This window comes from Oryctolagus cuniculus, chromosome 5, assembly GCF_051225735.1.
Source record: "Oryctolagus cuniculus isolate XC-2025 breed Fujian yellow rabbit chromosome 5, ASM5122573v1, whole genome shotgun sequence".
In the NCBI taxonomy this organism is placed as follows: domain Eukaryota; kingdom Metazoa; phylum Chordata; class Mammalia; order Lagomorpha; family Leporidae; genus Oryctolagus; species Oryctolagus cuniculus.
The window spans coordinates 163,683,624-163,826,457 of record NC_142871.1 but is presented as its reverse complement, the minus strand read 5'-3'; the positions used below and the strand labels follow the sequence as shown (position 1 = coordinate 163,826,457).

General features: G+C 51.6%; 3 long non-coding RNA genes across 7 annotated transcripts; 2 read left to right on the top strand and 1 right to left on the bottom strand.

The window, feature by feature from the left end:
• The first annotated feature begins 29,587 nt into the window (after window positions 1–29,587).
• On the top strand, window positions 29,588–33,211 carry LOC138849836 (uncharacterized). The gene is made up of 2 exons (XR_011389054.2): window positions 29,588–29,723; window positions 32,823–33,211. It is a non-coding gene; the product is annotated as an uncharacterized LOC138849836 (long non-coding RNA).
• A 24,860-nt stretch (window positions 33,212–58,071) lies between these two features.
• On the bottom strand, window positions 58,072–122,318 carry LOC138849838 (uncharacterized). 2 transcript variants are annotated; one of them, XR_016234820.1, is made up of 4 exons: window positions 121,503–122,318; window positions 98,812–98,871; window positions 59,031–59,066; window positions 58,072–58,321 (listed from the first exon to the last, which is right to left on the bottom strand). It is a non-coding gene; the product is annotated as an uncharacterized LOC138849838 (long non-coding RNA). The 2 variants fall into 2 exon arrangements; XR_016234821.1 differs by lacking the exon at window positions 59,031–59,066.
• A 14,821-nt stretch (window positions 122,319–137,139) lies between these two features.
• Window positions 137,140–141,780, top strand: LOC149126841 (uncharacterized). Of its 4 annotated transcripts, none has more exons than XR_016233500.1 (4): window positions 137,140–137,459; window positions 139,344–139,473; window positions 140,937–141,073; window positions 141,205–141,780. It is a non-coding gene; the product is annotated as an uncharacterized LOC149126841 (long non-coding RNA). The 4 variants fall into 4 exon arrangements; XR_016233499.1 differs by lacking the exon at window positions 137,140–137,459 and adding an exon at window positions 138,518–138,725; XR_016233502.1 differs by lacking the exon at window positions 137,140–137,459 and adding an exon at window positions 138,518–138,725 and having other exon boundaries at window positions 140,924–141,073.
• The last annotated feature ends 1,054 nt before the right edge of the window (window positions 141,781–142,834 follow it).

The following is a 142,834-nucleotide window of genomic DNA, read 5'->3' as shown; positions in this document are numbered from 1 at the left end:
ATTCAGTGGGGGAAAGGATAAATAGATAAATAAATAAATAAATAAATAAGGATAGCTCAGTGGGAGATTAGGACTCTACTTAGTCTATGTATTTTTTTTAAACTTATTTATTTGAAAGGAAGAGCAATAGAGGGAGTGGGAGAGACAGAGAGATATCTTCCATCCACTGCTTCACTCTCCAAATGGCCCCAAGAGCCAAGTCTGGGCCATGCCAATACCAAGAGCCTGGAATTCCATTTGGGTCCCCCTCATGGGGTTGTAGTGGGCCAGCTTCCACTGCTTACCCAGGCATGTTAACAGGGAGCTGGATCAGAAGTGGAGCAACCGGGACTCAAACCAGTGCTCTGATATGGGCCACTGGTGTTTCAGGCTGTGGCTTAACCTGCTGCACCACAGCACAGGCCCCAGTCCACATATTTTTAAGAGAAAATGAAGCCCAGCAGGTACTAGGGCTGGAACTATGGCAAGGCAAGCAGTAGACCTTGAAGGCAAAATGTAAGGAGGAGTCCATTAGTAGGGTCACAGTGGGTGAATCCCCCTGTCCAAGGATTTTACCACAACATGGCTTTGAAACAAGCTAAGTTTCCATCACTAGGAAATGGACAAGTAATTTATAATAAATGCATTCCAGGGGCCACCTGGGCCACTGTGAATATGCCCCTAAGCCACTACTCAGAGCAAACAGAGGTGTCAGCCCAATGTTCAGGACGATGCATGACACACACACATGTCTACTTATATAAGTGCTTGAACATCACGGAAAACACCTACGCATAGTTTCTCGTGGCTACTTTTAGGGAGCGGCCTGGAATAAGACAAGGGATTTTTTTTTTTCCTTCACTCTACAACTCTGTTAGGGAGTGAGACATTGAGTCATGTGCTCGTTCTCTTTTTTGCTTTTGGTTGTACAGAATTTTCTTGGTGGTGGTGGGGTGGCTGGAGAGAGAATTAGTGATGGATCCCTCTTTAAAAAATGACCTAGCTCAACAGTGCATAGAATATCTTGGTTGTAGAAAGACAGTGTGGAGGCAAGGCTGCTGTCGGTGAGGGTTGAGACTGAGGATCTAGGTGGCTCTGCTTCATAGAGCAGGAAGAATCATGAATCCTAGAGTGTGGGGAAGGGCCCAGCCATGAAGGACCACAGAGGAAGAAGGAAGGAAGAGGAACCCTGTCAGTGACAAAGTCTCCCTGTCTGCAATGGCTGGGCAACTTTGAAGGAAGCAGCACTTAATTTTAAGTCATTTGCTATGCTGTGTGTACAGAGTTTCTCTCTCCAGAGATGCAGACCCAAGAGGTGGGACAGCATCAGCAAGCAGTGGGTTAACCCACCACCTGCAATGCCGGATCACATATCACAGTGCCCGTTCAAATCTCAGCTGCTCTGCTTCTGTGTCAACTCCTTGCCTGGGAAGGCAGCAGAAGATGGCCTAAATGCTTACACAGGGGAGACCCAGATGGAGCTCCAGGCTCCTGGTTTGCCGTGGCCCAGCACTGCCACAGCCACTTGGGGAGTGAACCAACATATGGATGATTTCTCTCTCATTGTCCCTCTTCCTTTCAAAAAAATTAAAAAATAAATTTTAGAAAGACACAGAGGTGAGATGTCAGATTAAGAACTGAGCACTTTTTTAAATTAATATATTAAGAAGTAACAAGAGGGGCCGGCGCTGTGGCACAGCAGGTTAACGCCCTGGCCTGAAGTGCCAGCATCCCATATGGGTGCTGGTTTGAGATCCGGCTGCTCCACTTCCCATCCAGCTCTCTGCTATGGCCTGGGAAAGCAGTAGAAGATGGCCCAAGTTCTTGGGCCCCTGCACCCACAGTGGAAACCTGGAGGAAGCTCCTGGCTCCTGGCTTCAGATCAGCGCAGTTCTGGCTGTTGTGGCCAATTGGGGAGTGAACCATCAGATGGAAGACCTCTCTCTCTCTCTCTCTCTCTCCCCCTCTCCCTCTCCCTCTCCTCTCTCTGTGTAACTCTGAATTTCAAATAAATACATAAATCTTTAAAAAAAAAGAAGAAGAAGAAATAACAAGAAGTACTAAAGGTGCTGGTATTGTGGTACAGTAGGTAAAGCCACCACATGCAATGCTGGCATCTCACATGGACTCTGGTTCAAGTCCAGGCTGCTCGCTGCTCGCTCCCTCCCTCCCTCTCCCTCTCCCTCTTCTCTCTGTAACTCTGACTTTCAAAAAATAATAATAATAAATAAATCTGAAAGAAAAAAGAAAGAAAAGAAAAGGCAGATAATAACAAGTGTTGGTGGGGATTTGCAGATAGTGGAACACTTATATGTTGCTGGAGGGAATCTGAAATGGTATAGTCACTTGAGAAATCAGTCAGCTTGTTCTTTAGAAGGTTAATTCATAGGACCTTGCAGTTCCACTTGTAGGTATATCCAAAATAAATGGAACATTTGTCCACACAGAAACATAAATGCTCAGAGCAACTTTATGGCAAAAAAGTGAAAACAACCCAAATGTTCATCCATTGACAAAGGGATAAATAAAACATGCTATATCTGTATAAGGTACTTTCATTTGGCAAACAAGCAAGAAAAAAAGAAAATGGGGCTGGCACTGTGGTGTAGTGGATTAAGCCACCCATGTGGTACCGGTTTGTGTCCTGGATGCTCCACTTCTGATCCAGCTCCCTGCTAATGCACCTGGGAAAGCACTGGAAAATGGCCCAAGGGCTTGGGCCCTGCCACACTTGGGAGACTTGTAGAAGAAGCTCCTGGCTTTTGGCTTCAGCCTGCCTCAGCCCTGGCTGTTGCAGAATTTTGGGGAGGGAACCAGCAGACGAAAGATCTCTCTCTCTCTCTGTGTCTCTCCTTCTCCCCCTGTCTCTATCATTTTGCCTTTCAAACAAGTAAATAAATCTTAAAAAAAAAAAAAAAAGCAACACTGGAACCCACCATAACGAGGATGAACCTTGAAAACACTTGTTAAGTGAAAGCCACACAAAACCTGTATTCTGTGCGATCCATTTATGTGGAACACCTAGAATAGATAAAATCGATAGAGACAGAGTAATTAGTGACTGCTGAGGGCTGGGGCAGAAGGGAATGGGAGCGACTGCTAGTAAGTATTAGATTGCTGTTCTTTTTTAAAAAAAAAAGACTTTTTTTTCTTTTCTTTTTTTTTTTTTTTTTTTTTTTGAAAAGCAGAGAGATATAAAAGACAAATCTCCTATCTACTGGTTTACTCCCGAAATGCTCACAACAGCCAGGGCTGGGCTAGGCTGAAGCTGGGATAGAAACTCAATCCAGGTCTCCCCCATTGGGGGCAGAGCCCCACTTGAGCCATCACCCACTGCCTCCCAGAGTACACATGAGCACAAAGCAAGGATCAGGAGCAGAGCTGGGACATGATCCCAAGTCACTCTGACATGGGATGTGGGCACCAAGTGGTCTCTTAGCCACTGCACCAAGTGCCCTCCCCTAAAAACTATCCTTAGAGTGATCTCGGGCTCTCAGACTAAGAGGCAGTTACAGAGAGTCTCTGCATATGCCCCACCCCTACACAGGCACAGCCCTTCCCATGATCAACACCCCCGCCCCGGCACAGCCCTTCCCATGATCAACACCCCCGCCCTGACATGCCGCGGTGCACTGGCTGTAGCTGATGAACAACCTTGACACAACGTCATCAAAGCCCAGAGTTCACATCGGGGCTCACTCTTGGTGTCGCACATCCTGGGGGTTTGGACAAATGCGTGATGGCAGGGCCTGGCATTGCACCATCATACAGCGCAGCCGTGTGCTCCACGCTTGCGTCCCTCCCTCCCTCCTAACCCCGAACAACCACTCTTCTTACTGTGTCTACGGTTGTGCCTCTTCCAGAAGGCCTCACAGTTAGAATCACACTGATTTTTTATTTTAGGGAGATGGAAATACCATACAATTTATCGTGATGATGGTTTCACAACTCTGCAAATAGGCTAATAATTATAACCCCTTGAAAGGCACACTCGAAATGGGTGACTTGTACGGTATGCAAGTTGTAGGTCAATGAAGTTGTCAAAAAAAAAAAAAACAGCAAGCAGAAGAGATGCAAGTCCCACTCCAATACCCTGTGCAGAGTGGAGCTGTGCAGCCAGGACACGCAGGAGTTCCCACGAAGGAGAAGCAAGGGGGATGTAAATATTGTCGAGTAGTGTGACCTGTAGGCTGGTGCACGTTGGCCCCCAGCTGTCTAACATCAGGGACACACATGCCATGTCCAGCCCAGGGCCTGACATGCAGTAAGGCCTTAATAAACATTAGCTCTTGTTAAATTCTTACTATTATCTTACTCTATGTCACTCTGAATCATGCCCTTCCGTCTTTCTATCCCCCTTTAACCACAATGCATGCGTGCACTTGCCCACGCTGTGGAATCTCTGAGAAGACATTTACTCCACTTCTGCTAGGAAAAACTTCTGTCTTGTGAAAGGAGTTTTGAAACCACCGGGAACTGCTGCATTTAATGGGGGAAGGCGTTGAACTTCTCTTTCCCCCTCAGAAATCACAAGAGCCCCAAAGCCTGGGGTGCCAGCCTTGCACTACCGACACCCGGGGCCGGGTGCTTCCAAAGCCTGGAGTGCCAGCCTTGCACCACCGACACCCGGGGCTGGGTGCTTCCAAAGCCTGGAGTGCCAGCCCTGCACCACCGACACCCGGGGCTGGGTGATTCCAAAGCCTGGGGTGCCAGCCTTGCACTACCGACACCCGGGGCTGGGTGCTTCCAAAGCCTGGGGTGCCAGCCTTGCACTACCGACACCCGGGGCTGGGTGCTTCCAAAGCCTGGGGTGCCAGCCTTGCACTACCGACACCCGGGGCTGGGTGCTTCCAAAGCCTGGGGTGCCAGCCTTGCACTACCAACACCCGGGGCTGGGTGTTTCCAAAGCCTGGGGTGCCAGCCTTGCACTACCAACACCCGGGGCCGGGTGATTCTTTGCCGTGGGAGGCTGTTCTGGGCATGATAGGGTGTTTGGCACATCCCAACTCTGCCCACTAAGATGCAGGGTGTGCCGGCTCAGCTGTGACTACCAAAAACACCTCCAGACATCAGCAAATGTCCCTTGGGAGACAAAATCACACACACACACACACACACACACACACTCACTCACACATCATGGCCCTAAGGAAGACATGGGTGATGGTGAACTTAGTTTTACTTCTTGAAGATCAGAAGGAAGCGGAAGATACTCAGCAGGCCCATCTCAGCCCTAGCAGGGACCCCCTTTCTACTGGCTCCCGCACACTGAGCACCCTCCAAACCCTGATCAGAGCTTCCTCTCCACCCCTTATGTCTGCCCCAGCCTTGGATACTCCCAAGTAAGCCCACAACCTGGACTCTCAATATTTCTGTTCTTTTTTAAATTGTATTTGAAAGGCAGAATTACACAAAGCGGGAGAGGAAGAGGGGAGCTGCCATTTACTGAGCAGCTATTTAATGAATGCAGTTTATATTAGGGTCCCAGACTTTATTTCTTATGTTTTCTGAAATTGAGAGAGGTTATGGTTGATGGCCTAAGACTGCAGCCACCAAAAATCCATCTCATTCCTGACCCGCAGGTGGTTCCTCCCATCCAGGGATGAGGGCTATTTCTCTTCCTTGTGCACCAGGCTGGCTCTGTGACTGGCTTGGCCCACACACTGCAGCAGAAGTGGACTCCTGAGCCCAGACTGGAAGCAGGCCAGCAGCTCTGCTGTCTCCCTCCTGCAGCTCTGAGGCTGCCACACAATAAGGAAGCTGAGGCTACACAGAGGGGCCGCGCGGAGGAAAACCAAGGCCCTGTGAGCAGGCAGTTCCATCTCAGTCATCAGGAAATGCAGTGGCATGCGGGAGCCCAGGAAAAGACAAAAACTCCACCAGCCAAGCCCCAGAAGCACAGGAAATACTGCATTTTTGTTTGTTTTAAGCCACTATGTTTCAGGGTTGTTTGTTATGCAGCAACTAATAAAGCCCCGTGCCACGTACCAGCATCCCGGTCATGGCAGACCACGTGTGTGACTGTAGTCTCAGGAGATGATGTCACCGAGTGACGTCACTGTCGCCTTCACTTGTGTAAGCACATTACCTGGTGTTCAAAGAATCATAAAACTGCATAGCGTCCTTAAGCTCCCCACGGTACTGCAGGAGTCCGGTCCCTTGCTCTAAGTTGTGGAGCTGTGAACACACAGAAGCCAGAAGCTAAACACAGCTCATTCACATCAGAGTCTCTGCTTTCCCATGAAGGTTCACTAAAACACGAGTCTTGCTCCCTGGGACAAAGTGAAATACGTGTGAGCATTAACTGAACAGAAAGACAGCAAAGGAAACCATCAACAGGTAACAGTGATTCTCTCTCTGAATAAAAAAGGTCAGAAAAAGAGTAACTGAGGCTGAGCTTTGGCCCTGGAAAAGCTAAACTCATTCGCTTCATTGATGGGAAGTGTTCACATTTATGCTAAAATCAATATGCAGTTTGTTTTGTTCAAATACCCAAGGGTTCTTCTAACAGTTCGTGAAAATGAAATTAAAAGATTATTTTGATACAAAAAATTTTGAATCCATGCATATGAGGCATCTTCAAGGAGCTCATGAAAATACATGTTATGAAAAACACTACTCATGGATTTCCTTTTTCCATGAACTTTTTGAAGTGCCTTCATAATTGTGATATAGCAAGAAATTCCAAATCTGTGCATGTCCATTGCCAAGTCACTTCATCTGCCTTTTATTTATTATTTTTAAAATTTTATTAATTTATTTGAAAGGCAGAGAGAGAGAGAGAAAGAGAAAGAAAGAGAGAGAGCTTCTATCTACTGATTCACCTTCCAAATGCCTGCAACAGCTGAAGCTAGACCAGGCAGAAGCCAGGAGCCAGGAATTCCATTCAGATCGCCCACGTGACTGCGGTAGGGACCCAAGCACCTGAGCCATCACATGTTGTCTCCCAAAAGGAAGCTGGACCAGAAGTAAAAACAGGACTCCTAGCCAGGCCCTCCTATATGGGCTGGAGGCACCCCAACTGCTGTGCCACAACACCCACCTCCTCATCCAACTTTAAGAGGAAAAGAGGAACGTTGGTTAATTAGCTAAATTATACTCACATGTATGTCAGCCTCAATGTTTTTAGCATCTGGTAACAAAGTCAAAATGCTCTTTTATTCTGTCTTCCCTAATCATCACCCCTAAAGCAAGGGGGAGGCAGGCTTCATTCTTTCTACCTACAGACCTCCAAGAAATAATCAAGCTTCCTCCACTCCAGGTCAGAGATAGACAACCAGGAAGCCTCAACTTCATACAGTCCCTGACTTCGGTGGGAATAAGCCGCGAACAAAAGAAGTCAGACCACCTCATCACATCATCAAACTTCGGTGGACCAAGTCCTTTCATCTCCTGAGTGATGTGGTGATAAACGCTCGGTAACTGGATCTCTTTGGGCGGGGGGGGGGGGGGGGGGGGGGCGCTCCAATGTATAAGTCACAATTGCCATAAATACTCCCACCAAGGCCAATTTTAAGTTTCCAACTTGACTTTGCTTGTGCGGACCTAACAATGAGTTCTCCTTGGTATGACTTGCCCAGGTCACCTTGGACACTCACCCCGCTACACGCACAACAGTGCACTCAAGATTACACTCAACTGCAAGGGACAGACGACCAGGGAAGGGATTCTCTCTCCTTAACGGAGAAAGCTAACGCTCCCGCATATAAAAGAAGTCTACCTAGGTAGTCCTGGACTACCAGGGCAGCCTGTAGAGTTATCAAGAACGTGGCTCCTTCCACGGCCCTTGTCTTCATGGTTCAAGTTGGCCACCAGTCCATCCATGTCTGAGGAAGCAGAATGGAGGAAGCTGCAGGATACATGACTTCTCTTTCCTAGGGGGCTTCTTAGAAATCTCATTCAAGATTTCACTTTGTCTAAACACAGTCCAAAACCTAGTTACATGGTTCATCTAGCTGCAAGGAGTCCTGGGCAATGTCAGCTTTCAGCTGTCCCCCAGGAGAAGGTGAACATTCTACTCCTGTGAAGAAGGGAGCATGCAGGAGGGTGCTACAGCCACCACCTGTGCTATGGGCCTTTCAAATTGTTATTCACTTAATCATGTTCTCCAAGTGCAGTGCCGGGGAACATTGCAGGTGCATAGAGAGGAACATCTTTAAAAATGTTTTAAAGATTAGTGTGCTTATTTTAATGTACAATAAAACCACAGGAACATCAAACCTGTTTCACAGAGACTTTTGCTTAGTACTAAGCTAAGGCAAATAATGCCCATTTAAGACTGATTAAATTATAGAAAATGTGAAGAAAGTGATGTAGGTGACATGAGGATAAGGCAAAAATCATAAGGATCATTGATAAATGCTTGAGATGGTATAATTTCCAGAGGAAGAAACTGGGGCTCAGGGACGTCACACAGCCTGCCCACGTTCACACACAACTGCGCTGCTGGATTTGATAACATTGTCCCTTGCTAGTGATCCATATCCTTAACACGGCACCTGAGAATAAGTGCAGTGCACGTTCTAGTACTTGGGGTAAAGTATTTTTATACAGATATAATCTGTATAGTTTTTCTGGATAAACCGAAGCACAATAATTTGTATGCTGCAGTTAAAGGCCCAACTTAGTAACTAATCTTTGTCAGAGGGCTTTTTTGGGGGAGGGGCATTGCCACAGACCCCAACACTGTCTACAGACAGTACCTAACAATGATCACCAGTCCTCAAGAGGCCTGTGGATGTCCTTAGCCGCTGGGTTTCACAACAAACAGTGGTGATATTTAGCAAGCGTTTCTTAAAAACTAGAACAAATTCTAGGAAGTGGAGACCAAATTGGGTGAAGCCAGTCCATTAATAACGCAGCCGCTGACATGGATCCAAGGGGACAGTAAGTTACAGTGGTATAAACGAGGTTCTCCCATGGGCCTTCATTTGGAAATAGACTGCTGAACTCAGCATGTGTATTTGTGCCCAATATATGCAGATGTGTCTTCTAAACCAAGACCCCTGGGGAAAAAACCGACCTGTGTACGTTTTCTTTCTTAACCAGACTGTACCTCTGTTGTGTGTCCTGCCTGTCCCGTGTGTGGCCTCCCCAGCACGGGAGAGCTAGTGGCAAGGCAAGCATCCACAAGAGGCAGCATCTGAAGGCAGAGGCAGGGTCTGGGTGACCCGCACAGACCCTACACTGCTGGAGGTCCTGGACACTCTGCACAGATTCCCTGGCGGGGAGGGCTCCAAACTCAGAGATGAGCAACAGAGCAAGGTCACCCCATCTGCTGTAGCTGTGGCGCGCCCTTCACGGTTGATAGATGGCTTCTCTGTGTCCAGGGTTGTTTGTGTGCCACTCTGCGGGGAGGAGAGACTGAAGTGAGATAAGCGTTCAAGGTCCCTTGGCCTCTTAGGGTGACTGAAGCTGCCAGCTATTCTGGATCTGTTTGTCCCTGATGTGAGAAGGATCTCAGGATTGATGTGCTACCAGGGTGCCTCTCACGGGGGCAGAGGGAGGTGATGGCGAGGAGCTGGGGGCAGGAGTGGGACGGAGGTAGAGGGGAGGATTTCTGTTTCTTGTTAACACTTTGTGTGTACTATGTCATTATAAGAAAAAAAATGCAAACTTACAACAGCCTAAACTAATTACGAGTGGGGAATATGTAAAATGATAGGATGCCATGTGGTCTCTGGACAGGGCCCTGCTGTGTTTCTGCATGTGACATGTCATAAATAAAGCCCAAAGCCCACCATAAAACTTGAAGGGGGGAGAACGGGGAGGAGAGAAGCTGGTGGGCCTCTCTCAAAACCCACCCTGTGCACATGCAGAACACATGAGCTAATAGGGACCCACTCAAAATCACCGCTCTCTAGCATAAAGCTAAAAATGGGTTCCAGACGGGATCTGAGATACACAGCTTATCATTATCTCAGGGAGCAGGCCCGCGTCCCGCCACAGCCAATGAGCCACTCATCCCCAAGTCTACGCCTGGGCAAGTCTGGTTTGCTCGGTCTGCCTGGAATGTCCCTGGACCCGCCACTGCGGCTCTGGGGCTCTTCCCTAGGCTGGGTGTAGAGATTACATTGACCGACACGGGAAAAAGCAACGCTTCAGACGCAGAATGCCCACGTTTTCCTGTCCCATGTTCCTCCTGCTCACCTTCCTTTGTTTTCTGCAGGTGAGCCAAATGGGACAGGAAATTGCATCCCAAGAATTAGGATTCCTCCCCTCCTCTCCAACCCTGAAACTGTAAGTAGAGCTGAAAACTTAAGAGGTGTTGAGTAAGCTAGGACTAGACTTGGCTGCAAGTGACAGAGAGTCCACCAGGGGAGTTTATCGACCTCTCACAGAAAGCCAAGCAGGAGGCAGACAGGCCACGGTTCACAGGGAGGCTTCGCCAAGTTGCCAGGGGCTCAGGGTCCTTCCGCATGCTTGCTCCAACATTCCCGGCACATGGTCCATAGCCGGGTCACAACAGCTTCTTGAGTTCTAGACACTACATCCACATCCTGGCAACAAGTGCAGTAGGGGGCTGTAAATAACAGCCCACAGTGAGTCACCGTTCCCTGTACCTAAATCCATTTGCAATGAGAAGGATGCCGTCTCTCCTTCCATCAAGACCTGGGATCTATCTCTCCACCCCTGAATCCAGATGGAGCAGTAGAATTGGGCAGAAGTGGCATGGGATGGATTACAAAGCCAAGACCTTACAGAGGTTTGAAGCTGCTTCTCTGTCTCTCTCCCTTTTGAAACCCTGAGACCACCATGTTGTCGTCAAATCCATTCAGCCCGTGAGAGTGAGACACTCTGGGGAGAACCACAGAGGAGCCCTCAGCCCTGGACATGTTCACGAGGCTGTCCTCGATCCTACAGCACAACAGGGATGTCAGGCAGGACCAGACTGCCAGCCCATAGTGACGCGTCACTTATGACAGGGACAGTTCCTGAGAAAGCCATCATTAGGCAAGTCCCTGTGTAAACATCACAGAGCACACAAGCCCAGGCGGGACAGGTCACTCACTCACGCAGCCCCTTGATGCAATCAGGAGATGCGATCAACCCCGGGAGCGACGAGGCTGCCGCAGGTGCAACACAGCAGACTTGTTTTTAGCAGAAGTAGAAGGACTGCGCTCTGAAATAATAACACAAAGAATCTAGTGTAGTAAAGGCATAAAGCAGCAGCACAACCACTCATCCTCATTGTCAAGTCCTACGTGCTACCGTTTCATACGACTGGCCAGGCAGTAGGTACGTCTACGGCGGCATCATCACAAACGCGTGAGTAATGTATTGTGTCGTGACTTTACGATGACTACAGTGTCGTGTCACTAGGCAATAAGAATTTTTCAGTTCCATTATGATCTTACGGGGCCACTGCTGTAAATGTGGTCCATTGTTGACCAAAACACCAGAGTGGTTTTGGCCACTGATTGGGAAGGTGATGAGCTACCCGACAACAGAGAACCAAAGGACAATAAACAGGAGCGGTGAGGAAGAGACAAAAGGCACGCGTGCACTGTCCTTTCAGGAGCCTGCCCACAGTCGGCCAGCTCTGACTCACAAGGGTTTGACTTCACAGCTTCACGAGGGTGCCAAAGTGCACGCACACAACCACTCTTTCTTCACTTTCAATGCAGTAGTCAACAAGTCACTTGAGGTGTGTTAGCATCTTTTTGGCCTCAACCATCTGCAAGGGAGGATGGGAGTTGCAGTCTTCATTCCAGGAGCCTGGTGCCCCCTCTCACCAAGGCAGAGGTGATACTGAGGCACACAACTCCACAAGAGGAAAGATTAGGGAACACATGTGCAGCTCTTTCCTGTGACTCACGGAGTTCTCAAAATTCAAAAGGTGGCTCTAACGTTCTTTCTCCACTTGAACTTGATTTCTCTCCAGCCCAGAGAAGGTCACTGAGAATGCCTCCTCAAAATACGCTATCTCTGAGACATAAAAGTAACTAAAATTTTCCAGCCTGAAGAAAGGAGGGTGGGAGGAAAATGGCATTGAACTGTCAAGGTTAAGGCCACGCCCAATGGGACCACATCACCTCTGCCCACAGTGGAAACGGCACAGGTACTTGAGTTATCATAAAGAAACACTGCTTGTAAGTGGGTTGGCAGACTCTAGAATGGACGGCGTAAAAAAACAAAATTACAACAAGTTGGCTTAAAGACCTTAATTGGCTCTATTTCTGATTTTAGAGTTGGGCAATACTCAATTCCATGAAACAGAATCAATGTTCCAAAGAGCTCCGTGGAAAGTGTTGGTTTTGTAGGCAGAGAAGCGCTGAAGACAGCAGAAACAGACGATCACAGAGCAGACTGGTCATCCCACAGTTCCTGTCCTGGTTAGGTGGCAACAGAGAGACAACAACAGAAAAATAACCGAGGGGTGGACATCGCGTGTTACTTCAAGTTCCCCATGTTTGTAAGGACTGAACCAGGGCAAACTTCATTATGGTACTAACTGATACTGAGCCACCTGAGAGTCCAGCATGACCTCTGTAACCCTGCCTCCTCAGAGGGTCAGATCACTTAATGCTTATGCAGCTTCAGCTCCAGTGACTCCATGCTGGTTTCTCAGTCTGGGCTGGTGGGAGCCAGTGCAGAAGCCTAGGCCAAAACAGTGGGCTCCTGTGATTTCTATGTAACTGGGCCAACAGGCAGTATTAAGGGAGCGTTTCTCTTGCTCCCTAAACCCTGGTGAATTCACAGCTGTCTTTGAGAGTTTCATCCCCGTTCCTCCAGGTGCCCAAGAGAACACACTGGAAAACTCCAAAGTCCCTCACATCCATGAACCAGAAACATTCCGTGGCTGTGTGTTGGCACAGGTCTATCCCGCATCCTGTGGGGAAACACAAAGACAGGCCACGGTGCCTGCCCTCACAGAGCTCCTGAGCCGTAGGCAGTCCCCAGCTGACAATGGTTTGGGCAAGTGCGCACCCAAGCAATCCATTCTTCTTTTCACCGTCAATACAGTATTCCATAAGTTGCATGAGATGTTAACACTTCATTACACAATAGGCTTTGTGCTAGATTGTTCTGCCCAACTTCCGTCTAATGTGAGTGTCCTGTTGAAGGCAGGACTGGCAAAGCTGTGATGTTCGGTAGGTTGTGTGCATCAAATGCAGTTGGTTGGTTTGCTTGTTTCTTTCTTTCCTTCTTTCTTATTTATTTATTTGAAAGGCAGAGTTACAGAGAGGCAGAGGCAGAGAGAGAAAGAAAGACAGGCATTCTATTCACTGGTTCACTCCCCAGATGGCTGCAATGGCCGGAGCTGCGCCGATCATAATCCAGGAGCCAGGAGCTTCTTCTGGATCCCCCATGTGAGTGCAGGGGCCCAAGGACTTGGGCCATCTTCTATTGCTTTCCCAGGCCATAGCAGAGAACTGGATCGGAAGTGGAGCAGCCAGGACTCAAACAGGTGCCCATATGGGATGCTTGCACCGCAGGTGGCGGCTTCACCCGCTATGCCACAGCGCTGGCCCCAAAGGCAGTTCCTACTTAACAATACTTAGTTTTATGATGGATTAATGGTGATATAATCCCATTTAGGTCGAGAACCTATACTTCGAAAGCAATTTCAGTAGTCTCTCAGAAAGCTCTCAGAGTTGTTTCCATTTGGCTGCAAATAGTTGAGTCATGAATGAGGGTGAGGGTCTCTTCTTCTTTAAAAAGAAATGCTGCAGGGGCCAGTGCTGTGGCATAGTGGGAAAAGCCACCACCTGCAGGACCAGCATCCTGTATGGGCACTGGTTTGAGTCCCGGCTGCTGCACTTCTGATGCAGCTCTCTGCTATGACCTGAGAAAGCAGTGGAAGAGGGCCCAGGTCCTTGGCCGTCCAGAAGAAGCTCCTGGCTTCTGGCTTTGGATCAGCCCAGCTCCAGCCGTTGGGGCTAACTGGGGAGTGAGCCAGTGGATGAAAGACCTCTCTCTCTCACTCTCTCTCTCTCTCTCTCTGTCTCTGCCTCTGTAACTCTGCCTTTCAAATAAATAAGTAAATAAATCTTTAAAAAAAAAAAGCAAAAGAAAAAATATGCAGCAGAAGTGGGGGAGGGCTGTTGTGGTACAGCGCGTTAGGCTGTCGCTTGGGAATCCGCTTCCCATATCTGAGCGCTTGTTCAAGTCCCTGCTGCCCCACTTCTGCTCCAGCCAAGGAGCCGAATGCTTCTGGGAAAGCAGAAGATGATGGCCCAAGTGCTTGGGCCCCTGCCACTCCCATGGGAGACCCTGATGGAGTTCCTGGCTCCTGGCTTTAGCATGACCCAGCCCTCACTGTTGTAGCCGTTTTGGGGGTAAACCAGGTGGAAAATCTGTGTGCGTGTGTGTGTGTGTGTGTGTGTGTCACTCTGCCTTTCAAATAAATAAATGTTAAGAAAGAAAGGAAAGGAAGGAAGCAAGCCTGCCCTCTGCGTGACCCTCTGTACCCTGGAAACCTGGAAGATCCCCTAATTCACTGGCCACACCCTGACTTAGGGGCCCCACAAGACTTCGAGACGCAGCTTGAAGAGTCCTACGAGAATCCACTTCCAGCTCCTCCTCCCCCTCACGTGCCCTCTCCCCCCTCCTCCTCCCCCTCACGTGCCCTCTCCCCGAGTGAGCGGGTGGAATGAGAAGAGGCTCTGGAGCTCACCACGGTCTTTCTCCCACTTCACAGAAGAGAGGGCCCCTTTCAGCACCCCCACATCTTGCCATGATTCATGACCCCCGGAGGGGAAGACTCCAGGGCTGCACACGAAAGGGAAGCCCCCTGAGATGAATAATGAAGTGCTTGGGGAAATCCCCTGGTTTATACATCTGCCTACTTACTTGTTAAAGGAACACCATGATTAAAGTTGTGTAATTGGCCTCATCTGAATTCAGTCCAGTTTCATGTAGATATAGAGTAGGGGTGAAGGGGGAGGGAGACACCTTTTTGTCAACAAAGTCACCTCTTATGCTCGCTTCCTCCGAGAAAGAGAGGAAGGAAAGGAAGGAGGGAAGATGGAGGGGTGGAAGGAAGAAAGAAAGGAGAAAACCGGCCAGCGCCCCGGCTCACTAGGCTAATCCTCGGCTTTGCGGCGCAGGCACACCGGGTTCTAGTCCAGGTTGGGGCACCAGATTCTGTCCCGGTTGCCCCTCTTCCAGTCCAGCTCTCTGCTGTGGCCCGGGAGTGCAGTGGAGGATGGCCCAAGTGCTTGGGCCCTGCACCCCATGGGAGACCAGGAGAAGCACCTGGCTCCTGCCTTCGGATCAGCGCAGTGCGCTGGCCACAGCGCGCCGGCTGTGGCGGCCATTGGAGGGTGAACCTACAGCAAAGGAAGACCTTTCTCTCTGTCTCTCTCTCTCTCTCTCACTGTCCACTCTGCCTGTCAAAAAAAAAAAAAAAAAAAAAAAGGAGAAAACCATCACCCTTGAGGGTTCATCCTCAGAGAACAAACTGGGAGAGGTGTCCTTAGGAATGACTTGATACTCAAAAGGACTTGGATTCCGCACTTGCCTGAATTTAAAGCAATTTCGTGCAGCTATTCTTAGAACTCATCCCTAGGAGGTGTCGTTAGCTGCAAAGAAAAAGCACATTCATGTAGCTTGGAGCTTACAGAGGCGACTTATTCCCAACTTCTCTGAGGAATATTGGAATATCGCTCATAGCTTCTCAAATCTTCTCAACATCTCAGGGCACTTCAAAAAGTTCATGAGAAAAATGGAATTAAAAGAGAAGTTGATTTTGGTGCAAAAAGTGTTTGAAATCCATGCATAGTTTTTTCATAACGCACATTTTTTCATCAACTCTTTGGAGATCCCTGGTGCATTAGATAAAGCCCTCGCATCAGCGTTTCATGTGATTTCTTATAGATTCAGTATGTATTATTTAACAAGGTGATTATCAAATTATGTCATGAATATATTATTCCAACTAAACTCACTATTGTATCCTTAATTTTTTCAAATCCCTATTAAAAAATTGCTAATTTTGTAGTATGTACAGCTAATTTTTCTTTTTTAAAAAGATTCATTTTATTTATTTGAAAGGCAGCATAACGGAGAGAAAGGGAGAGACAGAGAGAGATCTTCTATCCACTGGTTCACATCCCTGGGCAGGGATGGCCCAGGCTATGCCAGGAGCCTGAAACTCTATCAGTCTCCCACACGGGTGCAGAGGCCCAGGCTCTCAGGCCACCTTCCACTGCTTTTCCAGGCGCATTAGCAGGGAGCTGGGTGGGAAGAAGGGCAGCAGGGCTCAAACTGGTGCCCCAGTTACTTGATTGTGATTCATCTCAATCTCATGCACTTTTATCTCTTGCTACCCGCCCCCCCCCCCCCCCCCGAGTGTGTATTAGCAAGAAGCTGCAGGGAGCAGCAGCCAGGACTGGAAGCCCAGCATCTGACATAGGATGTAGGTATCCCAACTGCACTTTTTTTTTTTTTTTTTTTTTTGGACAGGCAGAGTGAACAGTGAGAGAGAGAGAGACAGAGAGAAAGGTCTCCCTTTGCCGTTGGTTCACCCTCCAATGGCCGCTGCGGCTGGCGCATCGCGCTGATCCGAAGCCAGGAGCCAGGTGCTTCTCCTGGTCTCCCATGTTGGTGCAGGGCCCAAGCACTTGGGCCATCCTCCACTGCCCTCCCGGGCCACAGCAGAGAGCTGGACTGGACAAGGAGCAACCAGGACAGAATCCGGTGCCCCAACCAGAACTAGAACCCAGGGTGCCGGCACCACAGGTGGAAGATTAGCCTAGTGAGCCGCCGCGCTGGCCCCCAACTGGACTTTTAACAGTTGTGCCCCCCCCCACACACACATTTACTTCTTTACACTTAGAGACTATCAAACTTCGCAGTGTTTGGAGGTATCTGATGACCACAATACCTCACCCCTCACACCCCACCCCCGGTGCTCATGCCCCTTGCACTGTGACCTTGGAGTTCCTCCCATCTGGAGGTGGAAATCTGCCTGTTTCCAGACCCCTGAATCTGAGCACTCTGGCCAATACCACGTGGCAGAAGTGACAAGTCCATCCTCAAGCTGGGCTCAAACTTGTGCTCGGTTCCACCTGCTCACTCAGAATCCAGCCTGGCCGCCCTGTAAGGAAGCCCATGCCGGTCCACCAGAGCCTGAGAATCCACGTGAGACAGGCAAGGCTCCCAGCGGAGGCCCTCCCAGACTCCGCAGCCCAGCCCCCCGCGGTCTGGCAGCAGCTGTGGGAGCCAGCCCTGCACAAGCAGCTGAGTCGCCCTCCTCCTGGGACCTACAGAGTCACAGAGCCACCCACGGGCTCCCGGGCGCCAAGAACGTTTGCTGTGTAGCGTTTATGGCTATTAGGCAGCATTTTCAGGCCAGAGATGGCTGAAATAGCTTGCTTTGATGGATTCGGTACTATTTACTATGGTGCTAACTGAATCCAGAAGGAAGAGAATAACTATTTTTAACACTCAGGAACTTGTCCCAAAAATGAAACAGATAACACTGACATTTTTATACATAGGATTGATGAGTATGAGATCAATAAAAGACGTTCAAGCATAAAAATGTATTCTGTTAGGATAAAAATCTGGAGAAGTGGAACAGTAATGGGAATTCAAGGAAGGGCAAAAAGAAGATGAAATATTTCTGAATGTTAGCAAAAAAAATGTTCCTGTGATTTAAAATGTGAGTTAACCAAATTAGCACAGCGTTTGAATTCCATTTGACCCTTATTTTAAACTAATGTAACATTCTTACTTTAAAATGTTAACATTTTTTAGCATGTCAAAAGGACATCCTTTGCAACTATTTAAATGTATGATAGGGGCCAGTACCGCGGCCTAGCAATGAAACCATGGCCTGCAGTGCCGGCATCCCACAGGGGTGACATGGGTGCCAATTTGAGTCCTAGCTGCTCCACTTCTGATCCAGCTCTCTGCTATGGCCTGGGAAAGCAGTAGAAGATGGTCCCAAGTCCTTGGGCCACTGCAGCCACGTGGGAGACCTGGAAGAAGCTCCAGGCTCCAGGCTTCGGACCAGTGCGGCTCCAGCCACTGCAGAACCAGCAAATGGAAGACCTCTTTCTCTCTCTCTCTCTCTCTCTCTCTCTCTCTCTTTCTCTGTGCCTCTGCCTCTTTGTAATTCTGCCTTTCAAATAAATAAAGTAATTAAAATCTTTAAATGTATGATAAGAATTTTGGATGTTGGTTTATAAACGTTGGGGAGGGCTTTCTCCAAATTCCTTTAGGAGCTATGCAGCCTCAGATGCTTGCAAACCACTGTTGTAGAAAAGGTGCTGATGGAGCCCTTGTTTAGTGAGCGAGATGTGGTCTCCCTGCTGTGTGTCAGGCAGCCCTCTGTGTGAATGTGCTCATATGCATTCTCATGTCTTATGCACAGGGGCTTATGTCGATGCACACTTGTATTCACGGCTATATATTTGTTTCAGTGTATAATTTCTCTGTGGCCAGTCATAACTTTTTCTTTTAGCATTGTTCCATGCTAACTGTCTCTTATTTAAAATTTTTTTCAAGATATTTGAAATACAAAGAGAGAGGCAGCCAGACAGAAACACCTTCCGCCTGCTGGTTCACTCTCCCAATGCCCCCAGGGGCAGGAACTGGACCAGGCTATAGTCAGGAGCCCAAAACGTCATCCAGGTCTCCCATGTTCATGACGGGAACCCAAGTACACAGCCATCACCTGCTACTGCTCAAGGTGTACATTAGCAGGAATCTGGAACCGGAAGTGGACCCAGGACTTGAACGAAGGCATTCTGCTATGGCATACAGGTATCCCAGGCAGTGTCTTGGTGGCTACACCAAGCCCTCACCCCTCATATTCCCGAGGAGAGATGGAATGACTGCTGAACCAGGAAACTGAGGGAAAGGGAGAATGGAGGACCCGGTCAGGAAGCAGTGCAAGGCTGTCGGGAGGGAAGGGGTTTTCTTGCAGAAGACGCTGGACGCCGATGAGAGAGAGTTCTCAGTGAGGCCAGGGATGGCACAGTCAGCCAGTGCTACTGGTGCTTGCTACATGCCAGCAACTCTTCCAACGGACAAAGAACAAGAACAATGAAGTCCTTAGGTTTTTTAAATAATTAGTTTTGAAAATTTGGTGATTAAGGTGTAATGCTTACACGTTTTTATGGGGTACGGTACAGCATTTCAACACCCGTGCACAGTGTAAACTGATCGAACCAGGCAATCAGCTTTTCCACTCCCTTCTCTTTGGTCTTTGAGCCCTTTCTGCATAAGCAACAAAAGCACACTAGACAAACGTGACTTCACCAGCCTGAGACATTTCTGCCTACCAAACGAAACTAGGAACAGAGGGAAGAGATGACCGGCAGAACGGGACAAAGCACTTGCAAGCCATTCATCCAACAAAGGGTTAACATGCAGACTACTGGAAACTAGCAAAGCTCAAGAACAGGGCCAGCACTGTGGCACAGCGGGTTACCATCCCATCAGGAAGGCGGGTTTGGGTCTCGACTCCACTTCTTCTTTATTTATTTCAGAGGTAGAAGTACAGAGGGAGGGAGAGACAGAGAGAAAGGCTTTCCATACGCTGGTTCACCCCCAGATGACCACTCCTGGTCAAAGCCAGGTGCCAGGAGCTGCTTCTGCCCCCACGCAGGTGCAGGGGCCCAAGCCATCTTCCACGCTTTCCCAGGCCATAGCAGAGAGCTGGATCAGAAGAGGAGCACCTGGAACTAGCACCGGCACTCATCTGGGATGCCAGCCCTGCAGGCAGAGGCTGAGCCTGCTAGGCCACCGTGCCTGTCTCGACTGCTCCACTTCTGAGCCAGCTCCCTGCTAATGCGCCTGGGAGGCAGCAGATGGTGGCTCAAGTGCGTGGGGCCCTAGCACTGACATAAGAGATGCCCCTGACCTTGGCCTGGCCCCATCTGCTATGGCCATTTGGGATGTGAACTAACAAATGGGAGACCTCTCTCTGTCACTCTCTCAGTCATTCTGCCTTTCAAATCAATAAATCTTTTGTATTTAAAAAAGAAAAAAACGCAGTAACAATCACCCCTAAGAAACCATCAAGTTAAGAAATGGACGAGGTCCCTGCTTTTGAGGAATGGCTAGTCCAGGAGGTCACTGGAAGTCAAACACACTGAGGTTCTGGAAGGCGGGCCGGGGTGGGGAGGGGACTTTGCTCTCCGGCCACTTGCTGAGTCCCGCCTCTCAGCGGCTCTGCACAGGCTGTCTTCTCGGCTGACAATGTTCTTCTCTTTCATTAAATACGATGCAATGCAGTGGGCGATCTGTTTCGGAGCGTCAAGAGCCAAATGTGTACAGGATGAGTGGAAGACTTGCTCCTACCCGGACCTCACCCACTCCCTTCCCACGCCCCGCCCCCAGCTCCTGTTGGTGGTAATTGTTTTTATCAGTCCTTGTTTATTTTTCCAATCTGTCTGCAAATACATGCAAATATAGAGACTTGTACAATACTATCTGCCTCCAGCCTTTTCCTACACAAAATGGAGCCAACTATGCATACCCACCGCGCCTCGCTTTTTAAGCTTCACAGAACGTTCTGGAAGGCTTGCCCTGTCAGTGCACAGGTGACACCCTGCTCTTTCTCCCCCAGGGTGTTGTATTCCGTTGTGGGGATGTCTGTGGGTTATCCAGTCTTCCTGAGGTGGACAGCGAGCTGTACCCGGGCTTCCACTACAACAAGCGATGGTCATGAGTGACAGTGCGTGGCCATCTCTCCGCACCTCTGCAGAAGCCCCTTGGGGATATGTCCCCAAAAGGCCACCTGACCTTATACTCCTGGCAAACTCTCACTCATCCTCCGGCACTCACAGCCCTTGGGGCCAGGCCTAAGACGAAGCATGTCCGGAGAGGAACAGGAATTCTGTCTGCCTTCGTTACCACACTGGGAGCCAGGGTGTGCAGCCGCCTTCCTCACCTCTGTACTGCCACAAAGCCAGAAAGGAGTGAAGAGGCGGCACTGGAGCTCAGGTTTCTCAGGAAACGCAGAGACGCCCCTCGAAGGGAAGCGGGCTGGCTGCCAGTCAGGGTCAGGCGGTCTGTATTCCCAGAATCTCAGAAGCAACAGCCAGAACAGTGAGAGCACCTGAGCATACGGAAAACCCCTCCTCCTCTGGGTACATTCCTCAAGTCCATGCTCCAAAGCAGGGCCCAGCGCTGTGGTGCAGCAGGGTAAGCCGCTGCCTGCAACGCCCGCATCCCACATGGGCGCCGGTTCAAGTCCCGGCTGCTCCACTTCTGATCCAGCTCCCTGATGAGTGCCTGGGAAAGCAGCAGAAGATGGCCCAAGTGCTTGGTCCCCTGCACCCACGTGGGAGACCCAGATGAATCTCCGGGCCCCTGGCTTCCGCCTGACCCAGCCCCAGCCGTTGTGACCACTTGGGGAGTGAATCGGCAGGTAGAAGATCTTTTTCTCTCTCTCTCCATATAACGCTGCCTCTCAAATAAATAAAATAAATCTTTAAAAAAAGAAAGAACAGAAGAAGTCTTGAGCATGTTGGCATACGCTGTGTTTCGACTCTTCGTTTAGTGCTCGTTTCTCACGTGAACAAGGCAATAAGGGAAAGCACACTTGGTACAACTTCAGATGCCCCATGTACGGCAAGGCAGAGGGTGAGCAGACACGCGTGGGGCCTGTGTCCACGTGGGTACAACTCCAGGTGCGCCTTGTACGGCAAGGCAGAGGGTGAGCAGACACGCGTGGGGCCTGTGTCCACGTGGGTACAACTCCAGGTGCGCCTTGTACGGCAAGGCAGAGGGTGAGCAGACACGCGTGGGGCCTGTGTCCACGTGGGTACAATTCCAGGTGTGCCATGTACGGCAGGGCAGAGGGTGAGCAGACACGCGTGGGGCCTGTGTCCACGTGGGTACAATTCCAGGTGTGCCATGTACGGCAGGGCAGAGGGTGAGCAGACACGCGTGGGGCCTGTGTCCACGTGGGTACAACTCCAGGTGCCCCATGTACGGCAAGGCAGAGGGTGAGCAGACACGCGTGGGGCCTGTGTCCACATGGGTACAACTCCAGGTGCCCCATGTACGGCAAGGCAGAGGGTGAGCAGACACGCGTGGAGTCTGTGTCCACATGGGTACAACTCCAGGTGCCCCATGTACGGCAAGGCAGAGGGTGAGCAGACACGCGTGGGGCCTGTGTCCGAGTGCTCATGGCAATGGTTTGGACACAGGAGGCTTGGTCCTCAGTGTGGCGGGGCCTTTAAGAGGCGGGCCCTTGTGGGAGGTGACTAGGTCATGGGAGTTGCTGATGGCTGACTAGCTTTCCCGGGACCCTGGTTGTTAAAGGGAGCCTGACCCCTGAGCTGCTCTCCGGCTTCCTGTCCGGACATGTGATCTCTCACTCTCACAGGTGCTCCCGTGGCCATGCCCTCCCCTGAGAGACCCTCCCTAGATGCCAGACCCATGGGGCCACCTGATCTCAGGCTGTCAGTCTCCAAACCTCTGAGTTTTTCTTTGTAAAGCACCCAGCCTCAAGTACTTCACTACAGACACAGACAACAGAGTGAGAAAGAAAGAAAGTTGGTTCAAGAGCACACAGCTGGCAGGAGCGGGCTAGGTTTCGAAGCCAGGCAACTGATTCAAGAGTCCACCCGCTTCCTTTCAATGCTGTGTGTGTGTGTGTGTGTGTGTGTGTGTGTTTACTTTCCATGATGTATTGGGTAAGGATGAGTTCATTCATAAGTTTCAGGAAACCCCAAGTCAGTGCGGTTCACACATATCTGTCACATAGATGAAAAATACAGGTGAACCCTCTAGGGTTTCAATAGTGGCCAGCTCCTAACCAACGCAGAGCATCTACCTCGTGGCCCAAAGTGGACTCTGAGCTCCAGCAACCGCATCTACATTCCATCCCACGGCGAGGAAGAAGGGGAAGTAAGGGCACACTCCCTCTCTTCAATACTACTTCTCAGAAGCTGACATGACATTCCACTTTTAGTCTGTTAGTCACAATTTCACCCCTTGGCCACACCCAGTTCCAAGGGAGGCTGGAAAAAATAGCCCTTGTTCAAGAAGGCATGTGGAAAATGTAGGTTATTATTACGAAGAAAGAAGTAAAAAATGTAAATTAAGGAATAGCTAGCAGATTCTGCCATGCACAGAAGCATACACTCCTGGAACCCCAGTGCAGAAAAACAACTTCAACTCACCTAGTGGAATTGCATGTCAGGTGCCCGTCCCTGCTGTAGCCCCCACCTGCTGACTATCCCCTCCCCACAAGGCCACCCATCTCACACTGGGACTGCGCTGCCACTTAGTGAGCCCAGAGGAACTCCCCAAGCCCATTCAGAACTCCCAACCTGAGCCTCCTCCAAGCTAACAGTCCAGACATTTGGAGCAAGCGACCACGTCCCTACCCCCAGGCTCCTCATCTCCAAGCCCATCTCCCACCGGGCTCTCAGCACCCCAGGGCACTGCCAGCGCTCTCTGAGGGCTTTCCTGAAGTCCTCAGCGTGGCCTCGTGCCATCAGAGGAGGGGTCTCACTCCTGGGCAAGAAGCATCTATCACCCCACTTCCAGGTGGGCTGGCCGGGCTGTTGCAGGCTTTGCCACCGCTCCCCACTTGGACTCAGAGCAGGGCTGCGTGTTCCCTCGGCTCTGTTGATGCAGTGGGGGGCTGGGCCTTACCTTCCTCCCACTTTGCCTCCTGCTCACAGGGTCTCTTGGTTCAAACCAGCACAGATCTTTGTAAATCCCGAGTGTGTCCATCAACAAACCCTCCACGCCCCCCCCGACCTCCTCCTGCAACCTTTCAATAACTCAACCATGGCTTTGTCGACGTCCCTGGGCAGAACGCTGCACAGGGCTTGGCCTGGGACGAGGCTGTGTGACACATCCCTGAAATCCTCCCTCCGGGTGGCACTGATACATCTGTGGCAACAGGGAAAACTGGTTTGCAGCTGTCATTGCAGCACTCAGTCAAGGAGCCAAGAGCCCCAGGGATGTGGCTGTTGGCAGCATCTTCTACCAGAACTTTCCTTCAACAGTGAGAGAACTCCGGAGCCCTGAGGCACCAGGATCTGGCTACCGGGAGATAACATTCATTCCCGGGTTCACTCATTCCTCGCTCATTTGTACAACACATATCGAGATCTTCTACCAGTTAGATGTGCTTTTCCCTGAGGAGCACATCCATAAGACATAATGCCCACCTTGAAGGAGACGGTCTTTCTTTTTGTTTATTTTTTTCTTTTTCCATTTGCTGGTTCACTCGCCAAATGGCCACAACGGCTGGAGCCTGGCCAGGCTGAAGTCAGAAGCCTGGAAATCCACCCTGGTCTCCCACAGGGGTGATAGGGGCTCCCCAGGGGCATTAGCAGGGAGCTGGATTGGTAATGGAACAGCCGAGACTCCACCTGTTCCATGGGATGCTGGAAGCTGTGGCGTGGCCTGGTCTGCTGCACCAGGAGCTTGTCTTTCTAATGGACAGTAACATTAAAGCCAGGATGCCTATGGAAGCTTAAGTCACAGGGCCAGCGTGGTGGTGCAGCCAGCTAAGCCTTCTCATTCAACGCCGGCATCCCATATCGGAGCACATGTCCGAATCCCAGCAGCTCTGCTTCCGATCTGCCCCCTGCAGATGAGTCTGGGAAAGCCGCAGAAGGTGCCCAAATGGTTGGGTCCCTGTCAACCCTGTGGGGACCCGGATGTAGTTCCTCCCTTCTGGCTTCGGTCTGGCCCAGAACTAGCCATTGTGGTCAACTGGGGGGTAACCACTGGATGGAAGATCTCTCTCTTTCTCTCTCTTTCTCCCTGTCACTCTTGCTTTTCAAATAAATTAAATAAACCTTTAAAAAATAAAATAAAACTCAAGCCAGGTCATGTGACTCCTCTGCTTAGCACCCTGAAGTGGCTCCTGTGCCCTTCAGAGTCAAGGCCAAGGTCACTCCCACGGCCCCACGTGCCCTAGCCTCCCCATCATTCTCCTTCTCCCTTCCTCATCCCCTCCCCTAGACCACACTCATCCTCACATGCATGTGCTGGGTGTGCTCCTGCTATCTAATCTTTGCACGTCTCTGCTTTGTTAGCTGCTCTTCCCCAGATACCCACATGGCTCCCTCCCTCCCTCCCTTAAGAAGCCCCCTCAGGCAGGCTTGCCTTGGCCACACCATCAAAACATTAGCATTCTCGGATGGACTTCTTCCTGAAGGACATTCTCTCTCTAGTGTTCTCAAACCTACTTCATTTTGGTTAATTTCTCTTATCTTGGAAGATGTGCTTATTTATTTGAAGGGTGGATAGGCAGGTAGGTAGGTAGGTAGAGACAGAGAGATCGTCCAACAATAGATTCATTCCCCAAATGACTGCAAAGGCCAGGGCTGGTGCAGGACAAAACCAGGAGCCTGAAACTCCATCCTGGTCTCCCAGTGTGGGTGACAGGGACCCAGATACTTGGCCATCTTCCACTGGCTTCCCCTGAGTCAGAAACAGAGCAGCTGGGACCTGAGCTGACACCACATGGCCACTGTGCCACAACACCGGCCCCGTCTTGTCTCCCTTCTGTCTCTCTCATTGGCAGGCAGAGCAGCAAGGAGCTTTGACCGTTTTGGTCTTTCGTAGACAGAGTACTCAGATGGGCAACTAATATATAAACATATACAGGGAGAGATAGAAAGGGAGGGAGGGAGGGAGAAAGGAGAGGAGAGGGGGAACGGAATGAAGGGGAAAGGGAAGGAGGAAGACGCCATTTCAACATAACCTGGCATGTCCCAGCCGAGAGGAGTCCTGACGGCTCCGGCAGCACAGAGAAAAGGCTCCCAGGCCGTCCTGGGAAGTCAGGAGGCTGTCCTGACAGCTGCAGACGAGCCCGAGTGTGCCAGAAAAGGAGCAGCGAGAGAGGTGATACCAAGGAGAGAGAGCAGCCCGAGAAAGGCGGGGACGTGGAGGCAGGCAGGTGCCCTGGGCGCTTGCTGCCCCAGCAGCTGGAAGCGGCACAGTGGCAAGAGGACGGCTGGAAAAGACAGAAGACTCCTGTAGGCCACAGAAGGTGTTCCCCCTCCGTCAAGAGGGCACACAGAGCCCCTGCGGCAGGTGGCTGAGGGCCACCACCAGACTCCTACTGGACAGAGGCCACGTGTGGGACACAGGCTGCAGGGGAGCATCCTGGGGAGGAGGCGTCTGTTGGAAAGCTGCTCGCACCATCCCACCGCGAGGGGCCAGTGCATGAATGCCACTTCCTGTCAAGCGCCAGGAAGGGCCAGAGAGATCTCCAGAGTCCACCAAGAGTGCACATTCTCTTTTAGTTCTATTTTCCCATGAGCCTTTGAAGCACTTTTGTATCCTGGGCATATTCAACTCTGCCTCTGTAGAAAGAAGGCAGCCCTGATACCTTGACAGTGAATGTGTGTAGCTGGGTTGTGATAAAACTTCATGGATATACTAGTCCCGGTTGCTCCTCTTCCAGGCCAGCTCTCTGCTGTGGCCCGGGAAGGCAGTGGAGGATGGCCCAAGTGCTTGGGCCCTGCACCCGCATGGGAGACCAGGAGGAAGCACCTGGCTCCTGGCTTTGGATCGGTGCAGCGCCGGCCGTAGCGGCCATTAAGGGAGTGAACCAATGGAAGGAAGACCTTTCTCTCTGTCTCTCTCTCACTGTCTATAACTCTACCTGTCAAATAAAAAAAATAAAAAAACTTTATGGACAAGGGGCCAGCACTGTGGCTTAGCAAGTAAAGCCACCACCTACAGTGCTGGCATCCCATATGGGCATCCATTTGAGTCCCGGCTGTTTCACTTCCCATCCAGCTCTCTGCTGTGGCCCGGGAAGGCAGTGGAGGATGGCCCAGGCGCTTGGGCCCTGCACCCGCATGGGAGACCAGGGGAGGCACCTGGCTCCTTGCTTCAGATTGGCCTGGCTTCAGCCATTGTGGCCATTTGAGGAGTGAACCAGCGGATAGAGGACTTTCTCTCTCTCTCTTTCTCTCTCTCTCTCTCTCTTTCTGCCTCTCTGTAACTCTGCCTTTCAAATAAATAAATATTTAAAATAAAAACTTTGTGGACAAAATCATTAGGGGTCAGCTTGAGCCCAAGGGCCCTGGTTGACTGCCTGCTGAATCAGGGGGTGGTGAAGAGAAGCAGGTGTACTGGAAGAGTGTGTTATAGGCAGAAGTAGTAAAACCTGGTGGAAAAGTGGCTTTAGGAAGGGGAAGAGGAGGCGGGTGTCAAAGGGGAACACCAATGGTGCTGGGTGCCTGGCGACTGAAACCGTTCAGTGCCCATGCCCACGTGTACAGGCTGACCCTCGGTTCCACAGGAGAATCTCTGAATCTGCCCATTTCCATGTGCGGAATCCCCAAAGGAATCAAAGAAAAGTTGTGTGCGTTGGTCCGAGGATGAACAGCCTCAACTGAAACAGGAGACAGGAAGGGTCTTAACCACGGCCACCCTCCCAGGTGGCCCTGGACCTGCTTTGAAGCACTGGGGTTATTCTCTGTGCCAAAGGGCACTTGAGGGTTCCTGTCCCTCCTCCAGCCTCCCGGGCCAAGTCCTCTCCACTGGATCCTGTCTGAGTCAGACAAGGCTGGGACGAGGTGGCTCCATGAGCCCGACCCCCATCCCACACAAGAATCACAACCTATCAGGGTCTGAGTGTGGCAAGGTCACAAGAGTTCAGAGAATGCTGCAAGAATTTAGTCTGGAGATCACAGGTGGCTTTATCTGCTGTTTCAGAATCAAGCTACATGACTCCATGAAATAGAAGTGCCCCAACGAGCTGAGAGAAGCTGGTTTTTATAGGCAGAGAGGGGTTCAAGGCAGCAGAAAAAAAGAGCAAGGAGCAGGCCGTTTCATTGTTGTTTCCCTTACAAGGTGCAGACAGGGAGACAAAGCAATAGACGAATATTCAAGTGGTTAACATCAAGATCTTTCAGGGTTTTCTTCCACTGCATAAGTGCTAAAACAGAGGGAACCTCCTTCTCACAGAGATTGTAATTGGCCTATTTGGAAATTTTGGCTATTATCTTTCTAACCCTGATTTTTTTTAAAAATTATTTACTCTATTTGAGAGCCAGAGTTACAGACAGTGGGAGGGAGAGACAGAGAGAAAGGTCTTCCATCTGCTGGTTCACTCCGCAGATGGTCACAATGACTGAAGCTGGGCAGATCCGAAGCCAGGAGCCAGGAGCTTCTGCCAGGTCTCTCACCTGGGTGTAGGAGCCCAAGGACCTGGGCCATTCTTTTCTGCTCTCCCAAGTGCACCAGCAGAGAACTGGATAGGAATTAGAGCATCCATGACTTGAACCGGTGCCCATATGGGATGCTGGCATTGCAGACTTAACCCTTATGCCACAGTGCTGGCCCTTCTAGCCACAATTTCTGAGGAAATCAGATAAGCAGCTTAATTTCAGCTGGCTGATGTGGAATATAAGCATGAGTGACTCCTTGTTGATTTTTTTGGTCTGATTTGTTGAAGCCCAGGGCAGAGGTCTTATCTAAAATAATGGCCTCCTTAGGCTGCTGCAGTGGCGTAGTGGGTAAAGCCACTGCCTGCAGTGCCGGCATCCCATATGGACACCGGTTCAAGTCCTGGCTGCTCCACTTCCCATCCAGCTCTCTGCTACGGCCTGGGAAAGCAGTAGAAGATGGCCCAAGTCTTTGGGCCCCTGCACCCACATGGGAGACCCAGAGGAAGCTCCTGTCTCCTGGCTTCGGATCGGCACAGCTCCAGTCGTTGCAGCCAATTGGAGAGTGAACCAGTGGATGGAAGACCTCTCTCTCTGCCTCTCCTTCTCTCTCTGTGTAACTCTTTCAAATAAATAAATAAATCTTAAAAAAATAAATAAAATAAAATAAATAATGGCCTCCTATAACTTTACGTGACATGGCTGGGGGCAGGTGCCAGAAGCAGGATGGCCCTAGACCTAAGAGCAATGGAAGGCCAGAAAATAGGGAGAACTTAAGTCTCATGGAAATGAGAGATGCCTGTCTCTCTGGCAGCTGTATACAATGCAACCGAGGTTAAAAATGGTAACAATATACATTGTAAAGTAAAATAAATCTGAAAAAAACACAACATAATTTAAATAAAATAAAAAGCAACCAACAAGGGCAGGCATTTGGTGCAGCAGTTGTGACCACCTGTGATACCCATATCCCATGTCAGAGTGCCTGGTTCAAGTCCTGGCCACTCCACTTCCTATCCAGCTTCCAGCGAATGCACTGGAGGCAAAGGGGAATGAGCCAAGTACTGAGTCCCTGTCACATGCAGGAGACCAGGATGGAGTTCCGGGCTCCTGGCTTGGCCTGGTGCAGCCCAGGCTGTTGCAGGCATTGGGGAGGGAATCAATGGACAGAAGATCTCTCTGTCTCCCCTTTCTGCCTTTCAAATAAAATGAAAATAAAGAAATAAAATTGTTTTAAAAATGAACAATTCAGTAAAATTCCAGGAAAAATGCCGGGAACAGACCCCGCAGCCCCAGAGGCAGGCAGAGACAGAGCCCCTGGGCAGGCAGGAGGGGCAGGAAGGGGGCCGCCCTGTGAGCATGTGCTGCAGAAGTGGCTCCATTTCAACAGTTTGAAAGGTCAGATGCTGACATGACAGTTGCTGAGCCTGGGATGCAAACACACGCAGGAAGCGTTGTGCAAGTGAGCTCTGACACAGGGCTGCCTCCTATGTGGGCTGCTGCCTGCCACGCTGGCACGGCCTCCCCACTCCCCCAGGGGCCTCCCGGCCCCATGGCCCTTGGTGCAGAGCCTGGCCACATGACAGACAGCACAGAGGGCGGGCGAGACACGCTGAGCTGGCAGCTGAGGACCAGGCCGGGCCCAGCGCCAGCCACCACCAGCTGGGGGACTTCTCAGAGCAGGTACCGTGACAGCTACCCAAGGGCCCGTGACTTTTCCCCCACAGTGCATCTCTGGCACTGCACAGCCCCATCAGCCTTGGATGACCTCTCCCTGTGGGGAGGCACCAGGGGCACATGCAGCTCCCCAGACAGTGAGCGAGCCTGTGGCTAAACTGTCCCAGTGACCACGGAGCCCACCAGCCATCCAGGAAGGACTCCAGCCCGACTTGTCCCGGGCTCTAATGGAACCCAGGTTCTGATGGCAGGGGCCGAGTCCCCACCCTCACAGCAACCAGTTGGGACTTCCTGTGAGCCCTGTGCCACCCTGGGTGGCCTCAGCCAGTGACACCCTCTGTGGCTTCCTCCTCCCCTCCCCAGGGCTGGCCAGCACACAGGCCCAGGGCACTTCCTCGGGCGCACCAGCTCCAGGCCTGACAGCCAGATGGCCTTCCTCACTCCCCGGCCTGTAGAGCAGGCTGCATCCGGGGGACCCCGGGCGGGCAAGGGTGCTGACCCGGGCAGGCAGGGCTTCCTCCTCCCAACATCTTAGGAAACAGTGGAACTTAGACACTGCCCGCCCCCAACACACGCACACACAGAACCCCCGACATTTCTAGCTCCCTGGTGGCATCTCCCCTGGTTTGGGACTGATTGGTTAGGCACCAAATGCACTTCTACCACGAGCGCTCCCTGCAGACCCACCACACCAGGCCCCTCCAGGACTCATCCCATCCAGAGCGCGGAGTCCAGCAGGCAGAAGTGGGCTCATCTGGTGTTTCGTGGTTGTTCAAACTCGGTATAGATTCCTGCTGCCTTTCAGTGACTTGCAAGGGCTCAGATAATGAGAAGAAAATCATACGTGGATGACGAGCCTGGACGGCTGCCACCTCCCTCTCCTCCTCCACCCCTGCTTCCTGTTAGGGAAGCTTCCAGAATAGGCAGTGTTCCTGGTGCAGACCGTAGCTGGGGGCCTCCCAGAAGCTGGACAGTATACGGTGGGGACAGTGGCAGGGCCACCAGGCTAGAACTCCATGTTGATCTCAAAGTATAACACTAAAGAGAGGTCTTCGACCATGAGGCCAAGCAAGATCTAAGACTCTGCAGGTAGAGGAGGCCAGGCAGACATGCTGGGGCTTCTTCAGCAGGTGCCTTCCCGTTAAGTCCGTCAGAACAGGGTCTGCTCGGGGCAGAACCAGGCTGCTGTCTGAAGACAGCACAGGCGAGAAGCCAGCCTGAGCTTCAGCACAACACACAGCCAGCGCCAGCCACCGGTATTCAGAGGCAGAGGGATCCCAGGGCACCTTGATACCCCCAAGGCTTAACCCCACACCAGGTCCAGAGCAAACATCCTCCACAGAGCCTGACAGCCCCTACTGGAATGAGCTGATGGCCTTGCCTCTCCCTGCGCTCCCATTTCTATAACATAAAACAGCCATCAAGCCCTAACCTTGACTTCGGCTGTAAGCCACATGGGACAGCAGCTGTCCATGGGAGACGCTGACCAATGGCAGCCATGGCTCTGGAGGCTCTCAGCCTCAAATGAGAAAAGAGCTCACAGACCTAGGCCCAGTACCCCGACTCTTTTCCTTCAAAGAGGACATTTCTTCACTTAACACACACACTCCTGATTGAAGGGTAGTGTTGCTGCTGGCAAGCATAGAGCACCTGCCTTCTCATCAAATGTAAGAGGTCAGTTATTACCCTGTGCCATAGACCTACGCACAGGAGTGGTGGAACGCACGAATCCACTAGAGGCCAGGCTGCAGACGGCGTGGAGGGCCCCTCTGGCCTGACATCCTCTGTCTTCACTCCTGTAGCGGCCACAAACCCCAAAAAGTTTCAAATAACTGTCATGCACCCGTGATTATTAACCGAGTGCTCCAATGTGCTGCCACACGGTGTGAACCTCCACAGGCCATGCTATAGTTTTAATGTGTCCCCCCAAAACTCATGGATTGGAATCTCAATCCCCAAATTCCTGCACTTACGATGCTCGGAGAAGGGACTCTGGGAGGTGACTGCAACGGCTGAGGTCACGAGGATGGGCCCCCGTGAAAGGATTCGTGGCTTTTTTTTTTTTTAAGATTTTATTTATTTATTTGAGAGGCAGAGTTACAAACAGAGAGAGAGAAAGAGAGAGAGAGAGGTTTTCCATGCACTAGTTCACTCCCCAAAATGACCACAGCAGCCAGAGCTGGGTCATTTCGAAGCTGGGAGCTTCTTCCAGGTCTCCTATGTGGGTACAGGGGCCCAAGCACATGGGCCATATTCTGCTGCTTCCCCAGGCCATTAGCAGGGAGCTGGATTGGAAAAGGAGCAGCTGGGCCACAAACCAGCTCCCATATGGGATGCCGGCACCACAGGCAGAGGCTTCGCCTGCTCCAGCACAGCACTGGCCCCTGGATTAGTGGCTTTGTAAGTAGAGGAAGAGAGCTGAGCTGGCAGGCTCCTTGGGTCTCACCACCTGACGTCCTCCTCCATGTACACCAGCATAAAGGCCCTCCCCAGAGCCAGCACGGTGCTCTTGAACTTCCCAGCCTCCAGAGCTGAAAGAAATGTGTTTTCTTTACAAATTACCCAATCTGTGCTATCCTATAATAGCAATGGACTAAGGCCACAAGGACATCATCACCCTCAAAGAATTAACGTAAACTTAGTTAGAAGGACCACCTATACAAAGGAAGGAAATGGGGGGGCGGCACCGTGGCTCACTTGGTTAATCCTCCACCTGCGGCGCCGGCATCCCATATGGGCACTGGGTTCTAGTCCCGGCTGCTCCTCTTCCAGTCCAGCTCTCTGCTGTGGCCCAGGAAGGCAGTGGAGGATGGCCCAAGTGCTTGGGCCCCTCCACCCACATGGGGGACCAGGAGGAAGCACCTGGCTCCTGGCTTTGGATCGGCACAGCACGTCGGCCATAGCGGCCATTTGGGGGGTGACCCAATGGAAGGAAGACCTTTCTCTCTGTCTCTCTCTCTCTCTGTCTAACTGCCTGTCAAAAAAGAAAAGAAAAGAAAAGAAAAGAAAAGAAAAGAAAAGAAAGAAATGGAACAAGCTACAGCATCGATGTTTAGTAAACAAATAAGTCACAAAAATATTAATACTATGCAATTCCACTTACAGGTTCCAAGGCTAGCGAAATTCACAGAGACAAGAGTGGCTCTTAAAGGCCAGTGCTGTGGCATAGCAGGCAAAGCTGCTGCCTGCAGTGCTGGCATCCCATATGGGCGCTGGTTTGAGTCCCAACAGCTCCACTTCCGATCCAGCTCTCTGCTGTGGCCTGGGAAAGCAGAGGAAGATGGCCCAAGTCCTTAGGCCCCTTCACCTGCGTGGGAGACCTGGAGGAGGCTCCTGGCTCCTGGGTTTGGATTGGCGCAGCTCCCATCGTTGCAGCCAACTGGGGAGTGAACCATCGGACGGAAGACCTCTCTCTCTCTCTTCCTCTCCTTCCCTCTCTGTGTAACACTGACTTTCAAATAAATAAATAAATCTTAAAAAAAAAAAAAAAAAAAGAGTGGCTTTTAGCCTGGCACCCAAGAAACCTGGGTCCCACATCAAAGTGCCTGGGTTCGATTCCCAGTTCTGGCTGCTGACTCCAGCTTCCTGCCAAAGCAGACCCTGGGAGTCAGTGGCGATGGCTCAAGGAATTCGGTTTCTGCCACCCATGTGAGAGACTTGGATTGAGTCCCCAGCTCCTGGCTCCTGCCTTGGCCCAACCCACCAGTTGTAGGAATTTGAGGGGAGTGAAATCAGCAGATAGGAGATCTCTCTCTCTCAAATAAAAACATAATAATTATAATATAGACAGAAAGCAGAATGGTGACTGCCAGGACAGCAGTATGGGGAGGGAGAAATGGGGAACTATCGTCGGATGGGCAGAGTTTCAGTTTTATAAGATGAAAAGTGTTCCAGGGATGGATGGCAGTGATGGTTACACAGCTGTGTGAGTGTATCTGAGTTGACTACGATGATTGATTTTACATTATGGGCACGTTATCACACCTTGAGGAAATAAAATAAACGAGCAAGAACAAATCATCTGCTACAATTCTCAGGCGAGCAGAACAGCCTGGGCCTTTGAGATCCCAGGAAGCTGTGGAAGTCCGGGCAGGCTTCCTGGAAGAGGTTGAGCAAATATGGCTGCCCATGTTCCTCCTAATTGGTGCCATCTAAGGCAGATTGAAGCCTGACAGAGAGCGAAGGCTACTACTAAATCCTACAGGAATTGAGGAAGGTCCGTCACCCGGGCACAGCACGGCCTGGCTCACTTGGCCGTGTGACCGTGACTCTGTGGCTGCTCCCACCAGAACCCACACTAAGCTCGGTCCCTGACAGGCGGGCAGCCTTTCCCGGGTGGGCAGGTCCATGAGCAGGAACGGATCCTTTTCTCACCAGAGCGGGTTCTCGCTCTCGAGACGGCTCCGGCCAGGACGAAGGTGTGCTGCTGTGCAGCGAGCCTGCAGCTGCCCCCTCCCTCTCGCCCGCACGCCTGCCCCCTCTCCCCTGCACACCTGCCCCCTCTCTCCCCCACACGCCTGCCCCCTCTGCCCCGCACACCTGCTCCCTCTCCCCTACACGCCTGCCCCTCTCCCCTACACGCCTGCCCCTCTCTCTCCCCCACACGCCTGCCCCCCCTCGCCCACACGCCTGCCCCCTCTCCCCTACACGCCTGCCCCTCTCCCCTACACGCCTGCCCCCTCTCCCCTACACGCCTGCCCCCTCTCTCTCCCCCACACGCCTGCCCCTCTCCCCTACACGCCTGCCCCCTCCCTCTCCCCCACACGCCTGCCCCCTCCCTCTCCCCCACACGCCTGCCCCCCCTCGCCCACACGCCTGCCCCCCCCTCTCGCACGCCTGCCCTCTCTCTCCCCCACACGCCTGCTCCCTCTCTCCCCCACACGCCTGCTCCCTCTCTCCCACACACGCCTGCTCCCTCTCTCCCCCACACGCCTGCTCCCTCTCTCCCACACACGCCTGCTCCCTCTCTCCCCCACACGCCTGCCCCCTCTCGCCCACACACCTGCCCCCTCTCTCCCCCACACGCCTGCCCCCTCTCTCCCACACGCCTGCCCCCTCTCTCCCCCACACGCCTGCCCCCTCTCGCCCGCACGCCTGCCCCCTCTCCCCTACACGCCTGCTCCCTCTCTCCCCCACACGCCTGCCCCCTCTCTCCCACACGCCTGCCCCCTCTCCCCCACACGCCTGCCCCCTCTCTCCCACACGCCTGCCCCCTCTCGCCCGCACGCCTGCTCTGTGCCTCTTCCACACAGGCCCATTTCCCGCCCCACATGGGCGCCACGCAGAAGCCAAGGAGACAGCAGTGGCCGAGGTGACCCTTCCTAGCCTCCAGAACTGAGTGTCAAAACGAGCCTCCTCTTTCTACAGTTACCCAGCCTCCCTGTAGGCACCAAAGGGGGCGAATCCTTTGAGAGGGAAGGGGCGCCGCTGAGGACGACAGCAGAAGATGGCGTGTGGTTGCCTGGGACACAGCAGAGACGGCGTGGGCTTGGGGGCTGGGCAGACCCCAGTTTGAATCCATAGCTTGGGCTTTCTGCCTGAGACTCAGTTTCCCTGCCTCAGTTTCCTCTTCAGGAGGTTACTGTATCAACAAGATGGGGCAAGCTCTGAACCCCAGGCCCGGCCCGCCCTGAAAGACGACAAAACCGTGTCGTCTCTTCTCTGCAACTCTGCAATCCGGGAAGCTCTGAAAACCGAAAGCTGTGCAGCTTCACGTGGTGCTGAACCCTGACTGCAACCAGCCACAGCTCATCCTCCCTCACCAGCTCTTGGTTTTCTCTGCAGAACCAGGGGCGTGCGTGAGGGCAAAACGCACCAGAGGTTAGACAATAAGGCCAAAAGCTCATAGAAAGATGGAACTAAAAAGGAAGTTTACTTGGGTGCAAAAAAACATTTTAAAATCCATGCATAGTTTTTTTCATAATCTGAATTCTCCATGAGCTGTCAAAGAGCGCTGGTGTGCATGGCAGAGCTCCGTGCTGGGACCACTTCAGTGCACCAGCTGGCAATAGCAGCGGACTCCTTACCAAGAAACAGTGCCTCACGTGGCCCTGCCCAACAAGGAGGCACAGCCACAGGCATCCCTGAGTTACACAGGGAGAGCAGGGTTCTGGTCCCACCCCCAAAACCAGTCACGCAGGCAGGCCCCATGGCTTCCTTGGGTGTCAGATTCCTCCCCTGTAAAATGGACCAGATGTCCTCAAGGTTTGGTCCCCAGATCAGTTACACAGAGACCTGGTTACGAAGATACTGGGGGAGCTGAGAAGCCAATGGGAGGGTGACACAACCCACAGGAAAGAAACAGGAAGACGTTTCTACCAGCCCCGGGCTTGGAGAGGAAGTGTTATCCACACCAGAATTCTGAGCCGTCTGGAGGGAGTAGCCTGCCCAAGCACAGAGCACCTGTGCTAGGGACCCTGTCCTGGCCACAGCGAGACAGAAAGGGACACTCTGGCCTCTACCTTCCCCCTCCCCTCCAGCCTCAATTCCTCAAAACTGACTCCTCTGGGCAGAACCCAGACGGAAGCTGCAACAAGGGAGTCTGGGAAATGTAGTTCGCAGAAGACAGACCGTGGCCCTCCAAAGCAGGAAAGAGGGAGGCAAGGACTAGCACTGCCCAGCTGCAGGTGCTGTGGTCATCCCCAGCTCAGAAAGGATTCTCCGCTTTCCTCAGTCTGCTCTGACACTTCTGTTTTACCTGTCGCATAGGCAAAGGAACTGAATTCAAAGTCCGACAGACTGGGTACATGTTGATAAGCCTAGAACGCTCACACGTGCCTGGCCTGGCCATCACTTCCGAATCCCTCCTGCCCCCCAGCCCCCGGGACAGACTGAGCATCTGCCTGGCCCACACCCACTCTGCAAACACCGGGCTGCGCTGGGCGAATGGGAGATGCAGGCTGCTGGGGGAGGCAGCAGTAACAGGTGCCAGCACCTGGAGGGGGAGGCCCACGGTTCCTCTACGAGGGCTGGGCTTCCAGGCAGAGAGCGGAGGCCACTGTGGCCCAGTGGGCGGGGCCCTAGATTAGGACTGAATTGCTCTTTGTTGAAATCCAGCCCAACCTTGCGTGACCTGTGACCTGCTTTACGGGATGAAGAAGGCATGAGTAAGCAGGGCCGGGGGACTCTGAGGATGAATGAACGGCCATGATAATGCCTGGTGTTCACGCGTGCCTGTCCTCCAAGGCTTGCTCCCACAGATGACTTCACTTGGCCTTGAACTCACGCCCGGGAAGGAAGGGAGGGACCCTTATCCCCATCTCGCAGAACCAGAGAGAGAACCCAGGTGCTAGAATAGACAAGAGCCAGCACAGCAAGTCGGGCTGGCACCAGATTCAAGGCCACCGGAGGGCCGGCCCTGGCCTGTGCCACTGGACCACAGGGAACCAGTTACCGCACTGCCCTGCAGGCCATGACGTGGTCAAGGAGGCTGACGCTGTTTGCAGAAAGGGGAGAAAGAACAACAGAGAAGAAGAGGGAGCAAGGTGCTGGCGCCACGGTGCAGCAGGTGAAGCCACATAGAGCGCTGGTTCCAATCCTGGTTCTTCTGCTACCAATCCAGCTCCCTGCCAATGCACCTGGGAAGGCAACAGAGGATGGCCCAAGTGCCTGGGTCCCTGCCACCCTTGTGAGGAGTCCTGGATGGAGTTCCAGGCTCCTAGCTTCAGCATGGACCAGCCCTGGTCATGCCTGCCACTTGGGGAGTGAACCAACAGATGGAAGATCTCTTTCCCTCTGCCCTTCAAATAACTAACTAAATGAATGAATGAATAAAATACTCTTTAAAAAAAAAAAAAAAACAGGGGAGGAGCAGGAGAGGGAGCAAAGGGAAGAGGGAGGGAGGGGGAGCAGACACAAACAGACAGGCAGGCGCTGAGAGTCCTAAGGCTTCAATAGCCTTCCATCCTCACCCAACTTTGCTGGAAATCCACCAGGACTCTCCGGGCAGCAGAATCCCGAGCCACTCCCCTGCACTCCCATTATCAGCTGGCCTTTTTCCACCCCTCAGGGCCCAGTTTACGACAGCTACAGTTTTGTTCCCTGTTCTAAAGGCGCTATTGTGTGAGGTGGGAGCAGAGATACTCCTGTGGGTGGGTGAGCTGCAGCTCCTGCCGCTGATCGGAATCTCAACGTTGGAATGCTTTCATGTGGCCGGGGCTTGCGAGGGTCCTCTCTTGCCACCCACAGCAGCGCATCTGAGCTCTGGCTAAAGACAAGCCCTTACGGCCCCAGCACCGGGCCGATGTCACTGAGCAGGCATGTTGAGGGCTGGGAAAGATGTGACTAAGGAGTGTGGCTTGTGCCAGCCTGACCCCCTCGGCTGCCTCTCACAGTCACGTTCCCAGCCGCACGGACGCGTGGGGGTTTCCGCCCGCGTCGCTGGCTGAGGATGATCGCCTCCTCTTGTTTAGTATCTCAGCGTGCACATCCAGATCCGGGAAGGGCGGCCAAATTCCGCTTTTCTCATTTTTCGCTCAGGCAGAGCAGTGCCCGGGAGCCTGGGCCGTCACACCTTCTGCACGCCACAAACCAGCAGCACTCTGCCCTGGGTGTGCCCGCCTCCGTGTGCCACAGTGGAAATCCACTCGAGCTGCACACCTCCATCGTCACAGATGCACAGCAGGCAGCGACAGCAGTGCGCCTTGCAGGGTGTGTAGGGGAAATGAATACTTCAGTTAATGCTGTTTCTCTTGGTCCCCAGAGCCGGTAAACAAACAAGCTGTCCTTGGAGCGTGCAGCTCCCTCTCAGCATCTTCCTGTTCCCTGCGTGTCCACAGCGAGGCCAGCAGGCTGCTCCTCGGGCTCTGTCCAGAGGGGGCACTCCCGGCTGTAGCATTCGGAGGACGCCAAGTTATCGATGGGGACAGGTGCTCACAGTCAGCATGGCTCCTCCCCCACCCCCAGCCTTATTTCACTGTTTCTGGAAACTTCTTGGTCTGGAAAGGTATGCCTCTGGCTCCTCCCGGGTCGGGCTGGTGTGGAAACACCCTGCTCCGAATGTGCCGAGGTGTGTTGCTAAATTTAATTGCCAGTTTCCATGCCATGTGATGGTGTGTGACAGGCCAGCTCACCCTGGGAGGTAGCCAAGGGTTTTAAGCGAATGCTCTGTGACGGAAAGGATGATAAAGGTTCCTATTATTCACCAGCGAGCCTGGAGACGGCGCGGGTCTGGTCTGTACAAAGGAGCCGTGGTGGTGTTAATCTCACGAGTGCTGTCCCTGCAGCTCGCTGTGGCTTCAGGGATCCGTGGGAAGGCTCCAGCCCCATCGTCAGGGGACCTCCGCCAGTCCCCTCTGTCCAAGGTCTCTGTGACCTTGGGACATAAATAGCTTGTGGGCAAGCCTCGGCTTCCCCATCTGGAGAGAGGAATGGCTGACAGATGGGGAGGAGCAGCTGATGCTTGGAGCATGTGACACTCCCAGATACGCAAAGACGTTTCGAGTGACGGCGTCTGCAGAAATTCAAGAAAAAGCCATCCAAAGAAAGCAGCCTTTTTCCTTTGAGATGCCAACAGGAAGAGCACGGTGTTGCTGCTTGTATGGGCGAGTCCGCCCCAGAGAGCACCGAGCCCCATATATACCCGTATTATCTTTTTTCCCCTACACATACCTGCCTGTGATAAAGTCTAAATTAGGTACAATTAAGACGATCAACAACCACTGATAATACAATAAAATACTTGTAACAAGATACTATAATAAAAGTTAACTAAAACCTGTGGATTGCTTACTTCTGGAATTTTCCATCGAACACTTCTGGGCCTCGGTTGAGCACTGGTAAGCATACTGTCCTCGATTACTTCCTGGTGCGGCTCTCCAGTCAGCCCGTGCTCACTCACTGCCTTCCAAGGTCACTCCAAGTGCGGTGTGAGCAGCAGCAGCCCCCCCGCCCCCCCCCCGGGGGGGCATGTGAGAAGTGCAGACTCAGCTGCCTGGGGTCGGCAGGCAGAACCCCAGGGTTTCCCAGCCACGACTCTGGGAATCTGCATTCCGAATAAGCTCCCTGGTGACGAGCATGCTGCGGCCCAGGGGCCACACTGGAGCAGCAGCTCTCTGACCAACCGCTTAGTGGTAACTCGGTTCCCAAGGTGCTGGAGTGCATCATCTCTCTTCCTCGCGTGCTCCGGCCTGGGCGATCCCTGGAATCGCAGCCCTGGCCGCTACGCGTGTCTTAACTTCTGGGTGTCCAGTTATCCTTGATCCCTCTCTTGACTTCAGCACGCACTGCTTTATCTGCCTTTAACCAGTAAGCTCTGCACTAGACGTGGAAAACCAGGCAGTTCTGGGCAAAGAGGACAAGACTTCCTGAAAATCCTACTTCTTCCGCCCACGGAGCTGCTCCAGAAGTCCACGTGTGTTTTCCACTAGAGTGATACGACTGGCCCATAAGGAACTAGTTTCCAGGGGACAACCACAGAGTCAGCAAACTAATTCACACAAGCAACAGAGTGACACATTTGAGGAAAACAATCAACACTGAAGAACAATGAATTAAGAGCCAAAGTCAACCCCCACCCTCCCCATCTCATCTCCCACTCCCACTCCCCCCAGAGCTAATGAACAGGGGATCCAGGTGTGCAGCCCTGTGAATGGATGTGGAGATCCATCCTCTGACGATGGATGTGGAGATAAACATATGTTGACATGAGGAAACACACTGCTTGGGGTTAGGGAAAAAATGGGATGATACTCTAAGTACTGTTCCACAATTTCCTTCTATTAATTAATAACATCTCAGAGATCCTTTGAAATTGATAGACTCAATTTCATTCTTCAGAAAGCTGCATCGCTACTTTCCACACTGTGAGTATAATACCATGCTTTTTTTTAAGATTTATTTTATGTATTTGAAAAGTAGATTTAGAGAGAGAGAAAGAGAGAGAGAGAATCTTCCATCTACTGGTGCACACCCTGAATGGCTGCAATGGCCAAAGCTGGGCCAGGCCAAAGCCAGGAGCCAGGAGTTTCACCAGGGTCTCCCATGTAGGTTCAGGGACCCGAGCACTTGGGTCATCTTCCACTGCTTTCCCAGGCGCATGAGCAGAGCTGGATTGGAAACAGAAGATCCAGAACTCACACCAGAGCCCACTGAGGCCAGCATTGCAGGCTGTGGCTTAAGCTGCTGCACCACGATGCTGCCTCCCCTCCCCTGCTTTGATGGTCATCTATGTTCCTTCCAGCATCTTGCTGTTACCAACTCTAACAGATGGGCATTCCCATGAGATGCAATGAGAAGCTGGCCTCTGAAAAGTCGTATCCAATCACATGACCCTCAGCCACTTTGCAAGTGCTTATTCCTAAGCCCTCACCAGTGCTGGTGGTTAGCAGTCCTTTACACTTGCATGATACACTGAGGGTATCTCATGATCGAAGTCTGCGTTTACCTGGCTATTGCTGGAGGTCAGACTTCTCTTCCTTAGATTATCAACCATGGGACTGGCAGTGTAGCACAGCTGGTTAAGCCACCACCTGAGAAGCCAGCATCCCGTATGAGCACTAGTTCAAGTCTCAGCTGTTGTGCTTCCAATCCAGTTCCCTACTGATGCGCCTGGGAGAGCAGCAGCAGATGGCCCAAATACTTGGACCCCTGCCACCTGTGTGGGAGACCTGGCTGGAGTTCCTGGCTTCAGCCTGGCCCAGCCCTGCCACTGCAACCATTTGGGGAGTGAACCAATAGATGGAAGATAGTCTCTCTCTCTCTCTCTCTCTCTCTCTCTCTAACTGTGCCTTCCAAGTAAATGAATACAGTTTTTAAAAAAGATCATCAAGCAGTTTTAAAAAATTTTCCTTTTCTGGGAATTTCTTATTGAGTCTAGTCCCGACTTTCTATTGGGCTGTTTTCCTTTATCTGTGTTGAGGGGTAGGTAGGAGCAACCATCTGGGTACCAAGCTTTTGAAATCCAAGCACAGAGCAGTCTTCAAAAACTTAGTGAAAAATGTATAATGTGGAAAAAAAAACTACGCGTGGATTTCATTAAAAATTTGGCACTAAAATAAACTGATCTTTTAATTCCATTTTCCAACAGCCTTATTGAGACACCCTTGTATGTTAAGCAAAACAAATTCTAATGATTAGAACCATCCCAAAGTGAATGAATTTGAGGTCGCAAACTCAGTACTGGCATATATGAGCACTCCGAGCACCTCAATGTGGGGGAAAACTTAGGCCAGATCATCAGAAGTCAAAGTCAAGGTCAAGTCAAGGACGCAGCTGGTGAACACAGGATTCGGACGGCCCAAATTCGTTTCCCACCAGACTGTGAGAAGCAGCCTGACGGACCCCACTGGGACTCCCAAAAGGCCTCAGAGGAGGTGCCGTGATGGGGCTGAGACCCAGCACTTGGCCTTGCAGAGTATGTAGGTGCTGGGAATCAATGCATGCTCACCAAATTCACCAGCAGCCTGAGTCCCACTCGGGAGAAGCAGGGCCTCGGAGAACTAGACGAACCTTTGCAGTGACCACCACTTTCTTGCCGATACCCAGGGCACCCGAGCCCTCTGCCAGCTGCTAGGTCCTAATGCAACAGTTCCGAACCAGGCGTCTGGTACACCAAGCCCCAGGGAAAGCAACTGGATGACCGGAGCTTGCTTCATCTGGGCGGATGCATTCGGTAGTTACGTTGGAGGCTGCTGGACCAGCTTTTCCCTGGTAGACAATATCCCTTTATCACCATAATGCTCTTGCTCCCTAAACAGACAGCGCCGGAAACAGTCAACAATTCCTAGCTTCATCTTTCCTGTCTGGACTCCCAAGAGGCTCATCCCCGTTCTGTTTGTGCTTTGTGTAGGTTTGCCCACGACCACAAGTTTACCCATTATTTGTTGTCAACCCCTTAATATGGGCTGCTTCCCAAAGATAGCCAAGGGAACACCTGAATACCATCAGTCGTAACAACGTCACAGCAGGGTCAACCCCCACATGCAGTAAGTATCAGAGTACTGATCTCAGTCCCAGCTGCTTTGTTTCTGATCCAGTTCCCTGCTGATATGACTGGGAAAACAGAAGATGGCCCAAGTACTTGGATCTCTGCACCCACCTGGGAGACCTGGATAAGTTCCTGGCTCCTGGCTTCTGCCTGGCCCACCCCTAACCATGGCAGTCATTTGGAAAGTGAACCAGTGGATGGAAGATCTCTGTCTTTCCCTCCCTCTCTGTCACTCTTTCAAATAAATAAAATCAATCTTTTTTTTTTTAATGTGTGAAGCCTGCAGGGGTGCAGCGTCTCAGCCCTGGCTCCCCACCTACCAGCCAGGTGCCCGCGTACGGGACCCCCTCATTTCTCTAAGGCTACTTCCACAGAGGTAAAAAAAAAAAAAAAAAAAAAAATCACAGCACCCACTTCTGGTGAAAGATCAATGACCGTGTCCAAAAACAAAACCAAAACCAATTCAGAAGACCCAGAGTGAACCCTGTCGTCAACCACAGACACGAGGTGACGACCATGTGTCAATGCAGGCTCATCAATCACACCGAATGTGCCACTCTGGGGGGCTGCTGGTAATGGGGGCGGCTGTGCATGGGTGGTGGCAGGGCTTATTCGGAAATTTCCGTGACTTGTTCTTAATTTTTCTGTGAACCTAAACTGTTCTTTTTTTTTTTTAAGTTTTTTAATTTTTTATTTATTTTTTTTTTTGACAGGCAGAGTGGACAGTGAGAGAGAGAGAGAGACAGAGACAGAGAGAAAGGTATTCCTTTGCTGTTGGTTCACCCTCCAATGGCTGCCACGGCTGGCGCGCTGCGGCCGGCGCACCACGCTGATCCGATGGCAGGAGCCAGGTGCTTCTCCTGGTCTCCCATGGGGTGCAGGGCCCAAGCACTTGGGCCATCCTCCACTGCACTCCCGGGCCACAGCAGAGAGCTGGCCTGGAAGAGGGGCAACCGGGACAGAATCCGGCACCCCGACCGGGACTAGAACCTGGTGTGCCGGTGCTGCAAGGCGGAGGATTAGCCTAGTGAGCTGCGGCACCGGCCATGCTGGTCTCTCTTATAAAGCCACCAGTACTCAGTCCTGGGGCTCCACTCTGCTGACCTCATGGAATCCTACTCACCTCCCAAAGGCCCCGCCTCTGCAATGCCAGAATCCCATTATGGTTCCACTCTTAATAACCCACAGTGGGGATCATATTTCACCACAGGGACTATAGGAGGACATGTTCAAACCATATCCAAGCCATAGCAACCTGATATCTTGCTCAGACCCTGGAAGGCCTGGCACCAGCCTAGCTCTTTGTTATCACAAGGTAAGAGCTTAAGACCACCATGGAGACCTCAGGATGAAGCCCACCCTGTGAGAGGCAGACAGAAACAGGGCCTTGGTGACTTACGTCAGCTGCTGGAGTCTCCAACGTTGAGATTCCAATCAGTGGCAGGAGCTGCAGCTCACCCACCCACAGGAGTATCTCTGCTCCCACCTCACACAATAGCGCCTTTAGAACAGGGAACAAAACTGTAGCTGTCGTAAACTGCCACTTTTTTTTTTTTTTTTTTTAAGGAATAGTGAACTTGATTTTTTTTAAATTCATTTGACCAAGTTAGACAGTGAGAGAGAGAGACAGAGAGAAAGGTCTTCCCTCCGTTTGTTCACCCTCTAAACGGTCGCTACGGCCAGAGTTATGCCGGTCCGCAGCCAGGAGTCAGGAGCTTCTTCCTGGTCTCCCATGTGGGTGCAGGGGCCCAAGCACTTGGGCCATCCTCCACTGCCCTCCCGGGCCACAGCAGAGAGGTGGACTGGAAGAGGAGCAACCGGGACTAGAACCCGGCGTCCATATGGGATGCCGGCACTATAGGCGGAGGATTAACCAAGTGAGCCACGGCACCAGCAGGGGTGCCACTTTTTTTAATCTTGCCCTACTTTCTGGTTCCTGCCATACTTTTGAGGCCCCCATAACTGCCTCTGTAATGGGATGCGGTGTGAGTTATTTGGTTTCATTCCTCCTGCAGATTGTAAAAAATTGTGCACACAGAATCGTGTTGCACTGGGCAGACCCCGGGTAGGCAGCAAGGTTTGGCACGGGCTCATGCTGAATTTGTGGCATTTTATCAAAGATGAGTAACCAGGGCACAACAGCAGACAAAGGGAGATGCCAGCCACAGAGCTGTGCGGGCAGCAGGGCAAGGAGGCTCCCAAAGCAACCGCTGGAAGATTTAGCACCACAAACAGGAGCGTGGTGAGATTAGTATTTCAGCCCTCAGACAAGGCCGCGTCTCAATTACTCTGGGAAAGAGGATCCTCCCGACACAGCACTTGCCTTTTCCATTTTGGTTCAGGTGTCCGAGCTGGGACAAAGAGACTCAGACGGGCCTCACACACCAAAGTCCCAAATTCCGAACTTTCTTAAAACTGCAACGCTTTGGCTCTGAGGACGACAAAGAGCATGACTTTTTGCTTCCCCAAGTTGGTGCGCTCATTTTCCATGCCAAAAACCCAATCCCAGTCTTAGGCAGTAATCCACTGACTGTAGCTGAAACGCGAGGTGTGAAGAGTTCTGTGTTGACAAAGATTTGCATCAGCTGCTGCTGCTAACACAACGTGTAAAAACTTGCTGTTTAATTTTAGCTTTATAAAAAATAAGCGCTTTCCCAAACCCACCCGGGAGCCCAGGCTGTCACTGGCCTACAGGTGGGCTCTGAAATCAGACACTACCAAGAGATTCCATCGCGCTGAAATGTTCAAGGGGAGGGACCGAGCAATCCATCATGTTTTTATGTGTCTTTTAGGTGCGTGCGTGAACTGTCTGAACAAGTATGGAAGTGTCCCAACTAAATGTGTGAGTCGGGTTCTGCTGTGCCTGTCTAAAGCCAGTGTGCATGCATGTGCATGTGTGTGCGTGTGCACGTGTACATGTGTGTGTACATGTGCAAGTGGTCTATATTAAAAAGCACCAGGAAAAAGGTGAAAATAAGACAAAGAGGGAAGGCACCAACCACCATCATTAAAGAAGTTTGAGAGCAATTAGATGATGTATGAACACATTTGCCTTTGTTGCAACAAAACACCCGAGGGATAGAGAAGAGGTTGACTTAGCTCATCGTCTTGGAGGCGAACCTCCAGACAGCATGGTGCTGGCGCTGGCAGAGCCTCCCACCCCCCACCCCCACCCCCACGGCCTCACAGCCTGGCGGATGGCATCGCTGTGGGAGTGCATGAGAAGCAGATCCACGGGAAGACAGGGAGACGGGCAGCAGGGAGGGGCCAGTCTTGCTCTTTTATAACAATCCTCTTCGGAGAACTAACCAAGGTCCCAAGAGAACTACATTAATCCCTTCCTAGGGCCACACCCTCAGTGATCTGATCAACCTTCCACTGGGCCCCACCTTTTAAAGGGTAGCTTTCAACATCACGGTACTGAGGACCAACCTTCCAACACAGGAGCTCTTGAAGGACATGTTTAAACTAGAGCCAAACCACAGTGAATGGTATTAGATTAGTCATTCAACTCACCCCATGTGTAGCAGGCACTGTGCTGGGTCCCTAGAGAGACACGTAGATAACTTAGACACACACCATTCTCAAGAAGCTCCCCAATCTAATGACTACACAAATAGTGGTGACACCAAGCAGAAGAAAGCAGGTGAGAGAGCAAGCGAGGTGCTTCTGTGGCTCTGTGGCTGACACACCACCTGCCAGGGGTCCGGAGGCCATCTGCAAAGGGGTTTGCTGGAACAAGTGCTTCTTTCACTCTTTCACAGGGAAAGATTGTCCAATCTCTCAGGGCAAAGACATATTAAGTGTGTAGAACCAAAAGAACAGACTATACGGATGATCTTATGAAATATAAGGAGAGGGAAAATATTACTTCCACAAGAGGAATGAAGAAAGTTTTTTCCACTTTTTAGCTATAAAATTCACAATGTCAAATGAAACACAGTCCTTGTGAATAATAATGACACGTAAGGAATGGGCTCCATGTTGGATAGGAATACTACTATCCCGAGTGACGCTTCTCCTTTGCCTCTCATGACCACTTCATTGAAAAACTCATCCTGACGTCTGGAGATCAACTGGGCAGCTGAAGTGTCCTCAAAACCCAGGTGCTGAACTTTTAGTTAAGAAGTCATCTCCTGGAGCTGGCATTGTGGCTCTGCAGGTTTGGCAGTCGCCTGCATCACTGACATCCCATATGGGCACCGGTTTGAGACCCAGCTGCTCTACTTCCAATCCGGCTCCCTGCTAAGGCACCTGGGAAAGCAGCAGAAGGTGGCCCAAGTGCTTGTTGGAGACCTGGATAGAGTTCCAGGCTCCTGACTTCAGCCTGGCCCAGGCCTGGCTGTTGCAGCTATTTGGGGAGTGAACCAGGGGATGGAAGATGGATCTCAATCTCTCTCTCTCTCTCACTCCCTCCCTCCCCTACCTCCCCTCCCACCCCCCACCCTTTCCCTGTAACTCTGCCTGTCAAATAAATAAATAAAACTTTATAAAGAAGAAGTCATCTCCTAGAACTGGAGTTGTGGTGCAGCAGGCTAAGCTGCTACCCCAATGCTGGCATTTCACATGGTTTGAATCCTGGCTGCTCTGCTTCCTGTCATCTGCCTGGGAGAGCAGGAGATGACAACCCACTTGAGACCTGGATGGGGTTCCTGGCTCCTGGCTCCTACTTCAGCCTGGCCCAGCACCGGCCGCTCTGACCATCTGGGGAGTGAACCATCAGACGGAGGATCACCTCCTCTGTCTTGTTCTCTGTGGCACCCGGCCTCTAAAATAAATTGAATAAATCTTTTTTAACAAAAGATGAAGTCATGTGCTACAGAAAGCTACCGTGAACCACATTCATTGCTTTGCTGACCAAGGGCCTGCTTTGTGGCAAGGACTCTGGTAGAGGGTGGTGGGTGGTCAGGACTGAATGAGATACCTTCAAGTTCACATTGAGGTGCTGGCCCTGTCTGCCTCTGATCCCTAAATTCTCACAACCCTCTTCTCTGACAGTCGAGCGGCTCCTCCGAATCCCCTGATAATCTGTAAAGTCCTTGGGATTTTGTCTTTGTATGCCCAAAGCCTGGCACGTTCTAACTAGAAACAGAAGAGGCTCACCTTACAGATATTTCTTCTTTATTTGAGTGCTTTATATTACATGATTACACAGTCTGCCTCACTGCAAAACATTTTTAAACGTATTAATTTTTTATTTATTTTTTAATTCGGATTCCTTTTAGGTGTGAATACATTCACATCTTCCCTTCATTTTTAAACAGTTCAATGGCGATTTTAAATGCAAATGCAAATATATTCAACTGGCATGAAGGATCACCATAATTATACAACTCAGATTTTGTAACTCCTATATGTATATGTATTTATTTATTTGTTTGAGAGGCAAAGAGATAGAGAGAGAGGCAAATAAACAGAGACACAGAGAGCTCCCATCTGCTGGTTCACTCCCCAAACGCCTACAAGGGTCATGGGCTGAGGCTAAAGCCAGGAGCCGTGAACTCGACCTCAAGCACCAAAAGGGAAAACAGACACTTTGGGTTCCTATCCTTTCCTTTGGGTCCGTGTCATCGTTTTCGGCATCGGTGGTTAGCTAACGGAGGGGGATGTGTGTGCGGAAGGCATGATGGAGCTCCTTGGTCACTTGTGTTTATTAGAATGCCAGGGTCTTCTTTTTGCATTTGAAGCAAGCCCTGGTTCCTCCTCGTATAATCAACTTTTCATTAAATACCTGAGACAAGCTAACTGTGAAGGAAACAGGTTTATTTTGCCTTTTTTTTTTTTTTTTTTTTGACAGGCAGAGTGGACAGTGAGAGAGAGAGAGAGACAGAGAGAAAGGTCTTCCTTTGCCGTTGGTTCACCCTCCAATGGCCGCCGCGGCTGGCGCGCTGCAGCCAGCGCACCGCGCTGATCTGATGGCAGGAGCCAGGTGCTTCTCCTGGTCTCCCATGGGGTGCAGGACCCAAGCACTTGGGCCATCCTCCACTGCACTCCTGGGCCACAGCAGAGAGCTGGCCTGGAAGGGGGCAATCGGGACAGAATCTGGTACCCCGACCAGGACTAGAACCTGGTGTGCCAGCACCACAAGGCGGAGGATTAGCCTATTGAGCCGCGGCGCCGGCTTGAAACAGGTTCATTTTGCCACATGATTCTGGAGGTTCGAGTCCAAGATTGGGCAGTCCTACTGGTCTGGCATCCGGTGGTGGAGTGAGTGCAGAGGAAGGATTCAATCAGGGGAGCTCCACTCTAATGACCTCATCCAATCCTAAGGCCCCACCTCCAAACACCATAATCAGACTAAGTCCCCACCCTCTTAGTGCCATTCATATAAGCCTTTGGGATCAAACCTCTAACGCATGGGCGTTGCAGGGACATTCAACACCCAAACCAATATCCAAATCCTAGCACTCCCTTAGTTACCCTCCCCTGCCCTACGTACTCAGAAGTGAGCTCAAAGGGCTCAACCCTGTGCTTGCTCTGAGTCTCACTGGACTCCCACGCACCCTGGGTTCCTTGGAATTCACCAGCAGCATTCGTGATGGGGCAGCTGGAAGGGTGGACACAACCGTGTGTGTCCCCTCTGCTCGTGTGAGCTGCACTGTCCCTACGACTCCACTTACAAAACACAAGTTCAAGAACAAAACTGTAAGGAATCCCAAGAGCAACAGCAAAGCATTGAACCTAGCACAGGCCCGTCTGTGCACAAGGTCGTGTGCAAGGTCACAGGCTGCCTGCCCATGAAGCAAGCCCTGATGTACTGAACAGATCCAACCAATTAGATTTCATTTAAGTAACCACTGGGTTGAAAATGCCCGAAATAATTTCAGAAGTTCAATAAAGTGACAATAAAGAAGACAATTTTCCAAATCAGATGGGCTGATAATTTTAAAATGTGACTTATTTTTTGTTTAAAATTCACTTTATTTATTTGAAAGGCAGAGAGAGAGAATGGTCTTTCATCCACAGGTTCACTCCCCAAAGGGCCACAATGGCCAAGGATGGACCAGGCCAAAGCCAGGAGCCTGGAACTCCAGCTGGGTCTCCTATGTGGGTACAGGGACCCAAAGACCTGGGCTGTCTTCCACATCTCTTCCAGGCACATTAGCAGGGAGCTGGAGCAGAAGCAGAGCAGCCACAATGTGAACCAGTGCTCCGACATGGGACGCCAATGTTGCAGGAATGACTTAATCCACTGCGCCTCAATGGTGGCCCCTCATTTTGCATGGCCCTCGAATGATGCTATAAATATCCAAATGGCCACAGGAAAAAGACTCCCCACCCCTGCCTGAATGAGTAGGTGCTGTCCCTGCTCTCAAGAACTCGCCTAGCTGTGTAGACAGATGGCCACAGAGCCATCTTACCAGACAGGCTATGACCCCTGCTGTGAAGGCAAATGAATGCCGTGGAAGCACAAGGGAAGGATTCTGACTGGGGAGGTGGAAGGGTTATGAGGCTTAGATGACTCCAGAGCAGATCCTTAAAAGATGAGCATTTAAGGGGGGGGTGGGGTGGCGCTGTGGCATAGTGGGTAAAGCTGCCACCTGCAGTGCCAGCATCCCGTATGGGCTCCGGTTCAAGACCCAGCTGCTCCACTTCCAATCCAACTCTCTGCTGTGGCCTGGGAAAGCAGTAGAAGACGGCCCAAGTCCTTGGGCTCCTGCACCCAGGTGGGAGACCCGGAAGAAGCTCCTGGCTCCTGGCTTCAGATCAGCACAGCTCCAGCCATTGCGGCCAATAGGGGAGTGAACCAGCGGATGGAAGACCTCTCTCTCTCTCTCTCTCTCTCTCTCTCTCTCTCTCTCTCTGCCTCTCCTTCTCTCTCTGTGTAATTCTGACTTTCAAATAAATAAATAAATCTTTTAAAAAGAAAAAGATGAGCCAAATGTCAATACAGGATGAGGAGAGGACACTCGTCCTGGCTTAGATTCCCCCCAAGACACAGAGCCTGGCGTGCCAGGACACGTTCTGAGAACCGTGCTGTCAGGCAATTTTGTTCTTGTGTGCACAGCACAGAGTGCACTCACACACACACATCTGGATGCAGCGGGTCACTCACTCCACCTGGCCTCTTGATGCAACCAAGAGACACAGTCAACACGAGGTGGGTGAGGCTGCTTCCCACTGCGCGGGGGGGACTGTTCAGAGCCAGCGCTTTTTTATAAGTAGAAGAAGCACCTTCTAAAACACCGAGCTCAACACTAAGACAGTAAATACATAAATATACACCTGCAACATATTCGTTTAGCACTGCCACATCCGATGCGCTGCCCAGGGCTGCGCTATGCTGTGACACCACGGCAGCACAGTCGGCGGTTACAGCAGCGTCAGCACAGACAGACACACGTGGAACGCGCGTGGAATGCTCTGGGGATCCCAAGGCTGTTATGCGGCTCATGGCCGTGCTTTATACAAAAATGAAGGGACTCGGGGGAGGAAGGCCAATCCAAAGATATACTGCGGAGCTTCTCCCTGCTGTGGGTAAATGGAGCCAGGTCCCCCTGGGCCCCTCTGAGGAGCCACACAGATGGCACCTCCACCCACAACCACAGCAGAGGGCTGGCTCTGCTGGTGCTAAGCTTCCATTGATCCTGGGTTGCCGCGGGGCTACTGAGTAACTGCTCAGCCATTCCAGGCTTGCACATGCCTGGAAGGGCTGAAACAGACTGCCCCAGACATCCCATCCCGGTGCAGCTGAGGGGAGGCATGGTGGAGTTACACCTGCACTGCCGGTTGCCACAGCAACACCAGAAACACAAAGATGTGGCACAACAGCCATGCTACATCTAGCCCCATGCTCCTCAGCCTTGAGTGGGAGTCAGATTTGTCGTCACAGGTCCACGGGCCCCACCCTCAGAGTTCCCAGCGCAGTGGGTCGGGAGCAGGGCCAGACAGTATTGCAAACACGTTTTCTGGGAGAGCATTAGGGTGTCTAAAATCACCGCCTGCTCTCTTCAGAGACACGAAGCGGATCAAGCAGGAGAAAAAGTTTCATAAAATGAAGCTCACACACACACACATGAGGGGACATCCAAAAGTTCATGGGAAATAGAATTAAAAGATATGTTTGCTTTGGTACAAAAAATTCTGAAATCCAGGCATAGTTTTCCATAAGCTTTATGAAGTCCCCACCTATACACAAACCTCACATTTTTTTGCACCAAAACGAATTTATCTTTTCATTCCATTTTCCGTGAATTTTTACAAGTGTCCTCACGCGCACACGATTCCAGCAAAAGCAGACATCACATCAACAGACTCACTGTGCATCCCCGTGGGCCCATCATCACTGACGGCCGACAGAGGAGAGCTCAGCCACAGACCTTCCAGGGAGGTTGCAACACCCAGAGTGAAGCAAAGCCTGCTGCCGGTGGTCCTGTGGTGCGCTAGCCCCTCCTCACTCACACCCTCCCGCCGACCTCCCTGGGTCAGGAGGCCGAGGTGTGTGGACTGGACTGGACGGTCCGGATCGGCCAGCTGGAGGCACCACCAGGACATGAAAAGGTGAGGGAAGACAGGTGTCCGAGGGCCACTCTCCCAGCTGCTGCTGGTGGGCTCCTGCTGCAGGCTCCTCCAGGACAGTGCACATCTTACCAGAGCTGACAACCTGCCCCCACCCTTCACTGTCCTTCCAGCCTCTGTTCCTGGCCCTGGGTGCCCTCACATCCTGGGGTTGTTTCCCTTAACTCAGCCCAAAGTGCCTCATTAATACTATTTTCAAGGGTGGGCCTTCAGCATAGCAGGTAAGACACCATTTGGATGCCTTCAGTCCCACCCACGTCAGAGTGCAGGGTTCAAGTCCCAGCTCTACTCCCAACCCAGTTTCCTGCTAGTGTGCACCGTGATGGGTCCCTGACACTCATATGAGAGACCTAGATTGAGTTCCAACCTCCCAGATTTAGGCTGCTGGAGGCATTTGGGGAGTGAACCAGCAGATAGTAGATATTCCCCACACCCCACCTTCTAAATACATTTTAGAATTAATTAATTAAAATATATATTCTTTTCAGTTCAACCATCTTCTTTCTACCAGAATCCCAACTCCTAGCAGTATCTCAGGAGAAAGAAATTTAGAGCTAGGCAAAGCTATGTAAGTAGATCTGTATTTCGGAGTCCTTTGGCATGAAAAATCACCCTGAGAACATTTTGGTTGGTATGGAAATCTTCAGACTTAACTTCAGGGTAAAATGAAATATAAAAGGAATAAACATGTGATATATAAAATAAACCAAGGCTTCAGAGTGATTGTAGCAATTAAGGATACACCCAAAAAGCAAGGGGAACTTGATAGAGATGAATTTTGCCTTCAAATCCTGAGGAATTTGCTATAGGCAAGGGAGAGGCCCCAGAAGTGCTAACCTGTGCTATATAAAACTCCCCCCATCTCCACACACACTGCGAACACAGAATACTGGCAGGAGAAAAGAAAGCGCGATTTCAGCTGTGGACATGAAAACGTTCAGAAGCATCTTGGGAAACAGGAGATAAGATCAGACCAGAAATTAAATAAGCAGAGAACACACTGATAACGCAACGTGTTGCAATCGGTTTAAAGTTCACATCTTGCTTGATGGATGCCTCCATCATGACAATCAATCAAAAACCCAGGGCTGCTCAGCCCATTTTTACTTCACTCCACGGCACTTCCCAGCCCCCTCGAACCCTGGTCCCAGCCTCGGCCAGGAGCTCTGGGCCCAACATCTGGAGAACACAGCACTGTCTGTGCATCTGTCCTCACGGGTCCTGGGGAAGCCGGAGTGCAGAGGAGCGCCTAAGGTCTCCGGCCAGGGTGGCCGCCCACCACATCGCCCCGGACCTTCCCCGGGAGGTGCTTTACATGATGCAGTAGGTTTTTTCCAGTAAGGGAAGCTTTTGCTGGAGCCTTGAAGCTCTTCTAAAAGGCCCTCTGTTCTTTTATGCTCTGTTTACACTGTGCCCTGTTGTTTTCCAGATTGCCAAGGTTAAATCCGGCACCCCTATTAAGGCCGGTTGAGTCCTTGAGAATTTCCAGCTTCTCTGCTAATCCCACACGTGTAGGGCTTTTCTTCGAGCTGGACAGGGATGTGGGGCGAAGCACGTGTGCCAGAATTTCCCCCGGGTGATAATGTAAGAGGTGGTCTTCTCCTTCACGGTCTCACCAGTGCACTGTCCCAGTTTATTGGTTACGCGCTTGTCTCTCATCTCCCACACAGTCAGTATTTGTGAGCACCTACTAAGTGTGAGGTGATGCATTAGCTATGATGATTTGGTGCAGTCTCACTTCTCTACAGATGAAGAAACTGAGCTCAGAGAGGTGGAGAGACTTAGTCAAGATCACAGAGTTGGTAGGCAGCAGAGGTAGGATGTGAATCCAACTAACTTGCTTGCTCCTTGGTCAGACACGGTTGGTTTTGGCCAAGGTGTCTTTGCCCTCCCTGCCCTCAGGGGTCACTTGGCAATGGCCAGACACATTGAGAGGATACTTTTCATATCCCAGGGCAGGGCAGAGGTCCAAGATCCTGCTAAACACTCTGTACAAGACAAAACTATGCTGTACATGACAATCCGCACACCAACGAAGGAGGCTTGAACACCAATGGTGTCCACGCTGTGAGACTTGCTCTAACCACTGTGCTATATGATATGATAATCCTGCTGGCTTTGATTATATAATCTGTTTGGTGTCTTTGTCAGAGGAGATTTTACTATCCTCTTTCAGACTTACCCTCCATCTAGTAGAGTGAGAAGGTTCTGCGCTTCCCTCCAGTTTCCATCACACCTCTTTTCTTCCCTGAGTTGGAATAAAGGCTGAGAGCAGAGGGACACACTTGATGTCCAGTGATGGGCTATCTGGTAAATACACCCAGGTAGCTTTACAGATTTTCTTTTCTAATAATCATCGGAAACTGAAGAGGGAAAAGAACTCTCTTACGGCTCCTGTGACTCTTCCCATAGGTCGAAATCTGATAGCAACGCTACTGCAGATTGAGCCAAAGGCAGGGCAGGGCTGCAAGCTGTCTTTTCAGATTTGAGAAAAAAATCTTTGATTCCCAGAGTTTATTTGGGGAAATTCGAAGGTTGGCTCATTTGCGCTGGCTTTGGGGACCAGCCAGGCAACAGCAGCACCTGTGTTTCAGGATCTGGTCTTTTCCTGTTCCCCAGATCCAGTCTCATTTCTCTGAGGTTCACACACCGTAGAAAAGGAGCAAGACTTGTTTCTTGGGTTGCTTAGGAACTAAAAGGGTGCAGGCAGTTTACATAAATTTCTTAAAAGATCCCACACTACCTGCTCCTCTACCTCCCCCCCCCACATATGCAAATGAAACCCAGATCAAGTTTGGGAACGTCTAGAAGTGTAGAGTGGAGAAAGGTTCGGAAAATCAAGGTTGCCCATGAGTGTACTGATATAGTACAGGACAGAGAACGATGGAACAGCTGACAACCTCCAGTGTGGCCTGGGCTGGACGTGCAAATCTGGTGAGGTCAACACTTGATGAGCAGAACATCTGGAAACATGTCTGTGTGCCCACTGCTGAATGCAATGCCCAGCCTGAGACGCGCCGTGGAGACAGACACAGCTGGGCAGTCCTGACACCACGGGGACAGCCGCCCTTCCACAAGCGTTGGGCGCTGCGAGGCCCAGCCTCCGAGACCTAGGCCATCCTTGCTTGCTCAGCTCAGAACCAAGACGTGCAGTGCATTCCAGTCCTTCATGCAACGTCACCAAGCAAATGATTCCCCTGGGGAGTTGTCCAAACACAGATGCTGCTGTCGTGCAGCGCGAGATTCTGCATTCCTGAGAGGCTCCAGGCAGTGCTGGTCCTGCTGGTCCTCAGACCTCACGTTTTTCTTTCTAAAGATTTACTTGTCAAGTCGGCGCCGCAGCTCACTAGGCTAATCCTCCGCCTTGTGGCGCTGGCACACCGGGTTCTAGTCCCAGTCAGGGCGCGCCAGATTCTGTCCCGGTTGCCCCTCTTCCAGGCCAGCTCTCTGCTGTGGCCAGGGAGTGCAGTGGAGGATGGCCTAAGTGCTTGGGCCCTGCACCCCATGGGAGACCAGGAGAAGCACCTGGCTCCTGCCATCGGATCAGCGCGGTGCACCGGCTGTGGGGGCCATTGGAGGGTGAACCAGTGGCAAAAGGAAGACCTTTCTCTCTGTCTCTCTCTCTCTCTCACTGTCCACTCTGCCTGTCAAAAAAAAAAAAAAAAAAAAAAAAGATGTACTTGTTTATTTGAAAGGCAGAGTGAGAGAAAAAGAGAGGAGAGATCTTCCATCTGCTGGTTCACTCCCCAAATAGCCACAATGGCCAGGACCAGGCCAGGTGGAAACCGGCAGCCGGGAACTCTATCTAGGTCTCCTGAGTGGGTGGCAGGGGACCCGCCACTTGAGCCATCTGCTGCTGCGTTTCCAGGCACTTATCAGGGAGTTGGATCAGAAGTGGAGCAGCCGGGACTTGAACTGGTGCTCAGATGGGATGCCAGCACTGCAGGCGGCAGACCAACCTGCTGCTCCCTAATGCCGGCCCCTCAGACCTCACTTTAGTCTCAAAGAATTCAGGAGAGAGAAGAAAGAACTCCAGACCCTAACAATAAAGGTTTTCCTGAATACGGGCTCCCCTGGCCCAAATGCCTCCCCACCACATCTTCTCCAGTTGCTGGGAAGCTAGAGAAGTCTTCTGAGACACTGAACCCATCGTGCTTACTCCTGCCCGTTGCTGTCTCGGCCAAGTTCAAGCTCCCAGCTTGAATTTCAGAAGTCCAGGCAGCCTGGTACCAGCTGGCTGGTGCTGCCACCTACGCTTCTCCCTGCTCCAGGTCCACGTAAGTTCTCTGCCCCCGAGCAGCACCAGTGCTTCCACACCTTCGCTGCTCCACCCTCCTTCCTCCCCACCCTCTGACCCCCTCCCTCCAAAGCCTTCGGAAGGCAACGGTTGTCTTCCCACGGCTGTCTGGAACTAACTCTACAATAGCAGTGTCCACAGGTTCACGTTCCACAGTCTCAGCTACCTGCAGTCAACCATGGTCCCAAAATGGTAAAGAAAATAGAGAGTTTGAGATCCTGTGGAATGCTCCGCCCGCCCAGGACAGTCATTCTCCCTCTGTCCAGCATACACATGCTGTCTACACCACCTGTTAATCCCTTAACAGCCATCTCAGTTATCAGAGTAACTGTCACTGTGCCACAGTGCTTACATTCAAGTAGCCCATGTTTTACTTAGTAATGGCCCCCATGTGCAAGAGGGGTGATGCTGGCAATTCGGGTATGCCCCCAGAGAAGCTATAAATGCTTCCCTTACGTGTCATCTCACATCGTCAGTACTGTGTGAGAGAGACTAGAGTCACCTGACTTAATGACACCATGCAACTCTTCTACGTTGTGATTAGTTGTCGCAGTCAGTTTCTTACTGTGCCTAGTTTGTCAATTAAACTTTATCACTGGTATGTATGCATGGGGATAAACATACACGTATAAGGTTTGACACTACCCATGATATCCTGAGGATAAGGAAAGTCTAACGTGTAACACTAACGCCACTACACAGTGAGGTTTCCTTTGAGTTTGTGTGTCCTCCACTACGCTGAATTCTCTGGAGCAGAAACTCCACTTTATGTAGGTAGCCCAACTTCTTCACACAGGACCTGCCAGCTGGCATTTATTATAAAAATATATACCAGCTTCCCTGTGGCTGGGAAGGTCTCGCTCTCTTTCTCTTTCTCTCCTTCACTCTCTCACTTTGTTTTTCAAATAAAATAAATAAGTCTTGGGGCAGTGTTATGGTACAACAGGTTAAGCCACGGCCTGCAATGCCAGCAGCTCATATGGGTGCTGGTTCATGTCCCGCCTGCTCCACTTCTGACCCAGCTCCCTGATAATGCACCTGGAAAGCAGCAGAAGTTGGCCCAAATGCTTGAATCCCTGCTACCCACATGGGAGACCCAGAAGTTGTTCCTGGCTCCTAGCTTCAACCTGGCCCAGCCTGGCCCAGCCTGGCTATTGCAGCCATTAGGGGAGTGAGCCAGCTGATGAAAGATCTCTCTCTCTCTCTCTCTCTCTCTCTCTCTCTCCTCCTAACTCTGTCTTTCAAATAAATAAATAAATCTTTAAAAAATATTTGGGTCATCCTTTAAATAAATAAATAGATTTTTAAACAAGGATTTTGGTTAAGTAAGTGAAGGAATTATGTGTCACATTCATTCCCATCTTTTTCCTCCCCTCATATCCTCTTTTCCTCTTCAAAGATCTTAAATGTTTGGCTTATATATTTAAGGAGCTTTAAGTTAATAATAATAACAGCTAGCTTTTGTAGAACGCTGACCGTGTTAGATACATTTTATGCATTTTACTCTTAAGGCATTTAATCTTCACACAATTTCTACAACTTGATAAAGTTATCTTTGGCATGTATATTTTCATTTTTTAAAATATTTTTATTTATTTATTTGAGAGGTAGAGTTACAGATAGTGAGAGGGAGAGACAGAGAGAGAGGTCATCCAACCACTGGTTCACTCCCCAAATGGCCGCAACAGCCGGAGCTGGGCAGATCCAAAGTCAGGAGCCAGGAGCTTCTTCTGGGTCTCCCACACAGGTGCAGGAGCCCAAGTGCGTGGGTCATCATCTACTGCTTACCCAGGCCATAGTAGAGAGCTGGGTTGGAAGAGGAGCAGCCTGGACTAGAACCGGCGCCCATATGGGATGCTGGTGCTGCAGGCGGAGAATTAACATATTATACCACAGCACAGGCCCCTATTTCCATTTTAAATTGAAGAAAACCACAGCACAGTACAGTCAAGTCACTTGGCCAAAGCCACAGTGAGGAAGTGTTTGTGCCTGGATCTAAACCCAGGAAGCGGATGAGTCTCGGGTGGAGCCCAGTGACAAATGATCACAGCTCTGTTGTGTTCTCCCTTTCACTCCTCAGCCTCACCCAACTGCCCGGGGCCCTCCACCACGTTCTGCGGAGTGGACTCATCAGAGCTGAGCCCTGCCCTGCTGTTTCTTCACATGCGGCTCACAGCCTCCACACGGGTCCCTGGAAAGGTCCAGGCTGACACGGGGACAGGCTAAAGCCATCAGCTGCCTGTTACCACAGTGAAATACCTGAAGCAACGAACCTCACAAAGAGAAAGATGTGGTCAGCTCATAGTTTGGGAGGGTCAAGGCCAAAGTGGGGCAGTCCCATTGATTTGGCCTCTGATAAGGGTGACAGATGGCAACAGCACAGCTTGTATGGGAGAAGGGTCATGTGTGAAGGGGGAGGTGGACAGAGGAGACTTTAATAACCAGCCTCCGAGGACACAGGAGCTCACAGGAGAACTGCCTGGAGGGCACACCCCCAGTGACCTAAGGACCTCCCCAGACCCCCCCCAGGCTCCACCTCCTAAAAGGTCCCGTCACCTGCCAATAACATTACCGACAGGATGGCCAATGTGTGAGACTGCAGGTGCATCTGGAAGGCAAGACACCAAAACTTCACCAGTTAGGTTATGGTGATTCTAGGTGAGCTTTTCATGCTTTGGTCATTTAAACCTGCTGTTACAATTCTATTTCTCGGTTGTTGTTTTTTTATACAGAGCAGGTATTTTATTTTTAAGATTTATTTATTTATTTGAAGGGCAGCACTACAGAGAGAGAGAGAGAGAGATCTTCCATTCACTGGTTCATTCCCCAAATGGCTGCAATGGCCTGAGCTGGGCCACTCCAAAGCCAAGAGCCAGGAGCTTCACCAGGGTCTCCCATGGGGGTGCGTGAGCCCAAGCACTTAAGCCATCTTCCACTGCCTTCCAAGGCACACTAGCAGGAAGCTGGATTGGAAATGGGGTAGCTGGGACTTGAACCAGAACTCTTATCTGAGCCCCATCGCAGGCCCCCAGTGTTAACCATTATTAGCACACATAGGGACATGGCCGGAAAGCTTGAACAAAGCAAATCTTTGTCAAGGTGCTGGGAGTTTGTGCAGTGGCCTTTGCATCTCCAGCCCAGAACCAAGCAGTGCTGCAGGCTGTCCAGCTCACTGGTTCAGGAGGGCTGGAAACATGCAGCAAAGTTTATCACCAGCGTTACGTCCTTGTAGAACGCTTCGGGCAGCAGGCAGGTCTTCAGCACAGGACTTTAACATCCATCCGACAAAATGATGAAGTGCACACTGGTGGTTCGACGTGTCAAGAACAATCAATAAACAATGACAGAGGGTCTTTTCCACGCTCGCCATAAACACTGCTGCAGCCTCTCGCCTTCTTCCTGGACAGCCTCCATCTGGAGCGAGCTTCCCCAGATGCAGCGGGCCACCTCCTAAGTGTCCCCAGATGGAGCAGGCCACCTCCTCAATGGGTATTTCTGCGTGGTAACTGGTGGGGCTTCCAGTTTGAGGGCCCTGGGTTCTACTGGCTCCTTACCTGATTCGGGAGCCAACTTTCAGTGAGAATTTTTTTTAAAGGATTTATTTATTTATTTAAGAGGCAGAGTTACAGAGAGAGGGGGAGACAGAGAGAGGTCTTCCATTCACTGGTTCACTCCCCAAGTGGCCACAACAGCCACAGTGGGGCTGATCCAAAGCCAGGAGCCAGGAGCCTCTTCCAGGTCTCCCAAGTGGGTGCAGGGACCCAAGCACTTGGGCCATCTTCCCCTGCTTTCCCAGGCACATTAGCAGGGAGCTGGATTGGAAATGGAGCAGCCAAGACTCGAACTGGTGCCCATATGGAATGCCGGGGCCACAGGCAGAAGCTTCATGCACTACGCCCCAGCGCCGGCCCCTTATTTTTTCTTTAACATGCTATCGTGGCAGCCGTTGGCTTGGTCAAGCTGACTAGGGGGAGTTGGGGGCTGGAGTATGGGGGAGATCTGGATGACACGGCTGTGTGTGTGCAAGTGGCAGTGAAGAAGGTGGGGGAAGGCTCTGACTCGCCAGTTGTGAACAGTGAACGGGCACTCCCTCTCGGGTGTGTTCTGGGAAGTAACTGTAAAGGATGGAATTCAGTTTTGGATGCTGAGCTGGAGCTTGGCTGAATCCTGTGCTGTACCAAGATGTGAACGGCTTTACCCGCTGTGCCAGGACATGCCTGATGCATGGCAGGTGCTGCGTCCGCGTTTGCTGAATGACTCACCACAGGCCTGGTCCCAGCACGCCTTCTGAACCTAAGTGTGCACACTAACCCGTGAGCATCCTATCAAGGGATGAGCCGGCTATCACCCCTCTCCTGTGGCCTTCCCTGCTGTCTTCATCCACTCAGGGTGCTGTAACAAAAGTGCCTGACACTGAGTGGCTTAGAAACAACAGACATTAATTTCTCACAGTTCTGGAGAACGAGAAGGCCAAGACCGGGGCCCTGGCAGACAGCTGAGGGCTGCTTCCTGGTTTATAGACACCGCCTTCTCATTCCCCGCCCCCCCCCCCCCCGGCAGAAGCAGCAGAAGAGGGGTCTCTGTTGAAAAGGCACTAATCTGGGGCTCACATCGTGGTGTAGCGGGCAAAACGGCCACCTTTATCACCAGCATCCCAGATGGGCGGAGGCTGGTGTTCGGGCTGCTTCACTTCCAATCCAGCTCTCTGCTATTGGCCTAGGAAAAGCAGTGGAAGATGGTCCAAGTGCTTAGGCCCCTGCCATCAGCCTTAGAGACTAAGATGAAGCTCCTGGCTCCTGGCTTTGGCCTGGCCCAGCCCTGGTCATTGTGGTCATTTAGGGAGTAGATGGAAGATTTCCCTGTGTCTCTGTCTCTCCCCCTCTGTCACTCTTTCAAAATAAATAAATCTTTGAAAATAAATAAAAGGGGCTGGCGCCGTGGCTCACTAGGCTAATCCTCTGCCTTGCAGCGCTGGCACACCGGGTTCTAGTCCCGATCAGGGCGCCGGATTCTGTCCCGGTTGCCCCTCTTCCAGGCCAGCTCTCTGCTGTGGCCCGGGAGTACAGTGGAGGATGGCCCAAGTCGTTGGGCCCTGCACCCCATGGGAGACCAGGAGAAGCACCTGGCTCCTGCTATCGGATCAGCGCGGTGCGCTGGCCACAGTGCACCAGCCGTGACGGCCATTGGAGGGTGAACCAACGGCAAAGGAAGACTTTTCTCTCTGTTTCTCTCTCTCTCACTGTCCACTCTGCCTGTCAAAAAATTAAAAAAAAGAAAAAAAGAAAATAAATAAAAGGGTACTAATCTCATGCATGAAGATTCCACCCTCATAACCCAATCAATTCCCAAATTCCCCACCTCTCAACAGCACCACCACCTTGGGGTAGGATTTCAACACCGGGATTTTAGGGGGCCCCAAACATGGGGTCCATCACCCCTGCCCTTCCCACCTCTCCCCTACATCCGCATTCCAGAAGCCACTCTGTGCCTACAGAAGTTATCTCTCTTGGAGTTTCCAATGTCCACCCTTATACTTTCTATAGTAGACTCTTTTTTTTTTTTTTTTTTTTTTGATAAGCAGAGTTAATGAGTGAGAGAGACAGAAAGAGAGTTATAGACAGTGAGAGAGAGAGAGAAAGGTCTTCCTTCCGTTGGTTCACTCCCTTAATGGCCGCCATGGCCAGCACTGCGCTGATCCAAAGCCAGGAGCCAGGTGCTTCCTCCTGGTCTCCCATGTGGGTGCAGGGACCAAGCACTTGGGCCATCCTCCACTGCACTCCCGGGCCACAGCAGAGAGCTGGACTGGAAGAGGAGCAACCGAGACTAGTACCCAGCGCCCCAACCGGGACTAGAACTTGGGGTGCCAGTGCCGCAGGCGGAGGATTAGCCAAGTGAGCCACGGCGCCAGCCAACACCCTTATACTTTCTGTCCTTTCTCACTATTTGATGGAGGTGGTGATAACTTTGGAAGGCTGAAAACGGTATCTGGTCATGGGCCAAGGAATACATATCCATTCTCCTTGCCCTCTTAAGAGTCCCAGAAGAAAGACGTGTGGGGACAGCCCACAGCCAAGCTGTGAGCTGGAATGCAGAGAGAGCTAAACAGAGGGAGAGACGTCCCCAGGTCCCCATCATGAGTAGGGCGCCCATCAACACGTAGCAGTGGTTTACCTTCTACATCTTCCCACAGAAATATGACACAGTGCAGTTGTAGGACTGTGGGGACCTCCCCTTGCACTTCGGAGGACTGTGTGTGATGTCTGGAGCTCTCTTTAGAGGGTAAGCAACTCTCCTGAGTGTGTCACAGCTGTGCCATTGCGGACCCCTTGCCCTGGGAGTGAGGGTGGAGGGGAGGGTTGAAAGGAAGCAGTGGCTTTGCGATTATTCATGTAAGAATATAAATCACGATCCTAATGAATTAAAATGTATTCAGTTGGATAAACATGCATTGTGTTCTGCTGTGGCTTGAACGTGCCTCTCACAAGTTCAAGTGTTGGAAACGTAATCCCAAACTCACATGTTAATCCTATTTGGAGGTGAAGCCTTCTGGAGGTGATCAGGGCCGCCCTGGTGGCATCAGTGGCTTTGTAAGAAGAGTCGGAGCTAGCGACACCGACTCTGTCTCGCCCTGTGATGCTCTCCACCACGTGACGATGCAGCACCACGGCCTCACCAGGATGCCAGCACACGCTGCCAGGATTCCAAGTCTCCAGAATAAGAGAGGAATGAAATAAGCCTCTTTCCTTTACAGATTACCCTTTCTGAACGGGCCATCAAAGAAGGAGGTACCTTTCTCTGAAGGGAGGAGAGAACTTCCACTTTGACTATGACCTTGTCTAAATAAGATCGAAGTCAGCGAACTCAAGAGGCTTCCATAGCCTTGGAAACTCATGACTAGAGCCTAAGGAGATTTCTGACGCCATAAACAAGAGTGTCAAATTGTTAAGTCAACAACAGGAGTCACTGTGTACTTACTCCTCATGTGGGATCTCTGTCCTTAATGTGTTGTCCAATGTGAATTAATGCTATAACTAGTACTCAGACAGTATTTTACACTTTATGTTCTGTGTAGGTGCAAACTGATGAAATCTTTACTTAATATATACTAAATTGATCTTCTGTATATAAAGATAATTGAAAATGAATCTTGATGTGAATGGAATGGGAGAGGGAGCAGGAGAGGGGAGGGGTGCGGGTGGGAGGGAAGTTATGGGGGGGAAAACCATTGTAATACATAAGCTGTACTTTGGAAAATTATATTTACTAAATAAAAGTTTTTAAAAAAAAAGGAAGGAAGAAAAAAAATTACCCTTTCTGTGGAATGTCGTGATAACAACAAGAAAGCGAAGGAAGCCATGTGCCTACTATGTACCACATACAGGGCTGGAAGGAAAAGCAGGAAACAGTCTCCTCTCAAGTGTTCCACACAGTGAGAGGACCCATGGAATGTGTAAGGAGCATACTAATGATGCATACAGAAGGCACTGTGGGATGAAAGATGGGAGCAATGTGTTTCTGCTTAGGGGGTTGGGGTGTGTAGAGCTTGACAAAGGTCATCCATGGTGGTTAGCCCGGTGCATGATGGGAGGAAAGAGGGGAAGAGCATTTTATGCAGGGAACACAGCAAGAGCCAAGCAAGGACATGCAGAAATGCATGGACTCCTGTGGGCATATATCGTAGTTGTGTGGGGTTGAGGGGACTAAAGTGTAGGGTTCACTAAGGAGGAAGAAGAAAGAGGACTTGGAAGGATGCAGCACCCCATTCCAAGTCCAGCCAGTTGTAGCTGGGCTCTCCAGATGTGGAGGGGTCAGGGAACAGCATGTCTGTTTGCCATCTGGGTCAGTGGAGGGGAGGAAGAAGCTGAATCACAACACAGGCCAACCCCTCCACAAAGCTTCCGCCAACCCACTGTGGAGCCTGCTCCACTTCCTTACCAGGAGTGTTACTAGGAGAGTCATAGGCACCACCAGCCCTCATCCATCCAAAGGTCCTAGAGCCCTGGTATCCACTGAAGGGGTGGTTCTGGTCAACCCCTTCCTGATGGCATATGTGAGGGCTGTACCTAGACCAAGACTCACTGCGGTCCAGAGAGCCACCTAGTACAATCTGTCAGCCAGCATGTGGTAGGTAAATGGCACTGCCATTGTTGACTGAAGTTGAAGGTTCTGTTATACCTTGAGAATGAGCCTGCCCATGGAGGCTGGCACCCCCACACCCATCAACTTGGCTCTGAGCATTGGCTTGCGCTACTTGTTGCCCTCCTCAGTGGCTTATTTTGGTGCAAAAATTTTTGAAATCCATGCATATGAGGGGACTTCAGAAATTCACGGAAAATGTACATTATGGAAAAATTATGCATGGATTTCCACCTTTTGCACCAAAATAAATGTATAAATGGCAGTGGGGGTGGTGCAGCGGGGGGAAGCCATGGCTTGTGATGTAAGCATCCCATAGAGGAGTGCCAGTTTGAGACCTGGTGCTGTTTGCCATCCGACTTCCTGCTAATGCTCCAGCCCCTGCCACCCATGTGCAAGACCACGACTGAATTCCTGGCTCCTGGCTTCAGCCTCACCCAGACATAGCTGTTACAGCCAAGAGAGAAATGAACCAGCAAATGGAAGGTATCTCTCTCTCTTTCTCTTTCTTCTCTCTCTCTGTCACTCTGCCTTTCAAATAACTAAATAAATCTTTTTAAAATACAAATAAATGGATCTTTCAATTCCATTTTCCATGATGTTTTTAAAGTACCTGGTAGTCCTTGAATTATGAAGGACCATTAGTGGCCAACATTGTGGCACAGCAGGTTAAGCCACCACCTGCAAAGCCAGCATCCCATGTGGGCACCCATTCAAGCCCTGGCTACTCTGTTTCTTATCCAGCTCCCTGCTAATGGGCCTGAGAAGGCCATGGATGGTGGCCCATGCTTTAGCTGCCACTCACATGAATCTCCTGGCTCCTGGCTTCAGCCTCACCCAGCCATTTGGGGAGTCAACTAGTAGATGGAAGATCTCTCTCCTCTCTCCCCTCTTCTCTCTCCTCTCTCCTCTCTCTTTCAAATAAAGCTTTTACAAAGAGGAGGAGGACCATGAAAGAGCTGTGGTTTACTTGCTTCTGCTTCCATGGGTAAAAGAGTCTGAAGACTGGAGAAGGCAGGTAGTTGGCTGTGGTGGGACAAGACGAGCACCCAGATATTCTGATGCTAAGTTCAGCGCACTTTCCACCAAAAGGCACTGCTTAAAATAAAAGCACATAAGAGGCCAATTACAGAGATAAATGTAAAAACTGCTCAGCCTTGCGCCCAAAGCCCAGAACAGCCCGTGCTGGCTGCGTTGCCTGTTGCTGCTTATGCAGGCAGCTCTTGGCGCGCGTTCAGAGGGCTTGAGAAATGATAACTGGTTAGGCAGAAATCGTTCCAAGAAATAACACCGTGACTTTTGTTCTGCTACTTCCTTGCACTACTACAATTTAACTCCTCTTCTGCCTGAGTTGTGAAATCCCCGAAGGAAGGAAATCAGTAATTTGCCATTTTAAGGCTTATGATAGTTTCACTTTTTACTCCGAGTGGACCAGTCCAGAAATAGAAGGCAGCCCTCAGGCTGGGTACGTTTCTTTTCCCAGGTGTTTGGTTGCATAACGACCACGACAAAAGGGTTGCGCTCCCTCCCCTCCTGTTTGCCAGAGCGCCATCTTTTCCTTGCCTCTTTTTCATTTGTTTTTTTCTACTGATTCAATAGAACAAAACCTCACCTCCAAGAGCTGGCCAGGGCAGCTGCCCCAGGACCCACAGCTAAGGCAGGAAAGGGGAGCCCAGCCCTTGCTGAGAGTGGAGTGCAGACCACCGCTCCGTGTGTGTGTGTGTGTGTGTGTGTGTGCATGCACACATGCCTTGACACGCCTGCATGCATGTGGAGGAGATGAGACAGGGTTAAACTCTTCAGGGCCAGGGGAACAGCATGAGCCAGGCAGACGTGGGCACAGCGGGGCAGGAAGCTACCTGAGCCTGAGCGTCCCTCTGCCACGTGGGCACAGACAGGAACACTGTGCTCTCTCTGCCCGCTTCTCCCACCTGCTTCCTCCTCATCTCCTCCTCCAGTGGCCACCCTGAGTCATCAGTCAGAACAAGAGGCCTGAGGGACAAACCACCTCTCCATCCCCACCCCTGGGGGCTCCCATCATCCGCCTCCAAGGCCGAGCTCCCCTGGCCACTCCTCCTGGTCGGGAGTCCCTCAGATAAGGGACGGCATTGACCCATCACAGATGCCAGCCCCTAGCACATGGCCTGGCACCCAGCAGCAGCAAGCCCGGTTTGCAAAAAGAAAAACTCGATAACAGAAGCCCACACTTCTTCACGCAGATTTTACATCGGTCACCGGAGGGCCTCCTGCCCTGGCGGGGCGTAGACTGAGCAGAGTCTGCTTTGATCTCCAGTGGGGCAGAAACTGTGAGAGCTGTGGGCTCCACGGAACAAACCAGCCATGACCTTCTTGGGGCACAGGGAGGTGGGCTGGGGGCTATTTCCCTCCTTGCCCAGGCTCAATGTAGTGGATCAGCTCTCCCAAGCCTCTACGGCTTCTTTGACATGAGGCCGCAGGGAATACTGCGATATCTACCAAATTCACCATCGTGACCTCAGCAGAGACCTCTGAGAGTGTCCAAAGAGCACAATAAGGAGCAAACCGGAAGTTGCAAGTGTTGTGGCCACGAGATGCCCCCTCTTCTTTGGGTTCTTCACCTCCGCCACCCCTCCACCCCCCGGCAATGGGCAACAGTACCACCTTTCTCCCACCCATCCCCTAATTTGGAATGTTGTCTGGCTCATTTAACCTGTTCTTCGACGGGGGCATTTTCTTACATTTCTGCTTTCAACATTTATTTTAGCATCTGCTGCGTGGGAAGCACTAAACTGTGCTCTCTGGAGAAAAGAAGGAGGGAAGATAGATTCGCCCCCCGAGAAGCCTGTAGTCAATGAATTTTTATTTAGCAGCTATTAAATGCCAGATGCGACAAGAGAGGAGGTTAAATGCACCAGTTAGGCTCCTAACCCAGTGAAAACGATAAGCAAAGAGCTGTACTGCGTTCTAAGTGGTGCAGCATAGTTGGAACGAATGGATATTAGGCATGAAAATCGCTCTTTGTGGAGGACAGGGAAGCCACCACATTATAAGCTTTTTATTGAACTTTTAAGATTTATTTGAAAGCCAGAGAGACAGAGAAAGAGAGAGAGAGATCTTCCATCCACTGGTTCACTCTCCAAATGGCCACAACAACCAGGGTTGACCCAGGCCGAAGCCAGGAGCCAAGAATTCCATCCTGGCCTTCTACAAGGGTGGCAGCGGCCCAAGCACCCGAGTCATCATCTGCCGCCCTCCTACGCGCAGGAGCAGGGAACTGGATCAGAAGCTCCTGTTGCCCTTCCAAGTGCTCTTCTCTCATGTAGCAAATGGGACAAGGCCTCAAAGAAGGAGGCCACCAGGCTTCCAGCACTGCGAGGTCATGGGGACCTCCAGAGGGCCAGCACCAGGAGAAGCCTGGCTGGCACTGGGTAAAAGACCAGAGGGGAGAGAAGACTGACCAGAACAAGGTGGTGACACGTGTCCCCACACAGTGACCTTCGGAGGGCAAGACTGTCCATATAGCACAAGGGTGCTGCAGGCCCTGGGAGCCTACCGCCAGCTCTCAGAGAACCAGCACACCCAGATGCAAGCAGGAGACTTGCAGGCCGTGGTGGGAGGGAACGCCCACTGCTCTGGGTCTCTCTGTGGGGTGGGTAACACCTCCTCCTCCTCCTGGCCACCATCTGCATAATAACCCCCTGCCACTCCAAAGCCCCTGCCACATTCTCTCACAGGCATCTTGGAGCAGATGTGGACGGGAACCTCCTGCTGAAATGACGAATCGCTGTCGAGTGTAGAGTGCGCGCTGGAAAGAGAACCCCGGGCTAGAAGCTAACCCAGGCCGAATGACATCACAGCAGCTCAAGAAAGAAAGGACCATTCATGGCTGACAGGTGTGCGACATTTGCAACTCAGAGGTTTATTAACAACGACAGGGCCCCCAAAGCATTCCTACTTGTCTGTCAAATAAAAATCTAAAAACAAATGAATTCCACAAGTCCTGTCGAATACACAGACACAAGCTGTGGGCCTCAGGATAGTATGGATGTGTATTTTACATTCAGCCCTGTGTCTAACTTGACAAAGATTTCCATGTCACTGTTATGTGCACTGTCAGCTCTCCTGCTTTTTGAAACTACTATGCAATACAGCACACGCTGAGAGTGTTAAAACAATAAATGCAGCCATGCAAAGCCGGGGTCATGTAGCACTCATCCGAAAGCAAAGCACTATGAAAGTCCCTTGGTCAAAAGATTCCAACTGAAGTTCCCTAATGTGTAACACTGAATATAAATTATGAATGTGATTTAATTTTTTAAGAGTTAGCTAAATGCTTACGAGAGTGTTTTAAAAACAAAACAATCTAATGACATATACTTGAATCATGCAAAACCAAGTTGGTAAAGCACTATAAAATACAGTAGAGAATGGTCTGGTCTCAATGGTTGGGTAAAAGTCCAGAGGGGAGAGAAGACTGTGACCAGAACAAGGTGGTGACATGTGTCCCCACGCAGTGACCTTCAGAGGGCAAAGACTGTCCATATATCATAAGACTAGCAGACTCTGGGCAGACTAGCATTTAACTGGTAATTGGTCTTCAGGGTTTTGACCACATTATTCTAGATCAGAAAATAAGTAAGGGTAGGAGTTTGGCACAGCAGTTAAGATGCTTCATGGGACACCCATATCCCATAACAGAGTACTGTGTTCAAGTCCCAGCCTGCTTCCAATTCCAGCTTCCTGAGACTGTACACCCCGGGAGGCAGGTGACTACTCAAGTATTTGGGTCCCTGCCACCCACATGAGAGACCTGGGTTGAGTTCTGATCTCCTAGCTTCAGCCTGACCCAACCCTGACTGTTATGGGCTTTTGGGGAGTGAACCAGCAGGTAGAACATCTCTCTGTGTCTGTCTCCCTCTCTCTCTCTTTCTGTACTTCAAATAATAGAATAGAATATGATATAATAAAAATATAATATATAAGCAAAAATAACAAAGTAACATCACTGCTGTGTTGCTGTGTGTGTCAGGAACATTCTCTTTCTCCTTTTTTAGATTTATTTATTTATTTGAAAGCCAGAATTACAGAGAGAGGGAGAGACAGAGAGAGATAAATCTCCTACCCATTGTTCACCCCCCAGATGGCCAAAACAGCAAGGGCTGATCCAGGCCAAAGCCAGGAGCCTGGAACTCCATCTGGGTCTCCCACGTGGGTGCAGGAGCCCAAGCACCTGTGTCATCTGCCGCTGCTTTCCCCGGAACCTTAGCAGAAGCTGGATCAGAAGCGGAGCACCCAGGACACTAACTGGCACCCATGTGGGGTTCTGACATCACAGGCAGTGGCTTACTCCGCTACACCACAAAGCTGACCCCGGGAACATTATCCAGATTGATCACTGCTTCTGTCTTAATACCTCACTTTCTATAATACCAGTATTTTCTCCTCCAAAAAAAGGCACTGGCACTTCACCCAAACACTCCGCTGTGATGGGGAATTCAGAATAATGAATGGGACTTAGCCCAAGACTTAGCCATAACATTATACTCAGGATATTACAAGGTCTACTACTGGGAGCTTTTTTTAAATTTTTCATAAACATTGACAGTGTTTTAGAAGTTACAGCCACTCCCACTCCTACCTGAAATGTAAGAGTATCTCACAGCTTTCATGCCAGCACTCATTAGGATTCTTCAATCTTTGCTGATTTCAAAAGTGTATAAGCTCATTTGAAAGTGGCATATCATTATAATGTTAATTTACATTTATTTGGGTCTGAGTGGTGCTTGAACACATTTTAGCCATTTATAGCTCCTCTGGGATTTTCCTGTATGCATCTCTAGTCTTTTTTGTTGTTTTTTGGTTTTTGGTTGGGTTTTGTGTTTTGTGAGCTTGGTGACTGACTCATCCACTGTGCAAGTGTCCACTGAGCAGTGTCACATGTTGGGGCGGGCAATGTGAGCCCCAGGAAATGCAGCAGAGGTAGCCCTTTTGCCAGTGGTGTCCAAGGCTGTCTAATTACGTTAAGACACCAGTGGGTCACTGTGTGTTGTCTAATAGAATCACTGACATGACACAGAGGATGGCCCTGAGTGTAGGAATCAGCTCTATTCCAGGCACAGCACTGGGTTATGCTGGGCACTTCTCCCTCCCCCCAAGACAGACAGACAGACACACACACACACACACACACACACACTTCAAGGACCCTTTTACACAAGCCTCCTATACTCTTTCCTCTGCAGAAGCAAACCCCTGAGCAAGGTTGGTCCCCCAAAATTGATGCCTCAGTGTTACACAGAGCAGGAGAGAATCAACGCTTTGGCAAACAAAACGTCCAATCAGGCACAGGTGTTTAGCCTAGTGGTTACGCTGCCAGTTAAGATGCCCCTGTTCCTTAGTGGAGTTTAAGTGGGTTTAATACTGGGCTCTTCCTCCTGACTCCCGCTTCCTGCTGACACCGACCCTGGGAGGACTGGGTTCCTGTGACCTGGATTACGTGCCTGACTCCCTGCGTTGGCCCTGGTCCAACCCCAGCAGTTGTGCATGTGGGAAGTGAACCAGCAGATGGGAACTCATCTGTCTCCCTGCCCTTCAAATAAATAAATATATCAACAAGACATCAATCGATAAAAAGTGGAAAAACAGCAAATCAGAAACTGGTTGGATTCCAAGGCAGCCAGGGGTACAGATTCTGGTCATCAAAGACCTCAGGTGTCCAGTCGCATCCAAGCCGCCCCAAGAAATTCCAAACCTTCTTACTCGGACAGGGCAGGGTCTAAGCTCCCGAGCAAGGGGTCATTTGGATACTAGGGTTCCTCTTGTTCCAGAACCTCTGAGCTCACCTGGGACACAGCAAGCTCTCTCTGTGTGTGTACACGCACATGTGTGCATGGGTGGGTGGGTGTGTTTCCTCTCCTACTCTGCTTCCCCAGGCAATCGCTGTAAGCCACCAGACCGGTGCTAACTCCCCCCAACTCTGATGTGGCTCAGTTCTACTCCCCCAGCCCCAGGCCGGTGCTCCTGGGACATCGGATATTTGTACTCTTCACATGGATGGGACACTCCAGCTCCTAGCCCTGCTGCCTGCACCCAGCCCTGCCAACGACACTGTGCAGGCCCCCTTCACCCAGCTCCTGGTTCTCCCCGTCACCTCCAGCTGTAGCCCCTTACTTTGTCTTAGGGACTGTAGACCGAATTTCTCACCTTTGCATGGTGCAGACCCTTCCTGTCTTACCTCTGTCCTCTACTCCCTCGCTCTCCATGCCTTGTCTCCCTCCCTCTCACCAATTCAGGGCAACAGTGGGTGTGACTGGCGTGCTTGTTGGATCCCAATCAGCAGCCCCTCTCCACGCCACCGACATCAACGACACTTATCTGAGTGTTCCCACATCAGACCCCACCACAATAGCCCTCCCCCAAGTCCAACCCAGCGTCTGCTCTGCCATCTAAGCACAACCTTTCCAAGGACCCGCTCTCCCCAGAGCCATCTCTGTCTCCTAGAAGTCTTCAAACTCCTAATCTTTATTTCTGTGGGGACCTTTGGTTCCTCAACCACCTCACACGCTCTGCAGCCTGGTAACTCTCTCCTGGCCACGCTGCCTACTCAGCCTCTCTGGAATTCACAGCCAGCTCTACGGGCTGACCTTCTCAACCACCACCAGGATTTTGACAGTACAGGCAGGTCTACCACTCCAGTGTTTACGGCCAGTGTCCACTCTAACAAGCTCTCATTCTACAAATACCTACAATTCCCTTCACCTACCATTTCTACACCCACCCTGCATCCTATCCTTTCTCAGAGAACCTATCCCTACCAGCTCAGTCAGAGAGAGGAGGCTCACCCTTTGACACCATCCTCTGGCCACAAGTCATTGAACCTGTGATGGAAACCTACTTTAAGAATTCTGAACAGAGGGACTGGCGTTATGGTGCAGTGGGTTAAGTTGCTGCCTGCAATGCCAGCATCCCATAGCAAAGCACTCATTCAAGTTCTGGCTACTCCACTTCTGATCCAGCTCCCTGCTAATGTGCCTGGGGGAATAGCATAAGATGGCCCAAATATGTGGGCCCCTGTCACCCACATGGGAGACCTGGATGGAGTTCCAGGCTCCTGGCTTCAGCCCAGCCCAACTCTGGCTGTTGCAGCCATTTGGGGAGTGAATCAGCAGATGGAAGATTCATTCTCTCTCTCTCTCTCTCTCTCTCTCTCTGCCACTCTGCCTTTCAAATGTTGTTTGTTTTGTTTTTTAAGAATTCCTAACAGAGTCCATTTTGCTGCAAAACATTGGGCCCCTAAGCTGTACTCAGTCAACCTAAATCGACATGCAGGCCCCTGGGATGGGACAGAGGCCTTGCGCAGTCTCAGTCTGCAAAGCAGGAGGAATGAAGCAGACGTGTCCACGAGCTGAGACAGCAAGCAGAGGCGGGAGTGTGAAGCGCGGTTCCCATGATGTCAGCTTCAGTCGGCTGCCTTGGGAGTCCCCCAACACCATACAACAAATCTGACTTGACTCCAGCTAAGTCGGTTTTTGTTCCTTGCCACCAAAGCCATCCTTGACTAAGACACCTTTCAACACAGCTGCTGGAGCAGCCCCACCACGCACTGTTTCATTCTTTTCTTCCGCCGGAATCTGTTTGCCCGTTTCTATTGATACAGTCACACAGCACACAGAGCCTTATTTTTCCCCTGAACAAATGCTGCCTGGCTTGCTCCCAAAGAGAACAAGCGGCAACCCCATGACTTCATCACGCAACAGGTGAGCCGGCCCCTGCCAACATTCACACCAACTTGTCTCTGACCTGCCTGAATTCTTGGCTGCTGGAGTTCCCCCAGCAAGCCTCCTGACCACTGGGCTAATTGATCAGACACCCAGGAGGGTGCAGCACCTGTGGCCCAGTGGCAGCAGCAGGCATTCCGGCTGCCAGGGCAGAGCTGTGGGAGGAAGACGGGTCGGGGTGAAGTGTGTTCGAGGGAACATTCTTCATCTCAAATCACTCAGAACTTCAGCAGTGCGATTAACGGTCTCCATGGCGACTGATAAGCCTGTAGCTTTTTCAAAACTCCTCAGGACAAGGGTACCAACCCTGGAATTTACCCCCAATCAGCCACAGGTGACATTTCTCTCTTCCACTTTGGTCAGAAGTAAACTTTCTCTTGCATTTTATGACTTTGTCTAGAACATTCTCTCCAGACGAAAAGTCTATTTTTTCCCATGGGGATTTTCTGATTCTACACTATTCTGGTGTTTCTAAAGACAGGAAGTTCCTACAGTGAGTCTGGAATTTTTCTGTCCAGTGTTGCTGTTGAGGTTATGGGAGATTGTTTCATTACGTTTTCTTCATTCCGTCTCTCCTTCCCTCTCCCGCCCCTCATTTTCCGATTAAATCTTAACACAGAGCTGGGCTAGAATGCATCCTGTTGGTGGCACTCCCAAATGAAGGGGACAGTACTGGCCAGTACTGGGTTCTGACAAATGAAAGGTACTTTCCCCTAGGACCATGCACACAGCGTTGAGAACCCAGATCGTGTTACACAGTGACGTCCATCTAGTGTGCTTCCCTGCACCTGCTCTCTGAGCGACCCCTGTTTGAAATACTGACATTTCCCATTAGAAGGAGCAAAGCCATGGGGCCAGCATGGCACAGAGGGTTAAGCACCTTCTGCATTGATGGCATCCCATATCAGATCACGAGTTCAAGTCCTGGCTGCTTCTCTTCCAATCCAGCTCCCTGCTAATGCACCTGGGAAGCAGTGGAGGATGGCCTGAATACTTGGGTTCCCACCAACCATGTGGGAGACCCAGATGGAGTTCCAGGCTTCTGACTTTGGCCTGGTCTAGCTCCAGTTGTTGTGGCCAGTTGGGGAGTGAACCAGGGGATGGCAGGTATCCTTCTCTCTCTTTCTGTCATTCTGCCTTTCAAATGAGTAAGATAAATCTTTAGAGAGAGAGAGAAAGAGGAAGGGAGGGAGGGAGGGAAAGAAAAACTAGAAAGAAAAAGAACAAAGCCAGGTTCGTTCTTTCTTTCTTTCTTTCTTTCTTTCTTTCTTTCTTTCTTTCTTTCTTTCTTTCTTTCTTTCTTTCTTTCGACAGGCAGAATTAGACAGTGAGAGAGAGAGACAGAGAGAAAGGTCCTCCTTCCGTTGGTTCACCCCCAAAATGGCCGCTACGGCCGGCGCTGCGCCGATCCGAAGCCAGGAGCCAGGTGCCTCCTCCTGGTCTCCATGCAGGTGCAGGGCCCAAGCAACTTGGGCCATCCTCCACTGCACTCCCAGGCCACAGCAGAGAGCTGGCCTGGAAGAGGAGTAACTGGGACAGAATCCAGCGCCCATATGGGATGCCGGCGCTGCAGTGGAGGATCAACCAAGTGAGCCATGGCGCCGGCCCCTGCAGGTTCTTTCTGATTTTGATTTTCTTGTGTGGTTGACTCTCAGAAGCAGTAGTGACAAAGTGCACAGGTACAGCTCCTTTGCATGATTTTGCACGGTGAGTGAGAAAGTGGAAACAATGGGGAACACCACTGCCACTACACTTACATCTCAGGCCGTTTTTGTGCTGCTCTAACGAAATACCCAAGACTGGGTGTTCTATAACAAATGAAACGTACTGGCCGGGAAGTCCAAGGCTGAGAGGCCAGCACCCAGCAGGACCTCTGCTGTGTCTTCCCATGGCGGGGTGAGGGTGGGGGAGCTCGTCCTTCTGCGAGGAGCCTGCTCTCAAGATAGTAGTGTCGGAGGCCGGCACCGCGGCTCACTAGGCTAATCCTCCACCTGCGGCGCCGGCACACTGGGTTCTAGTCCCGGTCGGGGCGCCAGATTCTGTCCCGGTTGCTCCTCTTCCAGGCCAGCTCTCTGCTGTGGCCTGGGAAGGCAGTGGAGGATGGCCCAAGTGCTTGGGCCCTGCACCTGCATGGGAGACCAGGAGGAAGCACCTGGCTCCTGGCTTCAGATCGGCGCAGCGGCCAGCCGTAGCGGCCATTTGGTAGGTTAACCAACGGAAGGAAGACCTTTCTCTCTGTCTCTCTCTCTCTACTATCTCTCTCTCTCACTGTCTAACTCTGCATGTCAAAAAAAAAAAAAAAGAGAGAGAGAGAGAGATCATTCCACTCATGACCCAGACACTTCCCATTAGACCCCATCTCCTAACATCACTGCATGGGACATTAAGTTTCCAACGCATGGATTTGGGGGAACACAGTCAAAGCATAGCACGTATCATGCTTGATTTCAGCATAGTGACAAGGTGGCGCAATACAAGGGAGAGGAAAGGCTGAGTGGGGTCACAGACACACTGGGGTTAAGCGGTGCATTGCCCAGGTACAACCTTGCTTCTCTGCTTACCACGGGTGGCCACAGACTGGGTTGCCATTCATTTTTCCCAAAGTATAAGTACTTGGATGTTATTTTTCCATCTTACAGGCTTCCTCCTGCGATGCTTAGGATTATTTTTGTCCATTTTCATTAAACAACTCTCAGCTTTAAGTTTTCAATAGTGTAAATATATATTAAATACTTTTCGTACTGAAACACTTGCAAGAAGAAATAATTTAATTGCAGTGAGTGTGAAAGTTTCTAGCTTTTTTTCACCATTGACACAATTGTTTTTCAGTTAAGGTTTCCATAACCCAAGGCTTCCCAGGAATGCCAAGTACAGCCTGGTTATAAAAGTGAGCAGACCATGAAATCGTAGAGCAGTGTTTTCTGGTTTTCTGGTTAAGCCAGCACTGGTTGTACTGAATGTACAGAGGACAGGCTTAAGAGGCAGAAGACCTGACAACACAGTAGGCACCACTGGATGGGAATACTCCCAACAGAGACCGCCCCTTTTGTGCTAACTCTCTGTAGAGCAAGTCACCATCCTCTCTTTTCTTCAGTAGGACTCCAGGATCAGCTCATTAGGAGGAAGGGCCTTGAGCAAACAAGCCATGTTCCTTCAGTGCAGAATTATTTCACCAGCTTAGAAAGGTATTTGCAATAAATTATCAGCTAAAATATTACCTTTATAAAGGGTACACCCTGAGATTGCATCAGGGAAGGAGGCTGGGTTGTGGGCAGAAAGCACAAGATGGCAAGTGCAACAGTCCACTGGTGCAACACTAGGTGGCTTGGACCAGAGTACAGAGGACGGAGAGAAGCAGACAAATCAGTTGAATGCAGGCCAGTTAGATGACAGTGGAGACTTTCATGTGAGTGCAAGCACAGCTCTCCTTCACATGTTTGGGACTGGACTTTAGCCGCTGTAATCTAAGAGGGAGTAGTCAATTTATTCTGTTAATCAGGCTAAATTCTATACACAGGAAACAACACCATCAACCTGTGGAGTGAAGAGCAGGTTTAACTCTCTCTCTTTCTTCTGCCCAGTACAGCTCCGCTCCTCACATCACTCAGGGACCCCGACTGAAGGAGACCGGAACTCACACCCACCACCATGGTGGGGAGAACCCTGGTGAATTCTGCCCCTTCTATTCACATCCCAGTAACAAGCCACACCTACCTTTTACCAGGTTGGTTTGCATGAGTCAGTCTCCCAGAGAGCATTTAACTTATCAAACCCAGGTTCTGACTCAAAGAATGTGGTTTGTTAAGGAAATGCCCCCAGGAGGGCTCTGTCTACCACGGACAACAGATCTGTTTCTTCACATCCCATTCTACATATATGCTGGGGGCTTGACAAAGTTCACCGAATATGGAATCACAAGCTAATACTCTCTCACACAGGTACATATGCACAAAAGTGTTCGGCCAAAGCTGCAGAAGAAGGAATTAAGTCCTTTAGTGACTCCACTGTCCCCGGTAGGAGAGTCTTCTTAACAAATGTTCCCCAGGGCCAGAGTTGGGTAAAAAACAAACATGGGCTTGAAAATCAAGGAGACTCGCCTGTTCTCAGCTCCATGACGAGTGACTATTGGCCACTCGGCCTCAGCATCCTCACACGTGGGAAATGCACACAGAATGCCATGTGCTATTTTAACACAAAGTACCGGGGGCATAACAGGTAATCAAATGGTTGCTGTTGTTTCATTTTGTCAGCTAGGAAGAAAAATGCTTTGTGTGTGGTGTGCTGTGGGCATGAACTAACACTTTCCTAGGGTTTTGTTGAAAATGTGCATTAGCATTCAGGGCCAGTGCCGTGGCTCACTTGGCTAATCCTCTGCCTGCAGAACAGGCATCCCATATGGGCGCAGGGTTCTAGTCCTGGTTGCTCCTCTTCCAGTCCAGCTCTCTGCTGTGGCCTGGGAAGGCAGTGGAGGATGGCCCAAGTGCTTGGGCCCCTGTACTCACATGGGAGACCAGGAGGAAGCACCTGGCTCCTGGCTTCAGATTGGCGCAGCTCCAGCTGTAGCAGTCATTTTGGGGGTGAACCAAGGGAAGGAAGATCTTTCTGTCTGTCTCTCTCACTAACTATCTGTCAAATAAAAAAAATGCACATTAGCATTCAAGAATTCTTCATCTGATCTCCTTATACTGGGACAACTCTGGCTGCATTTTAATGAGAACAACAGATTCTGCTGAAATATTGAGGACAGAAGATCTGCTCACATGCAACTAAGCCTTGGACTCATGAAAAAATTTTGACTTTAGGAGCTGAGTAGATATTTTAATAGATCTTAAAATCACTCAACAACACATTGATTTACTACTCTCAACGCCTAGCATGTTAAAAGAGTGTGGAACCTATTGTATAAGCATTTAATAGTTTCGCTTAATTTCAATTAGTCTTTTTTAAAGTATGTATGTATGTATTTGTTTGTTTGTATTTAAAAGGCAGAGAGAAAGACATCTTTCTTCTGTTGGTTCACTCTCCAAATGCCCACAAGAGCCAGGGCTGGGCTGGGCTGAAGTCACGGGCTCTGAACTTCACCCAGGCTGAAGTCACGGGCTCTGAACTCCACCCAGGTCCCCCACAGGGCGGCAGGGACCCGACCACAGGAGCCATCGCTGCTGCCCCCCAGGGCATTAGCAGGAAGCTGGACCTGCAAGCAGAGCTGGAACCTGAATCCCGGCATTCTGGTATGAGCTGCAAGCATCCCGAGGGGGCTCCTAATCGCTGTACCAAATCCCCTTTTTTGATTAATCTTTTTATTAACTCCTATTTCTTCTGTGGTACAAGTTACCCCTTCAGTCTCTGATCACCCCTCGTCCACCCAAAGTTGGTTAGCCAGCGTCTGAACTGCCCATTCCACTGTCAGCGGACCCACGCCCTTGTGGGCGGTAAGGTACATGACAAGCCCCTTGTGTAGGATTCTTTATAGTACATGGTTATACCACAGCTGTTGTCAAAGGGATCCCTTGATCCAATGGTGTGACACACAAGGGGTGAGTGCAAATTAAAACAATGCTCTCTGTTGCCAGCCTCCAATTCAGTTTGCTTTAGTTCCTGGACATGCAGAATGAGCATCTAACTATCCCAGCCAAGACCCCTGGGTGTCTGCCAATAGCCAGGGACAGTGCAGTCAACACAGCCCACCTGCCCACCATGGGCCATCTCGGACTTTCTCGGTAGGTGGCCTGTGGCTAGTGCCTGCTTCTGATGTTGTTGACAAAGCAAGTGTTAGTCACATGCTGAGTCTGTGAGAGAGGTAATAAGAAACATCATTTTCTCTTTTGCTCTTGCATAGTATAACTACATTTATCTTGACTTCATTTATATAATATTTCCTATTACAGTTAATAGGAAGTGCAACATAAATAAAAGAAATACAGAATTCCTCCAGCCATATTCCTTTAGAGTTCAAAAATCAAGTGACTCATGGAAATTTTATGAGTCTGGATGACACCTACTAAAAACACCAGAAACGAGGGACCTGACTTTTTTTCCCCTGTCTAAGCTGATGTTTTATTTCGGTCCCTAGTGGTTCCCTGTGTTTGATAATGGCGGCCAGTGTTGTCTGTGGACTGTCGCTAAAGTTTTCTCTGGTTGCTCAGAAATGTGGTCAGTGTGACACAAGGTCCTGCGCCCTTTTTGTCCTTCCCGTTGGTCCTTTGCACAGCACGAAGAGACGCCCAGGATAAAAGGCGTGCGTGCTACCTTAGCTGAGTGCACATGCAGATAAATCTGTGGCTGATCAGGGCTGAGAGAAGGGCTCCTAGGTCAGCTGCCCTCTTGAAAATATGAAAGAAGCACTGTAGACTGCTGGGGGCACGGTGGTGTAGACTGCTGTGGGGCAGGGTGATACAGGCTGCTGTGGGGCAGGGTGGTGTAGACTGCTGGGGGCAGGGTGGTGTGGTCCCGCCAGCAAGGGTGAGGCTCAGAATCTCTTTAATAGGCCCTCAGCTTCTTCACCCACACTGTTTAGCTGTCCAGGCTGTGTCCCTATTAACCCAGGCTGTTAAACCCGGCCCAGTCACTGTTCTCTGCAAAATCAGGCATTGGAATCTCCGCGGAGTGTACATGGTGAGGCGTGCCACTTACCATGCCCCTACAGGCACCATTACTTGAATAAGTGAGACATCTACGAGACCAGTGGATCTGTCATCCAGGCCATCTAGGAGACCTGTAGGATCCCACTGTGAAGAAACATGCCCACCTTTCTTTCTCTCCTTTTTGATCTGGCAGCAGATACAACTTGGCTGAATCGATCGAGCAGTATGGCTTCCTCCCAGGACCACCTTCCCACGTCAGTTAACCTCTTGGAGCCTCCTGTTCTGTACCTATAAGCTGAGGTAAGCGTGCCTAGGCTTCAGACACACAGTCAGCCCCAGGTGCTCTTTTGGCCAAATTTTCTATAAACACAGCAAAGATCCTGCAGGTACGACAGCTTTCTGTTGAGATGAAGAGACAGGATTATAGGATGCCTTCATCCTTCAGGATCTGCTTGTCCCAGAGCCTGATAACCCTGAAAGCCATGGTGCCTGGGGCTGGCACCGTGGTGCGGCAGGTTAAGCCACTGCCTGCACCACCCGCACCTATCACTCCCGGCTGGGAAAGCAGTGGAAGATGACCCTGCCACGCACATGGGAGGCCCAGGTGGAGTTCCCGGCACCAGGCTGCGGCCTGGCCCAGCCCCAGCCATTGTGGCCATTTGGGAATTAAACAAGCAGATGGAAGCACGCTCTCTCTCTCTCTCTCTGTGCCCTTGAAGGCAGCAGGCTGGATTCTGTGTGAACCACCTAGCCATGAGGCACTCGCATCTGATTTGTTGGCAGGTGCAGAACGGTACCACATGGACAAGTGCTTCTCTCACCCATGCTCTGTTTTAACTTCCAGCACCGCTACAGAGTCAAAACCCACAGCCTTGGCACCAAGAAAGGCAGGTGGTCTCTTCTGTTGCCTTGGGGCCTCTGTCCACGGATTCCATGTCTATGGGCCCAACCAATCACGGGACAAAACTATCCAGCCTCAGAAGAGTGCATCTGTGCTGAACATACAGTAGAATGACTACTTTCCTAGCATTTACACTATCTTGGTCACTACCTGCAATGAACACAAGGGGATGTCTACAGGATCTACACAAATATAACATGGTCTTACATAGGGGACTTGAGCATCCATGGATTTTGGTATCCACGGGGCTCCTGGAACCAATGCCCCATGGACTCTGAGGGAGTGAATGTGTGAGACAGGACTCAAGGGCTGGAGCCATGGTGTAGCACATATTTCCAGTGCTGTGGTGTAGCATATAAAGCCACAACTAGGGTACACACCTCCCATATGGGTGCCAGCTCATGGCCTGTCTGCTCCACTTACGATCCAGCTCCCTGCTAAAACACAGCGGAAGGTGGCCCAAGTGTTTGGACCCCTGCCTCCCACGTGGGAGACCCAGATGAAGTTCCTAGCTGCCATCCAGTGGATGGAAGACCTCTTTCTGTTTCTTCCTCTCTGTAACTCTGACTTTAAAAAAAAAAAAAAAAAAAAAAAAAAACGCAGTACTCAGACCCAGGTTTCTCACTGCAAATGCAGATTGTACACCCTGGGATGTCCACTGCTAAATGATGATCCCAGGTAAGGAAATACACCAACATTTTTGCCATGTCATCCCTTGGAAGAAACAAAGCTTCCCGCCCGGGGGCCATGACACATGAAATGGGTCTCTGCCCAGAGGAGCTTACAACTGAATACATATACGAGCAGAAGCAAAACATGTTTTCCCCATACGGCATGCTGCTGAGATCTTGTTCTTAATGGTATAAATCTTTGTAAATCCTTGAGATTGAAAGATGAATTGAAGGAAGCTGACGTGGACAGCAGGAGGCATTTCAGGCTACACGTAGATAATGTGAGAATCCCAGAGTCTCACAACCAGAGTGACCAGAGGGTCCTGCCAGAAGGGTCAGGTGTCACCGCTGCTGACAACTGTCCCTCCCGACTCCTCTCTGAGAGCCACTAAGCCCAGCCAGCCGCTTAGCCCACCTCTGAGCACCCGTCTGCCCTTCCCAAACTGGGCGTGCACGTGCCAACCGGGCTCTGCTGAGACTGAACTTGACTCATCACAGGGCCTAACACCAAGGCAGACACACTCCACCCTTGCTCAGCATTGACTGCACGAGCAAATCAATGAACCGATGCACCTGCGGAGATACAGCCCCTGACAGAACTTCCACCCTGGGATAAACACGCGCGGCATCTTCCACAGCTGTGGTACATTCACATCACCCCCCAGGCAGGTGATGGCCGAGTCAGTCTGTTCAAGCTGGCAGGTGTCTCAGACGTCGGCTGGTCAGACCACTTCCCTCCAGACCTGAGAAACGGGACTGATTCTACCAAGTGGGAAACCTCTGAACTGCTTGCCGAAATAGGACCATACTAACCTGAAGAGAAAGAACTTCCATGAAGCAGCATGATGGCCCTTGCACAGGAACTCTTCACACCTTTCCATTAAAATCCCTATTTCGGTGTAAAGTCTACAAAGTTAACGAGTGTATTCACGGGTGGGTGGGGGACAGATCGGCACAGCTGTGTTTTGTTCTGTGGCTCTTGTTTCGCTTGGGTTATAAGGAGATGCCTAGCAGTCAGGACTTCCGTTAAACTTAACGATGTTTGCTGAGGAGCTGTTATATGTGAGGCTGCAGGGGGTTCCAAAGGTGAGCTCAGTGTCCCTGCTCCCGGAGACTGGCAAGTTCACGCGCAGCCAGACAAATACGCACCCATGATCCTGATACAGGGCAGGCCGCAGCACCTGCTGCGACAGAGGAACAAGGTTCAGAGAGCAAACAAGCTGGAAGCACTGGGCCCAGCAGGTGGAGAGAGAAGGGTGTACCACGGCTGTGCAGGGCTCTGGAAACTCAAGAGGCACGGCCCGTGCACAAAGCAGCAGCAGCCAAAGCGAGGGAGGCAGGGCAAAGCTTTCCTCTGTCCCAGCTACACGCCCGGGCACTTTCAAGGTCCATCCAACCTCACGTTCCACGCACAACAACCAACAAATCGGGCAGCACTGCTTCTGTTCACTTTCCAGAGGGGGAAGCTGGAAAGATTCACACTGGACAAAGTGAGGGCCGGGATTATACAGCACCCGGGGCAGAGCCAGGATTGAAACCCCTGCCCGGCTGACCCCGGTGCCAGGGCTTGCTTTCTCCACTCACGGGGCTGCCTCCAGGGAGGAGGGCCAGTGGGCAAGCCGTGCTTTTGGGGACACCAGCTCAGGGTGGCCAGTTCATGTAGACAGAGGAGGAAGGCAGTGTGTGGATGCAAGTGGCTGAGAGGATGAGGGAGACAACAGAAAAAGGGGGAGGTGGAAGGAGAGAAAAGAAGTATGGGCTTTGTTCGTGGCTGCTCTTTTTTTTTTTTTTTCCAAGATTTATTTGTTTGAAAGACAGAGATACAGAGAGAGACAAACAGAGAGATCTTCCATCTGCTGGTTCACTCCCCAAATGGCCACAAAAGCCAGGCCAAAACCAGGACCCTGGAACTCCATCCAGGCTTCCCACACGGGTGGCAAGGGCCCAGGCCATCTCCTGCTGCTTTCCCAGTGCATTCGCAGGGAGCTGGATTGGAAGTGGAGCAGCCGGGACTCACACCGGTGATCCAATATGGGATGCCGGCATTGCAGGTGGCTGCTTAACCCTCTGCACTACCACGCCAGCCCCACTGGTTGCTTCCTACAGTGAGGGGAACTGAAGTAAAGTGCAAGATCTGGGCTCGGAGAAAAGGGAAGGGTGAAGGTGAAGAGGGGAGGGCTGAGCAAGAGCGCAGGGAGAGGAGACAGCTGCGGAGGGGTCCAGGTGGGAGCCTTGGGGAGAGGAAGGAGCACTTCTCCCCAAGAATGGGATCAAAGGGGGACAGAATGGAAAAGCGTCCACAACTTTTGAGAAAAAGACAAGACAAGACATCTGGCTGGCACGGAGGGGAGGTTTTCTTGGCTGATCGAGGAAGAGGACTCCTGCAGACAGCAGGCGAGCGGGGTCAGCTCTGGCTTGAGCAGAGTGGAAAAGATTTGGAGCAGCTGTCGTGGGAACCTGATAGGGAGCTAAAAATGGAGCGAAGGGAGGACGCCTGAGCGCACCGGGGGAGTCCGACGGCGGCGGCAGGGGGCAGGGGTCCGGTTACTTTGGGTGCACGAATCCCTTCAAGGGGATTCAGTGGTTTGGAATCGGGAGCAGATGCATGCGCTGTCCCGAGGAAGGTCAAGAGGGTGAGGAAGTGGAGGTGCTTTTGAGAGCTTTGCCAAATCGGCTCACTGAGGAATGCAAGCGCCAGAGGTGGGGAGGGGACACAGGCCCCCAGGACAGTCCTGGATGCCAAGAAAATGGGGAGGAGGAGAGCTCCAGGGGACAGGCCCCAGGGAAGGCAAAGACGAGGCCCAGCAGGAGGGAGGGAGCCGGACCAGGGAGGTGCAGGGGGTGTGGCTGCAGAGGGCATTTCAGAGATGGAAATCTACAAGGCAGAGCCTCCTGCAGGTGATAAGATCCAGGGTGTGGCCGTGCTCTGAGTGACCGGGAGGCTGAGGACAAGGAGGTCAGCGGGGCTGGAGGCTCACGGAGGGCAAAGGCAGACGCTCAATGCCCTGTAAGCATCCCAGGGAGGGTGACGGGGGCCGGGGAGCCATGCTGACGCCATGCACCAGGCACATGGGGACGGGGCTGAAGGGGCGCAAGGTGGGGTCTGCGTGGCAAATGCGAGCTCGGCTTGGTTTCTAGTGAAAAGCCTGTGCGGGCGAACATTCCAGGACACCAGCGGTCACCAGCTCCTGCAGGCGCTCAAGTCCCCCCCGGAAGTGGCTCCGTGCCTGCACAGCACCTACACGCATCCTCCCGCGTGCTCTAAACCACCGCGGGGTGACCTGTGACAGCTGCCGCTGTGGGAATGCCGTGTAGATAGTTGTCCTCTTGTGCTGTTGAGATAAGCAGGGATGGGAGTAAAGGTCTCTGTGTGGTCAGTACAGAGGCAGATTTCTCCCCCTCCTGCTCCCCACCCCCACCCGGCCATTTTCCATCCATGAACGCAGAAGTGGAGAGTCTGCTGCTGGGCCACCTGCCACGTCCCAGCTGGTCCCCACCCCACCTTAAACAGAAAGCCAAGTACAGCGGGTCTCCTAGTGCTCTCCCGACATAGGTGAAATACAGAAGGAACCCGCATAGCAAGGGAGGCAAGGATGTGCACAGAGTATGAGGGATTAAATCCAGCTCTGCCCCGGGTGCTGAATAACCCTGGCCCTCACTTTGTCCAGTATGAATCTTTTCAAGTTCAGTTTCCTCCTCTGAAAAGTGAACAGAACAGTGCTGCCTGATTTGTTGGTTGTTGTGAGTAGAACGTGAGGGTGGACCTTGAAAGTGCTCCAGCTAACATCTTCACCCTTAGAAAGTGCCTCCTTTGACCATATGCCCTAAACAAAGCCAACCACCCATCCTGCCTGTGTCCAGAACTCAATAAAAAGGGCCTTGGGTAGCCTGGCCCCAGTCCTCAACCCGACCCTGGACCTGGCCGCATCATCAGCTTCTACTCCCGGCTGTGCAGGGTGAGACTCCACCATCCAGCCCTAGGTTCACACCTTCAACTGGAGAGCAGGCGTGCCCCCACCTCAGTGGTCCTTGGTCCTCTCTCAGACACGGAGCAAGACTCGCCAGTGGCCTCCACCACTGACCCTGCCAGGCCTTGCACACTTCGAGAGACAGTTAGTGGTGGCCAACTACTAGCAGTGCTCAGTACATGCCAGACGTGAGCTGGAGAAGATCTTTGAGGTCATTCGGTTCCATTCCATAACAATTCTACCAAAAATTACCCCCACTGCAGCTGGACCACATGCTCCCCATGACAACGCAGTCCAATCTGTCCTTCCAGGCTGTCCCCTTCACAGTCACGCAGAGGCCACGTTGCTTGTCCACCTGCTAGGACTCTGAAGACAATCATCACATCCTAACAAAGCCCCCTGCTTCCCGAGAGGTGTCTACAAGCCCTTGACAGTTCTTCCCAGGAGACCCTTCCTGTCTATTCCATTGCTCCACGGCAATATAACCGGCAAAAACTGAGGCAGTTCTCATTCTGTACCAGCCGCTTCCTAAGCCCTGCATGCATATTAACTCACTCACTCCTCACACCAATGTGAGGTGCTATTATCCTTATTATTCCCACTTCACAGACAAGTAAATTGAGGCAGAGAAAGGAAGTAACTGGCCCAAGGCTGAGTTCAAAGTCAAGCCCAGACAACTTGAATGTGCTCCTAACCCCTGTGCCAGCTCTCAAACTTGGCAGCCACTGGAACCACCACCCTGGGACCCATCCCTAGAGATTCTGATTTTGCTGTCCCATTTGTCATCCGGGCATCCGAACTCCTCAAAGACAGTCAGGTGACACGAGTGTGCAGCCAAGACAGAACAACGGCTCTCTGCCAGCAACCTCCACACCCCCAGGCGGTCTGGCCAGTGCAGGTAGTTAGTTGGATTACAGAGGAGCAGTGGAAATTTCCAAGCCTCCCCTGATAAAGGAGTTAACACGGGAACAGACTCGGACGTGGGTGACAAGAGCCAGCCTCACAGGAAGCCCAGGTCAAGAGTCACTCAGGTGCTGTGGGATCCGAGGCACTGGGAGGCCCCCATTCTCCAAAAAAGATAAGAAGGCACCAAACCGCCCAGCCGCAAGGGCTTCCCCTCAGTCACAAGGCGTCCTCCAATCAGCAGCTGCCTGCCTGCAGCAGGGCGGGGCACAGCGCAGCGTCCTGACTGCCCTGTGCCAGGAAGCGGATGCTCTCCCCTTGACTGCTTCTGTGGGCTGGCGCGAGAAAGCCCTGGCTGTGTTCTCCAGCCCTGCCCGGAGTCTGCAGCGCTTCCCTTGCCAGGAGTCTCCACCTGGGCTGCCCCCTGTGGGGCTCTGAGTTTTCCCCTCCCTGCCCAGCTCCCCACCGTTTAACAGCTCAGGTTGTTGCTGTGAAAGCACAAGGTGTCTCCTTGGTTAGAGAGAGGTCACCACATGCTCCCGGGCTGGCTGTGCCTTTCAGTTCCCTAAATTCGCCCTGAGCTGTTGGGGCCGCTGTACCCAGAGCACAGGATGGAGACCTGACCTTGAGCTGCTCACTGGGGACAGCAACCGTTTCCCTCCCTGCACACCCACGCCGCCAATGCAACCTGAGTGTGAATAAAAGAGCAAGTACCTTCACCGCACCCCCCCAGCCCTATTAATATTGAATGCAAACATCTGAATGCAAATTGACTTCCCTTTGTTTTCCTCTCTTTCCCCCAGCCCCTCTCCATACAGAACACCTTTCATCCAAGACACCAGTGGTCCTTCCACCTGCTACAAGAGGAGCGGACGTTGAGGTTCCTATAACCTACGGTCACAGGCACGGGGCAGCACTTGGTTGGAGCAGATGCTACAGCTGCAAACTACACCTGCAGGACATTTCCAAACGAGAGTGTATCTCAGGGGCAGTTATTCTCTGCAGAGGTCACAGTGACTTGTTCAACCTGTGGCAGGAATTCTGCAAATGGGCATAGGAGATTTGTAGCCTAGAAGCCCCTGGGAAATAATCTCCTCCAAAACCTGTAAATCCTCTCCTTTTCCACAGCTCAGGAGAAGCAGATGGCTCGGCAGACAGCTTTGCTCCCGGCCCTCTGCTGTCTGTGAACCTGGCTATTTACTGGTCTGCTGCAAGACTGGGGTGTGCAGAGGGCATCAAGGGGGGCTGGGGTCATCGCATTTTAAAGGGAGAGCAGGAAAGGGAAAACTTGATGGAAAAATAGTTGATTGCTTGGGATGGCAAAGGGAGGTGCTTGAGGAATAAAAAACTCAAACAAATCTGGAGTATTTATCAAATAGTCACTTAAATTTCTGATAAGAATGTGAGACTAGGGACCAGTGTTGTGAGGAAGTGGGTTAAGACACTGCATGCAATGCCAGTATCCTGTATCAGAGCTAGAGTTGGGGTCTCCCACCTGCTCAACTTCCAATCCAGTTCTCTGCTAATGCACCTGGGAAAGCAGCAAAGGATGGCCCAAATACATGGGCTCCTGTACCCAGGTGAAAGACCCAGATGGAGCTCCTGACTTCAGCTTGGCCCAGCCCTGGGGAATTTGGGGGAATAAAACAGTGGATGAAAGATTCTCTCTCTCTCTCTCTCTCTCTCTCTCTCTCTCTCTCTCTCTCTCCCCCTCCCTCCCTCCCTCCCTCCCTCTCCCTCCCTCTCCCTCCCTCCTTCTCCCTCTCCCTCTCCCTCTCCCTCTCCCTCTCCCCACCCCCAAATAAATAAATTTAAAAAAAACTGAGACTAGTGTAGAATTTGCTCACTCTAAGGGCACAGTCAACAGAGGTATTGGCTGGAGGCTATACTTTTGCATAGAGGAGTGTAAGGACAATTCAGGCAAATGTCTCCCCTTACTGTTGGGTATTTTCCTATTTTTGCCTCCCGAAAGTGTTTGTGCACACAAAAACTTGGGAACCATGAAAGCTGATCCCCTCTCCTGTGAGAAGTGTGAGTATAAACCATGGCAGAGAGCAGGTCTGTTAACACAGTGTCTGAAATCTTCATAAGACACCTGTATGGCCAAAGATGCTATACTTCCTTGGGAACTGCTTTCTAGACCTACAGGGACATGCGTAGTGCAGAGCAAAGAGATAAAAAAGACCAAAAGTGGGGCTGGCTGTGGCGGAGCAAGCTAAGCTTCTGCCTACAATGCCAGCATCCTACATCAGAGTGCATTTCTAGTCCTGGCTGCTCTGCTTCGGATCCAGCTCCTTGCGAAGGAACCTGGGAAAGCAGCAGGAGATGGCCCAAGTGCTTGGTCCCCTCCCACCCAAGTGGGAGACCCAGATGGAGTTCCAGGCTCCTGGCCTTGGCCTGGCCCAGCCCAGCCATTGCAGCCACTTGTGGCGTGAACTAGCAACTGGCTAATGGGCGTACTCATGTCACACAATGAGTCAGGGACACAACTGTGGGCAGAATCACTCTCCCAGCTGGACCACTGTGCCCAGTACTTGGGTGTGCTGCCCCCTGATGCTGACGGGAGTTCCTAAGGAGGAGGTGAGGACGCACAGAGGTAACCCTGGCAACAGGGAAGACATGCTCTCCACCCACCGTGGCTTGGATGTTAGTCTGGTGTCCCTCAAAGCCTCTTTGCTGAAGCTGGGCTCCCAGGGGCCCTAGGGCAGGGTCCTCCTGAGTTCCCATGGGAGGGCTGTTACAGCCTGAGCCTGCGCCCACCCACTCTGCCTCCTGACTCAGCACATGAACAATCCTCCATGCTCTCTCCACCACTGTCATCCACCCCCTCTCAAGAGGCCAAACCAACAGGGCATCTGACCTTGGACTTAACCCTCCTCAATTATGAGCGGTTTCACTTTATAGCATTTAGTTGCCTCGAGTATTTTGCTGTAGTTAACACAGAGCTGACCAAGACGCTAATGTCCAACAGAACAGTTCAACAGCAGCGTCAGGCTTGGAGAAGGACTAGAGCAAGGAGGGGAGGCAGGGAAAAGGAGAAAGGGGGCAGAGCTATACACGTCACTCCGCATCATCAGATCTGGAAGCTAAAACCCTCACTACAAAACACAGTCTGTAACAAAGGCTATTTGCACAAATAGGAACTTAATTACATTCTTGATACTTTTTACATGGGAAGTGAGCAACAATATGCCTTGGCTAGAACCACAGTAGAAAGATTTTCTTGGGACCAGCGTTGTGGTGTAACAGGTTAAGCCGCTGCCTGCACTGCCAGCCTCTGGGTGCTGGTTCGAATGCCGGCTGCTCCACTTCCAATCCAGCTCCCTCATAATAAGCCTGAGAAGGCAGAAGAGGATGGCCCAAGTCCTTGAGACCCTGCACCTACATGGGAGACCCAGAAGAAGCTCCTGGCAACTGGCTTTGGTCTGGCCCAGCCCTGCTGTTGCAGCCATTTGGGGAATGAACTGGCAAACAGAAGATGTCTCTTTCACTCCATACCTCTGACTCAAATAAATAAAATAAATCTTTTAAAAAAAAAGAAATATTTTCTTTGGGGCCAGCATTGTGACACAGCAGATTAAGCTACCACCTACAAGGCCAGGATCCCACATGAGTGCCATTTCAAGTCCCAAGTAACTGGGTCCTTTCGACCCATTCCAGTCCAGGGAGACCCGGATTGAGTGCCTGGTTCCTGGCTTCATCCCTGGCTCAGCACCAGCCATTGTAGGCATCTGAGAGTGAATCAGCACATCAAAGTTCTGTCTCTCAAAGAAATAAATGAATAAAACAAAATTTTTATTTTCTTATTTATTTGAAAGGCAGTTCGAGAGAGAGGGCGAGATAAAGAGAGATCTTCTATCTGGTTCATTCCCCAAACGTCCTTAATGGCCAGAGTTGAGCCAGGCCAGAGCCAGAAGCCAGGAGCTTTGCTGGATCTTTCACATAAGTGCAGGGTCCCAATGACCTGGGCCATCTTCCACTGCTTTCCCAGGTGCATTAGCAGGGAGTTGGATCAGAAGTGGAGCAGCCAGCACTCAAACCGGCACCCATATGGGATGCTGGCACTGCAGGCAGCGGCTTAACACACTACACTACAACCCCGGCCCCCAAAATAAAATTTTTTTAAAAATGAAATAAAAAAGCTGGGGACAGCAGGTGAATGCTTCCTGCTCACACAGCTGACACTAGAAATACATACTAACCGTGAAAAGGGCAGAATAACTGCTTATGGATTCTAGGGGAACTCAAGCCACAGAAAAACCTGCAAAAAAATTATGCTAAAAATTTCATTGAACTTCTCTTTAAAGGATGGAACCATTCATCTTATTTTTTGACTTTATATTTTTCTGTATTTTCCTAGTAATATTTTCTATCAGTGTTTTTTTTTTTTAAGGATGATTTTTAAATGGGGTCTTAAAAAATCCTCCCATTGTGAAAGATGAAAGCACCCATATTACTTGGGAAGCGTTGCCATGTGTCTCATCGGACACCTTTCATCCGGGTTTTAGTCATAGGTGCCAATCAAGTGCTGCCTTCAGGACAAGCAGAGGGGAGCGTGGGCAAGCGTGCTCTTGGGTCTTCTGCAAGGAGGCAGGGGATGGCAGCCAACCCCCCACGTGTGCTCCTCAGGCTCTGTTTCCTGCTACTTCACTCGCCCGGGCTGGCCCCTGACCTTGGCTGCTGTGCGGCGCCAGACTCTGGTCTCTTGCGTTTCCTACCAAATGCTTAGTGAGGCATCTTACTGGCTTCTGCCTTCAAGCCCATCCTGGCCTCGTGGACGCCCGTGGACATTTTTGGTTACTGGCGGCTGGTCCTCAGCTCTCCTCCCCCTACCCTCATTTCCCGGATTCTACTTGCAGGTTCCCCAGCTCCTGGAGAAGCGACATGCTCACCTCCACCCCTCACTGAGTCCTGCCCTGCTGTTGTAAATGACATCTCCCAGCTGACACCATCCGGGGCCCCCACAGGCAATGGCGCTGCGTGATCCACTGCTGACCGGGAAGTATTCACGACCAGCTGGTAGTGGCAACTTTTAAAGGGACCCTTTCAGAGAGCTTTATTTAGAGGGGGGAAAATAGCATATGGAAGAAAAACAGGCATTTGATAAAGCCCAGGAGCCTGTCCTAATCTTAAGTATGATTTAAAAAAAGCTATAGGCCGGCGCCCCGGCTCACTAGGCTAATCCTCCACCTTGTGGCGCCAGCACACCGGGTTCTAGTCCCAGTCGGGGCACTGGATGCTATCCTGGTTGCCCCTCTTCCAGGCCAGCTCTCTGCTGTGGCCCGGGAGTGCAGTGGAGGATGGCCCAAGTCCTTGGGCCCTGCACCCCATGGGAGACCAGGAGAAGTACCTGGCTCCTGCCATCGGATCAGCACGGTGCGCTGGCCGCAGCACGCCGGCCACAGCGGCCTTGGAGGGTGAACCAACGGCAAAAAGGAAGACCTTTCTCTCTCTCTCTCTCTCTCACTGTCCACTCTGCCTGTCCAAAAAAAAAAAAAAAAAAAGCTATAAAACCTACAAACATCATAGTAAACAATACTAAAGTCATCCCATTAAAACCTGTGCTATGACATAGATGTCTCCCCTACCAAAGTATTCAACCTACTTTTTTACAAGCTCTCACTAATGCAATGAGAAAAGACGATTTGAGGCTAGCAGTGTAGCTCAGTGGGTTAAGTCAACACCTGCTATGCCACCATCTCATTTTGAATGCGAGCTGGAGTCTTAGCCGTTCTGCTTCCAATCCAGCTTCCTGTTAAGACACCTGAGAGGCCGGCGCCGCGGCTCACTAGGCTAATCCTCCACCTTGCGGCGCCGGCACACCGGGTTCTAGTCCTGGTTGGGGCGCCGGATTCTGTCCCGGTTGCTCCTCTTGCAGTCCAGCTCTCTGCTGTGGCCCGGGAAGGCAGTGGAGGATGGCCCAAGTGCTTGGGCCCTGTATCCCATGGGAGACCAGGAGGAAGCACCTGGCTCCTGCCTTCGGATCGGTGCAGCACGCCAGCCGTAGTAGCCATTTGGGGGGTGAACCAACGGAAGGAAGACCTTTCTCTCTGTCTTCTCTCTCTCACTAACTCTGCCTGTCAAAAAAAAAAAAAAAAAAAAAAAAAAAAAGACACCTGAGAAAGAGCAGAAGACGGCCCAAGTGCTTGGGTCCCTGCCACTCAAGTGGGAGACCTGGATGGGTAGAGTTGGCTTCTGTTTATAGTCTGATCCAGCCCTGGCTGTTGCAGCCATTTGAGGAGTGAACCAATGGATGGAAGCGCTCGCTCTCTCTCGCTCGCTCTCTCTCTCTGAGTTTCAAATAAACAAAAAATATTCCCCCCAAAAGAAAAATTTAAACAGAAGTATAAATATTAGGAGGAAAGGCTGTTCACACGTGCTCACATGTCATGGGCACCTCAGGTCTTGCCTCATCTCATGCAGCTGTTTAAACTCAGATGTCTTCATCTTAAGGGTTGATGGTTTAAGGGAGCAGACTTGATCTAACACTGGCCTCTGAGAGGTGGGGCCAGAGGGAGGTCTTTGGGTCACTGGGAGTGTGCCCTCAGAAGGTTCTGGTGAGAGGTCCGATTAGTTCAGTTCAAGTTTGGCCTAGGTTCTCTCTCTCCCCTGCCTGGCACACAGATGTGCCCACACTTCCACACTCGCCATGACCAACTTCCACCAGAATATGGGCCACTGACCCCGAAGCCTCCACTGTCAGCTAGAACGAACCGTTTCTTTCCCAAAGAAGCTCCTCTCGGGTATTTTAGTTAAACTAACAAAACGTGCACTAACGTATCACAGATATAGAAAGATGACTACAACCTCAAAAACCAAAAGATTCTATTTTAAAAATCTATTCTAGGGATGGGCATTTGGCTCGGCGGCTAAGTCACCACTTGAGACACCCGCATCCCACATCGGAGTGCATGGATCATGTCCTGGCTACCCCACTTCCCATGCAGCTCCTTGCACGCTCCTGGGAGGCAGCAGGTCTTGGCTCAGGGTCTCACGTGGGAGACTCAGATGAAGTTCCAGGCTTCAGGCTCCACCAGGCCCAGGCTTAGCTGCTGCAGGCATTTGGGGAGTGAACCAATGGATGGAAAATACCTGTCTCTTTGTGATACCTCTCTCTCTCTCTCTCTCTCTGTCTTTCAAATAAAATGAAAATAAATAATTTTAAAACCTATTATAAGTACCAAGAGAATTTAATAAGATAGCTACATATAATAAACTTGCAAAATTCAAAAGCTCTTATTTACATGTTAGTGATAACCAGATTTAAAAGGAAATGGAAAAATAATACTATTCACAATAGAAAGGGAAGCACACAAAGTCCGTGTGGATAAATGCAACCAGAAACATATAGAACTTCCACAAAGTGAGCCATAAAATTTTATTAAGACATAAAACAAAAGGCCCTTGGAAGGGAAAATGTAATGAAATAATATATATCTTCCAAAATTAATATGTGAACTTGTTAAAAATTCTAACCAGAACATCAAGAAACTGTTTATATGCCAGATAAGATAATCTTCATATTTCCACGGAAGACCAAATGTGTGAAAATTGCCAAAACATTTTTAAATGAAAGTGATGAGAGCGTCCCCTTCTATATATTAAAACTAATGATGAAAACCATTATAAAGTCTACAGAATTGGCACAGGAACACACAACCAGATCTGTAAAAGAGAACAGACAGCCCAGAGCAGGTCCAGGGATATATGGGGACTTGCTGGCTGACAGAGGAAGCACAGTAACTCCAAGGAAAAGAAACGGATTATTTCATACATAACGGCAGAGCTGGAAAGCATCTGGGAAAAATCTGACTCGATTCTTCCCTCCCCATACCATATTTTATATTATTACTCTTAGTTATTTGAGAGACAAAGAGACAGAGACAAAGAATGAGAGAGAGAGAGAGAGAGAGAGAGAGAGAGGGAGAGAGAGAGAGAGAAAGGAAGGCTCTCACCCTTCAATTCACTCCTCCAAACGCCCAAAACTGCCACAGGGAGGCCAAAGCCAGGGACCAGGAACTCAATCCAGGTCTCCCACGTGCTGGGCAGCACTGCGATTATTTGGGCCACCACCACTGCCCTCCAGGGTCCACTGCATTAGCAGGAAGCTGCAATCAGTAGCCAGAACAGACATGAAACCCAAGCATTTAATGCAGGACATGGGCTTCCTAACCAGTAAGCTAAATGGCTGTCCCCTATAGCCATATTTAAAGTTAAAATCCAAGAGAAAGAGTTTTAAAATTAAAAACAAACAATAAGGCCGGCGCCGCGGCTCACTAGGCTAATCCTCCGCCTTGCGGCACCGGCACACTGGGTTCTAGTCCAGGTCGGGGCACCGGATTCTGTCCCGGTTGCCCCTCTTCCAGGCCAGCTCTCTGCTGAGGCCAGGGAGTGCAGTGGAGGATGGCCCAAGTGCTTGGGCCCTGCACCCCATGGGAGACCAGGAGAAGCACCTGGCTCCTGCCATCAGATCAGCGCGGTGCGCTGGCCTCAGCGCACCGGCCCCGGCAGCCATTGGAGGGTGAACCAACAGCAGAGGAAGACCTTTCTCTCTGTCTCTCTCTCTCTCACTGTCTAACTCTGCCTGTCAAAAAATAAAATAAAAATAAAAAATAAAGAAAAAAAAAGCTTTAGGATGAAATGTCTGCTTGAAATTGAGACTTTTTTTTTTTTAAGCAAAATGGGAACCTCAACCAAAAAAAAAAAAACAGTGAGAGATTTTACGTGAGAAAATTTTGCCAGGGTGTCACAGTGTCCAAACAAAAGATATTGCAAAGCCAGAAGATGAACAACAGGCTAGGAGAAAATATTTGTTTTTTGTTTTTGTTTTTTCATTTGACAGGTAAAGTTTTAGACAGTGAGAGGGAGAGATAGAGAGAAAGGTCTTCCTTCCATTGGTTCACCCCCCAAATGGCCACTATGGCCAGAGCTACGCTGATCCAAAGCCAGGAGCCAGGTGTTTCCTCCTGGTCTCCCATGGGGTGCAGGGCCCAGGCACTTGGGCCATCCTTCACTGCCCTCCTGGGGCCACAGCAGAGAGCTGGCCTGGAAGAGGAGCAACAGGGACTAGAACCCAGTGCCCATATGAGCTACCGCAGGCTAAGGATTAACCAAGTGAGCCACAGCACCAGCCCCGGAAATATTTGTGATATTGTAACAATCAAGATTAATATTCTTAATATTTGTAAATCAATCACAAAGGCAGAAGCAATCAAAAAAAGCAATAAAATAATAGACAGTCAATTCCCACGAGAAGCAATGCGGAAGACCAGGAGCCAGGGTTGGAGGGGTGACCCCAGTGTCCACTGCCAGTGGCGAGAAATCCAGCTACGGCATTTCAAGCCAGGCCTGGAGCAGTGATGAGGGTTGTATAAGGTCACCAGCAGGAAGCCCCGTGACTGAATCCTAGAGACATTCAAAGAGGAGGGCAGAGACCAGAGGACGGAGAAGAAGCGCGCTCCCTGTCTTGCCAGGATCTCTCCCTCTCCTTGTGGCATCAACCACCGTGACGTTCTCACCAAAGCAGAGCTCATGCCAGCGCCGGGCCTTCCGTAACCGTGAGCTCAACGCACCTCTTTCTTAGGAAGTTAACCCAGCCTCAGGTACTCACTGTAGTAACAGGAACCCAGACCACAGTTCAAAGCCAAGGCAGTGCGCATTGCTCTGGGTGTTGTTGTTGTTGTTGCTGTTGAACCTAAACTGTCAATATTGCTAATATCAGAATTGGGCAGGGCAGCATCGTGGTGTCCCAGGTACTGCTTGCGACACCAGCATCCCATACAGGAGCGCAGGTTCGAGCTCCAGCTGCTCCAGTTCCCACCCAGCTCCCTGCTAATGTGCCTGGGAAGGCAGCAGATGATAACCCAGGTACCTGGGCCCCTGCCACCCGTGTGGGAGACCCAGATGCAGTGCCAGTCTCCTGGCTTCAGCCTGGCCCAACCAAGGCCATTGCAGTCCTCTGAGGAGTGAACCAGTGGGTGGATGACCTTTCTGTCACTCTGCCTTTCAAATAAATAAATAATAAATCTTTTCAAAAAAAAAAAAAAAAAAGAGAGCATATCCAGCAATCCCACTTCAAGATATCTGTTCTACAAAAGTAAAACCCCCAGAGCCTACATGTAGAGGTTTGGCTGCAGCTCTGTTCACAGTAGCAGAACAGCAGAGACTAAGTTGAAAGTGTGTGAAATAGAGGAAAAGCTGAATAAATAATAGCAAATTTTCATATACAACATTATGCTGTTTTCACATGAGTGCAGTCTTGATCTACTGATCTAGGAAGATATCCATGATATTCTCTTAAGTGAAAAACAATTTGCAAATTAAATACACTGTGGAGGCCAGCACTGTGGTTCAGTGGGTTAAGCCTGTAATGCCAGTATCCCATATCAGAGCACCCATTGGAGTTCTGGCTGCTCCACTTCCAACCCAGCTCCCTGCTAATGTGCCTGGGAAAGCAGTGGAAGATGGCCCAGTGCCTGGGCCCCTGCACCCACGTGAGTTCCTGGTTCCTGGCTTCAGCCCAGCCTGGCCCAGGCTATTGTAGCCATTTGGGGAGGGAACCAGCGAACGGAAGATGTGTGTGTGTGTGTGTGCGTGTGTGTGTGTCACTCTGCCTTTCAAATAAATAAGTCTTAATATAAAACAGTCTGATATATGATTTGCCTTTCTATAAAATAGGAAACAGTTCCGCGATGGGGACCAGGAGCTGGGGGAGAAGCCGGAAGGAAGCGAGGGGGAGGCACGCGTGTTTGTTGTCTAGATGCTGCTCCATGTTCAGCTGGCTTCCATCAACATGTGATACTTTTATAATTTTTTAAAAAATCCTAATGGGTCAAGAGGCAGAAAGAGGACTGCATATCTTTTGTAAGCATGATCCACGGTGGTAGTGGACAGCAGGGGATCCCAGCCATAGCTGCGGGGGGGGGGGGGGGGACGGGAGGGGAGAGCCAATGCGTCTGCCAGGTTGCAGGGCAGCTTCTGTGGTACAGGACACAGCCCGGTGCTGTCACAGCACCAAGCCGCCACCAGCCCGTGCCCACCCGCAGCCAGGGACCGAGACACACAGCTGGCAAGCACGTGAGGTGTCGCCCTCCACTCCAAGGTCACACCATGGACCGCTAAGCCTGTGGCCCTAGGATCTACCTGTCTCTTAATCTCCCTCTCTAATATAAAAATTAAAACTCCAGCTCTCATAAACTACTCCAATAAACACCAACTCGGGTTAGGAAATTCCTTTTAAGAAAGCAGCCGTAAATATGTTGGCCCTTGGTGACATTTTGCTCACTCAGGGCTGCTCGTTGGCCGAGGGCCCTCAGCTCACCCTTGTCTTCCCTTCCCAAGTGCTACAGGGTAACCTGCTACGCACGTGGCTAATCATAAACCAAAGAAAATACTCAGGACTCCCAACAGTGTTCATTAAGCAAAAAAAAAAAAAAAAAGAAAAAGAAAAAATAGGGTCCAGGAGGAGGAGTACAGCTTCCCTCACCCATTGGATTATTCATTTGTCGGACGGAACTGAAGGGAAACCTGAGACCTGCAGAAAGAGGGGAGTTCCACAGGGGCTTCCATCTGCGGAACAGATTTACAAGGTCCTTTGAGACCCGGCATAGCTTTCCTGGGGTGAGAAGCGCGGCAGGGCTTCCCCACCCCCGGCCCACCCCACACCGAGTGTGCTGGGGGAGCAGCGGCGGGGAGGGGGGCACTAAAACACAGAAAGACACCAAGGGGGTGCTCATGGGGCACTGTGGCAGAGACCGGAATAAAGCTAGACTTTCTGAAGCGAGTCGGTCGAACTGAGCTGCTCAAAGTGCCTTCTTAACCACATGGCTGCTCGGGGCTTTGAAAGCACAGTTGTAAACACAGGGAAGGAAGTGACAGAGAGTGACAGACCCGGGCAGGTGCCAGTCCCCGGTGAACACACGCAGAAGCACGTGAGCGGTGAGCAGTTCCCTGCACCCCCCACACCCCCTATACACCCAGCGTGGGCCCAGCAACAGCAAGATCAGTTGCGCGCTGGGTCCTGAAGCAGAATTACAAATGGGCAGTTTTACAGCAAGATTCAAAGCAGGTAGCCAGGTGGCTTTGCCTATAAGCTCATCAGCAACATTTTCCAATCTTTGTGGTTTTTTTTTTTTTCTTTGCTTTACAAATCAGGATTGAAAGAGGACCCCAAAATGGGGAACTGGAAAGGGCATTCATTCTCAGAGCTAAAGAGGACACATGAGATCCAAATAAGCAGACGACTAAAAGCAGAGACGCCAACAGATACGTCTGCACCCAGCTCAGAGCAGTGCAACCCACGGTAACCAAAAGCCGACTGTCCCTGAAGGGACACACGGGTATACACACACGACAGACTATTACTCAGCCTTAAAAAGGGAGGAAATTTTGACCCACGCTACCATAGGGAGAAGCCCCAAAGACGTGACACTCACCAAGACGAGCCAGCCACTGCACAATTCCACTTGTATGAAGCACCCAGAGTCGTCAGATTCCTGGAGACAGAGAACAGACTGGGATTACACGGGGTTGGGGGCAGGGGAACGGGACACAAAGTTGGAGTTCACGAACATGGGAAGGTCCTGACACTGATGGTCATGATGGTTGAAGACGGGGGAAGGTATTTACTATTTCTTTGTAACATGGCTAAGATGGGAAAAATTCAAGTTCTGCATATATCTTAAGTAATTATTTATTTGTGAGAGAGAGGCAGGCAGAGGAAGAGAGCTCCTGCTCACTGGTTCACTCCCCAAATGCCCACAATGACCGGGCTGGGTCACCTCAAGGCTGGGTACTGAGAACCCAACCTGGGCCTTCCACGTGGATGACAGGAACCCAAGCACTTGAGCCATCATCACCTGCTGCCTCTCGGGGTGCACATCAGCAGGGAGCTGGAGCTGGGAGGACGCAGACTCAGGCACTCCATTATGGGATGTCGTGTCCCCGTAGACAGAAGACACATGCCCGAAGTCGGATTTGCTTCTGTGCTAACTTAATGTCCAAACTCTCCTCATTTTTGCCTGTGGCAAGCCAGAAAGAGAGACAGAGACAGAGACAGAAAGAGAGCTTCTATCCACTGTTTCACTCCCCCAAATGCCCAGAACAGCTGGGTCTGGGCCACACGGAAGCCAGAGGCTGGGAACTCACGCTGGGTCTGCTACATGGGTAGGGACACAAGTATTTGAGCCATAACTTGCTGCTTCCCAAGGTGTGCACTCGCAGGAAGCTGAAATTAGGAGTGGAGCCAGGACTTAAACCCAAGCACCCAGGTATGAGATGCAAGCATCCAAAGTGGTATCTTAACGCAAGGCCAAATGCCCCCCACCATGTATTTTAAATCTCTAGATGACTTATAATACTCAATGCAATGAAAATGCTATGTAAACAGTTGCTATATTGTATTGTTTAAGGAATGATCAAAAGTACATGTTCAGTACACACACGATTCTTTTTCATTTTTATTGTTCTATAGCTGCTGAATCCATAGGAGTGCAGGAGCCCATGCACTTGGGCTATCCTCCACTGCTTTCCTAGGTGCATTAGCAGGGAGCTGGATTAGAAGTGGAGCAGCTGGGACTCAAACCAGCTAAGCCTCTGTCCCCGGGGTTTCACAGGGCAGAATTCTCAATAGGTGCGGACTGGGGATGGTTGCAATTGGCTTGACATCTGTGTATTTCTTGGCCCCCAAGAATTACAACACTACAGTCTGCAACCAACGGATGATGGTTATCAGTGTAACTTAGGGGGAATTAATGAGGAAAGATGTTAAATGCATCTGGCAGAGGACCTAACAAGCAGTTAATACTATTACTCTTCGCTTCCTTCGGGCTCTAAATAAAATGTTTTTGAATGAAGTCACTCTGGGGAGGGCCTGTAATTCTGTTTGCTCCTCTTCCAGTCTCTCTCCTCCAGATTCCTGGCATAAGCAGTGCACATCAAACATGAGGTTTAGCCTTCATTACTCACGGATTCACACCCAGCTCGTGTTGCTTTCATCATCCCCAGGCAGCAGAGCTGGGTCAAGGCAATATTGCTGGCTGCAGAGACAGCGGCAACATGCAAGGCTGGGGTAGGCTGGGCCCAGCGCCGCTGGCCCCTGACCCAGCAGTTGGAGGTGTCCCCATCTGCTGAGGCTGTGCCACCTGCAGGTCTTGGGGCCTCTGCCCCGTGCAGTGAGGGAGGCCCCAGGAGCTGGTCCACTGGCTCTTCTAGGGCCATGACTCACCTCTCCCTCTCCTCCCTGCTCTCTGTCGGCATGGAAACAAACTGACTGACAGTAACATGGGCAGAGCCTGGTCCCTCTTGCCTGCCTCTGAGTCCAGAGCTGAGCTGGAGTCCCGAGGGAAGGAGAAGCATGAGGGATCTGGGAGGGCAACTTAGCATCCTGGTAGCAAGCTTCATGGTGTAGGTCTGCAAGATGTGGGCTTGAGTATTGGCTGCACCTGTTGCAGAACTCAACTTTTTGGGGGGCTGGGTTTCTTCATCTGTAGAATACAAGAAGAAGGAATAAAAACTCCTTGGTTTTTGTGAAGCTCAGTTTGGGGAAAGCACACAATACAAGGTGCAGCATATGGTCACTGCTCAATAAATAATAATGAATAGCATCAGGAGGAAGGCTCAGGCCCTCTGATCACAACAGCAACACCAGCATTCCTTGGGCATTTGCTCAGGAAAATGCGCTATGCTGAAAGTTTGTACTAACGGTCAGCCTTCGTTATCTGCAGGATCCACACCCATGGATTCAACCAACCCCAGATCAAAAACATTTGGAAGGAGATGGTGTTGTGGCACAAAGGGTCAAGCCACCACCTGCAGCACCAGCACCCCATATGAGCGCCAGCTCAGAGTCCCAGCTGCTCCACTTCCGATCCAGCTCTCTGCTAATGCGCTTGGGAAAACGGCAGAGGATGGCCCAAGTGCTTGGGCTCCGGCACCCATGTGGGAGACCCAGATGGAGTTCCTGGCTACTGGTTTGCAGCTGGCCCAGCCCCAGCCATTGCAGTCATTTGCAGAATGAACCAGCAGATAAAAAAATCTCTGTCTCCTTCCTTCCCTCTCTGTCACTCTGCCTTTCAAATAAATAATCTTCAAAAAACTGTGTCTTTTGATCCTTGTCACTGTTCCCTAAACAGGCACTTCCATTATGTATTATGAGTCATCTAGAGATTATTTAAAGTATATACAGAATGTGCGTAGGTTCTATGCAGATGCTGTGCCGTTTGTATAGGGTCCTGGGGGGTGCAGATTCTGGTATCCACGGGGTTTCCTGGAACAAGCCCTGACATGGAGGGACAGTTGTATATGTCAACCTGTCTCATGCCTCACAGAAATGGAGACTTCACTTTGTCGACGGTAAAAACCAAGGCTTGGCAAGGCCTAGTACCTACCCAAGGCCACAGATGGAGGGCTGAGCAGAAGTGGATTCTGGGCGGGACTCTCACACTCAAGCCCTCTTCTATATCACCCAAGGTGTTTAATCCTCATCTATCACATGGAAACAGCCCACCTGCCCCTCCATCAAGGATAAAGGGCCAAACAACAGAGGCGCAAGGAAGGCACAGCCCCTATGAAGAGAGGTGCAGGGGCAAGCTGCCGTCACCACTCAGTCAGGCCCTGCTTAAATACCCCAGAGTGCAGCAGGGAAGATGGACGTGGGTGCAATGACCACAGCCCAGGGCAGGAAAGGAGCCATCCAAGAGCGGTGCTCTGGAGCCCATGTGACAGTCCACTGCTGTCACGGACACATGGGGTACACGCTCTCGGTAAGATACAACTTCACTAAGGAATACACAACTGAAAGATAAAAACCATGCCAATCTGAGGTGCATCTGCAGATTCTGGTATCTATCAGGGGGTGGGGGGTGCTGTGGTGAGGGATGAGGGGTTTTCTGGAACCCATGAGGGATGGCCATATGTGTTTGTTGCAAAATGATTCCCATAATCAAGCTAATTAACACATTGCAGCTTTGGGTGGCTGTCTTTTTTTTTTTTTTTTTTTTTTTTTTTTGACAGGCAGAGTGGACAGTGAGAGAGAGACAGAGAGAAAGGTCTTCCTTTGCCGCTGGTTCACCCTCCAATGGCCACCGCGGCCGGCACACCGCGCTGATCTGATGGCAGGAGCCAGGTACTTATCCTGGTCTCCCATGGGGTGCAGGGCCCAAGCACTTGGGCCATCCTCCACTGCACTCCCAGGCCACAGGAGAGAGCTGGACTGGAAGAGGAGCAACCGGGACAGAATCTGGCGCCCTGACCGGGACTAGAACCTGGGGTGCCAGCGCCACAGGTGGAGGATTAGCCTAGTGAGCCGCGGTGCCGGCCGTGGGTGGCTGTCTTCTGATGAGGACACTTCACTTGCATAACACAGCACAGCACCACAGCAGTCAGCACGGCCACACCAAGCCTGCAGGAACTACTCACAACTAAGAATTGGCGCCCTTTGACCAACATCTCCACATTTCCCACTCCCAGCCTCTGGTAACCACTTGCTCTCCTCTGCTTTGGTTTTCTTAAGAGTTCAGGTGTGAGTGAAATCAGCAGTATGCAACCACAAAAGACCTTGAACAGCCAAAGCAATCTTGAGAAGGAAAGACAAAGCTAGAGGCATCACACGTCTGGATTTCAAACTACATTACATGGCTATAGAAATCAAAACAGTATGGTATGGGCATAAAAACAGATATCACATATAGACCAGTAGACTAGACTCCAGAAATAAATTCATGTTTGTACAGCCAACTGATCTTTGACAATGCATAATGGGTGAAAGGACAGTCTCTTCCGTAAGTAGTTCTTGAAGGACAGGGGTGGGCAGGCATTTGGTGCAGCAGCTTGGGACACCCGCAGCCCACATCAGAGTGCCTGGCTCAAGTCCCAGCTACTCCGCTTCTGATCCAGTTTCTTTTGATGCACACCCTGGGAGGCAGCAGGTGATGGCTGAAGCACTTGGCACCTGCCACCCACATAGGAGACTCAGATGGAGTTCCCGGCTCCTGGCTTTGACCTGGGCAGTCGCGGCTGTTGTGGCCTTTTGGGGAGTGAACCAGCAAATGGAGGATTGACCGACTGATCTCTCTCTCTCTGCCTTTCAAAAAAATAGGAAATAATTTCGAAGTGTTTTTTTAAAAACAGACAAATGAATAGTGCTGGGGAAACTGTAATCCACAGGCAAAAGATGAGACTAGCCACTGATCTCACCACACACAGAAACTAGCTTGAATTCTGTTGCAATCAGAAAATTACACATCCTGCCAGAGTTGCTGTTTTTACCTATTAGAACAGCATAGTAGGGCCAGCACTGTGGCACAGCAGGTAACGTCACCACCTGCAGTGCCAGCATCCCATACAGGCACCAGTTCTAGTCCCGGATGCTCTGCTTTCGATCCAGCTTTCTGCTAGTGACCTGGGAAAGCAGTGCAAGATGGCCCAAGTCCTTGAGCCCCTGAACCCACATGGGAGACCCAGAAGAAGCTCCTGTCTCCTGGCTTTAGATAGGCCCAGCTCCAGTCATTGTGGCCATTTGGGGACTAAACCAGCAGATGGAAGACCTCTCTCTCTCTTTTCCTCTGTAACTCTGCCTTTAAAATAAATACATAGATCCTAAAATAATAATAATAATAATAACAACAACAACAGTGGGGAACTCAACAGCACTGCTCCCAGTGGGAGGGGATGGAGGTAGCCTATGAACAGGGCTGGTCAAGGACAGAACACAGGACCCACTAAACCATACAATGTCAGAGCTACAAGGACTTCAATGGCCATGTGGTCCAGCCCCGGCCAATACAGGCACCTTCAGAGGCAGCTGGCCAGCATCTGTCTGGAATGTTCTCAGGGCCTCACTGCCACCCCCACCCTCCCCCCACAGGAAGCAATCACGATTCCCTGGCATCTGACCACAGAACCTGGTTAAACCCCTCGGGTAGAGGTTGCCTGGGGAGTGGCTTTGGGAGTGTGCTTGCAGGCTAGGTACTTTTACCAGGACTTAGGAATTTATGAGTAAGAATGGAATCCTCACCACTTAAAAACAGGTCCCAACAGTATGTGTCATGTGTCAACGCCCCTTTCCACGCTGACATGGTGTCTTCCCGTGGACTGCCTGTGGGTCTGCTGTGGCCCTGGCCAGTCCCTCCCTGTCCCACACTCCCAGCTGAAGGACACAGACCCTTTGCTGAGAGCCCCGGCCAGCTTCGGCGTCAAGAAGCAGAGGCAGCGCCAACCCAGGCAGGAGAGCTTTATGGGGCATCTACTGGGCTTGAACGAAGCAAGGCCGATGCTGGTGTTGGACCTTCTGTGGCTGATGGCCTCCTGGGTGGCCACCACGTCCCTCTACTGTGTCGCCCTGCTGTGTTCTTGTTTGCTGCTGCAGAGCCTGTGCCCCTTCCCTACACGTTGGTTCTGGACAAGGGAACCTCAGTGTGTTCCTCTTGTCTGCAAGTCCCTGGGAATCTGCTCAGTACCCCAGTCCCTCCAGACTCCTCCTAGGAGAGGCACTCTGCTCTGCTTTTGCACTCAGCTCTGCAGGCCTGCCATGCCCAAGGCCCCTGCTGAGAGAAGTCACGGGCAGCCCTGGACAGCAGCTCTGCACCAAGGACCTTGCCATTTTGGCCTCAGCTCACCAGACCAGGCATCAGGCATCCCCCCAAAGAAGTCACCTGTGATAAGACTGAGAGCGACTCTGACCTCACCCCGTACCCATGCTCACCCTAGGTCGTTAGTCTTCAAGTGCAATGCAGGTAGAGAGGATCGCCAGGTCAAAGAAGGGGACTCGGGAAGTTGGCAGGACGTGGGCAACAGCAGTAAGCAGGAGCCACAAGGCAGCCACAGATGCAAGGAAGGCGGGGGAACAGTGAGTCCACGGCCGCAGAACAACAGACACCAAGGCAGGGAGAGCCAACCTACCAGGACCGAGGAGCCTTGGTGGAGGGAGCTGGCCCCACCTGCTGTCACAGGAAGAATGCTGGCTGGAGAACGTTAGACCCTGGCTTAAAAGCCCCAGTCAAGAAGTTCCCCACCTCCCTCCTTTCTCTGAGTGTCTCCCACCCAGCCCCCATCACCTGCAGCAGTCTGCCTCGGTCTCTGCTCTCCAACCCTGAAACAGCCATACTAACTCATTCACAATCCTCTCCAGGGTCCAGAGTCCACCCCTGAGCCCCGAGCCAGGATCCAGCCCCCCACCCTGCTGTGTGCACTGAGGCACTCCCAGGCCTGTGCCCAGAGCAGGGCAGCTCATGACCCTCACTACTCGGACCTCCACACAGAAGCCGCAGGCTCTGCAGCTGTCCAGCCTCCTTGACCGCTTGTGCAATTCTCCCAGGAAAGAATTTCCTCCCGCAGAAGCTCAGAGTGATGGTGCCTGCTCTACATCCCCGCAGGGATGCTGGGAGGACCGAGCGAGGCAGCGGGAGGGCAGGTAGTTTGCAAGCCGAGCAGCTGCAGGTGAGTGGGAAGAGTGTTATGTGGTGACCAGCGATTGTCCACCCAGTGTGTCCACTCCACACTGCCATCCACTCCACGCGTGTCCCTCCCACCTCGTCCTTCACCCCAAACTGTTGTTCAAGCCCCTCTCCTGTGCTCCCCGAGACCATGGCCCCTGCTCCACCAAGGCAGCCTCCCACGCTGGGTTCCTCCCCACATCCCACTTCTTCCTCACCTGTGCAGAAGCTCAACTTTGCCCTGGAAAGCCTCATTGCCTCAGGGTCACCACCATCACCCAGAGAGCGGGCAGCTCTGTGCTCCCCACGGATCCCAGGGGTGAGGGGTCAGGGTCACGCTTCGCCAATGCCTACACTTGCAGTCCCCCAAACTGCCAGCTTTCCCCTTCTCTCAGCCCCTCTCCCCCTGGACTCCATCACCACAGGGCGGCACTTAGATCAGCAGCTCCAGCCAGCTCCCGCTGACCTCATTTTTCAAGGGATCTGCGGCCAGCACTACCCCACTGGTTGCCAACAGCAGCACTATCGCCCAGGAAGCTGTGAGATGCACTCATTCTTGTATCTTTATAAAGAGTTGTTTTTCACACCAACTTTTCTGTGGTTGCCATTGTTATTTATTTATTTCTATTGTATCTGAAAGGTAGAGCAACAGAGAGATCTATTTGGTGGTGCACTCCCCAGATGCCCACACAGCCAGGACTGAGCCGGGACAAAACTGGAACTCTGGAACTCAATCCAGGTCACCCATGTGGATGGCAGAGACCCGAGGACCTGTGCTGTCACCTGCTGGGTCTGCATTAGCAGGAAGCTGGATCAGAAGCAGGGACAGGACTCAAACCCAGGCACTGCGATACGGGACGGGGCCTCCCAAGCGGTTTCCTGACTGCTGCACCGCTGCCCACAGATTCTTGGGCCCCACCCCAAACCTCCTGAATCAGAAGTTCCAGGGGGAGGGCCAGCTCTCTGGGTTTAACGAGCCCTTCTGGGGACATGCACTCCAGTTGGAGAACCTCATCCGGGTGTGTGAGCAGGTGCACCTCCCTTAACACCCCCTGGACTTCTACTCAGGGCGTGGCTGGAGACATCCCCTCAGGCTACGGAGGGTCAGGTCCACTTTGGACCCATGAAAGTAGCTGCAACTTGACTCAGACTCCTGCCTTGTCCCTTGCCTGACTCCCCATAAGGACATCTCTAGACGTCCTTGTCTCCCTATGCCCCATCTTCCTGTCCTTTCCTTTACAAGACAACAAATTCCTCTGTGTCCTTGAGAAGGCCGATGGGCTGCAAAAGGGCAGGCTCTGCTCTTGGACATGGGTGCCTTAGTTTCCACCTCGGGGTATGGCCTGATAAAGGGTGGCTAGATGGCCAGCAGGCACATCCACCCATGTGGTAAAAACAGATGGAGTTCCAGGCTCCTGGCTTCAGCCTGGCCCAGCCCCAGCCGTTGTGGCCATCTGGGGAGTGAACCAGTAGATGGGAGATCTCTTTCTCTGTCTCTCCTTGCCTCTCTATCACTCTGCCTTTCAAATAAATAAAAATAAAATAAACCTCTGTTTTAAAAATGGGCAGCAGATGTGCAGTATCTGGTTCAGCGCTCAAAGGATCACCAAACATCACTTCCCAAAGCTGGCTCCAGGCAGGCTCCTCCTCCCTTCTGAGTCCCTGTTGCTTCCTTTTTTTTTTTTTTTTTTTTTTTTTTTTTTGACAGGCAGAGTTAGACAGTGAAAGAGAGAGACAGAGAGAAAGGTCTTCCTTCCATTGGTTCACCCCCCCAAATGGCTGCTACGGCCAGCATGCTGCGCTGATCCGAAGCCAGGAGCCAGGCGCTTCCTCCTGGTCTCCCATGGGGTGCAGGGCCCAAGCACTTGGGCCATCCTCTACTGCACTCCCGGGCCACAGCAGAGAGCTGGCCTGGAAGAGGGGCAACCGGGACAGAATCCAGCGCCCCAACCAGGACTAGAACCTGGAGTGCCGGCACCGCAGGCAGAGGATTAGCCTAGTGAGCCGTGGCACCGGCCTGTTGCTTCATCTTTAAAACGAGGACAGTGAGACCTACCTCACAGAGGCCATATAATAAAACAAGACAGCCAACACGAGGGCACTTTATAAATGTCCAGCCTTGCCAGCCAAAGAGTGGGCCCCACACCAGCAGGGAGCCTGTCAGAAATGCAGACTCTCAGGCCACGCCCAGGACTTAAAGAAAAATTATTGATTTGAAACGCAGAGTTACACAGAGACAGGGAGAGATGGAGGAGAAAGAGAGAGACCTTCCACCTGCTGGTTCACTCCCCAGATGGCTGCAATGGCCAAGGCTAGGCCAGACCGAAACTAGGAGCTAGGAGCTTCATCTGGGTCTCCCATGTGGCTGCAGGCACCCAAATTCTTGGGCCATCTTCCATCACTTTCCCAGGTGCATTAGTAGGGAGCTGGATAGGAAGTGGAGCAGCCGGGACTTGAACCATGTCGCAGCATCAGCCGAAGAGTCTGTAATTTAACGAGACTCCAGGGCACGCATCTGCAGCTAAGTCTGAGAAGCACTGATGCAAAGGGCCAGGAAGATGGACGGTGTCATAGGAACACTGTTAGCTTCAGGCTCCCTACCCTCCCTCTCCCCCTCAGCACGGCACCCTCCCCACCTCCAAGACAAGCAGCAGCCCCCTCCTCCATTCAGGGCTTAGGGCCAACACTGCGGCGCAGCAGGTTAAAGCCTCTGTCTGCAGTACCAGCATCCCGGGTGGACGCCAGTTCCAGTCCCTGCTGCTCCACTTCTGATTCAGCTCCCTGATAATGTGCCTGGAAAGCAGCAGAAGACGGCCCAAGTCCTTGGGCCCCTACACCCATCTGAGAGACCAGAGGAAGCTCCTGGTTCCTGGCTTGGACCTGGTCTAGCCCTGGGTATTGTGGTCATTTGGGGAGTGAACCAGTAGATGGAAGCACGCTCGCTCACTCACTCTCTCCCTGCGCCGTAACTCTGCCTTTCAAATAAATAAATAAATCTTGAAAAAACAAATAAGTAAATAAAGCCGTCATTCTCCATCAGCTTGCACACAGCATCACAGGGAGCAACGTCCAGGCCAAATCGCAGCCCAGTTACACTAGAACATCTTGGACAAGGTGTGTAGAAGATCAGCATGACATCAGCTCCCTCAGTATTCATGGGACCAAACACCTTGGTTCCTGGACCTCCTGCCCACCATCACAGGTACCACAACCCAAGGACACTCAGGTCCCTTCTAGAGAACAATGCCACGTTTGCATACATCCTAGGCAACCCCCTTTATACATCGAATCATCTTCAGATGAGACACAACACCTAACAGAATGGAAGTGCTAGGTAAATACTTGCTGCACTACACTGCTTAGGGAATAATGATAAGGAAAAAAGCCTGTGCATGGTCAGTACACATCCAAGTGCGTCTTCCCAACATTCTTGATCCACAGTTGGCTGAATCCAGATATAAAGGGCTAAATGTGTACTTTTTTTTTTTTTTTTTGACAGGCAAAGTGGACAGTGAGAGAGAGAGACAGAGAGAGAAAGGTCTTCCTTTGCCGTTGGTTCACCCTCCAACGGCCGCTGCGGCCAGCGCATCGTGCTGATCTGAGGGCAGGAGCCAGGTGCTTCTCCTGGTCTCCCATGCAGGTGCAGGGCCCGAGCACTTGGGCCATCCTCCACTGCACTCCCGGGCCACAGCAGAGAGCTGGCCTGGAAGAGGGGCAACCGGGACAGACTCTGGCGCCCCGACCGGGACTAGAACCCAGTGTGCTGGTGCTGCAGGTGGAGGATTAGCCTATTGAGCCATGGCGCCGGCCTAAATGTGTACTTTTTAAGTGCCTAGGTAATTCTAGTGTGGGTCCAGGGGTGAGACCCTGCACATGAACCCTACAAGGGATCCTCCCCCCCCCCAATCTCCCGTCTCTCACTCCAGAACTGTACCTCTCTTTATCTGCTCAGAGAGTCACCTTCACACCCCGCCCCCAGCCTGCTTTTCCCTCGGGCTCCTGTCTCTGCTCTGTGCCTCTCCTGTCCTGGGTTCAGCAAACCCCCTGTGATGAATGCTGACACACAGACAAAGCTCTCCACCCTGCCCTGCTTCTGAGACTCCTCGGTGTCACCAACACACAGACCCCACCTCAGCGTCCACCTTCAACAGCGGGATATCTACACTCCCCCGCCACTCAGCAAGGCAGCAGCACCACAGCCCTTCGTCCGTCAGTGCTCAGTGCTTGCTGGACAAACAGGATCCTCTGAGGAGGCCACTGATATTGGGTAGAAGAAGAAGTCTTCCTAAAAGAAAACTCTAGCAGCCATGAACAGTAGAGCCAAGGGGAGCCCAGAGAAGCCAAGGGAGACAAAGAAAGAAGGAGGGGTCTGTCCCCGTAGGAGTCACCCTCCCCAGGACTGGGGATGCGAAGGGATCTTTGTCCTCCGGAAGGGAGTTCCTCCTGGACCCAAAGGTAGATGGGATCAAAACACACGCACTTGTTAAGGGAATATGGAAGCAAGTCCTAGGGGCCGGACCCTGGAGCCGAACACAGGAATCAGGGACTCAGCGCTCTAAGAGTCCTTGCTAAACCTGAGGCATTGTGTGGACAATCACCACCCCGTGTTGCACTGTCCATCTCCCCCTCTCTCCCTCCTCACCCCTCCCCATCCCTCCCTCCCCTTAGTATGTGATTGTGTTTGCTTCTCAAGAAAGTTAAAGTAGCGGGGCTGGCGCTGTGGGGTAGGGGTAAAGCCACCGTCTGCAGTGCCAGCATCCCATTTGAACACCGGTTCATATCCCAGCTGCTCCACTTCCAATCCAGCTCTCTGCTATGGCCTGAGAAAGCGGTAGAAGGCCTAAGTCCTTGGACCCCTGCATCTGCATGGCAGACCTGGAAGAAGCTCCTGGATCCTGGCTTCAGATCGGCGCAGCTCCAGCCATTGCAGCCAACTGGGGAGTGAAGCAGCAGATGGAAGACTTTCTCTCTCTCTCTGCCTTTCCTTCTCTCTCTGTGTAACTCTGACTTTCAAATAAATAAATAAATAAATAAATAAATAAGAAAGAGAGAGAGAGAGAGAGAGAGAGAGAGAGAGAGAGGGAGGGAGGGAGGGAGGAAAGAAGGAAGAAGCGAGCTAACCAGCGTTATGGGAACACGGGGTCGGGGGAGTCCACTTGGGAGGCCAGGAGACAAGGTGAGGTTTCCAATCCTGGGACCCTGAAGTTCCCAGTGATGAAGGCAGGGACTTGGGGGGGGCTCCCTCCACATCACTGGGATTGATCCCTTCACAGTCTTTTCCCACATTATCCACAAAATTCCCTTTACTCAAATCAGGCCGTCAAAAACACCATTTCTAAGGTGCAGAGTCCAGAAGCAGCCAGAATGGCCCAGACCCCTAGGGAGGTGCAGAGTCCAGAAGCAGCCAGAATGGCCCAGACCCCTAGGGACAGTCCGACCACATCCTTGTACCGCCCGGAGCACTCTCACCGAACAGCCAGAATGCCACAGTGACAGGTGACAGGTGACAGGATCTGACGGCTGTGCTGCTCTGCGTCCCTTAGATGACTGAAGGAAGCACATTGCTAAGGTAAACGGATTAAATGAGAGGCAGCTTTTCTTTGCTGCCTCCCTCTGCTCCTCGTTCCAGGCCACTCCGCTTCCTCTGTGACGGTGCCTCTGCCTCTCCACCATCGCTGTGCCCCGCCCCGTGCGAGCACCCACGGCTGCGCCCTGATCTTCCAAGACTCCCTGGCCCCAGGCCTCCCCTCCTCTGGCTCACTCCAGGCACTATGCTTATCTTTCAACTGCATCACCTCCAGCAGGAGCTCGGAGGCCCCTGCTTGCCCAACAGACTGAGTCCTGTGCTAGATCTCCAGGCCACCCACGGAGGGGCCCTCCCGGCCCGCCTAATTAAAACCCCCTCCGCGCAGCCCAGCCCTGCTCCCATCCCAACTCCAGGCCCACAGCTGCTCTCCCTTCAAGCCTCACACTTGTGTGCTCCTCTGCGCATCTTTTCCTAGTTATGGGACAGTGAGTTTGGAACTTGTCTTCCTTCCTGCAGTGTGCAGTAGTCACCTGTGACCGAGAACCCAGTGTCCTACAGAAACACAGCCACTGTTCACGGCCTGTGTCGTCCCCCAAAACAGCTTAAAACCAGAAAGAGCCGAAGCATGGTCCTGATGGCTCTGGGGGAGGGGGGGTGCGACACCTCCAGAAGTCACACACCCCCTGGAAGAGACCACAGCTCCACCTCGCCCTAGACCCAGAGCCCGGGAGAGGTCATCTAACTTCCTTTATTTACTTGACGTTGCAGGGTGACGCTGAGATGGACTGGGGCTTACAGCGTATTTATTAGAAATCAGTTCCTGCAGAGTGAGGTGGAGGAATCAAGGCTGGGCAGAGGGAGAAGCGGACCTGCAACGCAGTCCAGCCACGCCTTGGTCAACCCCGTGGGAACTCTGCAGATGTGATCAGCAGAGCTGTTGACCCTCAGTGGCCAGGATGGCCAGGCCTGCAGCCCAGAATGCACACGGCACTGAACAAGAGACCGACTGCTGGAGCTGCGGTGGCACATCCCCATGCCACGGTGTTTATAGAACGAGGAGAACAGACACGATAAGCAACACTTTGGGATGTCATCAGCAAAAGTCAGACAAGCCAGTTCCTTCAGAAACAGCCTAAAATTGAGCGTATCAACCGACTCCACGATATGTTAACCTTATTTGGATCCCAGTCCAAATAAGCAACCCTACAATTAATCAGCAGCAAATACAGATATTTCATGATACCAAGGGATTACTGCAAATGATGCGTGAGCGTCCTATTGGTCTTATTATTATTTTTTTTTTTTTGACAGGCAGAGTGGACAGTAAGAGAGAGAGAGACAGAGAGAAAGGTCTTCCTTTTGCCGTTGGTTCACCCTCCAATGGCCGCCGCACCGCGCTGATCCGAAGCCAGGAGCCAGGTACTTATCCTGGTCTCCCATGGGGTGCAGGGCCCAAGCACTTGGGCCATCCTCCACTGCACTCCCTGGCCACAGCAGAGAGCTGGCCTGGAAGAGGGGCAACCGGGACAGAATCCGGTGCCCGGACTGGGACTAGAACCCGGTGTGCCGGAGCCGCAAGGCAGAGGATTAGCCTAGTGAGCCGCGGCACCGGCCTATTGGTCTTATTAAGAGTCCTTATCCTGGGGAGAGCCACACTGAAATCTAGGAATGAAATGTGACGATGTGTGAAGCTTGCTCCAGACACAGTCACAGGGTGGGAGGAAGTGGGTGGGCTTGCCAGTGGAAAAGAGCAGCCGGACTGATCACTGTTGGAGCTGGGAGGGGCACGTGAAGGTTTATGACGCTCTCCACTCCTGTAATGGCGCGCCTCTGCACATGTCTGCAATTCCTCACAACGAAAGGTTGAAAGTGGGCCTGCCAGGCTTCTCAAGCTCACCTTCAACCTCCAGGATGCTCCTGCCCCAGCTACTGAGTTGGCCAGGATCCACCCCACACCCCACCCCGCAGCTCTCCAGTGATCAAGGGTGGAACGCTGGTCCTCATGTCACCCACGGCCCACCTGACATCCCACCCACACACCTGACTGCATGCCACACCACCTAAGGGCCAGGGGCCCAAGGAAAGCTCTTGTACATGTACATCAAAGACAGGGACCAGAATGATTATGGCAGCTTCATGCCTCATGGCCAGAAGCAAAAAAAAAAATCACGTCCATCCAAAGCAGATGGGTTCATCCACTATAAATCAATGGACTGCTATGCAGCCATGAAAAAGATCAAACTTTTGATGCATGCTGCAACATAGATGAATCTCACTGACTGAAGTCAGACACAAAAGGACACATATACTATCTGATTCCACGCATGTGAAGCCAAAATTACGTGGACTGGGGTTAAAGGACAAGCTAATTACCAGGGGAAAAAATGCCTGAGGGTTCTTGGGCATGCCAAAAATGTTTTAGATGTGTGACTATGCAGATTAGTGAATATGGTAAATTCCATTCACTATACTCCTCCTTTAAAAAAAAAAAAAGGTCATTCATTTATTTATTTTACTTGAAAGAGCCAAAGAGAGAGCTCAGCACCACCTCAGGCATGGGGCAATGGTCCTCCCGTAAAAGGCTCAGATTGAGAGAGCAGGCTGTGAAGAGGAGACACACAGGCATCTTAGTCACGTGTGACTTTTTATTTATATTGGAAGGAGGATTACCTTACGGTGCATAAACCTGTACTTCAATGTCTGTTACTTAAAAGGTAACTGCCCTGTCCATTCACGCTAACCTGTTAAGAGTTTAATTCTGACACTGACATTTAATGTTGATTTTTTAACATAATTTTTAAAGAGGTTTTTTTTTTTTTAAAAAAAAAAAGGATTTATTTATTTGAAAGCAGAGTTTCAGAGAGAAAGGGAAAGACAAAGAAAGATCTTCCATCTGCTGGTTCACTCCCCAAATGGCTGCAACAGCCAGGGGTCGGTCAGCCTAGGTTAGGAACGAGGAACCAGGAACTCCATCCAAGTCTCTCAGGCAGGTGCAGGGGCCCGAGTACTTGGGCCATCTTCTACTGCTCTCCCAGGCCACAGCAGGGAGCTGGGTAGGAAGAGGAGCAGCCGGGACTCAAGCAGGTGCTCATATGGGAGTGCTACAATGTCAGCCCTGATGCTGCCGATTTGATTACAGAAATCATCTAAGAGAGCTGAGTTATCTGCACAAGCTGGCCCACCACCATGGTTCACCCTGGAAGTCCCACCTCCCAGGGAACTCCAGAGTCCTGAGCAGAGCAGGTGGCTGGTCACTACAGGAAAGCCCAGTGGCCTGGAATAACCCTGGTGCTCACATGACTTAGGGAAGGGAGATGGTGGATCTAGAAACTGGGGGTAGCTCAGGGAGCCCTCTGTCCCCAGCTCTATAGACATGGGTTTGGACGGTAACTCTGCTCCACTTCTCCAAACCCCTGTAGGAAACAGCCTCGGGGCAACCTGGGCAGCACCCCCAGCAGGCCTGGGAACACTCCTGTTCCTGCCCAGTTGGCCTCCCCTTCTGGTAACCTTAGAGTGAGAACCGCGACAACACACCCTCTCTGCTTCCTGCCTCGGGCCCAGCACGGAGCCTCGCTCACTGCCTCTGTCTCTCCAGACTGACTCTTCTCTTCACACAACTTTACTTCCCGAAAAGAACATTCACATACCATCTTCCCAAGAGGCCAGATTCTTTGTGGCTTGCACAGCACGCCCCCAGGTAGGTCACATGGAGTATTTTATTTTAGATGTTGCCGGAAGGAGGCTTCAGAATTAACGGAAAATGCACAGCTAGTGTAAAATTCTTGTGTGGGCAGTGAACCCATCAGCAGCCCCTCCCCCGTTTCATAATAATCCTGGGGTGGATATTTAGCCTCTCAATGAAGATACCGTGTCTCACATCTGAGTACCCTGGGTTCCATTCCCAGCTCCGGACTTCAGCTTCCTGAACTGGCACAAAACGTGGGAGGCATGGGGATGGTGCTGTGGCGTAGCGGGTAAAGCTGTGGCCTGCAATGCCGGCATTCGATACGGACGCTGGTTCGAGTCCCAGCTGCTCCACTTCTTATCCAGCTCTCTGCTATGGCCTGGGAAAGCAGTAGAAGATGGCCCAAGTCCTTGGGCCCCTGCACCCATGTGGGAGACCTGGAAGAAGCTCCTGGCTCCTGGCTTTGATCAGCCCAGATCTGGCTGTTGTGGCCATTTGGGGAGTAAACTAGTGGGTGGAAGACTTTCTCTCCCTCTTTCTCTCTCTCTCTCCTTCTCTCTCTCTCTCCCTCTCTCCCTCCCTCCCTCCCTCCCTTTCTGCCTCTCTGTAACTCTGCCTTTCAAAGAAATAAATAAATCTTTAAAAATAAATAAATAAACGTGGGAGGCAGCAATGCTGGCTCAGGTGACTGGGTTGCTATCACCCACATGGAAGACCTGGATGGAATTCCTGGATCCTGGCTTTGGCCCAGGCCAGCCCTAGCCCTCGCAGGCATCTGGAGAGTGAACCTACAAATGGGGGCTCACTCTTTCTCCCCTTCTTTCGAAGAAACAGTTTTCTAAGAAATAATAGTAATAAAACGATCCTTTCAAAAGTACATGACACCACTTTTCCCATGAAACTACTCATTGTTATCCATCTGATCTATCTAAGAAACTGCGCTTGGCTTCACAGCCTGGTGGTAGCTCATTAGAGTCATTCCCACGTGGCTGGGAAAGCTGATCCTCTCCCCCTTCCAGACAAATCTGCATTCGCCTGCTGTTAAATTAATGAAGATCCGCTGGAGGACACATCCCAGAAAACATCACCAGGGGCTGGCCTGTGGCTCCGTGGATTAAGCCGCTGCCTATGACACCGGCATCCCATATCAGAGTTCAAGTTCAAGTTCCCGCTGCTCCACTTCCATCCAGCACCCTGCGAATGCGGGTGGGAACGCAGCGGAAGATGGGCCAAGTGCTTGGGTCCCTGTTTATGTGGGAGACCTGGATGAAGCTGCAGGATCCTGGCTGCTGCCATGTGGGGAATGAACCAGCAAATGGAAGGTGTGTGTATGTGTGTGTGTGTGTGTGTGTGTGTGTGTGTCTCTCTCTGTCACTCTACCTTTTGAATTAATAAAACAAAGAAAGAAAAGAATGACCAAGAGGGGCAGCAGGCAGGGGAAAATGCTGGCACTGGAATCGGTTTCCAGCCCCACCACTCTCCAGCTATGAGACATTTCCTGCCTCGCAAAACCTCGGTTTTCCCATCTGTAAAATAAATCATTCGGACAAAATTATCACCCTTTCCTGTCTTCTGCTCCAAAGTCCTATGATCTTTCCAATGCACTGTATTATCTTTCACTCACCCTTTGTTGGTTATTTCCAATGCAGAGTTCAGGAACCAAGGGCCAGGCAGCCCTCTGTATCTATGGAGTCTGGGTCCTGGTTCAACCAACGGCAGAACAAAAACACTGTCTTTGGAAAACAATTTTGTCCGTACTGAATATGTACAGACTTTGTCTTAACATTCTTTAAGCAATACAGCACAACAACTGTCTACACAGCATGCAGACTACACTGGAAATAAGTCACTTAGAGAGGATGCAACATATATAAGAGGTAGTACATAGGGTACATGTGACTGCTACACCATTGTCATTCTTACTGGTACCTCTTTCTTTCTGTTTTGTTTGCCAGGAACATGATCTAAGTCGCCCATTTTCGTGGCAGGAGCCCAGGTACTTGAGTCATCATCACCTGCTGGCTCCCAAGGCAGGAAGCTGGATGGGAAGTGGAGGAGTCAGGACTGGAACCAGCACTCTAACACCCGACACAGACGTCTCAAGTGGAGTGCTCAGTGCTGTGCCAAAGGCCCGCCCACCACACGTGTTGTATGAGGGCCTGGATCATCTGCAGATTTTGATCTCCACAGAGGTTCTGAACTGTATGTTAAAAACAAAATCAGGTCAAGAACAATTACAACACAGAATGTATTAAAGATGCAAGAAGTCGATGTTTGAAATACAAAGAATAAATATTTGCACTTCAGAGAAAAAACACCAGTAGCTGACAAAAACATGGGAGGACAGTCACCCTCAGCAACCAGAACAAAATCAAAATTTAAATGACAGTGACCCTCCATCTAACTGGAAAGTAGAAACTATTGATAATGCCGACTATTGGCAAGAAGGTACGGAAATGACAGTATAACTCAGCACAGACTTTTTGGGGGCTGATTTCACATTATCTACCAGAATGCAAAAGTTTAGTGCCCTTTGACCTGGATCCATGGCCCTGCACTGGAGAACATCTACACATGTTGCATCACTGTGTGCCATTACAAAACAAAACTGGACACAGACCAAATGCCTTCCTCCGTGAGAACTGGTCTCGGTGCACTGCTGGCAAAGGGTGGTTAAAAGTAGTTTGTTTCCCTTTAGGAATCTGCACATTGGACTCCGGGACTGTATTTAAAAAGCTGAGGTTAACACTTCTCTCGGCCAGGGACTGCAATTTGCATTTGGCATCAATCGACCACGTGGAACCGGTAGCTTCCCTCCTCCTCGTGTCAGACAGGCGGATCACATCTGAAGGGGGCACTTCCTTTCCCCTTGGCCAGTCTTCACCGTGGTCGAGGGAAACAGGAAGGCAGCCAGGCATGCAAAGATAGAAACCCCATGGGAAGATGGTCCGAGTTGAGAGGTTCTTTCCTGTATGTACAGCAAACACGCAAGTCAGGCCGAGAGACAGAACAGCCTGAACAAGGAGAGAAATCCAAGCACCTCCCCCCGCATACTGCCAGGTGCCCCAAATACCGCCAAAACCATCAGCCTGACCTCCAGTTATTTCCCAGGGTCCCAAACGAACCACTGAGTCGGGAGGAGAACATCTGGGTCAGCCGGAGCACCAGGAAGCTGGGGCGGAAAACAAGCCCATCAGGAGAGAGGAAGTTATTTCGTCTTCAAGTTTAAACAAGACCTGAGCGATTCAAAGGGGGCAGTGCCCAGAGAAGGGCCTGCTTTCTTTCCACTTGGGAAGTTCCCGTGACCTGAAGTTTCTGAACAGACTATACTCTATAAAAATGAAACGGCAGACGGTCTATCTAAAAGCAAACAGAAAGTATGTTTACAGAAATTAACCAGCTAGAGTGGACTCTGGGCTCCACGATCACACACACACACACACACACAGAGCCAGTCGGCCAGTCGTGGCCACTGCTGCACCAATCAAAGTGCCTTCAGCGATCCGTGTCCTGGATGTCTGACCACTGCCCCAGGAACCCAGTGTTTTTAAAGACACACTCATTTCTGGACACGACCTTCTCAGGCTGTTCCTAGAAGCAGTGACCATTCTTGTTTTGTAACTATAAAAAAAATGAGAGGCCAAAACCCTCACCAACTTGCCCAAGAACAGAGAGCCACAAGTCAGGAGCAACGTGCCAGGCGTGCGGACAGAGCGCATGGGAAAGGCTCCACGGCTCCTGGGAGCCAACACCACGAACGTGAAAATGCACGTGAGCATTTCCATAGTCCTTCTGGATGCGATCTTTCCCCAAACAAGAATATCCTTTGACAGGGAAGAGTTCAGGAAGCCTCTTCCTCCATCCAAACTGGTTTGCCGGGACGCCTAGTTCAACAGGTGGGAGGAAGCAGAAATCTGGGCAGCAGGACCCGCGAGGAGAGCCAACTCCAAACAGAACGCATCATCACCCCAGCAAGCTGCCCCGACCTGGATGCCAGGTTAACTCCCCTTCTGGGCGTAAGTCAGACTTAACAGTCGGAGTCAAGAGCGACCAGCCAATGGTGTTCCTAAGACATTTTCTCAGGGATCCCTAAAACTAGCTGCTCACTCATCCCGGCAAGGCCCCCTGGGGATCCAGTCCTGGTTCTAACTCTGGCTTTCAAATAAATAAATCTTAAAAATAAAATACAGGTTGCCCCTCTTCCAGGCCAGCTCTCTGCTGTGGCCCGGGAGTGCAGTGGAGGATGGCCCAAGTGCTTGGGCCCTGCACCCCATGGGAGACCAGGATAAGTACCTGGCTCCTGCCATCGGATCAGCGTGGTGCGCCGGCCGCGGCAGCCATTGGAGGGTGAACCAACGGCAAAGGAAGACCTTTCTCTCTGTCTCTCTCTCTCACTGTCCACTCTGCCTGACAAAAAAAAAAAAAAAAATGGGAAGAAAGGTACAGAGAGAAATGGAAGAGAAGTTTTGTTGGTTTTTTTTGCAGCTTTCCTTCCCACAAAAGAACCCACAAACACAGAAGCTCCAGTCAACTAAAAAAGGGTGCCAGTGAGTATCTGGCCTAGCAGTTAAGATAACCAAGTCCTACATCAGAGTACCTGGGTTCGAGCCCCAGCTCCATCCCAACGCTGGCTCCCTCCTAAGTGCACCCTGGGAGGCGGCAGGGTATTCAAGTACCTGGGAGACCTGGATTGGGTCCAGGCTCCCAGCTCCAGTCCCAGTCCAGCCCCGGCCATTGCAGGCATCTGGGGAGTCCACCAGTAGATGGGGGGCTCTCTGCCTCTCAAATAATACTTTAATAAGTAAAAATGAACACAATCCTTGGAGCTTGGAGCTTGGAGCTCCTCCTCCTAAGCTGCTTCCAAACTCGCCCCCTTCCCTACCCCACCCCGCGTGTCACTCCAACACGGAGTCTGTGCTTCTCAGCACTGGGCTGGGGACCAGTAACCCAGCAGCACCTGAGGACCTGACAGAACAGCAAAACGCCCCAGCCCCACCTGGACACTCGGAATCAGAAACAGCAGGGGCGGGGCCTGGCCACCTGCGTTTTATGAAGGCCCCAGGTGATGCCGATGCCTGCTCAAATCTGAGAGCCCTGCCTGGTGCTTTATCTCCCCAGCTCTTACTGCAAGCTGAGTCGTCTTGTTTATTTATTTAAACACCTCACCGACTCTCATCCTCCTTTGCTGCAGAATTTCAGCTGTGTGCAAACTGGGACCCAGTCTGTACGGCTCAGGGCTCAGCACCTCCTGTGGCTCAGAGAGGGGCCACCTCATAATAAGGGGCTCAGTAACCATTTGTCCAATAAGCAATCTTGCTATCTAATTTGCCTGTTTTCCCCCATTTCCTAGGAGTTGGACCCAGAAGGAGTTAAACCACCCCGTGAGTCATCTGGGCCAGCCCCGGTTTATCTGGCAGCGTGTGATAAGGCTCCAAGGACAGGAGATGCAGCAGGGCACAGGCTGGCTGCAAGGCCCCTTTGCCTAAAGTTCCAGGCGGGAGAGCTGGCTCCCATCCGCTCTGAACTCACCTCGCTCATTTCAGAGCCAGAGGTGCTCCCGTGAGGATGACCCGTGGCCCGGGAATGGGGGCCTCTGCAGGTGCATCAGCCATTAGGAGCCCACCCTTCTGGGTGGCCCTGCGTGCAGTCACCCTCCCTCCTCACACCCAGAGCTTGTGAGCAGCTCAACCCTTATCAGGTGCAAGTGGCAGGAAAGGCGGATCCTAGGCTGGGGAGAGGCAGGGAAGCAGCCATTCATAAAAAGGAAGACAATGGCTGCCCCTGACATCCTGTGTACCCACTTGATCTCATGCAGTCCTCCTAGGAGCCTCAAAGGAACGCATCAGGTCGGTTTTCCTCGGAGGAGAAATCTAAGGCTTGGAGAGGGGCGCTTCCAAGGTCCCAGGGCGGACCCTGACTTCTAACAGCTTTGACCCCAAAGTCCCTCATGACCTCTGGTCTCTCTCTCCCTGGCATGGACCAAGCCAGCGGCAGTCTCTCGAACAGACACATGGGTGGGAGGGAAACGTTTCCAGGAGGGACCAGGCCAGGTGATCTCAAGTGCCCCCTTTCTCCACCTGTGCACCCGCCCTGCCCTGAGGCCACCACGCCTCTCCCACCGCAAGACCCTGGGTCTGCCTGGGACAGTTAATATTAACCTGGGACTGCAAGCACCCCTGCGGGGCTCCGTGGCCCACTCGGGAGGGGGGCTGCTGAGTCACTGGCTACGTGGCAGTCACGTGTGCTTCCACTGTGCTAACTGCGATGGCCGGAGGAGGAATCCCAAGCAGCTTAGCACAAAGCAGCCCCTAACTGACTTCCCCACTTGTACCCAGTCACGCCACCTGACAGCCAAGGGCAGGCAGCGCTGCTGTGGAATGCGGATTTCCCAAGAGTGCCCTGGGCTCACACCTGCCCGCGTGGATGCCCGAGGCACAGACCCCTCTGCCCCGCCCCCACCCTCCCATCCAAAGTCCAAATCACCTCTGCGCTGAAGACAGGCACCTGAGATCTCCCCCCACCTGGAGCGCGCTCTAGGTCTCTGGGGAAGGATGGAGAAGCTGCGCCCGGCTCGCCCGTTCGTGGCGTGCAGGCTCGTCTCCACCCAAGCGTGTTTGAAACCTCCGGGGTGGGGGTGGGCGTAGGGGGTCCCAGAAGCCACGCTGCACCCCGGGCGGGCTGAGGGTCCCTGAGGCGGGGCGATGACTGCAGGGTGGTGTGGGGAGGAAGCAGAGAGCCGCCTAGGGCAGCATGCCATGAGTCCAGTCCCTGGAATCAAACCCTTGACTTGGGGGAGCCAGGCCTCGCCGCCGTTGCTGCCGTCCCGCCAAAACACGTCGGAGCTGCGGGCGCTGGCTTGCGGCCCCCTCTGAATCACACCGTTATTAAACCCACAGCCCTGGGCAAGCAGTCAAATCGCCCAGGGCCCAGCACCCCGCGCACAGACGCACGGCCGTGACGTCACTTCCTCCCGGGCACACCTGCCCCACTTCCGGCCACGCCGGCCCCACTTCCGGCCGCGCTTCCCGCGCTGACTCATCTAGGCCCGATGACCCCGCCACGCCGCGGGTGCGCCCTTGCTCGCTGCCTCGCGCGCCCCTGTGCGCGGCTGGTGCTGCGCGTGACCCCGGGGCGCGACAGGGAGTTAAAGTGCAGAGGCAGCGGCGTGGTGGAAACATCCCAGGCGATAAGCTGCACCTTTCTGGCAGATAACCCCGGGAGAGAAGAGATTACAACGCCTCTCCGCTGGCCTTGCAGCAGCCCGGCCGATGGAGGCCTCTAACCAGTCTTTCTGGTCCGGAGCACCAACTGCAACCGCATTAACAGAATTTTAAGTTTTTTTTTTTTTTCCAAAATAAGCAGAGTCGCCGGGAGCTTTCTTTCCTAACACGCTCCGCTTCGACGTCTTGCTTGCTTTGAGTGAAATCAGACAAACACAGGGAGGCTTTTCGTCTTCCCGGGGGGCGGGGGGGGGGGGTGTTCTTGGTGTCAGGGCTTGGGATCCACCGAGAAGACCCAAGAGCTGTTGACTTAATGAGTCAGCGTTAAGTGCTGGCGCGCTGGCGGGCCACGGTTGCAGAGCTGTTCCCTGGGGCCTTGACCTTTGTCCCCTAGTCAAAATGTCCAGCTGGACCCAGAATCTTTAACCAGGGATCCCATAGCCTGGGACAGCAAAGCCCTGGAAGGAGGGACTGTTGTTAGCTAATTCAGAGGAAGCGAGGCAGGGTGCACACGTGGAGCCCATACTAAAGGGAGCTTACAGAGCATGCTGGGTCTTCAAAGTCCATGGGCAGTATGTATTATGAAAACACTCTAGGTGGATTTCAGAATGTTTTGCACCAAAATGAACTTATTTCTTATTTTTTTTATAAGATTTATTTATTTACTGGAAAGTCAGAGTTACACAGATGGACGGAGAGGCAGAGAGAGAGGTGGGGGGGGGGGGTTCTATCTGTTGGTTCACTCCCCCAGTTGGCCACAACGGCCGGAGCTGCACTGATCCAAAGCCAGGAGCCAGGAGCTTTTTCCGGGTTTCCCATGTGGGTGCAGAGGCCCAAGGACTTGGGCCATCTTCTACTGCTTTCCCAGGCCATAGCAGAGAGCTGGATAAGAAGTGGAGCAGCCAGGACTCAAACTGGCGCCCATATGGGACGCTGGCACTGCAGGTGGCAGCTTTACCCCCTACACCACAGCGCTGGCCCCATGAACTTATTCCTTAATCCCATTTTCCATGAACTTTTTGAAGTCCTTGCACTTGGGAAGAGCAAAATATAGAAAACGTAGCAGAGATCCAGAGTGATTAGAGCCGTGACATCCCAGTACAGTCGCTGTGTAGGTGGAACATGACGAGGAGCTAGGTTTGTGAAGGGAGGGTGTGCACAGCAGTGGCGGTGAGCGGTGGGTTGGGAAAGGGATCGTGGGACAGAAGACTCCTGTGGGATTCACATCAGAATGGAAAAGCAGCTCTGGCTCCTCAGGATGCCAGGTACCCTCCTACTCCACCTCTGTACACACTTCCCTGGGCAGTCTCACCCACAGCTTCGACTGCCACCGCGATACCGTGACTCACACGTCTCTGCCTCGGCAGTGCGGGCCTTTCTCCTCCACTCCGCTTCCAGTGGTCTGTGAAGCAATTTCCCTGCTGTCCCAATGAGTGACTGGGACTTTCATCTCTCTGCATTCACCTGCTCTTCCCTGACCGCCCAGCCCTGTGCCCACCAAATGGAAATGCCCAAACCAGACAGCCAGGGCTCATCCTGAAATCCTCTCCCTCCCCAAACCCCAAGTGCACACCAGGTCAATCCTGCCTTCTATCTACCTGACTTACAGGCCAGCCCCTCCTCCCGAGACCAGGGTGTGTTTTGTCCCAGTCTCGGGGCCTCATGTCTGTTGTGTTTTGCCTGTTCTCCCAGGACCTAGCCTTGGTGCCCTCAGGTTGTTCATAGCTGGTTGATCTTGCTTTTTAAAAATATCTGTGAAACCTTTCTTTACCACTTAATGCACATGAAAACTCTCTCAAAAAGTAGGCCATAAAAGAGACATGGGCTCTGCCCTAAAGCATTGAACTTCAGTATGTGCAGCGTTTTCAAAGAATGATTTTCCAGGGTTAGCAAGACTGCCTAGCTGGAACAGGAAACAGCCAGACGATGACCATCGTTAATGGCGGCCACTGGTAGGCCATCCGGTGACACCCTGGCTGACTCAGCAGTGCTTCCCCGGTTTCTACCCCTTCACCAAGGTGGTTAAGGTGATTCTGCATGTGAGACTTTCAAGGTCAGTCCATCCATCTTCAACCTCCAGGTGTAGCAAGTTCCCCCACCTTTGTGAGTCACTCAAGGATGTCTGAGTGGATTGTGCCTGCTCACACCCCTGGGCCTGACCGTGACAATGACGTGGTCCCCTCTGGTTCCCCTGATGTCTCAGTGATTTCCCTGCAAGGATGATTTTTCCCCCCTACAGGTGCCATCTGGTAATATCTGGAGACATTTTTAAGAGACATAACCTGGAGGAGGGAGGGTTACTGTCACTGTCAGTGGCATCTAGTGGACAGAGGCCAGAGATGTTGCTGAACAAGCCCCAATGCGCAGGACAGTTGCACACAAAGGAACCTCCGGCCCCAAGTGTCAGTAGTGTCAAGGTTGAAAATGTTGGCCCAGACTTGGCTCAATCCTCACCCAGCGTCTCTGCAAAACTCCCCTCTCCTCTGTGAAAGAGAACCCGGGGCCCACACTGTGGTGCAGTGGGTAAAGCCTCCGCTTGCAGTGCCAGCATCCCATATGGGCACCAGTTCAAATCCAGGATGCTCCACTTGCAATCCAGCTCTCTGCTTGTGCACCTGCGGCAGAAGATGGCCCAAATGCTTGGGCCTCTGCACCCACTTGGGAGACCTGGAGGAAGCTCCTGGCTCTTGGCTTTGGATCAGCCCAGCTATGGCCACTGCAGCCATTTGGGGAGTGGACCTGCAGACAGAGGATCTCTCTCTCTGTCTCTCTCTCTCCCCTCTTCTCTCTGTAACTCTGACTTTCAAATAAATAAATAAATCTTTGAGGGGAAAGAAAGTGAGAACCCATCCCCTCGAATCTCTCTGCATCACCCGTCTCCCATAGCACTAGTGACAATGATGTGACCTTTGGCTTCATACTCCCTTTCCCAACCTCCTGGATGGCAAGAGAGGTGTCTTCCTCACCCCATGGGGCCCCTGGACATGGTGCAGGAGTCGCTGACTGAGGTGGAAAGAGAGAAGTCACTGAATCAGATCAAGGCCACGAAGCAACTCGGTAACACATCACCACCAGGACTCAACATGGCCTCTTACAAGGGGCCTTCAAAAGTTCAAGGAAAGAACAGCATGGATTTCACAACTTTAGCACCAAAATAAACATATCTTTTCATTCCATTTCCCATGAACTTTTGAAGTACCTGTCACTCCCCCTCTTCGTGGAGGAACGACACAGGACCCTGCGCTGTTCTTTCGTCTGCTCGGCCCTCCCCGGGTTTGCTGCTGGTCCTTCCCGGGTTGGCTACTATCCCTTCCACCTCCGTGGAAGGGCAGTTCCCCCTGGCCACATTCCCCACTTCCGCAGGGGAGCGGCACACCGCCGGCCGACTCTCTCAGGGGCTGCACAGGTGTTCCCCTTAGATGTTCCTCTTAGATGTTCCTCTTAGATGTTCCTGGTGCATGCCGTCTCTCTCCTCCTTTATAGTCCTCCTCTGCCAATCCCAACTCGGCTGCCCACACGCCGAGTACACTGCTCTCCTCCAATCATTAGCAAGTCCTACAGTTTATTAGCTGAACTGGAGGCAGCTGTGCGGAAGCTGTTTACTTCTCTCCCATCGCCATATTGTGGGAGAGCAGATGCACAGAATAAGTCTTAATTCCAGTAACTCAGTCCAGTCCGGGCTGCTCCCCACAGTACCCTTGCATTTCCACCACAATTAGTGGCATTTAGCATGAACGACAACATGTGCTTGGTATCATAGAACATTGTTGTCAGACATGGAGTACTTTTCACTTCAGCATACAATGAAATTAGCTAGTGAGCCAGCACATCAAGGTCAAAAGCATATTTCAGTGCTGGCGCCGCGGCTCACTAGGCTAATCCTCCACCTTGCAGCGCCGGCACCCCAGGTTCTAGTCCCGGTCAGGGCGCCGGATCCTGTCCCGGTTGCCCCTCTTCCAGGCCAGCTCTCTGCTGTGGCCCGGGAGTGCAGTGGAGGATGGCCCAAGTGCTTGGGCCCTGCACCCCATGGGAGACCAGGAGAAGTACCTGGCTCTTGGCTTTGGATCAGCGCAGTGCGCCGGCCGCAGCGGCCATTGGAGGGTGAACCAACGGCAAAGGAAGACCTTTCTCTCTGTCTCTCACTGTCCACTCTGCCTGTCGAAAAAAAACAAAAAAAGCATATTTCAAACACCAACTGTTGCTCTTAACCAAATATAAAAACATATGCACATGGTCAGTGTGTGTGCTGCCTGGAGAGGGCTAGAAGTGGGAGCATCATTCAGAACAAGTTCTTGGGTGGACTGTAGAGAAGGAAGAGGTCTCAGGCCACAGGGGTCCCTCCCCTCCCTCCTGGCCACACGTGAAAGGGGAAAGGCAAAGCCTCCTCAAAGGCAAGCCTTCCCAACATGTGGCTAACTCACCCAGACTCCAGATGGCCAACTCAAGCCACTGTGTAGAAAAATGAGGAAAAGGTAAAACAAATTCACTTGTGTCCCACCTGGCTCAACCAAATGTCTGCTTGATGCCACCAAAAAGGATGCTCAGAATGCAGGTCCCCATGCAGCCTCACCACAGACAAAGGCCTTTCATTCACCCAAGAGCCTGGGCAGCAACCCAGGCAACCAGAGGAATGGAACTCACAATGAAGGTGTGGACATTAAGATCGAAATGTGAAATAAACGAGCCACAGGAAAGAGCCAGACTTAGCACCAAAGCTAATACCTTCCCTTTCTTCTTTTTTTTTTTTTTTTTTGACAGGCAGAGTGGACAGTGAGAGAGACAGAGAGAAAGGTCTTCCTTTTGCTGTTGGTTCACCCTCCAATGGCCGCCGCAGCCAGCGCACCGCGCTGATCCGAAGCCAGGAGCCGGGTACTTATCCTGGTCTCCCTTGGGGTGCAGGGCCCAACGACTTGGGCCATCCTCCTGTCGCTCCCCCTCTTCGTGGAGGAACGACACAGGACCCTACGCTGTTCTTTCGTCTGCTCGGCCCTCCCCGGGTTTGCTGCTGGTTCTTCCCGGGTTGGCTACTATCCCTTCCACCTCCGTGGAAGGGCAGTTCCCCCTGGCCGCATTCCCCACTTCCGCAGGGGAGCGGCACACCGCCGGCCGGCTCTCTGGGGGCTGCACGGGTTCCCTTAGATGTTCCCCATAGATGTTCCCTGGTGCATGCCGTCTCTCTCCTCCTTTATAGTCCTCCTCCGCCAATCCCAACTCGGCTGAGTACGCTGCTCTCCAATCAGGAGCAAGTCCTACAGTTAATTGGTTGAACTGGAGGCAGCTGTGCGGAAGCTGTTTACTTCTCTCCCAGCGCCATATTGTGGGAGAGCAGATGCATAGAATAAGTCCTAATTCGAGTAACTTAGTCTAGTCCGGATTGCTCCCCACAGATCCCCCTTTCTTTTTATTTTTTGGCGTTGATACGCGCCTGTCTTCGGTGTCCCACGGCACACACTCTGCTCTACTTGCTAGCGTTGCCACAGGCTCTTACAAGTCCTATCAATCAGGAAAACCGAATCCGGGTCCTCTCTTCGCCATTGTGAGGAGGTTTTTAGGCGCTGATGCGTGCCTGTGTTCGGTGCCCTGCAGCGCATGCTCTACTCTGCTAGAACTGCCTGCAGGTGTTTACAAAACCTATCAGGCAAACCGAATCCAAGCCTTCTCATTGCCGTATTGTGGGGGAGACTTATTAGTGTTGGTTCGTGCCTATCTTCGGTGACCTGCAGCTCATACTCTGGTCGAGCTTTGCTGGCGCTTACCGCCTTAAATCAGGCAGACCGAATCCAAGCTTAATATTGTTGTATTGTGGGGAAGCCTTACTGATGTTAATTCGTGCCTGTCTTCGGTGACCTGCGGCGCATAAGCTGCTAGCTGCCCGCAGGTGCTCATCGCCTCACTTGATTAGGCAGACCGAATCCAAGCCTTCTAATTGGCATGTTGAGGGGAGGCCTTATTTTTCTCTATTTCTCTATCTCCGGGCATTCCTACCTCTCCCATTTCACTTCTATCTTCCAGCATTCCCATTTCTCTTTTACTTCACTTCCAAACTTCTGTTTCTCTTATCCCCGCAGCTTCCCGCTCTCATTCCATTTCTAAACTTCTGTTTTCTCTTATCCCCGCGGCTTCCCGGCGCCTCGCCCTGCCGGCAGCTTCACGGCTCCGCGCAGCTTCCCGGCGCCTCGCCCCGCCAGCGGGCTCCGCCCCGAGGCTGCTTCTCCGCGCCTCGCCGGCTCTGAGCCGCTTCAGCCCGCGCCTCATCTGCGCGGCTTCCCGGCTTTGCGCGGTCCGCGGTCTCCACGCTTAACCCTTTCGCGTCTGAACCACGGCCTACGCCAGCCCCGTTCCCTATCTACTCACGCCCCGTGCTCTCTCTGCACGCGGCGGCTTCCGCGAGTAACACAGCGTAGCTTGCGTCTCCACCACTAGGATTCAATCTAAGTTCCCCGGGCTAGTCTGGCGAATTCAACCCAGCGTACGTCTCCGCCTCACGATTTGGCTTCCCGTCCTTTGCTCCCCGGGCTAATCAGACGGATCCCAATCTGGCTTGCGTCTCAGCTTCTAGTTTCAACTTTTCGCCCCCTATTCCCGGGCTAACTTGAGAACCCCAAAGTGGCTTTCGTTTCCGCCTCGGCCTGCCCCCCGCGGCTTCAATTTCCCTAACATTTTTCTCTACCCGGTATGTTTCCCCAAGTTTTCTTCCAACAATATTCCTCCCTCATTTCTCCTGGCCTCTCCCCACAGTCCGCGTCCGAGTCTGTTTGTTCTAGCTTTCACTTTCGCTTTCGACCCTAACTGGGTTCCCTTAGAGATTTCTCCCAGCTTCCCCCCGTAGTCCGTATACGAGTCTATGCCTAGGCTTTCAATAGCTTCTTCCGGCACCCTTTTCGTCCGGCTTTTCCCTAGGCTGTTTGCTAGTCTCTCTCTCCGGTATTTTCCCAGTTCTTCCCGTTTCTTCCCTCCTAAGTTTCATATCCGTCCTAAGTTTCCTATCCGAGTCACGTTTCTTCCCTCCTAAGTTTTCTATCCGTCCTAGGTTTCCTATCCGAGTCACGGCACCATTATGTCGCTCCCCGTCTTCATGGGGGAACGACACTAAACCCTGCCTAGGCTTCATATCCGAGTCACGGCACCATTATGTCGCTCCCCCTCTTCGTGGAGGAACGACACAGGACCCTACGCTGTTCTTTCGTCTGCTCGGCCCTCCCCGGGTTTGCTGCTGGTTCTTCCCGGGTTGGCTACTATCCCTTCCACCTCCGTGGAAGGGCAGTTCCCCCTGGCCGCATTCCCCACTTCCGCAGGGGAGCGGCACACCGCCGGCCGGCTCTCTGGGGGCTGCACGGGTTCCCTTAGATGTTCCCCATAGATGTTCCCTGGTGCATGCCGTCTCTCTCCTCCTTTATAGTCCTCCTCCGCCAATCCCAACTCGGCTGAGTACGCTGCTCTCCAATCAGGAGCAAGTCCTACAGTTAATTGGTTGAACTGGAGGCAGCTGTGCGGAAGCTGTTTACTTCTCTCCCAGCGCCATATTGTGGGAGAGCAGATGCATAGAATAAGTCCTAATTCGAGTAACTTAGTCTAGTCCGGATTGCTCCCCACACCTCCACTGCACTCCCTGGCCACAGCAGAGAGCTGGCCTGGAAGAGGAGCAACCGGGACAGAATCTGGCGCCCCGACCGGGACTAGAACCCGGTGTGCCAGCGCCGCAAGGCGGAGGATTAGCCTAGTGAGCCATGGCACCAGCCGATACCTTCCCCTTCACCATGCATGGATTTCATGTTCAGTTTTCCAGTGGACCAATGCCTGTAGCTGAGAGCCTCGAGGTGACGGCTGGTCCCCAGGAGCCCACGTGGGAACCACATGGAAGGGCTGTAGGGGCCACGCGCTTACAAGCCTGAGCAGACGCAGCTCAGTCACAGGGCTCTGCTCACAGTGGCACCCAGTGAAGGCCACCCTGAGCTCCTTCCACATGGATGTGTGCACTAGCAAGAACTTAATGTTGCACTGTAACTGTTGCACTTGATGCAACATTAGGTAGAAACCCAATAATACACTAACATCCCCTATAGATTAAAATTGGGGAGGGTACCATTGTGGCGTAACAGGTTGACCTGCCACCTGCAACACTGGCATCCCGTATGGGCACCAGTTTTAGTGTTAATCGTTCCGCTTCCAATCCAGCTCTCTGCTAATGGACCTGGGAAAGCAACAAAAAATCCGTTCTTGGGCTCCTGCACACACATGGAAGACCTGGATGAAGCTCCTGGCTCCTAGCTTCAACTTGGCCCATCCCTGGCAGTTGCAGCCACGTGGGGAGTGAACCACTACATGGAAGATCTCTCTGTGTCACTTTCTGTCTCTGGGTAACTCTGTCAAATAAATTAATAAATAAATAAATCTTGTTTATAAAAAGATTATAAATGAGCAGCATTGTCCCTGTGCATAAGGTTGCACGTTGCACCCTGCAAAAGAATCTTTTGTCCCAAGCGTGGCTCTGGGTCCTGGGATATCACACCTGCAGCTGCTGCTGCTGCCACTGTCCCTGTTGGCAAAGCGTTGTCCTCTTTCTTCCCTCCAACAAGCCCAGCATGACAGTGTGTTCTGCAAGGACCAGGAATCCCCTTCTGCTGGCTTCCAAGCTGGTTTGTTAGGTGGAGAAGGGTCACTTTTAGGAACTGGACTTCCTCATGGCTCACCCGATGGGATCAGTGCAGGCTCTGTTAACTGCAGGCTGCCTGTCCTCATTTCTCCTGATACTCCTCCCCTCCCCCAAAAGGCTGACCTTCCATTGACCTCCAGACTTCTCTGCAGAGTACAGGTGACTGGCCAGGTACAACAGTGGAAACCATGTAAATTAAGAGCATGCATGGGGGGCCGGCGCCGTGGCGCAGTGGGTTAAAGCCCTGGCCTGAAGAGCCGGCATCCCATATGGGCGCCAGGTTCTAGTCCCGGCTGCTCCTCTTCCCATCCAGCTCTCTGCTATGGCCTGGGAAAGCAGTAGAAGATGGCCCAAGTCCTTGGGCCCCTGCACCTGCATGGGAGACCTGGAAGAAGCTCCTGGCAGCTCCGGCCATTGCAGCCATCTGGGGAGTGAACCAGCGGATGGAAGAACTCTCTCTCTCTCTCTCTCTCTACCTCTTTCTGTAACTGTCTTTCAAATAAATAAATCTTTAAAAAAGAAGAGCATTCATGGGATTTGGAGGGTCCCAGAATTAGACCTTTGTACCCAAGGAGAAGTGGACGTGTAGACAGCCATCCAGACGGTCCTTGCCCTCTGCCTTTGGGTATGTGGGTGTGTAAGGGAAAAGGAAGTTGGCCTATGACAGTGGTTCTCCAAGTGTGGTCCTGGGGTTGCCACTGTGTCTGGGAACTTGTCAGAAATGCAAATTTTCCTCCCCCACCCAAGACATATTCAATTCAAAACTGGGTGGGCCCCTGCAAGCTGGTGTAAGGCAACGTGTGAGACCCACTGCTCTGGGAAACCTGGACCCACTCCTCACTATTCTTATTGAGGGTCGTTCTGTTTGCAATTTTGGTATATCTCGGCCCAAAGTATCTGTCTTTCTTTTCAGACCCTCTAGCAGAGTGAAGAGCAAGAATGGAATGAGATAGGTGAGGAAGACAGGAAAGCAAATGACCACAAGAGAAAGAAAGTCACAGAGATGGGAGAAGGGATTCCCCAGTCACAAACACACAGCAACCAGGCAGGAAGTGGGCGGACCACAGCTTCTGTCTCTTTCCAGGCCTTGACCCTGACCGTACCCTCACCTCCTGCAGGAGGGCCGACAGGCTCTTCTGAAAGCTTACACCAACCGTTGGCTGTGTGGGAGGACAATGAAGGGCAAAAGGACAGAGCAGGGCAGCAGAAGCCCTGTGTGGCCTGATCTTCACACAGGAGTACGGAGTCTCAATGAGACGATGGATATAAAGCCGAGGAAAACTGTAATATGCCAAGGAATACGTTATATTTATTCTGTATGTTATCGTCATTTATTTGAGAGAGAGAGAGAGACTCCCCCATACACTGATTCTCTCCCCCACATGCCTACAACATCCAGCACTGAGCCAGGGCAAATCCAGGAATCAGTAACTCTTATCCAGATCTCCCACATGGGTGGGTGGCAGGAATTACCTAAGCCGTCCCCTGCTGCCTGCCAGGGTCTGCACAGGCAGTAAGCGGGAGCCAGGAGCAGAACTGAGTTTTGAACCCAGGTACTCTGATATAAGACATGGCCATCTCAACTGGAATCAAACACTAGGATAAGTGCCCACCCCTCTCTATTTAGAACTTAACACCACTCATCGTGGGTAGTTGTTAAATGTTTGCTGTATAAAGTAATGAATGTCTATTCACCTAAAAAACCATTCCCGCAGCATTGTGCAAGGTTGTCTCTCACTCTCCTTTTCTCTCACCCTTCTTTTCTTTTCATTTAGAATTTGAACATGACACCTGAAGGCCCAGTAGATACCTGGTGACCATGAGGTGGCAGAGAGCATGCCGAACACCAGTGCACTAAGGATGGCAACGGCGGAAAAGCACCGAGAGCCAGTCTCTGGCAGCTACTCAACATCTGTACGAGCTCTGGTCTGTGCCCTCTGCGTTTGATTTAAGCTTTTGCTTGATGCTGGCAACCAGATGCACTCAGCCAACCCATGGCTCTTTCAGAATGGAGACATGGGTGGGTGGGGTGACCATAAATGGAGGAGTGCTGTGGTTTGACTGTGTCCCCCAGAGTCTGTGAGTGGAGACTGAACCCCAGCCCAGAGAGTGTTGGGAGATGCAACTTGGACAAGGTGTTTGGGTGGATGAAGGCCGTTATCGTGGGAGTGAACTCCTGAGAAAAGTGTGAGTTTGATACCCTCCCGCCCTGGCACTCTAGCCCTGCCACCTTCCGCCACACATGATACAGTAAGCAGGTGCTACCCAGCCGTGAGCCCTGCCACTGAGCTTCCCGGCCTCCAAGACTCCGAGGAACAAGTCTCCGTTCTTTGTAGATTGCCCCTTCTCAGGTATCCCATTATGGCAGTGCCAAATCCGCTAAGATAGGATGTCATGAGGAGAATGTCATTATTTTTCTAAAAGATTTATGTATTTATTTGAAAGTCAGAGTTACACAGAGAGAGAGGGAGAGGGAGAGGGAGAGAGAGAGAGAGATCTTCCATCTACTGGTTCACTCCCCAATTGGCTACAATGGCCAGAGTTGGACCAATCTGAAGCCAGAAGCCAGCAGCTTCTTCCAGGTCTCCCACGCAGGTGCAGGAATCCAAGGAGTTGGGCCATCTTCTGCTGCTTTCTCAGGCCATAGCAGAGAGCTGGATCAGAAGTGGAGCAGCCGGGACTCGAACTGGCGCCCACATTGGATGCTGGTACTGAGGCAGAGTCTTTACCCACTACACTACAGCACCGACCCCAAGAAGGTCATTATGTAAAAGGAGTCCGAAAAGAGGCTAGAGAAAACGCAAGACTGTGACAGCTCCCCATAGCTCAGTTCTGTGAAACTGGGGAGAACAACAAGGTTGAAGGTTCAGCTCCAGGAGGCGGCTAAGATACAAAGCTATAGGACACTTACCTAGAAGTTCTTGAACCTAAAAATCTTTTCTGGAAGATTCCATCAGCGTGATGTGGTGTACAGTTGAGGCCCACAACCTGCCGACCAAAGGGAACAGATGTGCCTGCAGTTCTGCAGGTCAAGTACGTAAAGTCACTGTCCACCATCTCTTGTCCAAAATGAGGCTGCTTTGCAGTAACCCCAAAATGCATTAGTGTAACAGAAGCCTTCCAGTTCTGTGTGTTTTTTTCCATTTTTTATTTTAGACCACATTTCAAATAAGATACCACTGAGTCACAAAAGAATCAACGGCCCTGGTCCCCAAAGTGTTCCCCAAAGTGGCCTGAACCTAACCTCCATGGCAGCCTCTCAAGTTCCATGATCAAAGAGACCTCTGCCTGGAGGCAGAATCCCCTGTCTGGATAGGCAGAATTAGTGAGAGAGAGAGAGAGAGAGAGAGAGAGAGAGAGAGAGAGAGAGAGAAAGGTCTTCCTTCCGTTGGTTCACCCTCCAATGGCCTTCATTAGCCAGCGCACTGTGCCAATCCGAAGCCAGGAGCCAGGTGCCTCCTCCAGGTCTCCCATGGGGTGCAGGGCCCAAGGACTTGGGCCATCCTCCACTGCACTCCCGGGCCACAGCAGAGAGCTGGCCTGGAAGAGGGGCAACCGGGACAGAATCCGGCGCCCCGACCGGGACTAGAACCCGGGGTGCCGGCGCCGCAGGCAGAGGATTAGCCAAGTGAGCCGTGGCGCCGGCCTGGAGTGGCATTCTGATGACTTCTCCACCCCAGCCAGCTGTGGCTGAGGAGGAGGGAGCTGGAGGCTGGCCGCTCCCTCACAGGGCCTCCGTCAGCTGCTGCCCCTTCCAAGTGGGAGGACCAGGGCCTTGAGGGATGGACAGCAGGAAGGCTCCCTGCAAGAGCTTGTGCTGCCTTTGCCACTGGCAGTCTACACCTGCGGCGCACAGCAGTTTTTTAAGATTTATTTATTTATTTGAAAATCAGAGTTACAGAGAGGCAGAGAGAGAAAGAGAGAGGAAGGTCTTCCATCCCCTGGTTCACTCCCCATATGGCCGCAATGGCTGGAGCTGTGCCGATCCAAAGCCAGGAGCCAGGAGCTTCCTCCAGGCCTCCCATGCAGGTGCAGGGGCCTAAAGACCTGGGTCATCTTCTACTGCTTTCCCAGACCATAGCGGAGAGCTGGATCGGAAGTGGAGCAGCCGGGACTCGAACTGGCGCCCATATGGGATGCTGGCACTGCAGCCAGCAGCTTTACCTGCTACGCCACAGCACCAGCCCGTGCAAAGGACTTTCTTGTGCATCATCAATGTTTATTTTGAGCCTCTCAGCTTCCCTCTGGGGCACGAAGGCAGACCCCACCAGTCCCTTCTGGCAGAGCAGGGGACTTGCATGCCCCAACCGCTCCGACCTCTACTCCAAGCCAGGGCACTTAGGGCTGAGCAAGCTCGTGGAGCTAGTGCATGGTCTCTCGGTGTTCAGTCCACCTGCTTGCACCTGCCCACTCGGCACCATATTTGGATTCTGTCTTGCTTGAGTGGTTCCACCGTCACCCTAATAGCGACCTTATGGGCTCTATGTGGTTTTTGCTAACGCAGAATACTCAAGTTCATCTGTCTCTACCGCTATTGGGAATTACACCAAAAATTGGGAAACGCTGACCTAATCCGACCCTCTTACTTTAAAGATAAGGCACCTGAGACCTAGAGAGGTGGCATCACCTGTCCTGGGTCGGGGAACACTCCTCTGATTTCAAAATGCTTTGTGTCTCAAGCTTCAAACCAGCCTGGCTGTAGCAGATGCCAGAAGGATTGGCCCAGAAGGTTCTAAACGGAGCCTGACTTACACACTCCCCCCTGCAGGACACAGCCGCCCTCCTGAGTAAGAACAGACCCCCGCAGTGGGCCTGAATTGAGGTGGCACTGATCCAAGTCCCAATTCAGCCCTTCCACCTCTTTTTACCCTGATACCCAGTGACAGCGACAGGTAAAAGTAGACCCTTGAACACAAGCGCCCAACCTAAACACAAAAGATTTGGCAACGAGCGGAATATTAGATTCATTCTCCGCTGTGTGAGCTCTTTGTGGGCTAGCCTTTGCCCAATTGTGGGCTAGCCTTAGCTCAGCAAGCATCAGCCTGTCGGGTGCTCATGGGTCCACTAGCTCTTGGCAAGTGCCCAGCACGTCCCCGGCATTAGGCTGCGTCTGAGCAACGAGCAGCCAGATGCGGTGTGATTCCTGCCCACGAGGAGGGCTGGTCTAACAGGACACTGAAACATGCCGTGGCTGTGCTGTGAGAGACCTAACTGGGACAAAGTGGACGGTCACTTCAGAAACCATGTTCTGGTGGTCACGGGGAAGTGCAACAGCAATCACGTTTCTAAACCATCTCTCCAACAACCACGCAGAGCCACATTGTCCCCCAGAATTGTGGGAAAGGGGAGGAGCTGAGAGTCCACTTCCTCCAACACCTGATCAGAAAGAAGTGTTCTGTCCCCCCAAATACACCCTGGGCATCTTCTATTGACCGCCCTCCAGATGTCCGGATAGGTCATGGAAGGGGCCAGTGCTGTGACGTAGTAGGTTAGGCCTCTGCCTGCAGTGCCAACATCCCATATGGGCGCCAGTGCAAGTCCCGGCCACTCCCCTTCCAATCCAGCTCCCTGCTAATGCGCCTGGGAAAGCAGTGAAGGTTGCCTTATTGCTTTGGTCCCTGCAGCGGTGTGGAAGACCCAGAAGAAGCCCCTGGCCCCTGGCCCAGGCCTGGCCCAGCTACAGCTGTTGTGGCCATTTGAGGAGTAAATCAGCCAATGAAGATCTGTCTGTCCCTCTCCTTCTCTCTATATATCTCTGCCTTTCAAATAAATAAATCTTTTTTAAAAAAGCATTTTAGGTTGAAGGAAATGGTAGATACTTACTTGATTTCAAATGCAAAGAGCAGAAATTTAGCTCAAGGAATTTTCCCTAATAAACTCAGCAAACTCTTGTGGGATAAATGAAGAAATCAAAATCTGATATTGAATACGTAGCTGCCATATCATGTTTGGACACAAAGCTGTCCAAGGAGCTTGTTTATTTTTTTTTAAAGATCCCTTTCAATAAAGCAAGAAGAATTTGGTTTGTCTGTGATCAAATATTTCTTGTGTTAAACCAGACCAAAGCTGTTACCTGCGCTATGTGGCTGGATGGGAAAACACGAAGAGAATAGATTTTTTGTACAGTGCATAGAGGCCTATGTGTCGTCACAATTTTTCGAATGAGCTGTTTATTCATAGCTTTAGCGAGCACCTGCGGGACCCAGTAAATCACCACACCTGTTTTAAAGGTACTGCTGATGAGAATGCACGATGGCTCAGCCTCTTAGGAAAACTGTCGAGTGGTTCCTCTGGAAGTTAAACATAAAGTGACTACACAGCTGCAACTCCACGCCTGGATACACACTCCAGGGAGTGAGAGCAGGGGCTCGAGCAGATGTTTGTGCACCCGTGGTCACAGCAGCATTATTCACAGTGGACAAAGGGTGGAACAGCCCAGTGTCCACTGCTGGTGGATGGATGGATAACACGTGCTGTATCTTTATCCACCATAAAGAGCCAGGGGAGTCTGACCCACGCCACCTCTCGGCTGAGCCTTGAGGATGTTTGTTCAGTGACAGAAGCCAGGTACTGCACAAACCCACTTCAGTGAGGTGCTCAGAGGCGTCACGCATGGGGACGGGGTAGCGTGGGACTTTCCAGGGGCTGGGGAGCAAGGCTGGGGTGTGGGGAGTTGCCGTTGAACAAACACAGAGTCTGCGTCTGGGAAGACGAAGAGCTCTTGAGTAGGGTGGCAGTCACTGCACAGTGCTAGGAAGGTGCTTGATGCTACTGAACTGTAACCTAAAAGTGGCTTCGATGAGGCCAGCATTGGGGCACAGAGGGTTAAGCCACTACCTAAGCATCCCACATGGGTACCAGTTCAAGTCCTGGCTGCTCCACTTCTAATCCAGCTCCCTGCTAATGCACCTGGGAAGGCAGCAGAGGATGGCTGAAGTACTTGGACCCCTGCCACCCACGTGGGAGACCCAGATGGAATTCCTGGCTCTTGGCTTCAGCCCGGCCCAGCCCCAGCTGTTGCAGCCATTTGGGGAGTGAACCAGCAGATGGAAGACCTCTCTTCCTCTTTCTCTATAGCTCTGCCTTTCAAATAAATAAATAAATCCTTTTTTTTAAATGATGAAGATGGTCAATTGTATGCTGTAGATAAATTCCACTAAAGGAAAAGAAATAGCAGTGCCTGAGGATAATCCAAGCCTCCAAGGCCCTCATACGCCTAGCCACACTGGCCCTGGCCCTCCCTACCCAGACCCTAAAAATGGTCACCCTCACCCACAGGGACAGACACTGAAATTGACCCTGGTGGAAAGCGAGCAAGATTCAGATAGTCCATAAGAAAGGAGCAGGAGAGACCTCATTTTCCATTACTGGATTCATAACCCCAAGACTGTCAATATCAGCCAAGTGCTTGAGTACTTACTACAAGGCTACCTCGGAAAGTTCGTGGAGGGGGTGGGGGTGGACATCATGGTTAAGACCTCAACTGAGATACCAGAATTCCATAGCGGAGTGTCTGGGTCCAAATCCTGGCACTGCTCCCAAGTCCAGATTGCTGCAGGTGCACACCCTGGGAGGCAGGAGATGATGGCTCAAGTACTTAAGTCCCTGCCACCCACTTGGGAGACCCAAACTCAGCTCCCAGCTCCCAGCTCTCACCTGGCCCAGCCTCCGTTGTCTGGGGAGTAAACCAGTGGATGGAAGCTCTCTGTCTCTCCTCTCTCTCTCTTTCTCTCTCTCTCTCCCTCCCTCCCTCTGTGTGTGTGTATGTGTGTGTCTGCCTTTCAAACAAATAGATAAATGTTTTTAAAGTTTGTGGGGAAACAGAGTTAAAAGGTAAATTTCTTTTGGTGTGAAAAGATTTGAAATCCATGCGTAGCTTTTACACAATGCGCATTTCCCATGAGCCTTCTGAGGACCTCTGTGCCTATCACTGAGAGACAAAGGTGACCCAGGCTTTCCAAGGCCCTCTGGATTAAGGCAGGAAGAGACAGTGTCCCTTGGGTCCAGCTCTCCGCTCTTTCTGAAGCCCAGGGCGGAGGCAGAGCTTTAGCATGGGGGTGGGAGAGAAAGCAGTGAGTCAAGGGAAAAGGAGCAGGTGGGTGCAGGTGATCTGCGGGGACTGAGAGCAGGACCAGAGCCGAGCCATTGCATCTGGGACCTTCTAGTCCAAGAAGCAGGACTCTGGCCAGGAGAGAGGAATTCGTGTTTCCCAGAATCCTTCCCACAAAATTGTAACCTCTTATCTGGAATTAGCGTGGTACACTGTTTATCACAGCTGTTAAAAAAAAAAAAAAAAAAAAAAACTGTATCAGCCCCAGACAGCACTAACAACACCCTGAGGGGGTAGAAGGAGGATTTAAGGTCAAAAGTGCCAGGAATCTCTTCCCCAGCAATACCAATGCTACTATGCTTTGAGCTGCCCTACTTGCTAGGTAAGCGATTGCTTTTCAGAATGCAAACCAGCTGGGAGACGCCATCCAAACTCGCACCCAGAACACGCGGCCTGCAGGAAATCAGCCACTGAATTCAAAGCCGTTTCCGCTTGCTACTTGAGCACATGTTGTTTTCCTTCTAACAAAAGGTAAGAATTTTTAAAATAAAATGCCCCCAAGAAAGCCTTCTAAGCTTTAGACCACCGAGTAAGCATTAGTGTTGTGGCCTGTCAGTCAGCTCGGCTGCCGTAACAGAATGCCACAGACCGGGGGACTTCAGCACAGGAGGTCGTGTTGGGGCTGGAAGTCCAGGACCAGGGTGCCAGCAGGGCTGGTTTCTGGCGAGGGCTCTCCCTGGCTTGCAGATGGCCAGTTCTTACTGTGTGCTGGCTTCGCCTTCCCTCTGTGCTTCTGCAGAGAGAGAGAGAGAGATGGAGGGAGAGAGGGAGGGAGAGAGAGAGAGGGAGAGAGGGAGGGAGAGAGGGAGGGAGAGAGAGAGGGAGAGAAGGAGAGAGAGAGAGAGAGATCTGCGCCCCTCCCACGTGTGTAGGACACGGCCCTGTGGAACTACAGTGGCATCCTCGTAGTTTTGCCTGGCCTGCCTTACCTCTGTAGATGCCCTGTCTCCAAACGCAGCCACATCAGGGGTCAGGGCTGCAGCCTACAAATCTGGGGGAACTCAGCTCTCGGCCCTATTTGTCCGGAAGTCTGCAGTTTTCAAGGAACTTCTGCGTATATTCTAGTTTTTCATCATTACAACAAACCTGGCAATAGAGGAGGCAGCCGTCACCCCAGTGTACAGAGGAGGACTCTGAGGGCTTTGAGTTCCACGTGGCTCCCAGGGCCACTGAACTTGGAAGTGGCAGAGCTGCCTGAATCCTGATTCAGATCTGGGGCTGTGGGACTGCAGGGTCCTGACCCGAAATAGAGAATGTCACTGGGTCCAGGAAGAGCACACATCCCGTGCTTGCTGTCGCACCTCGCTGGGGGCAGAATCAACACAGGCGGCCCCACCGGGGTGCAAGGCACACGGCCTTGGGAGTCAGACACATGGGTGCCTGTGCTCCAGTGTCTGGGCCTGCCCTGCCTCCCTGCCTTTTCTCCTTCTGTCATGCGCACAGCCATGTGCTACGTTTGAGTCATCAACAGGGCGCATGGATGCGGGTGGTTCCGTAAGACCACATTGCCAGCTGACACCATGGCCACCTCAATTTGTGTAAGTACAACAACAGAACCACCCAAGGACGCGTTTCTTTAAAAAAAAAAAAAAAGAGAGAGAGAGAGAGAGAGAGAAAGAAAGATTTATTTATAGCTCCTGGCTCCTGGCTTCCGATCGGCACAGCTCCGGCCGTTGCGGCCATCTGGGGAGTGAACCAGCGGATGGAAGACCTCTCTCTCTGTCTCTACCTCTCTCTGTAACTCTGTCTTTCAAATAAATAAATCTTTAAAGATTTATTTATTCAAAAATCAGAGTTACACAGAGAGAGAAGGAGAGGCAGAGAGAGAGAGAGGTCTTCCATCCGCTGGTTCACTCCCCCAATTGGCTGCAATGGCCGGAGCTGTGCGGATCCGAAGCCAGGAGCCAGGAGCTTCTTCCAGGTCTCCCACACAGGTGCAGGGGCCCAAGCACTTGGATCATCTTCCACTGCTTTCCTGGCAATAGCAGAGAGCTGGATCAGACGTGGAGCAGCCAGCTCCGGAATCGGTGCCCATATGGGATGCTGGCATTGCAGGTGGTGGTTTTTCCAGGTATGCCGTAACGCCGGCTCTGGTTTTCTTTAAAATATTTTTTAATTTTTTTTGGTAAAGATTTATTTTATTTATTTGAAAGGAAGTGACTTCAGCGTTCATGTATTTACATCCTGTTTCCTAAACCTCAGCTGCTCCTACCTGCAGCTCCCTCGGCTTTTTCTCCACCACGACAGCCCATGGTTGTCTTCAAAAGCCTCCCCTGCACCCAGATAGCCGCCAAGAAGGAACTGTTTTAGTGGTCACAGCCCGCGTCTCGGTGACAGGACAGCGTCCTTCTCCCAAGGTTGAGAAAACAGCAGCGCGGAGCTGTAAGTGTGCCGGCCCTGCCGCCCCGCCTGGGCCAGGCCGCGGCCACGTGCCCCGGGGACAGGACTGCAGAGGCTGCCTGCCTTCGCCTCTGCCTTCCTCTAGGAGGCTTTCCAAGACAAAGAGCTCCTGCAGCTGGCGCTTGCCGAGTGCGGGGACCTGGAGGAAGTGCTGCGGCGTCGCCTAACTGCATTCTTTCTAGGAGCAGTGTCTGAGGCGCCAGCGTGCAAAATTGCAGGCGTGAGCACAGCGCACCCGAACTCTGGAGGAGCAAGCCTTCTGTGCGCATGCTCGTTTGACCTGGACCAGACCCCGGTGCGCTGAAAGACGGGCACACTCCCAGCCGATGCCATGCGTGAACTTCAAAAAGTTCAAGGAAACACAAATAAAAGATAAGTTTGTTTGGTGCAAACAGTTTTGAAATCTATGCATAGCGTCTCGTCATGGGCTTTGTGAAGCACCATCACATCGCTGGGCTTACTCCGTATCAGCTATTTTCTCTGCTGTTTTTTTTTTTTAACTTAAAATTTTTTGTAAAGATTTCTTGTATTTATTTGGATTGAAAAAATGACAGAGAGAAGGGGAGAGGCAGGCATGGAAAGAGATATTCCGTCCACTGATTCACTCAGCAAATGGTTACAATGACTGGTGCTGGGCCAGGCTGAAGCCAGAAGTCTGGACCCCCCACCACCATCTGGGTCTCCTCATAGGTGCAGGGGCCCAAGCACTTGGGCTATCATCTGCTGTCTCCCAGGCGCATTAGCCAGGAGCTGGATCAGAAGTGGAGCAGCCAGAGCTTGGACCAGTGCTCCGATGCGAGACGCTGGTGTTGCAGGCAGTGGCTTAACCCAGTGCGCTACAATGCTGCCCCAAACTGTTCTCTTCCAGCAGTCATCCCTTTGGGCAAATAAATGCATTGCGAGGTGACAGTATCACGGTCCACCAGGTAAACCAGGTGCAAGAGAGTTTTCTGGTTAAAACGGGCTGCTTGTCAGGGTTGTCTTTAATCTTTAGTCTAACTCTCCTGCCATGAAGGGGACCCCCAGGTGCGGGACTTTTCATGGTAAGACTGGGAGAGAGGTGGGCAAACAGGGACAGCTGGTCACCCTGCTGAGTGATGGCTAGCTTGGGACCCACGGTGGAACGCATGACCTCTGGGGGGGGAGGCTTCTTCCTGGATAAGCCCCTCCCCTTTCTATCCCTAGCCTCTGAGTTCTGCTGTGGGGATCAGGTACCCCAAGGGGGCCAGTGGGCAGTGTGTGGGTGTGATGAGTCAGGGTGCAGCTGGCCATTTCTGGTGCTCAGAACCTGCTCCCGGGAGAGTTAGGGTTACTTCGACGGGTGTCCGTGCCAGGAAGGGGTGAGGGAGGACGACAAGGAGCTCACGGCTGAGGTCAGGGTCTAGAATATCACGCCGGGCTTAAGGAACACAGAGGAGTTTCACTACCAAAG